The sequence below is a fragment of the Coturnix japonica genome, chromosome 4 (assembly GCF_054131305.1).
Source record: "Coturnix japonica strain WE chromosome 4, WE-NBRP24, whole genome shotgun sequence".
Classification (NCBI taxonomy): domain Eukaryota; kingdom Metazoa; phylum Chordata; class Aves; order Galliformes; family Phasianidae; genus Coturnix; species Coturnix japonica.
In genome coordinates this window covers 42833487-42977665 of record NC_140666.1, presented here as the reverse complement: position 1 = coordinate 42977665, position 144179 = coordinate 42833487, and the positions used below count along the sequence as shown (strand labels likewise).

Sequence of the window (144179 nt, the reverse complement as noted above, 5' to 3'; positions counted from 1 at the left end):
ACTGTCCCTGGTTAACCCACCAAGGTTTGGGCTCCTCAAGTTCCCTCAACAGCACAGCAGGAGCAGCATTTAGTTCTTCTCCCACCTTTTCTCTGTATTTTCTACTTAGAGTATTATCTCTTCGAAATGCTACATGTATGTGAAGTACCGACTATAATCATCTCTGATCACAATTACCAGTTCTAGTAGATATAGAAAATGGTTATGGCTACTTTTTGTTACTCATATTCTGAAAAAGAGCATATTTTAAATCAAGAAAAATAGCCTCCTATTTTTATAAGGAAGTTTCTGAGTACTCCCTGTCTTTGGATGGGTCAGAAGCCTTCAGTACAACATTGCTTCAGAATGAAACCTTCAAAAATGAGGGATTTTTTTAATAGGAAAAGTTGCAATTTAAAATTTACATGCAAGATTCAGAGAGCAAAAACTGATCATCATGGAAGAAGAATGAAAATGAGTCAGCTACTTCTATTCACTACGTAAGCAATCATCAGAAATAGTTTTTGCTGAACTTATTTTGATTAAATCTATATTTAGAAAGGGACCAGACTTTTAAAGTCAAAAGAAGAAAATGCTGAGGTTTTAAGAACTGTTGCACATACGTTCATTAACTGCTGCATTTAGCTCGATCTCTTCCTGGTAAAGAACACTTCACCCCTCCCCCCTCCCTTTGCTTTTTTCCCTTCTCTCAAAAAATAACTTTTGTTTTCACATGAGATCACAAGATCACTCAGTGAAAATATCACATGCAGTGCAACTTGCATACATTACACTTTCAGACCTTAAGCATATTGGTATGATTCAAATTAGCTGTACTACGTACGCAATAAAGAGCTTGCATGTCACAGAAACATCATTATGGTATTTTTAAGAATTGTGTCACTTCTTCCAAGAAGCATGAATTGAAAATAGACGTGTAAGGTTAATTTGCATTTCAGTTAGTGGTCCCACAAACTATTCCAGCTCAAGAAAGACAGCTAAGCACATCAAGAGAGCTACTTTTATAAAGCAGAATATCAGAATAGGAAAATAACAACTGTATATAATTTGCAGTTCTGATGAACTGTTCTGTTCCACAGAAACATGAAGCCCAAATTGTTTCTTGCATTAGCATAACAGATGCCATTTTCTCTTCCCCATTTGGGTCCCTCCATTCTGCTCTTGTTCTCTCACTTTCACTACCAACTATTACTTTTTCATGTGCATTTTACAATGAACCTTGCTTAGCTACTCTGCTCTTACCCCATCTGCTTTTCTCTTGCAAGATTCCCCTTCCACACACTCTCAGCGACAGAAACTTGCTTTGACTGGATTCCAGAACTCCTTGTCTGAATGCTTAGAAGCTTTGTGCTACCAACCTATGTGATTAGAGAGACATCTGTTAGTAATAAGGCTTCCTTGGTGTTTAAAGTTTTCAAGAAACTAATGCCCACAACATTACTGTAATATAAACAAATACCATCCCCCTTTATAGCCAGAGAGAGAAGTTTATGTGATTTATCTGAGACCTAAAGCCATCCAAGTAAAACACTAGGAATTCTTAAATACTTGATTCCCAAATTATCACATTAAAGGTGTATGTAATCCAGTTTAAAAAAAAAAACAGTAATGAGAGGTAAAAAGCAAGGTTCATTGAACAGCCCTGTCAGTGGAACTCTATCCTAACCTGATTGTGCCTTCTCTCTCACCTCAGCTCTCCAGGGAATGCAGGTTGCCAAATGCTGCTCTGCTAGATGTGATTTCTTACCATACAGCAGGATTTCTAAATAGCAAGCACTAACAGGATATTTTCACTTCGACTTTTAAACCAGCTTTGCCCCCAGGCCTCCTATGATTTAAAGTTAAAATGTTCAGAACTCCCAGGTGGTCACGCATTACATTTTGAAATTGGCTTTTCTGTGCTCCAGACACACCACACATAGGCCATTAGAGGACTTAAAAGACCTGCTTAAGAATTGTGCCTAGCCTCCTACAGAATTCAGAAGACCAAGATGCCACTTTACACCTTGAACTTTCCCCACCACTGATGCTCTTTTCACTCTTAGGATAATTACACCATCAAACAACCCAGGCAGATGAGCCTGACCAGCAAAAACCACATCTTCATCAAGTCCTTCAGGAACTGTCAGCATAGCGAATCTTCTCACTGCAAACAAAGCGGAATATGCCCCACAATTTCCTAGGCATTGGTAGGAATTACTCTCAGTCTTGGAGGACTGTTAGGTCTGCGTTTGGTAAAAAATGTGACCACTTGGAGATTAAATTTTCCTATTCATTTTGCAGGTAGCATAAAGACTATGGTCTGTTCAAGCCCAAAAGATACACTAAGGAAAAGTGGTACCTGACGTTAATCTTCAAATTCCAACCCAGGTTTCTGACAATGGATAGATTTCTACTCTTTGACATATTCAAATTTTGAAATAGAAAATGTTCATTATAAAAATACACACAAAACTTCAGATGGTATAATGGGAGTAGATAGCAGACAGATACACAGGGTAGAAAAACCAGCTGTGTAACATCCTGATGTCCCCTGATATATGCAACAACAAAAGAGGTAATGCATCAATAAAAGGTAACTGCATTTACTCTCTTTGCCATGAAGGAGAAGCTGAAGAGACCATTCAGTTATCTACTAGCACACAAACCTGGGACCTTCAGGTTTGAACATATTTTCATTTCTGGAAAAAAAAACAACCCATATTTTCCAAGCAAGCATTAATACACATACAGAAGCAAACAACAGGAAGGAATATGATGGAACAAGCAAATCTTGCCATATTAAGCATATATATATAATTATATATACATAATATACTCTTATTCGCAGATGTTTTCTCTACAGCTACTTCAGAACATTTCATTACTGAATCCTACATCAGTAACATTTGGTACATTTCTGAGGTGAGGTTACACCTAACTGTATGTCCTCCTATTCCACTTGGGATAGAAGGAAAAATCTGAGAAAACATACATAAGCAGATGAAATAAGCATTTTATTGTTTTCCAATTGACAGTACTGGACATTTCTGGCCATTTAAACTATTCATTTTCCCAAGCACTCTTTATTGTTAGTTTCTTGTACAAAGTCTAACCTGTTCTACAGATTTAATTCTGCTTAATTCCTCATCACATACCATCAATGCAGCTATAAATTGATGAGCACCACTAAAATTATTTATGGTAAGAAAATGAACTAACTTCTGATCTGTCACTGATAGTTCAGCATGGATAAGCTTGTAATCAATACCTGTTATTCACATGTGCAGTTTTTCATGTGATGTCTCAAAAATCAAAAGAAAACAGCAATGAGCAACACATGGGGAAAGTAATTTGATTTTCCACACTGCCCTGCATTGTCGAGTTGGCCCTAAGCACTTGGCAGGACAAGCCTCTTGGATATAACACCATATAGCTAAATACAGCAGCTGTTCTGCACTCTCAAAGAGCTTACCTGTAACCAGAATAATTCCACAGTGAAAGGCAGAACACAAACCAAGACAGGACAACCTTTACTCAATTAAGGAGAAAAAAGAGGAAAAGAAAAAAGGCTGCTTTATCTGTAGGTACAGTGCTGCATGCTTAGAATTCTGAAGCATAACGAAGTATAATTAATTGGCACTGCAAAGGTACCTGTAAAAAAGGAAAAGTTCTTTGCATCTGAGATTCATGCTGCATTCCTCATACATCTTACACCTAAACGCCATATATTTAACAGTGCCATAGGCCAGACAGAACACTGCAAGTAAAAAAAATACAGCAGATGTTTTCACTATGAAAAAACAAAGCTCAGTTCTATTAATCTTGTTCCACCGCACGCGGAACTATCATAAACCTCCGGGCACACACAATTCTAAAAATGGAAGCTTTCCATAAGGAAAGTCCTTCCTGTGTGATGAAACACAACGTATCAAAAACAGGATACAGTACACAGAGCACATGTGCATCCTTGTTTCAATTGTTGCAGTATTCATTAGCCCTTCCTAGCTGAATTACTCAGTGCTGTTGTATTTGTTTTTTCTAAAAGCAAATCTTATCTGCCCATAAACGTGAAGCAAGCAGAGACAACTGGGCACAAAAATGAATACAACTCAGGAAACCATGTTGCATTTTAAAGAACATGGTAAACCGTTAAGCCTATTACATAAAGATTATTGTCTACTTGGAAAGGATTACCATCAGGGTGGCCAGACAAGCCCGAGATACCATTTAACACAGCCTTCTACGCACCCATTGACTGGATTATTCCAAAATCTGGAGAGCAAAGTTAAAGCCAACTTATCCCCTATCTCATTTGACATTACATATTATGAGTAGACCAGAACAATCCTGGAGGTCTAAGATTCAGAAACAAAAACGCAAGCAAGCCAAGCAAGCCCTCCTCTTCCCTTTGCTCCATCCTTCACAAAGACAGACACAGAAAGGAAATGTTAATTTCACAATGTCAGAATTTATTTACATGATCAAAGGTTTACATAGTTTGAAAAGTTTTCTCAATGGGAACCCAACCATTAGTGCCTCTCTTCAAAAATGAGATGACTTAAGATTTGAAGATGTGGCTTCAGAACACTTCAATGATCACGTGGACAAAAGTACCAGGAATCAACTAAAACAAAAAATACACATCAAGAATGACATTAATTCTATACAACCAGCCTGACACAGTGAAAAAAGCAATACTCCATTCTACCAATAATCTCCTCTCTCATGACAATACTTTTGGGCAAGCTCTATCCCTGGCCTATGTAAAGTTTGTCCTCAAAATATCCATTCACTTCAACAGTTTGCCCAAAATAATTTTGAAACAACTCTTAACATATTCACATGACCATCATTGAAAAAATAGAAAATCAAAGATTATGTTCAGTTGTTTGTCAATGATATTAGATGCAACAATCCAGTAAGTAAAAGCTATTTATCAGCAAGCCATATAAGGGCAAATTGAATGCAACTTGCTTTCCCATGAGTACACAGATGTTACTTTGCAAACAGCTTGGAACTTGAATCAGGGCTAAGTTTCTCTTAGTGTTTCCTTCCATCTCAAAAAGTGCATGCCTTCTCTATAGCTCCTGCCAGGAGAATAATCTTCTTAATCTTTTTTCTTAGTAGTTAACAAAAATGAAAATCTAGGATTTGTTTTTATTTCTCGACTAAAAACACATGTTCTGTTAACATGAAAACTAGTCAAAAGCAAAGAGAATTCTGTCCTTAAAAATTACACTTGAGAAGTGTGGTTGTTTATCTGATTAGTTAGCTACTATGAAGAGCAACAAAAAAGTAAGGCAAAGCAACCTTTCTCTTTTAGAAAGGATAAATGTCATGCATCCGTCTTTCATGATCAAAGAGATGAAAAAATATTTAGTCTTCTCATCTTTTTACATGAACTATATTTTCATTCATCCTTAAAAGCAAGCTCCCACAAAGAACTCTGAAATTCCTGTCCATGTTCTATTTAAGAGGACAAGCATCACAATCTGACAAAACTTAACCATATTTGTCACGCTCACATGGACAAAAACACCTTTTTCAACAGGTCAGAAAGTTAATTTTTAAAGCAAATGATTAATTATATGGTATTTGGGGAAAAGAATATACCTTCTGGGCAAACAGAATCTCCGCTCGCAGGCACTGGTGCCTAAAACAACAAAAAAACCCTGTCAGCGTTTTGTTTGACAGATAACACACAAAGCTATTTTACTGCTGAAGCCAAGAGGTACCAATAAATGACAGAACAGGCAAAATGATAAGTAACAGATTAATGCCATCTCTAACATGTATTTATCCTACTACACTCTCCTTGAAGATAACAGGATTTTCCATTTACATGCTACAGAAGAAAAATGCCTTTCCAATTATGTTACCATACATCAGTACATTTCATAAGGTACATATAGGAGGTTATATGTATACATGCACACATACACAGTTCATATTACAGGCAGACAAACATTTTAAAATAAACATGTAATCATGCTCCTACATTTTGACAGAGAAGGAAGGAGTCAGTTCCATGCAGAGTGACAAATTGTTTTAAAATATAGGTCTGTCACTCCAAGTCCATTTCGAAGCTGGATACACTCTTCAATCACAGTATTATGCAGCATGTCCTATCCTACTACTTAAGGGATGAAAGTAAAGCCAGTTTTAGCACCTTCCTCACAATAAGGATGCTGGCTACTCTTACAATAGCAATCCTCCTCTTTCCATCATCCCTCAGCTCCTCACAAACGGACAAGTTCTCCAGCTGTATAACTGATGTGGAAGAAACAGCATCTCAGCACAAGGAATACTGCAACATTCACTACCCCCCCACACAGGGAGTTGACAGGCTTTCCTGATTAGATCTAAATTATTCTAAACATATTAGTGAATACAATATCCAAACTCTTTTGGAAGTTTTTTAAATTATCAGGAAAAGTCAAATATTTTTCCCTGTAAGAAATTTTTCTCCATTTAAATCAAAAGATACCTCATCCAGCAAAGCTATCTTAGTTCATTTTCTCTCCAGCATTATAAAGGAAGAATTATGTGCTAAGTCTGAGAAACTGCACTACTAACTATATATAGATCGCCTTGGAGATTTTCCAACTTCAAAAGTCCTCAGCGGCTTTTTCTCAAAGCAAATGAGCAAGCGGTTCTTGGGATTAATGTTAAACAAAGGTTTGGCTGTCCCGGTCAGTTTTACAGATGGCAACACTTAAAAGCCTGAAATAAACAGTACAACTTAGAGCTAACACGTTCAGCTACAAAGCTCTGTTCCTCCTGGGTTTAGTTTTCAACATGCACTAACACTGAAGCTGAGAAAGATGAAACAATTTTCAGATGTGAAGAAACAGCAGAAATTTTCATCACCTGGAGTGTTACTACCCAAGTGGGTTTGTAGTTGCAGGGGGACAGTATAATTTTGGCTGGTTCAAACATTCTGTATGTTCCCACATGCACAGATCGTCTTCTGATCTCTTTGGAACTGACTGGACATGGCAACTTCAGCAGCTGCAGTCATTCCTAATTTGCCATCACTACAGATGGCAGCCCCCTGTCTGTAGAACTAGCTAAACAGAACAGAAATTCCCTAAATCCAAACCATTCTAGTCCCATGTCTGTAAAATAATGGAAGGTCAAGTGACAGCAAAATAAATTCTAATGATTAGAATGAGATGATCTTGGGAACTACCCCATCAAAAATACACGATACCCTGATCACAGCACGATTTGGGAAGCACTTTTTAAGGATTTATTTTGTATCTGATTCTTATCTACAGTTCTCTTGCTCACAATAAATTAATAAATAAATAAGCAAATAAATAACCTGGTTTACAATAATACTGAGCATTGAAATTTCTTTTTTGTTTAACATTCAAAATATCTGACTTAAGGCAAATACCACCCATTCAGAAACTGCAAACTTATATTCTGACTGCAGAGGCAGAAGTGTAGGGAACCAACTCTCACTGCAAAAGTAAGCTCAGAAATTTTGCAAAAACCAAAGTATGTTTCTTACTGTACTTGCAGATAAAATCTCTACCTCAACTTTTGCTCGTCTGCTTTTGTCCAGAAATTAATAAACAGACATAAATCGGAAGGAAAAAATATCTGCTTTCAGTTGCAAAAAACAAACAAAAAACACACTAATAAAAAAAAAAAAAAAAGCCAAACAAACAAAAAAACCCAAACCAGACACAGGTGGCTTTCATTTTAAACTTCCACAGCCATTAAAATTCTGCAGCCAACACTCACGTACTTTCACTTTTGTGTGAAAGACATGAGTGCCTGACAACCAAAGTGGGCAATACAGTGTACCAGACAAAAGGATATCTGCTTAAAATGTGCAAGTCAGCTTCCCTGCTTGTATTCCGAGCTTGACTGTCCACCATTCTTACTTCAAGAGCATTTGTGCTTTTCTTAGTTACCACAGACTGGAAAATGCATGCAATAACAACAGCATTCAAAATAGCACCGCATCTATTTTCCCCATCTGAAAAGCAGAGAGAGATGGTAGCCTACAAAACCAATTAAAATGAACTCTAACTGAATGATGGAGTTTGTGATAACTTCAAGAAAACAACATTACTTAAAGAAAATAATACCAGATGCAGAAAGGCAGGAAGTGATAACATTTGATAAAAGGGCAAGTGTTTAAAACAAGTAAGATGTTAGAATTTGACACAGAGGATCTGTTTTATAAACGAACCTTACTATTGCCTGCCTCCCCATCAAAAAGCAAAACAACAAAATACAAAACAAAACTAATAAAGACAAAATAAGACAGGAAAAAGAAGGAATTGGTGATTAATTAACCAGTGAACATTGCTGTTTTGGACAGATAATTATTTCCTCCCTCAATTCAAAAGTACAAATAGCACAGAACTCAAAGAGAAAAGGTCTGACACTGTTCAAACCAAGAGTATGTTTGAACTTGAAACCTGAGCTGCATTTCAATGCCCCCAAAACATGACCGTAAATTTCAAAATATACAAAAGGCAAATATTTTCTGACAGCTGTGACTGACATATCTTAAATGTCTGAACTCCAAAATCAATTTTTCTGTCATTTAAAACTTAAAGTCCCATTAATCAAAACATGTACAACTATTTGTATGTAAAGGTACTTTCAAGGAAATGTTGAAAACACATGACACCAACAGGAAAAAGATTTGACACTTCTTTATGACTTAAACTGACTTTTCTGCACCTGATCATCTTGTTTGTTTATGACCAAAAGGCACTGAGAACAACATTCTTAGCAGAAATTGTGTTGGAATGTTACCTGCGCAGAAAACAGACATCCCATCCTTTAACATCTGAACTTCCACCACTGCTGCGACTACTGGGGCAAAACTCTGACTACACACAGCCTGAGACAGTTAGCTACCTAAGCAGTTATGCATTTGAGCAAAACACTTGCCATGAGCACTGACACAGTCACAGCATATGTTAAATAATAATAATTTGTTTTAAAAGCAATACTTGGAGGTATTTTTCTCCATTTAAAGTCTGGAACTTTGTATAAATTCCAGCATCCAAACCAATATATTTTAAATTAGGAAAAATTCTCCTCCACTAGCATTTGCACATGAAAGCATCAAACCTGTAGGACATTTTCTTCGCCTGAACAGGAAACCTGCATGTTTTAATTTTATGTTAATATGCAAAATATGACAGGCATTCTTTACAAAACATTCAGAAAAGCACTCCCTTCTTTTACAGCAAAGCACTCAATTATGCAAGTAGACAGACAAAGGATCCCCTTAGCGATTAGGGACTACAGTCAGCTAGTCAATGAGCTCTAACACTGGGTGGTAACTCCTGGCAACGGGGGAGACAGAGAAGACAGCAGGCTAGATACAAATAGCAGTCCATCTTGCTATTCGGGATCAGAAGAAAAAAACAACACATCAGAACAGTAATGAACCTGCCAGAAAATACAACTGAAGCACTGCAATAGAAGTTTTCTGTTAAGATGCTTACACTTACCCACAACATTTGTGTGTCTCCTTTTAATTAATACCTTAATTTTTTATTTAATGAGGGACCACATCAGTGTAGGTATCTTACTTCAGTTTTGGAGCTCTGAGTTTTCTTTTTCTATTTATCACTTTTTTATAAGGGTGAAATAAAGTAACTATTGTCCTTACCGACTGCACAATTGACCGGGCCTCCTCCTCACTGCAACAAAAAGGGCTGCCACTCACTAGAGCATTTGTGCTGAAAAATAAAAATTCAAGAAATGTTTTAGCAATCAATAGAAAAGAGACAACACACAATTAGTACCTATGGGAAAAAAAACAAAACAACAGAACATCTTCACATATAAAGCTCAGAAATGTATGGCTCATGAAATGAGGAAGCCAGAAATGCAAAGCAACAAGTAACACTGGAAGGGAATGAGAGTTTCTCTGAGTTTGGTTTTTTTTAGGCTATAAATTCTACACTAATATAAGCAGTACTCACACTTACTTCTGGCAGCTCACTTGGGTACAGTTCAGAGGACTGCAGTTAATAAACTAAATCCCCTTGAAAAGTCAACAGAGAAATTGGCATTTCTACAGGGAGCTGAATACCACCTAGATGGCTAGCAGTGATGGCATGAATTACCCCTTGTCTCTCGTGCTTTAAAGGATGGCCAAATTCTACAGCACCACACTCATATATTACAGTAAACTGCCTGCAGCATATAGCAAGGAGAAAGAATTTAAACAAAAAGCAGGTCAAAATTCTGCTTTTACATAAAGCAGCAGGTATCAGTACTACCATAATGCAGACACAACTTCGGGGCCAACTATTTTTCAGACAAGTTTCTCTGCAGACTATGAATATGTATCTGTTCACGCCAGAAGTGAGTTTGGATATGAGTTTTTAGGTTGTTAAACAACAAATGGCACTAATTCTCAAAGCAGGACTGAATTTTCAGTTATTTTTAAACTACATCAACAAAAAGCTCAAAGTGGCCCTGAAACAACCAGGACCCAAAGCCTGAATTTTACCTGTAATATTCTTGTAGTCCTACAGCAGAACCAACACATGTTAAATGCTCAGTCACTCAAAAGTCACATTTTGCCAACAAAGTATAAGAGGACATGGCCTCCCCCATAGCCCTTGCCCTCTGATTTAGCTAAAGGTAATCCACAGCCCTTGAAAAGCATAAGGCTAGATAGCTCTCTTCTATTCAAGGCTACTGGTGCCAAAAATGCCAATGCAAGCCAGCTTGGAAAGCTTAATGAAGTTCACTTTAATTTTGATGAGGCCAAGGGCTGGTAATTAGCAATCATGTGGCAGTTCAGAGAACAACTAAATAAAACTATTTATCCTAAGTTGCAAAAGAACATCACAGCAATGCAGCACAGAATGACAGAACAAATGGTGGCAAGATCTGCATGGGATTGTGAGAATCTCCCAAAATGACATCAAACACTCCAAGGCCATTATTAGTAATGTTTACATAATCTCTGTCACCTTGACATAACCAAAAAATTACTAGGGCCACTTACAGCCAGTTGACCATTATCATACAAGGTGCAATTAGACTACGATAGTCAGTTATCAATCAAAATCACTAGTACTCCCATCACTTCAAAGTAAAATCTAAGCAGTTGAGGCACAGTTGCCATATACTGAATACCAACAGCCCTAGCACAACACAAAGAAGAAAGATGTGGCTGGCTACTTACCACTTAACAGTACCTCCATCCGTTTTTTTATGAAGCAAGGCTTTCCAGCATTCATGGGTTGATTTAATAACTTCAAAAGCAAAATCCTAGTTTACATCAAGGAAAATGTTATGATTTAAAAGGTTATTAAACAGGAAAGAAAAAAAAAGACATAGAACAAGTTTATTAAGACACAGTGGTTCATGTGTTATTTTAAGGGACCTCCTTTGTGGCCTCATTACATTTCTGGGAAATGTAACAGCATTTTTCGTATGGAAAAAAAACTGAGCTTCACTATCTGTCAAATACACTGGCAACATATTCAGGATTTTTCCCTCAGTCTGCAGCCAGAAAACAGGAAAGTTGCATGAAAAAACAAAGTCAGCACTAGATGTTAAACAGACACCTACAGCTGTAGAAAATCATACCAGGTCCTAAACAGGACTAAGTGTGTGAGATATGACTCCTCTGTTATGTGTGCACATCAGGGTCAGAGTTAAGGTTTCCCCTCTAGTAGCAAAATCTGCATTTACTTCATTAATTGCTCAACCATACACTTAAGCATTTGCGACAAACAATGTAACGTTGCCAGCTGATTAACAATTTTTGTTTGTTTAAAAAGAAAAGTAATATGAGGAGGGGAGGGGGGAATTAAAAAGCCTTAAAAAAAAATAAATTAAAAAGCCCCGTGTTCAGATGATGGTATCTAGACTGAGCAGCACAAATCTGCCAACAGAACTCACATTTCCTAACAAGGAGTGACTTGGCAAAATGCCACTGGAACATTGTGAACTTCACCAGAGCTGTTGGAGCGCAGCCACGGCTGCCTCACCACATCCTGGGTCTCTAGAAATGCTTGAGAATTATTCAAGTGCTCCAAACCAGCTATGTCAGGGCATTTACTGCCTTGAGCCTGAACTCTGATGGCCTGACAGGGACATACCCCCATTAAACTGTCGCTACAGTAGAATTACAGAGCAGGAGAATTTGAAAGAGTAGCTCCTGGGAGAACAAGTGAGAGATCACGTTATCCATCCTTACAACTCTACATTTGATTGATTTAAAAGACAGCTTTAGTGCCGAGGGGAGTTGGAGCATCTCTTTAAACAGACAAAACACGCAAAGCTGCCTGTGCTGGTTAAAAGGCATTTTACAACTTTGATAGCACACTGCAAGCTGAACTAGCTGACATGTGAACATCATTCATTAGGAACCTGTGATTCTCCTCAAAAAAAGAAAAGTCTACAGAGTGTACAGTACATGATTTGAAAAGCATTTTTACTCAGATCACATGTGATTTCCTCTGAAAAAATCCAGGCACTTTTTTACAGCAAGGTCTACTCCTGAGCCCATTCTCCTTTCAAACCCTGGCCATTTTGCTTATAGGATGTCTAAAAAGCCTTTCATTTTTTCTAGAAAAAGTAAAAATATTTCTTAGCCTTCAAGCCAAAAACAGCTCAACTGTTCATAGACAGAATTACCCAGAAAAAACCTATACCTTGAGCAAATACCGAATATGAGAAAATCTGCAACCTATTGTCTATCTTGAACTACACAGCCTTGAAAAACGTCAGGAACGTTTATCAATCAAGACTGAAAAAATATCTGAAAAGACAATCTGTTCACTTCTCTGACAAGCAGAAGGAAAGAGCTGTGACAAGCACTACGAACCTACACATGTATGTGTAAGTCATATCAAGGATGGGTCTGAATGGATGGGTATTTTCCCTGGATAAAGTGAAAGATAGTAAATATCACTTATTCCTATTTGAATACCTTCATTTAAACATTCTTTTTGTTAATGCTCCTTTCTCTTTCCAATTCCAACAATTCTAGAATGTATCAAAGAGGTCACAGCACAGAAAGATCCATCTTTAACTTTGGATTATCTTCACCTTGTCTTTAAATTCTCCATTAAAAGCGAACTGATTTTCTGGTTTACCATCAGGGACTTTATAACACTGGAACCAGTCAATCGTAGCCTCAAGGTAACCTGGTTTGTGCTTCCTGACATCATCAATATCTGCAGGTTTAAAACAAACAAACAAAAGAATAAAGAAAGAATATAGACCATTTTTTTACTCACAATTTCTTTTGCATTTTTATAAGGGCTCAAAGGATTGCTAAACCATTTGATTTAATTGAGTACTTTCAAAATTACTGGGGAACCCCATTACATCAGCTATCCATAGTTTATATTTTATGATTTTGGCATCACACTAAACAGGGAAACCTGTTTCCTCCTGCTCTTCCTTAATTAAGACCCAAAGGAACAATGAATAGAAAGGCCATAGACATGAAATGAAGATGAAAATTCCGTATTTACAGGTTTTCATCTCAATAGGCATCCTCTTGCAAAATTCTGATCAAAACTGGCAAGATTTTAAATCAACACCTCAAAACAAAATAGTCTTGACTCCTCAAAAGTTACATTAAAGGCATCTCTTTTCTCATCTCTTTTCTCATTAATTCCATATTAAGCACATTAGATACAAAAAGGTTATGTGCGAGGAGCACTAAATACAAACTTTGCTGATAACCCCATGGTATCTGCAAATGGTGATAAGCCAGTTCTACCTTTTCCCTCTGTAGCTCTACTGTGCAACAGTGTAAAAGGACATATACAGCACATGTCATCTGTGGGGCACCCTCAGGAGGCAGAAATAACAGTCTCAGTGGGCACAGAGAGAATAAGTACTTGTACAGCAATGCTGCTTGAGGGCTATAGTGCTATGCACTTTGTGATCTTAAACACTTCCTATTTCCTTCTGCACATATCCAATTTTACCTGGATGTCCTGGGAGGCTACCACCACTCCTGTCACTCGCTGGCAAATTAACTCTCTGTCTGACATCATGTTTAAATAGAAAAGCCTTCAGTGCTATGTTTATTCATTGTGATACAAGGATTTTGTCTCTTTTGGAAGCCAAGCACTTTTTTTTTTTTTTTTGCTGGTGTAGCCCTTTTCTTCACATTTATTTCCCTCCTACAGTCACTCCTATTGGAAATGGGAGCTGACTTGTTATTGCTGTGTGTTGCATGAGTTCTCCATCTATTTCATAACCTCTCTGCCCAATCCATCTTCTATGGAGTTATTCTCTTTCTCTGCTGTTTTGCAAGTGACTTGCTCCCTTACTGCCCCTTCCTAGCATCTCAACATTCACCACGCTGCTTGGCTGCTTCATTCTCTTCTCTCATACATACATATCTCACTTGAAGACAGCTCCTGGCTCGGAGACACTGCTGCCTTACTCACTGTAACAGATTTCCAGACCTGCTCAGTCCACTGGATTACCAGCTAGTTGCATTCTTTTTATCTACAAGTGCCTAAATGTCTTCCTAGTCTAGTCTGTGAACCCAAGCAAGGACATATCTAAAGAGAACAGCACAAGACTTTTCCCAGTCTCTTAGTACAGACCTCTCAATTCTCCACAGACTGCTGAGAGAGATGACATTAGACATCACTGTGAGACCAAACGTGCACAGGAACACATGTTAAATACCCATAGGCATCAGATAGACACCACTCCCAAATTCCTCTGGATCATACATTATCAAAAGAATAAAGTACAAAACCTTGAAGAACTCAAGGTACATTTTTGCTTCTGCACACACTTTAATAGAGCTACGTGTTTATGGACTCAGAGTAAAACACATTTTGAACTTGGCTGCTGGCCATGTGCCTGTAGAAGATTAGGGAGTTTCACTGGCAGAATCCCAGAGAGAGCAAGGGCACATAAGGCTGTGCTGGAGGAAGGTCTTCTAAGCTAGAATGCACATTTAAGAGTGCAAGAACCCTTTCAGAATTGTGAGATTAACAAAGAACAAATGATTTAGAAAAGAGTCACCTTGTTCAGAGAAAAGATGCTTCATTCAGGCTCTAATAAAACAACAGCTCCAATTCAAGCCAGGCTCCAGGACACGATCCTGCTCTCTCTAAGCAAGTGAACATCCTTGCTCCCACCTTGACCCCTTGTGATCTCCTCCTCTTGCAAGGTCTGAACTCATGTTTTCTAGTACTTGCTGAAGAGACAGTAGGTACTGTAAAGTCTACAAAGCAAACCAGGCTGCTGCAGCAAATTCCTTGACTCCCAACGGTGGATGGACTCCAGGTTTCTGTCTCCGGACACTGCTTAAATTCAAGTGTGCTTTCTCAGACTGCTTCTCCTTTTTCTTCTGGTTCCTCTTCCAATAAACCTCTCACCTAACTCTGCCCTCTCAGTTTTTCTTACTAGGTCATTTGCCACCCATTCCCACAAAAACTGTTCAACAAAAGTGCTTTACAGTTTACTAAGTGACACATGAGCCCCCTCCTATATGGCATTCCTTATTTATAGGCTTTGTTTATGTGTGTTTAAAGGACCCAAATAACAGAATAGGCTTTGGAGCAGGCTTTCATTACCTCCTTAAAACAAGGACATTGACCTTCATGGACAGAATTGTCTCTGTGAATTTCATTTTCTCACTACTGGAAAATACCTGGCCTAGGTAAAACAAATCAGGCCCATAAATCGCTGTACCATCACACAGTCCCTTAACTACTGACCACGGTATATTGTGTTTCTGAGAAATTAAGAGGGATAGTGTTGCTTATATTTCCTTGGCTCCTTCCAAACTACTCTCCAACTCTGTCGACCCTTCCCATGTTTTTTTTAATCTTTCCCTATTATGACTGCTAGCTACAGAGCACCAAATGGACCTTAAGCTGTTGACTGAAAGAAAACTGTATTATAATGGGAGCTGGTGGGTAAGCTGCAGGAGAAAATACAACTAAAAAAAAATCAATCCTGTTGCTGTGGAGTCAGCACACAACACAAAATACAAGGAAAACTGCAGCTCTCCCATCACTCAACAGCTACGTCTTTGGTTTATTAAAAGGCACCATAGACAAGCATAAAAAACAGCCTGTCCCCCACTTTCTTTAAAATTCAACCAGCATCTTTGGGGCACCAAGTGAAAGCAGAGAACAATATCTTCAGTTAACAGAAGCAAAGTAAGGTAAAATGAAATATAATAATCTGTACAGAGATTAAGTACATCAATACCTATAGAAACAAGCTGCATATTATGAGAGAGATATAAACAAATAAGAGAAATGTCTTCTCCACAGCAGACCCTGATCCACTTTTACCTTTCCCACTGATAGCAAAGAAGGCTAAGCATGAATGGAAGCAGCAAATATGTACTTGGTCAAATGTAATTTCATCTCTGCAAGCAAGCCCTCAGCATGGCAGAAGACAGAAAGGTGAAGTTCCTGCAGGCACACTTTCGGCACATCCATCCAACAGGTACTACAGGGAGACTTCTTTATACTGTCTCATACAACCACAGGTCCCATTTTTCTGGGCACCAAAGTTAAGAAACAAGGGTTAAAAAAATGGCTAATCATGTTAAGGGCTGCAATTTAGCCTCAATAAGAAAAATCTTGAGAGGTTGGCACAAACTACTGCTGCTAGCTTACTGTCAAAGGAGTGAGCCAATGCAAATGCAGTTCTCAATTCTATCCGGCTTTACAAAACAGAGCAACAAAAGGATTTGTACAAAACTACCATGTTTAGTATGACAGATGCTGCTTCTTGTAAGCAAAGCTAAAACAACATGCTAGCAGCAAGCTTTCTAAACAAGGTCTGTAGGAAGACAGGACATATGTTTTTAATAACATCTTATAAACATTTAAAGGAAATAGCAGCTACATTCCATATAAAGGCATTTGGTGTATTTTGTGCAGTGTGGTGTGAGGGAGTAGGAGAGGGAGCCCTAGTACAGATAATTAATTCCTTTATATTTAATGCTTACACAAATCCACACCAAAGGTTTTCAGGGCCTCTGCTGCTGCTCTGCATATAAATGCACTCATATGCAAGAGCATATAACAATATCCAGAACGAAGTGTGCAACATACTTTATTTTTGCCATTTCGGGTTTGATCATGTAAGCTCAAAAAGCCAATCTTGAGTTGTATATTGGGAAAGAAGCATGACAGTGTATCACAGTTAACAACATCACTACCAGCCAATGGCAGTACAACAAAGCTGCTAGAAATCACCAACTGCTGTTGAATGTATTTGGTAATCTTTCCACTAAGCAATAGTATATAATGGTTGCTAAAATCCCAGTCCTGTAAATCACTTCAGAAATGCCATCCAGAATTGGCCCAGTTCACCTTGGGCAGGTAAAACAACCTCTTGAGAATCAGACCTCTCAAAAGTTCTTTCAAATACACCTCTTTTCCAACATGAAGATGCTGCATATATTCCATGCATACAGACAAAACAGGACTCATCCTTTCTAAGCCCAATCTTGTAAAAAAAAAAATCAGATATACATGTGAATTTCAATGAATAAATTCAATCCAAATTATGCAATGAGCAGACAGGCAGCCTTTCCAGTCCAAGAATCTGCTTCTTCTCTTGGCGGGTCTGCTACATTAAAGAAAAAAGCCAGGTCTATTATACTGCCAAGATTTACTGTCTCAGGGCACAGAGTACTTTTAGGCCCTCTCCCAGACCCTTGTCTGAAGTAACATTGCTGGTCTGTTAATAACCATCTGGTTAGCAATTGCTTGAGCAGAAATACAACACAGTGCTTTCCAGGTATCACAAAGACAGGTCTTACTGAACCAGATAAATACCTGAACGCGTCCCAATATTAGACTAACCAAAGGTTTCTCACATAGCTGCATCTCATGTGCAGCATGTATCAGGAGATTGTCCTTGTGCCCACCCATATTAAGTCCTATAATAGCAAACAGATTACCTTCCAAAAGTTCATCCAAAATGACACTAAGTCTCTGCACTGATGACACAGCTCCCACTGCAGCAGGTGCTGAGCATTGCTTATCATTCCTGCGTACTGTCACTATAAAGAAGAGCTTTTTACTGCTCTGTGTGAAACAGGGAGTTCTAGGCAGGGATTCCAATTTAAAACAGTATTTATCCATAAATGCCTGCAGGACAAAATACAGTGGAGAGCTATGAATAAACAAAGAGGACCGCTCAGAAGTTGGGACTGCTCAGTTTTAAGTTCTGTGAAGTCTCAGAAAAATCAATTGCACTTATGAGAACGATCACAATCCCTGAAGGAAAATATGCAGACTACCTGGGGTATGCTTAAAGCAGCAAGTGGAGTTAACGCACTACGTGGGCTCAGGATGGGGTTTACAAGTAATCACCACTCCAGTGCCTTAGAATTATCTTCTCCAAATGTTCACTGGGGGCTGTGCACATACTGAGCTGAAAGCAAATGTGATGATTCCCTGTTCAATTCAAAACGTTTAGCAAACGATGCTAAAATGACCAGACAGACTAAGAAGGCAACACTTGGCCTCCTAGGAGGCCACTACTGTAACACAGTAGCATGTCAGTTATTGAGGGAGGTATCAGTTTTATCCATAGCTGCTGTTCCTTTATGCAGAAGTAATTAACATCTTCAGGAAAGGGGGAAAAAAAACACATATAAAAGGACATTTTGTATTGCCTACTCCACAGGTTTGTTTGTTTTTAGAACAAAGAAGGATTGCTGTTAAACACTGCAAGCCAGTCATGTTGTTTTTTTAAATACTGGACTGTAACCCCAACCCTGAAAGGAAATCATGTTAAACTCAATAAATATTTCTGCATGATCTGAACCTCAGAAGGGCAGCTGTTCTTGAAATCTTGCATCTATTCTTTGATAAGAAAGCATACACACAGCAATTACAGGCGAGGGATTGCATTTTAAAAAAAGACAAACTCTTACTCCCTTGCCAAACAAACCAAAGCTAACAGCCAACACAGACCAATCATAACCTGTAGAAAAACTAACACAGTACAACCAGCCTTGTGTTTTAGAACAAAGCTACTTAATCCAGTGGTGTCAGCTCTCAGTTTTACTCCTACTTGTTGGGCTCCCTTTAAATTCCCTCATCCAGTTTCCTGATGAAACTCTCAGGAATTATTAAGGAAAAAAATATATAAAAGTAAATAGAATAAATACAGAAATAAAATGCTAATTATTTTTCTTTAAACTATCGACAATTACTATGAAGTAATTCATCTGCCCCATGATTTTAATCAGCATCAACACCAGAGTTTCCTTTTCCTTATTTCCTCTTCTCCCCTTTTTCCCCCACAGGTATTCTCCACCTCAAAGCAACCTGCAAGAAAACTGAGGATGAAGGGCCAGGCCAGTGATACAGTTACTTTATATTCAGAAACCAAGAAAAAGATTCAGTGGCTGAGAAACACAATTCCTCAAAATTTACTGGATACCCCTACTCATAGAGAAACGCCATTCTGTGCCTTGGTGAGACCTGCCAACAAAGAACAGGCTCTGACCATGAAGACTTAATGGTACATCTGATTTTTGATCTCTTAACAGCCATTCCAGACAAAGCTCACTTAGTTCTCATGAATCTCAGTACAACCGTGCTTGATAAAATGAAGCTCTGCTTATCCAGAGGAGAGTTGCACCTTATCTGTGCCATAAAAGCCTAACTCCTTCTAGCTTTAATTTATTTATATCGTCTTCTTAAAAAAGAGAAGCAAAATGATGTGCCTCATTTTATTAAAATACTGCACACACATTTTATTTGTTGAGTTCCATTTGGAAGTCAGAAGCATGGTCATAAGGAGGAAGACTGCAAAGGATATTTCACCCTGCAAAGCTTATCCTCAACAAGGCCAACAGTAGGGTGATCTGCATCAGAAGTTCCCTTTCCAAATTTCCAAGCAAACAGGAGAAATCTTACTGTTCCTGTTAGGCAACAATCCCTGGTAGTACTGCAGTTACAAGTCACAAACATTGGAAATGCTTTGTCAACAAGGAAAACAGCAGTGTGCTATGCAATCTGAGTAACCACACTACACACTATTTTTAAGACTACACACTACACACTAATTTTAAGAGACCTCTTTCAGAATGAATTGCTCCTGAAGACTTCCTGCATAACAAGTCCTCTTGAAAATCCCCATCAACCTTTCCAAAAGTTCAGTATGAAAACATACATTCCTGCTTTGAAGGAAGCACTTAATTTAACCAACGAAAAAAGAAGATTTTTGTCTCTTGGCTGTCTGTATCTTCTTTTCCTGGGTGGCATAAGCTCAGGTACAACAGTTCAAGTTGCTGACGTAACTTGCATAAAGAAAGGTAAAAATGCTTACCATGGATTTTCTGGGCTTCCGGGTCATCCACACCAATGGCAATTATCTTCCAATCTGTCTCTCCTTGATCAAGAAGAGCTAAAGCACCCAAGACCTTCACTTGAACAACTTCACCAGAAGAGCGAACCTAGAACAGAACATAATACCAAAAATATGTGGAAAACACTTCCTGTAATCTCTCTTCTAACAAAATGGTTTAGTATCTGTTTGACTAGCAGCTAACATTGCAAGATAGAGCTTCAAACCCAGTACGCATAGGCCTTGTCCTACTCTTGCTTTCAATTCTCCAGCAAATATCTACTTGAGATAACGCAAGCTAGAATACTTTTCTTCTTCTCTATCCCACCTTCCTCTCATCTTTGCCCGTCTGCAAGTTAAAAGCATCTGTCATGTATTTTCTAGCTCCTTTCTTCCCCTTAACTCCCTACTTTGTCTACTCTTGATTTTCATCTGTCTCTTGTTGTTCCTTCCTCTAGACTCCAACATACATGCACACACAGACACACATTGTACACTTTCTTCCCCAAAAATATTAGCATAACTGTTTTTTTGCATTTTCCTTGGAACTTTCCTCCTACCAGATAACACTCCCTTATAACACTCTCTGGACCCCTTGAAATTCAGCTTCAGGTTCCCTTTCTCAAGTGAAATTACCTTTGCTGAGGTTACCAGTTAAATTTCTTCTTGCCTTAGGTAGCCCAAGAGATCCCTCTTTCAAACTCTTTTTTGTTATTATCCAGTCTTTGGTACCACAGCAAATTAATCCATTCTTTGCTGCCTCCAGATAAAGAGGATTTTATTTCAGTGTGTGAAGCCTTACCCTTGTACCTACTAATAGTGTTTGCTGAGCCTCTTTTTCATCCACTCACTCCATACCTTACAAATGCAACAAGTTCTTCTCCTCTAGAGAAGTGGGATCTGTTTCTGTTCCACCCATGAGAATACTCAAGCAACTCCTTTGTGAGTCCGACCCTGTAATCTTATTTGTGAGACACTGCCACATTTCCTCATCTTTCCCTATCTTAGCTTCAGCTTTAGTGCTGCTAGCCAGGGAAAAAGAAGGAAGTCCTCTCCTTCCTTCCTCAAAATCTTAACGCTCTTCTCCTCCATTCAATATTCTCTGTCCAGCCACAAAGCTCCAAGAGCTCCTATTTTATCCAGCACCTAAACTTCTCCAAATATTTCCCCACTTTCAAAATAAATAATAATAATAAAAAAAAAAAAGATCAGGAACAAACAATAACAAAACAAACACTGCTTTCTTATCTATTATCAGACCTATCAGACATATTTTAGTCATCCCAAGATTGACTACTATCACCTTCTCTTGTCTCCCACCTGTCGTTCTCTTTAAAAAGCTATAGCCAAAGCACGAAATTAAACTTGACAATGACAAACCTTTGAACCTATCTCACAAACATCAACAGGATCATTATCCCCACAGCATCCAGTATTGTTATCTGTATGGTTTGGATCTTCCCAGGTCTGTCAAAGGAAGAAGAAGTGTGAGTTACCAACTGATCTGCTATTACTATTCATCTAATCACTAAATTACTGAGTGGTTATAAAAACACCAATTAAAAAGTCAGCTTGCTGAGAGCAGACTTACTCAATCAGAAAAGAAAAAAATTAAATCAACCAACCAAAACTCTGAACCACCTGACTGACGATAGATAACACCAACAAATAGATCAACTATATTTAAGACAGAAGAGACACTTCATAAAATAGCAGTGATTAAGCTAGAAGAAAATTGGATGCATAAGGATCCAAATGACCTTTTAAAGTCACTACAGAAAAGAAAACTACAATTATCTCCAGAGCTCTTATTGACAAGGTGGTAAAGGGAGCTAAATGCATTTCCTAAAAAATGTCTGTTTTATCAGTCCAGCGTAACACACATCATTCAGGAGAATATTCAGATGTTTAATTTTAGTTTTGTACTAAAGCACAAACAAATTTCAAAATGTTGAATGGATTCTTTTTTTGTTCTTAGCAATACCTAACTGGAAACTACCTACTGAGACTGCTAACTGGGTAAGGACTTTATTGCTATGCTCCACCCCCTACATAGTATCTCCTCTTCAGGCATGAAATACATTAAGTACATTTTCAGGAGTAATTTTTTACTGCTTAATTATTTAAGTGCAATAAAAAGAAACTATCTTTTCTAGCTCCATCACGTCCTTCAATGCGGGCTTAACTTCAATCTGCTATTATTCATTTCAGAGAAATGAAAAACAGTTGTTTAAAACTTTAATTATGACAAAAACTTCAGCCATTAGTTTTTGGCTTGTGTGTGTTCAAGTAGGCTCAAACAGAGCTTTGAAAGTGCCACAATCAGTGAAGTCTTCCAGTTCAGAGCAAAGTTAGCGACGGCAGTTGAGGTTTAATCTGAAGAAAGATAAGCCATCCTGTTCCTCTTTCTTAAAGATACTAAGAAATCCTCACTAATATTTATGCTGCCCTACATACTCCTAAATGAGTTGTTTTGTTTAAATGCCTTGCTTCAACAGGAAAGGGCTACTTGAGGAAGTATTCTTGACTGGCAAGTCATAATAGTTCTGTAACTACAATTCACAACTATAAACTGAAGATTCAGGATTTCTTGATCATTTAACTCCTTCCTGAAACCGAGCTCATATTTACACCCACACCCAAATTCCGACCAAAATTTATGAGGACAATAAAGCCTTATATAAAAAAATCATAATTTCCAAATAATCAAAAAGAAACATCCCTCTTGCAGCTGATCTGCATTCAGGCAGTATTCAAGATTTACAAGGTAAATTACACTGAAGACAGAAAACTTTCACCATTATAACAAAAACGTTACCTGAGGGAGGGCACCATAATTCCATATATAACCCTTGTGTGGAAAGATATTTGCCACATATCGAGGCTTGCCTTTCTTTGTATCTTGTTTAATGGGATTCAATGGCTCCTCAGTGGCAATCTAAGCAGATCATGAAAGACAAAGAGAAAGAGAGAACTGTAAAAGAAAAAGCAATTCATTCAGTATCCAACCATTTAGCTCCATCCCAGAGCATGTGCTTGTGGTTTGAGGAATATTAAGGGTCTGATGGTCCCACTGTAAATCTCAAGGGTCATCTTCAAAAAGCTGTTTATTAAGATTTTAAATAATGTTGGGAAGTATGCAAAGGAATTACTTCAAGAAGAGAAACGCATAAATTTATAAGGAGACTGTCACGATCAATCAAATACTGAAAAGAATTTGCTCTTTATTGTACAATTTCAGAGATACACATAGTGGAACAATTTCTTCAGATAACAATAGGGGGAATTGTTCCACCATCATCACACCCACCCCCCAGCCACTGCTCTCCTACTGCAGGCATCCCTTCTCTCCATCACTTCTAAGCAGACAAATGCTTTTTGGTAAGGACATGTTCTGTACAGGCACCACATGACAACTTCATGTTAGGTTTGGAACAAATTAAATCAGCATTAGAAGGCATTCTTACACTTGAAGTTGCACTTCTGGAAGGACTGAACTGATTATTACAGAACAGTTCCATACTGTCATAATCCTTATACAACCTCAAACATAAATCCAGCAGCCTATCACTTAATTCACTTGAACTGCCCTTCTGCCACTCTACATAACAACTACGCTAGCTTGACTCACCTGAATGTTGTCATACTTATTAAGGGCTTTGAGCATGTGCTGGTTCAGGCCACATATAGCTTGTATGCATGGGCACACAGGCCTTAGTTCATATCCATTTTAAAACACCCTTGTAATTTAACTAAAACACCAAAAGCAAAGTCATCCTAAAGGAATTCAACCTGTTTGGGCCACAATGTCCTGTCAGTAATGTGCATTTATTCCACAAATAAGCCCTCCCACACTTATTTTCACACCTGATATCACTGCTTCTTGTCATAACTTAATAGGGAAGATGTGGAATTTGGGATTATGACAGAAGTGGAGCTCAGTTATGTTTTTTCTCAATATAAACTGAGGCAAAGAAGATTAAGTGACAACAGTAGGCAGACGGCCAATACTGTCTCCTAAACAGCACCTTCAGTAAAGTCAAGGGAAGGACAAGAGAAATGCAAGAAATGTAGCAATGCAATACATCCATTCTACTGCAAGGTTTAATTTCCTGCCACCTCCTTTCCAAGCAAGGGAACTTCAGCACAGAGACAGAAAAGGGCTGGTATTGTCATCTTACCACAATGTGCACAAAAAGACTTACAGGAGACAACAGCAAGGCAGGTCAACTCTTTGCATTAACAAAGGAACTGCCAAGTATATTAAAATGTGTATATTATGTCTGGTATCCTATCAAGCCAGAAAACATCCAAATCTGGTACTTCAGAATCTATCGGGACAACAAACCTTTCTCCCCTCTACGTAACGTACCAAGAAAAGGGCAGGAAGAGCAAAACTGGAAAAGTGAACTGGGATTCCACAACAAATGTTTGTCTTATAATACAAACCAATTACCCTAAGTAATCCTACTTCTAGAATAATGACTCAGGTGATAAAGACAGTTCGAATGATATTCCAGCACGAGGGGAAAAAAGGTTCTGAACTAAGAGGCTGTGGAGGTTCTTCGAGGTTATTTTCAGTAATCAAAATAGTTCATCAGCTCACCCACAAAATTTCTTGAAAGCATCTGGAAAACGTTTCCAAAACTAACTTAAATGTTCAGAAAGACAGAAAATACTCTTTTGAGATAATCTGTTTCACAAAAATCTACAGATGAAGCACTACTTAGCTTCTACATTGTAACAGCAGAGGAACAACTCACTCAACTCTAAAACAACTGCAGAGGGAGATACTTTGTATGAGTGAGGGCCTAAAGCATTTATCTTGTGAAAAGGGAACTTCCTTCTCACTTAGTTTGTGGCCTATCACACGATAGGAAGTGAGAGGAACTCAATCCTAGAATGGTTTGAGTTGAAAGGCGCCCTTAAAGGCCTCCTGGTACAATCACCCTGCAATGAACAGAGACACCTACAGCTCTATCAGGCTCTCAGAGTCCCTCCAGCCTGACCTTGGCTGCCTCCAGGGATGGAGCACCCACCAGATCTCTGGGTAAGTGCCTCAGATCCTCTGAACTTTCATGACTGAGTAGGACTAAGGCTAAGTGGTAAGACAGCATCCTGCAGCTCAGTGCTCTGGTGAGGTCTGCTGCAGGTATGAAGTATCCTGCAATCAAATGGCTGTCAAGAAGGAGCGCCTGCAGAAGGGGAACAGAATTCCAGCCTCAAGAGCTTTCTGTAATCACACTGGCAATGTCTGTATGCACAATTTCAAGTTAATATTTTAACAAAGAAAAATTAGATATAAAGAGCAATCCACACTGATTAAACTCTGAATACTGGAACCGACCGCACTGTCATTACTTTCAGAAATACCTATATATTCAAGTATTTTTTCTTAATTACCTCCATTTTTGCATTTGTCCAACGAGGCACTTCTACAACCATATTAAACAGGACCTAAAACAAAAACAATTAAAGAACTGAAAATAGAACCCACTTAGCAATTAATATTTTTCAATAAAAGAAATTTTCTCCCATGTGTTTTGCTGCAATATACAAACAAATCTCACTGTAGCAGCTGCTTTTACTTAAGTACAATTTGTTTAGCTCCTCATGGTAATATTCAGCCTCTTCAGTTCACCCTTCACCTGTTCACCTCTGAGAATATGAATGAGTAATGGAAATACACAGTGCTTCTTGTTCCACTACCGCTATTCACACAATGCTCAATAAGCCCATAGAATGGTTCACCTCAAGGCAGTATTTTGTCCACTAGTCAAAAAAACCTGAACATTTCTATAGGAAAGAGTCAGCTTCTTTCAAACACTGGAAAGGATAATGCATTCTCTCACAACCACCACAAGGACTTATTTCTTCAGGCCTTTTTTATGCCTTTTTTTTATTTTAATAGAAAAAACCTAGAAAACACCTAACAGCTACTGACACTTCTGACTGTCAGTTCAATCTATCTGAAGCAAGGCACAATGAATCCAAAAGCAATGGCAGTGAAAGGATGCAGATACCTCACTTTAGTGTAAGTCCTCTTCATAGTAGAAAGTAAAAGTTAAAAGTTATAGGCTCCCCAGGGAGGTGGTTGAATCGCCATCCCTGGATGTGTTTAAGAGCCGTTTGGATGTGGTGCTCAGGGATATGATTTAGTGGAGGGTTTTTAGAGTTAGGGTACTGGTTAGGCCATGGTTGGACTTGATGATCTTCAAGGTCTTTTCCAACTTGGGTAATTCTATGACTCTATGATTAAAAATGAAAAGAACAACCAAAACCAAAAGACCTAAGAAAAGCTCTAACTGCTGTAAGGTTTCCCCTTCTGAGGCTATCAGAGTTAAACACAGAGTTAAAGAGAACAGATTATCAATCAACATGGGTAACTAGACCATGCCCATATTGTAATCAGTGGCATTTAAGTACATAATTATTAGGTCACAATCAAGCACACTGAACAAGAGGAAAAGGAAAAAGAATAAAGGAGAATGATGCTCTAGATCACTTCCATAAAGCACACTTTACGTATATAAGCATAGATGTAACTGCAAAGCCCTCAAAGAGTTCAAAGACGTCAAGACTAAGGAAGCAGACGCAGAACAAAGGAATGTACATGCAGCAACAGGTAAGGGCAAGGCTGGAAAACAGCCAAAGAAAGTTTGCACATCCATCTCAGAAACATCTGGAAAAAGAAATGCACAGCTTGGAAGCTGGTGCTGACAAGAAAGTGCCAGCAAGTGAAAGAACTGTTCCGACTGGCAACTACAGGCAGAAAGAAGACAAACTTCCCTTGCAGTTAAACACAGCATCTCATCCTGCATGAAAATCTTGTGCTGTGAAGAATGAGACCGCCTATTTTCCTCACCGCCTCAAGTACGACAACCTGTAAATGCCATCTGGAACTTTAACTGGTCCTCACCAGAACATTTCTCAGGACTAGATCACAGCTGGACCAAAGTGAACTGCAATTCTTCTCTCAAAAGGAATGACTTGGATTTGACTTGGCTTTAAGACCAGGCCTCATAATTTGTGGTATCAGTCAAACCTGAATCGCCAGGTCTTAAACGTGACAGCTTGACAGATTAATTCATATACAAAAAACAAAACAAAAACCCAACCCCAGAAGTACTCTCACTAATACTACACTGCCACAAGCATTTACAAGAGATCAGTAGCTTCATGCAGAGCTTACCTTTAAAAATAAAGTTTTATTTATAGGGCAATTACATTTTCCACAGTGATGAGGCAGAATTCACCAGTGTGGAAAGAGCACATATTAGACAGTTTGACAGATGGAAAGAGAGAAGTATATTTCTCTAGGTTGCGTTTTTTGTTTTGTTTTAAGGCTGTTTCTCTTTTCCCCTCTGCTTTCCTACCGCCTTGTTTCCCTGCTTGCCTAAATGTCATCCAGGATTCCTTTTCCTTCACTCTTCCACACCAGGCATCTGTTCCCTCCATCCACTACAATGCTCTCCCTCGTGTCCTTGCTGCAGAACACTCCTCACCCCAGCTGCAAACAGAAACATCTCAGGCATCACATGCCTGCACAGATTACCATCTGCATGAGCCATTCGGTGGCTAGCTTTGGCTGGTCAATACATCTCGTAATTGATACTTTTATCTTTCATCAGTAAAACCTCAGGAAAAACCCACATGAGCAACAGAAAGACTGCTCCAACAGCCCATGGCACACCGTCCAATGAGAGAAAAAGAAATGCCAGAAGTTAATTTCTCATGAAGCAAAAAACTATTGCTTCAGGAAGTTTAGCATTTAGTTGCCTTAACACGCCAGCAGTCAGCTGGTCTGCCTTTGAAAGCACTGCTTACCAAAGTCCAGATTTTATCTAGATTCAGAAGAAGGAAGAGAACTCAGAAGCCAGGGAAAGCGACCCTACAGAGCCCAGAGGGATGTTTAACCCAAGGTGTCACGGAGCTTGTTTGACTTTGGGTTAACGTGAACTTTGGACACACGTTTGTACTTCTACTCTATTATATCCAGAGGAGAGAAAGGGGGAAAAAAAAATCCATTTGCTCAACACAGAAAGGTCAAATGAATATTTCCCAATTCCGAAAACTGAGTACGAAAATCATCAGAAAATTACATCAGAAAAAGAAACCCACTAAAAAGAATCCTTTATTATCTAAGGACAGTCAAACTACGTCACATAGTAATTCACGTAGGATGTAAATAAGTGTTTGCTTTAGCAGGGTGTTTTCTTCAACAAGGCTTGGCAACTTACTGCATTCCATTCGAATTAAACTGTTTTTAATAAAACAATCATTTCTACTTCCATTATTTAACAGAGACAATAGGAACAGGGTGGGCTTTTTTCATTTTGTTTCTTTAGCTTTTTAAGCACGAAGTTAACAAGATACAGAAATAATCTTCAGAATGCTCATACATGTGTTGAGAAAAGCAAGGAAAATACACACTGTTGTACTTATGTAAATGGCAGGACACTTGTCTCCACAAATGACCAATGGGCAGAAATTACAGCTGGCTCTGGTTGTATAGACGCTTACAGAAGATGGCTCCTTTTGATCAAGGTTTGTTATAACAAATTTGAATATCACTGGTCAGCAGAAAAGAAATTAAGCACATTTCTGACACTATTTTTGCAACCCACCCTTCTGGATTCCCATTAATCATTCTCAGAAATGTTTTTTCCTCCTTGCCTAACTCTTGCCCCTCTTGCTCAACTATTTCATTTCTCAGTCTTCCTAAGTTCCTGTGTTGGTGTATTTGAGGGGCAGGGTTTGAGTAGGTACAGTTGTGCTCAAGGATTGCAACATGTCATGCCCAACTGAAGCAACAGCTTATTTGAAGAAGTGGAGCAACCCATGCAGAACAAGAGTGACAAAATGAGAAATATGAAGAAGAGAAACTCAGTATAATTATTATCTTTTTAATATGCTCCTTAAGGCCTGACTGCCATTCACCATCAGTACTGCATGAGGCAAGCTGAAGATTACCATTATGTTAGTCACTTTTATAGTAGAGTGCTTTAAGAAATACACCTGAAGTACTGAAGGCTGCACTTCAGGGCTACTGACCCTCTTCATGGAGAAACTCGGAGCTCATAAGACAGAGATAAGAAAAATATAGCCACAATTTTCATTTCTTTCTACCTGCTCATTTGCAGTCTTACAGGGATTCTCAGCAGCAGCTTGCACTTGTGGACTGAGCAGAATGAAAAGGATGAGCTGCAGTCCAGCACTAGAGGTATGAACAAAGGGTGGTGTTTTCAATAACAAGAGTTTATAAGAAGACAGAAAGAAAAACAAAGACAAAAAAAAGAAAGAAAAAAAAGAAAAAGGAAAGTACAGACTGGCATGAAATACAACCAGAAATAAATGAAGAGGGGCTTGTTCATAAGGCTCCCTGTGTTATAAGCATTCCTGCTACAGCACTTGCTATGAGGCACCTGCCAATGAAAACAACAAACTAGATATCAGTAGCATCTGGAGACCAAATACTGAATCTAAAAGAGAAGTCAGCAGAACTTTCCCCAGACAAGTTAATAGAACACCTACCAAAAAAGGAACACGGAGCACATTGTAAATGTGCAGTGCCTTCAGGTTTTTCACAGTGTGCTTCCCTCATGTTACCGTGCAATGAGAACAGAGAACATCGTGGAAGAAATTTTATCCACAAATATATTAATAGTGATCAACTGGTTATCACATATTCACCTGCAGAACTACTCAGAATAGAAACTTGACAAAGATGCAAATAAAACGTCACATTTCAAGAAATCAGTTCTCTAAGTCAAGTCTGACACGCTGATGCTCTACCCCAATACATTCACTGGACAGATGAGAGAAGATTAATAAACACAGAAGTCATCTGCAAGAACACAAAGCAAAATTTGCAGCTACTGGAGAGATGCACAGAAAAAAGCCAGGCAACTTCACACATCAGGGTGAAACCTTCACAGATAATCTAGATTTTGGAACACACAACTCTATACACATGTAATGGACCCATTACAGCCCAAGTTACACACAACAAAAATGTGTCTAACATGACTAAAGAAGGTTAGGGAAGCTGTATTTAAAAGAGAACGTACAGGCAAAGTTTGCACCTGTATTATATTAGAAATAATTCCAGCTCTTCCTTGTTTACAGAACATACTGGCATTACAGTAAGACAACTCTGACACCACAAATGGGAACTCTGCTCCAAGCATCAGGCTCTCAATCAGATTACCTATTCAGACTGCATGACCACGGTGATGGCTTCTAGCATCTCATCCCTCTGCCTAATCTATCAAAAGGTTTTGCCTGACAGAAGGAATTCAACTTAAGTCCACAAAGGCATTCCAGCCTTGTGTAAGCCACAGAACACAACAAAACCAAACCTGTCTTACTTCTTTCTGCTATTTTTCAACTGCTCCAGTGGGTGTCTGCAAGCTAGGAGTATAATTTCTGCATGCTTGGACAGATTAAGGCCAACGTTTTAAATAAACCTTGGTATTTAGGAACACCTGGGTCCTCTGAATGAGATAAGGTGAATACCAAAGACATATAAAACAGCAGTGGATTAGAAACTCTTGCACTACAGCAAGGATGCAATGCTTCACATTAGTCTTGAAAAGAAAACTGTGACCTCTTCAAACCTTCCAGCCAGACTTGTAAGACTCTCTACTCAACAGTCCATCCCTGACAGTTTTGACTGTAACCACAGTGGGAACATCCATCCGTTCAGACACAAATGTGAAACTTCTGATGTTTTTCAGCAAGGTTTACTTGGGAAGAGTGGATTCCAAGTGCCTGCAATGCTAAAGACAAAGCAGAGGTTCAGACAGCAGGCTGGCAGCAGTTTTGGAACTGAAGCTGAATATGCTTTCTTCCAACATAGCTTCCCCATGAAAGTAACTCCTTTTTAGTCTCTGAACAGTCAAAAGATCAGCTGTCAACACATGCAAAACTAAATTTAATAGAGATTTGGGAAGGTCTAAAACGTTGCAAGAAAGAAGGGTTCCTTAGATTTAATACACAACTATCGCAGCTTTTCCCTTCAAACTAGAAGCTGAGACTGCAGAACAGCTAACAGACTTAAAAGATGAGCATTCTTTTATCCCATAAACAGATTTCTATTTTTGAGACCTTCCCTGTGTAAGAAATGCAAAGAGCAACTTAAACTTAGAGGGACTGAGCAGACTCATACAGAAATTCCATCATTTTTCATTCTTAAATGTATTTGTTTATTAAGAGCACCCTGCAGGAGCATGAGTTTTAACTTTGTTTCTAGGAAAAACAGAACTGTTACCTTTGAATTCTGGCCAAATGCAGCAAGGATCAACTCAACACCCAATAACAAGAGTAGCCTCTGCACCTCTAGACCAAGCTATATAGTGCTACAAAAGTCTCCAGAAAGCAGTACACAGCATTATATTGCTTAGTTTCTCTTTATACCCTGATTAAGTTATACTTTCCCTGATCACAAGCACGCAGAAATACATTTCTCCCGAGGCAAGGGTGACCTAGGCTGCTGAAGATCCCAGTGTAAGACAGAACATTGCTTTCCTGAACACAAAAATTCCTTTATTTTTCTCTCCTCCACAGCTCCCAAACGTGGTGAAAACAGGTTTTCTAAATGATTTGCATTCTCCTCTTTCACCACCTAAGCAAAGACCAAACAGATTTGGGAAGCCTACAGACTACATGTTCATTTGTGTACTCACATGAGATGCCCAAAGACCAATATTTGCATTTGACTTTGCTCCTTTTCCACAGCTTTATGCAACCACAGCCCAGAGTTCTCTCATAGTGAGAGTTAACTGAAGCAGCTCTAGAGTCTACATTGGCCCAGAAAATAAAAGCTGCTCAGCTTCACCAGTTGGTTGGTTGGTTTGTCTTGCCCATAGAGTGATCCAGAGACAGAAACAGGGAACCAGACATACAGTTTTAAATGAACTAACAAACTTCCCATCACACTGACAGAACTTAAACACTGTACAGAACAGGGGCTGCAGTTTTGCCACCAGCAGATAGTGCCACAGAGTTTAAGACCAATAACTAAGAATTCACATTGCAAGAAGGTCAAAAAAGGTTATTAGGACATACTTCTCCTCATCAACTTATCAGGCAGGTACAATCCTACATCTACCAAATAGCACCTAAATTGGCACCAAGCAGCAGGAAAGCCAGTAAGTGTAACGCAGCTTGAAGGTGGAAAAAATGCATTGTGCAGGACTGTGTTGGGACTGTTGTATAGTACAGAGACAAGCGTATACCGTGCTAGCTGTAAACCTATAGGAAGATATTTCAAACAGCTCTTTAACATTGGATTGATAGTTACAGTTACGCAATATGACTGGTCAAACAGATACCGAGAAGACAGAGGGGCACAGGGGAAAGAAGAAAGGACACTACAAACCACGTGGCTGCCTTTGTTTATTCTACTGAACTTTTTCCCCTGCCAAGAAAAGCACTGACTGAAAATAAATAAATAAATAAATAAAAGCTACTTTTTGGAAAAGACACTTGCATAAACAACTCTGTTCCACAGGAAAAGCTTGAATAGACTTGCCATGTTTCTTTGGGCTTCTCTAAGGTTCAGCTTTAATGCTGGTTAATACTGAACCACTAGCAGATGTGATTTTCTCTCTTTGGGCTTACTAGATGAGCACAGAAAATGATACAACTTCAGGTGTAAAAAGCAGGAATAGTAATTTTAATTTCTGCCCTACATACTTAGAATCTCTTAAGCTTTGTGTATATACCAAAATTAACCCACAGTCAAAGCATCATGAATGTTTCACTAATGGAGGCTTTTAAATGCAAATGTATTTCCAAAAAGAAAATATATCTACACTACAATAGTCATAATGAAACTTTGAGAGAGTGGTGTAAAAGTGTTTGTCTTTGAGAACTAAAAGAAGAGAATATTAAATTCCTGTAAGTATTTTTCTCCTGAATGACTTGAACATATGTTAACTATATTCAGTAAAAGATTACTTTGCAGAACGGCAAAATGATGTGAAGGAGGAAAAAGAAAAGGAGGAGGAAGGAAAAGAAGAACTCAGCTGTACCTCATTTCCTGTAGTCTTTGACCTCTTTGCTGGAATCTCTTTATCCTATAAGGTAAGGGCAAATAAAAAACATTAGAGAGCAATAATATATTCACATCGATACAGATTTTACTAGTTTTAAATGCAAATGAAACACTCTCTTTCATGTATAAAGGTATAAACAGTAGCTTTTAAAATAAGCTGTTGGTCCCATTTGATTGTGAAATTATAACCTTCCCAATGTTAACAGAGCAAGATAAAAATATATATGGACATATCCACTTCCTCTCTGCTATGTAGAGATTTAAAACAGCAGTTTAAGCATCAGTTGCTTAAGACACATCTTTCTGCTCACTTGAAAAGAACAAAAACCAAAATAAAAAACAATATGGGAAATAGGCCTGGAGTTATCCACCATAAAATTAAGTTCACAAAGCTTAGATTAGAGGAGGCACAGAACATAACATGCAAGTCCTAGCCTCCTCATTTTGAAAAGAGGGTAAAAATAACATAGACTTTCACAACAACTCTTTTCTGGTGCTTACGTCGTACAGGAAGCTCTTTCCTTGCTCATTCAGCCAAAATTAAAGGCTCTCTGCATTAATCAGTCATCACCGTACTATAATTTAACCCAGAGAAAACTCACAAACCATAATCCATCCCTCCAAACCTTAAATTCTGGAAGCAGGGACAGCAAGGCCTCTGAATAACATGCGGGTGAAAATGCCCCTTGATTTTATATTAATAGCACCCAGTCAACAGAGCATTTTAGTAATGACAGTTTAAATAATTCAGGAGATTGGTTCACTACTCAGACTGAGACTTCTGAAAACACTACGGCTGTTGACTCATCTCACCAGTCACATCACCCATAGAGTCCCAGCAACAAATGAAGAAAACGGCCAAAACCTTCCCAACCTGTCTGTGTAACAAGTGTACCATAACAAGCAAACCTCAGTCCAAACCAAAGACTGTCAGTTCCCACTGGTGACATATAAAACAGGCGTTTCATTATTGCTATAATGAAACTCCAGGGAACGTGGCTAACAAGACGTGAAAGCGCTCAGCTGCACCTCACGCCTCGTAATTCTCTAAAGGTGCGATTACCACTTCTCTCTTGGGCATTATTGTTGGCTTCCAATTATAATCCTCCTTTGGGGAGTTAAAAATACACCAGAAGTCACATAAGTATGTGTTGTACATGTTCCACGGCAAGGAAATGCACGTTTCAATGCAGACATAGAAAAAATCCCTTTTTTAAAATAACAATACAAAGTGAGTTCAAAAACCTGTGAACACAAACTTTAAGCACAGAGAATTACCACATGATACTGAGAGTACTGGTTCTCCCTACCCTCAGTCACCTGGAGACTTAAAAGGACAAGCAGCTTATTTACACAGTTATGAGGCTTCAGAACAAATTACTTCACTGAGAAAACGAAGTGGAGTTATCTTGCTTACATTACTTTTCAGACTGGATTAAAATGCCTCTTTTGGAGCTACAGAATCGTCTCTTAATTGCTTAAAAAAATCCCTTTTAAATGTGCATTTATATCTAAAGAGTGCTCAAAGCAAAAGTACATACCTCTTTGGATCCAGCAAAGAGTGGAATATCATGAAACGGGGAAATGTATTTACCATCTGCATTCTCTGAAAAAATAAAACAATGAAGGAACGTTATAAATCTAGATATAAATGCTGTAAGATGTCTGCACTGATAACAACTATGATGCATTATAAAAATCTATGATATGACAACATATGCATCAATTAAATCTCTTCCTTAAGTTTAATTCCAAAGACTGAAAAAATTAGCTACTTGCAGGACAACGTATTTGATTCTTTGACAGTGACTTACTGGAATCAGAATTACTGCTTTAGTATTCAATACTACACTTTTCTGACTAGCTGGCAATACAAGCTATGGAAAGATGAGAAGATCCTTCCCTTGTCTTTTCCTTTCCTCCCTGGCAATACACAGCCATTAACAGAGGAAAAAAAAGGTGTGGAATACCAAGGGAACCTCAGTTCCATGAGTGATCAGTGAATCTCCATGGGCTTCTAGTAGTATAGCCCTAATGACTTCACAGTTTTCCTAGTGAGCTAAATTTCACAATCACAAAGAGAAAACTCTTTGACATGCTGAAATCTGACAAAGAGAATATACAAGAGATGGTATAATCACTCAGGCCCTACATATGAAACACAGTACCTCAAATCCTGCAAGAATTGACATTACCTTAATGGAGGCCTAGTCTGCACCTCAGCCTTGTTTCCACTGTAGAAAGGAACAAAATTTACCAGAGTAAATGCTGAAATATTTCAAATCACTTGGGAAACTCTTCAACATACCAAAGCCCGAGCCCAAACATAAACAGAAATATATAATAATAAGTTTATGTGTAATACAAGGCATTAACACTAATCTCAAGCAGTTCCTCCTTTGTTAGCAGTTCTCTTTATGGTAAATGGAAACACAGAAGTCTTTACTTAGCTTTGGATTGTACTTTGACCACCTCAACAAAGAGGAGTACATGCTTAGGTTGGAAGGGATGTTAAAGATTGTGTACCCTGTTGGGAGCAGGGCTGCCACCCACTAGATCAGAATGATCAAGAGTCCATCCAACCTGGCCTCAATCTCCTCCAGGGATGGGGCACACACAGCTCTGGGCAGCCTGTTGCAGCACCTCATTCCTCTGAGTAAATAATTTCTTCCTAACACATAACTCAAATTTCCCCTCTTTCAGTTTTAAGCCATTCCCTCTTATCCTATCAGTATCAAGCTGTGTAAAAATTCACTCCCTCTCCTGCTTGAGGAATATTAAGGTGCAATGAAGTCTCCCTGGAATCTTCTCCAAGCTCAACAACCCAAACTTTCTAGGCCTATCTTAGTAGGAGAGGTGCTCCAGCCTTTTGATCATCCTTGTGGCCCTCCTCTGGACCTGCTCCAACAGCTCCACATAATTCTTGTACTGGGGGATCCCAGGCTCAGACACAGTACCCCAGATGGACCTCAGAAGGTCAGAGTAGAGAGTCAATCCACCTCCCTCGTCCTGCTGGCAACTCTTGGAAGCCTCCCAGATCATCCTCCTAATTAAAGCAAAGTTTAGCGGCAGGCTGCTCGCTTCCACTGACTGATGTGACTCACAGCTCCTTGGGGACTGAGCACAAGAGTGCTGCCCACAGGGCACATGGTGACAGCAGACGTCAGACGTAACTCCTGAGAAGCTGACAAACCAAAGACGTACATAACAGCAAAGTGCTGTATGGTCACCTCTGTTAGCGACTTGTGCAATGCTGAAGCTCCCACTGCATAATGAGAGGCCTCCTGGGATCCTGCCCACGCTCTCCCAGTGCCACCTTGCTGCTGCTCAGGCTGCAGCCCCGTCATTTGGATGCCAGCCTCTCCACAGCATGACGTCTCCAGGAGGGCTGGCCTGGCCACAGCGTACAGACAGTGCTCCCATAGAGCTTACACAGTGCTGACGCGAGGCCCCTTCGGCCAAGCCTATCCTTAGGCTCCCAAGTGCTCCATGTGCCCCAGCACCCCCACACCGTTCGGGGAGCTTTTCAGCACCCGTGCTGCACACACCGGCCCGGAGGACTGTGTATTTCCTCTAAAAGGCAGATCTGCCGGGAAATCCCTCACTTTCCACGCACATCGCCCCCTCGGATAGGGGGCAGACCCGGAGGCGACCACTCCAGCGGCCCGAGTAGGCCACAGGGGCGCGGCAGGCCGCTGCTGCCTTTCCCCGCCGTGCCCCGTCCCGAGGAGGAGAAGGAGGAGGAGGAGGAGGTTACCGGGCCCCGGGGGCTGCTACTTACTAAAGTAGAGGCGGTAATCGGGAGAGTTGGGCCTCCCCCGCTGCTCCGTGCCGTAGCGGGCCATGGCGCTGAGGTAGCGGCCCGGCGGACACCCCCACCCCCGCGCCGCAAGCAGCCGCCCCAGCCCCGGCAGCGCACGCATGATGGCTGCGACCGCCTCCCTCCCCTTCCTGCGGCCGCCGGGCCTGCGCCGCACCGCGCCGGTCTCCTGCCCCTGCCCCTTGTCCCGGCTGTCCCAATCGGTCCCTGCCGCCAGGCACGGCCCGTCACTGCAGACGGGGTGTTGCTGCGATAGGGCCCGCTGTCCTGCCGCACCGCTGGGCACGGAGAGCAGCGGTCCGTGCTGCCGCCTGTGGGGAGGCGCGGCTCTCGGCCCCGAGAGGCCCAAGATGGCGGTCTGCCTCCAGGCAGCAGTTGCCGCCGGGCATAAACTCTGCCCGTGTTTCTGTGTGGGTCCTTGAGATGGCTGCTTGCCCCCAGCACTGCGAGAAGGGGACAGGAGGGAGGAAATAGGGGCATGGAAGGAGCGGTCCCATGGCAGGTTGTTCAGCCCCAGTGGAGGTGTGATGACTGCCATCCTGCCCGCTTTCTGGCAGTAAAGTGTTCTCAGCACACGGCTCCCACTCCTGAGCCAGGGTAGCTGAGCAACTGGCACTGGTTCGCACAGATAGATAACACTTGTTATATTGAGCTTTGCTGACATATAAATTAGATTATCATCTGTATTCATGTGTTACCGGTTTTGTATTCCTCTGTGGGTGATGTTTCCTGCAGCATTGATGGCTTTGAATTTGGGTCCCTTTCCCTTCATCCTCAAGGAGAGTTACAGATGGATTTTATCCATGGATACAGGTGGCAGTTCTTGGGACGTTGCTTCTTCAAATGTTCCTGAGAAGGGACATTGCTGCTTGCGTTTCACTGATGGAGAAGCAGGTAGAACAGTTAGTGTCACTGCTGTCACCATTCAATCTCAAGCCAGTCATCTGTGGTGGTCAATATTAGTTTTGAATTTAAACTCTGATCTGAATTACATTGGAAGATTTGTGCAGGATAAATGCAGATTCAATGATCCTGTTCTGTCCTTTCCAACTCAGAATATTCTTATATGATTCATCTTATGTGTGCTGGTAGGTGCGTTTTTCATGACTGCGAGGGCTCTGATAAAAAGCTGTGATCTCCTTTCTTCTCTCTCTTTTTCTTTTCCATTTTTTTTTCTTGTGTGTGTGTGTTATTGTGTGCCACTGTTTGCTAAATTTGTCACAACAGGCTTATCTTCAGGAGAGCAGAGAGGGTCAAGGAGTAGAACAATTACCCATATCCACAGAAGCCGCTAAATAGTTGTTGATGTTTTACCAGAGGTGTTGGCATCTTTCTTCCTCGGGTTCACCAAATGCAAGGTTTTCCAGGGTAACCTTCACTCTTGGACACTTGGGGGTTGAAATTCATCGTGTAAGGTGTCTGTTTGAAGTTCTTTGTTTTGAGTTTGTAAGGAGGTGAGTCATCCATTTGTCATGTGGGGGAAAAAAAAACAACTCAAAACAAAACCACAGTAGAGAATCTTCTCCATTATATATATATATATATATATAATGGATATATATATATATATATGTGTATACACACACACACATATATAAATCTGTTCTGCATTTTCTTAGAGTTAGCCTGCTGCTGAAACAGACAAGGTAAAAAAGCCAGACATATGCCATGAGCCCCACCTCCCACCCCTGCTTGGGTCTGGGGTATCTGGGCTTTGTCTGTGGAAGTTCAGAGCCATTGAAAAATCATTTACTGAGTGCACATGCAGTATTTTTACATTTACAATGTTGGCAGTTGGGTGTAGTGTTGTCCTAGGTAGAACCCAACATATTTATCGCTCTGTACAAGCTGGGAAGTAAAATACACAGCTGTGGTCAAGAGTTGCTGTAAGATGCATGAATTCTGAGTGCAGAGTTCTCCTTTGTCATGTGAGGTCTTATCTGAACACTTGGAATTTATGAAATATAAATGAGTTTCTATGCAGGCTCTTTTTGGGTGAATAAAAAGATGCCATTCTATTACTTTGCAATGATGAAAGATATGGTAGAAAAACATGTGCAAGTCCTATTAACACTGCCAGAGCAGAGGACTTATTGTTTTAATACTCCAATGTATCAGAAATTATTCTAATATTACAGAAGTAATGATGGGAAAGCCCCAAACAGAACTGACAGTGTTTCTCAGTATTATACATTACATGACACACAAGGTGATGGAAGTATGCACAGATTTGGGTGATACTGCAGCTTCCTTACTTAACATTATTGAATCTTAGGAGCAAATTCATGTTTTGATTCTCGTATTCTCTAAAATTACTAAAGCTTTTACAGCCGAGTTCTTTCTTTCACTTGTTTTTATTCCCAAGCATTTCACATCCAAACCCTTAATATATTGGGTCAGCAAAAGGTATGTATAGGACTGATCCCATTCATTGACCTTGAAACACTGAAAGTCGGTGAAAATATTGCTATTTATTTCAACGGAGTTAGAAGCAGGTCCATAAGACTTAAGTAGGGTTTACATGGTACTTAGGTTTTATGCTTGCCCTCTCCACAGGGGTGAATCTCATTCCACCAGAATGCCACTGGTGTAAAGCAAAAACTCAGCAGCAATATAATCACCTAAGCCTGAAGGACACCCTTCCTTTAACAGTTTGTACTTGGCACTGTATGTTTACTTTATATATATATATTTATATATATATCTGCATTATGATACTGTGTGAATGTTTTGATGGTGAAAATACCCTTCAAATTAAATGCAGAAAACATTTTTTTTGTGTGTGTTATAAATAAATAGTGATTAAAAGAACAATTTCCCTTCCTCCCAAACGAAAATGGTTTTCATCTTTTCAGCTAATAAGGCTTTGCAGTCTGTCATTAGCACCACAATGTGCTATTTCAGCGCATTAGCTCTTGACCGGTGATTACATCATTATCGTTAACTTTGCTGTAGCATAACTTCTATCTCCACTGTTATCAAACCATTAATTGGAAGGAATCAATTCCTGTCAGCCTTCTGCTTTGCTGCTCCCCACTGTAAAAGGGCAGTGCTCACGGGCAGCCGTCCCCCTTTCCAGCCTTCCTGGTGAGCACATACCTGCTTGCCCTTGCTTGTCGGTGCTCCCGTGTTGGGGCAGCACTGTTGCTCCCTGGTTCAGGTTGCACCAAGCAAGGCCAGCTGGAGCAGGTTAAAGACAGCTATGTCAGGCTGCTCTTTGACTGAAGCAGGTTAAGGAGCGTGAACTCCTCTACCTACTTGCAGGTCTTTGCAGTGACAGGCTCAAGCAGGAAGAGGAAGACAAGTGGTTGGAGTCAGTAACCTCTCATTGGCACAGCTGGATTTGGGAGAGGATGAGAGCATTTGTGTTCTACATGCTGACAGACACCTAATGGCAGCAAAAGTCGACATCATCTAATTACAAGGGACAATTTGTGTGTTTCAGTAACCAGAAGTTTTATTATTTATTATATGTATTTATTACATTACTTTCCTAACAAAGAATCTGACTGTGACCCCCTCCCCCACCTTTTCTTTAATAATGACCTGAGTAACCCTATTGCTTTAAAAAGATCAATCCTCAGTATTCATGGAAAACTCATTTTTAGTCTTAATATTCACTGTCAAGTATAGAGAAGTGTCAGGTTTACCCTTCTCTGTTGTTGATGTAAATTATTCCTATGGGCTGCTAGTTTGTTTTTATGTTGTTTTTTTCTAACCATGCTTTTAATTACGCTGTCTGTAACGAAGCGTAGGATTCCCGTGCCAGATTAACATGGCCATGAGTAGGCAGGGTGTCTCTTGGCAGTGGATGCTGCTGGCCAGGCGGGCATGCCACCACTTTGCTGGACTTCTGCCTAGAATGTGGTGTCCTCGAGAGGTGAGGATCCATGGCTGTGTCAAGCTTTATCACAGAAGCCTGTTCCTTCGTTCCTGCACATCAGTGCTCTGTTGATTTCAAGCCCCACAATGCAGAGATTTTTACTCTACTGGGAGTCCTATCTAAACTTGTTTGCAACTTACTCATTCAAAATAGGGGCATACAGTGAAAATTAAGCCTTTTCAGTGCACCCTTTCCCTCTCAGCTTTCAAATTGCCAGACATACAATTCTCAAAGGATTCCTCAAAAAATATTTTACCTTTGGTAATTCCTACCCTCCCTGTTTTACATTAAAACACAATAATGAAGATTCAGCCTCCTGTACTTTTATCTGCCTCTCACATTTGCATGTGTTTCCCTCGTTAGCTTTGATATCACAGTGCCATCTACTTGATAGAGTCAGATTATTTCCCTTAGCAAACTGCTGCACAGCTGTAACCCTGCAGAAATCCAGCATCTGCTCAGTTTGCTCTACAGTTCTCTCCTCCACCCCTCCGAGCTGGCCTGGCTCCATGCATATTTTGTGAACTAATAAAACGCTCTAGTGGAACAAAGGCAGATCCAACAGCACGCTGAGAGCAGGTCAAGCCCTGGTGACCCCTCTCCTTCCTGACAGGTGTTTCATTTGAAAGCCGTGTCCCTCTGTACACACAGAGCACCTCAGCCCCTTGCACGTATAAACTGGGGCAGCAGCTTTGTTGAGAGTCCGAAGGGTTTTGTGGCAGTCAAAGGAGCTTGGTTGCACAGCCTGGTAGATTGAGCTGTTCCCTGTTTAAAACACCCGCAGCCTGCTGTGAGCCCCGGAGGTGTATGCTTTATTAATTTCACTGACAAATATTTAGAGAAGAAACACTAGAGACGGCTAAAAGAAACGATCGCTGTGCGCTCGCTTCCAAAGATCTGTTTCTCTACTGGAATCACCAGTCTGGCAAGATCAGCAGTCAGAGGCAAGGTGACACTGCCACACAAAATTATTTCCCACCTACAAGACAGGCTTTTTTCTTGCTCTACGCTATGGAAAAGTGTTTGAAGTTGGGTTTTTTTTTTCCTTTCCCCTACGTATATTTCAAAGTAGTTTTGATTCATTCATTCGAAAGATGAATGCGTAGTAGACTTCAGTTTTAGCTATCCTTAAGTCTTCCATTTTTATTGCTTTTATCCTCATCTGTCATTCTTTTCTTATCTTACAATTACAGCCCCAGACAGATAGGGTGAATGTTCTCGCAGCTTCCCAGTGCTCAAAGTCCTTGGTGGGCCTTTCACGTGAGTGCTCTTATCACCTCAACGTTTTGTCTCTCAAAGATATCTTTGCTCTGACTCATGCATACAAGCAGAGCAAGAAGAGGTACAGGCTTGCTTTTATCTGCACCTAGGTGTGTGTATGGAGACTGGGGGCTAATAGAGACATCCGAGCCCATTGCTGATGCCTCCCACCCGTGGAGGGGGTGGGATGGCTCTCTGCAGCATTTCCTTGTACCATGCTGATCCTCTGCTACCCACTGGGTGTAATCGTTTTACTGCGCGGAGACAAGAGCTAATTCCAAGGATGTGGGGAAGCAATGAGGAGCACCTGTGGACTCATGTCATTAAACATACTGATTAATCTACCGTTAATTACAGCGATGGCTCTCAGGCAGTATACGGGCCCAGAAGGGAAGGTGGCTACACCGTTTCCCATCCTGAATGATTTCTAATGTTGGCATTGAGCTACATTCATTTGCTGCAATTTCATGCTGGCTGGTGGGGGCACAGTGTGGTCCATTAGGAGGCTGTCTTTTCATTTGGTGGCCACTGCGCTGAGCAGACTTGAGGTGTTGCCTGGTGTTATTGCCACGGAGCTGCAGCTGCAGTGCTTCCTTCCACTGGTAGGGAACAGCATGGTAATCAGCCCACAGCAGCGCATTGAGTATGTGCTCTGGGATACCAAGCTATAAAGAAATATTCAGGGACAGCTGTGAGGAACTACAACAAAACAAACAACTGTTTGCCTACTTAATGGCCATCAGTCTTGATGGCGTTCCTGGTTCGTTTATAGCTCAGGATGAAGATAAAGGTTAACGTTGATCGTACAACAATAACCTCTTGTATGCAATTGCTACAGTTGCTTGGGAACACAAAGCCAATATTTTACGTGATGACACCAGCACCTGTTCTGTCTCGTGAGTGGAGAGGTTCCATGTAAATATCCCGTATGTGAGTGCTAACATTCTCTGGCTTCCAGTTTGCTTAGGAGAATTAAATAAGCACAATACCCAGGGGTCAAAGAGATATTTGCAATGATTGTAAAACGAGCATTTTGTCCACACAGGTGCCAGATATTCCCTCTTAGAGTTCAGTAACTTTGATGCAACTCAGCCATCAGTTGTTATCGTGGCCAGAAGGGAACAGGAGCTGTTCACTCATTGAGAGCTGGTTGCTAGTGCTAGCTGAGTTCTTCATGTGCAGTTCTGACAGTGCTTTCTCAGCTGGTTTATTATAGTCCAGGTGAAGTACAGCAAACACTAGTAAGAGTCTATAGGGATTGCATCTGGTAGCCTATATATTAAACCTCATGCGTAATGTGACTTCTGACATGCTATTTTCAGCCTTTTCCATGCTAAGTGGCACAGAGGAGATATTTTGAGGCTTCAGAAAGGGCTGCATTTCTGCACTGTGTTGTACACTAGCTTTGGGCTCCCTGCTGCCCCAGAAATGCTGCTGTTGCCTGGACTCAGACCACTACAAGCTCAAAGGCAGGAGTAAACCACAGCCAGCTTTCCCTGCAGCCACTTCCTTGCTGAATGAACACAAACCTTGTCAGACTGCGGGTCAGTGGTGGAGGAGAAGGAAGACACCTCTTGCATGTGGGCAGATTGCTGTCGTAATAAACACCTGAACAAACCATTATATCTTGGCTGGAACTCTTCATGTGTGGCAGAGAGCCTGCAAAGCCAAGAATTTAATAAAATTTGTTCCTCCACCTCCACCCAGCCAAAGTATATCCCTCAGTTTTCCCTAAAGCAATCTTAATTTAAGTAGATATAATAAAATCTCATAGAGATGATGAGATCTGTGCTTCCAGAAAAGCACAGCAAGGTAAAATCCTTGTGGGGGTAAACAACTTCTCTGGGCAGTGCCAGCTTTAACAACTACTTCCAGCTGCTCACATGTACCCCTGTGTCCCTCCTCCAACTGTTGGCAAAGCTGTGTGATGAACTAAACGGGAGAACAGATCCAGATGGAAAACGGCCCAGGGGGAAGGCAGGGGGCTTTCAGCCAGATCACCTCCTCCATCCAGCCTCAGATGCTCAGTTTGTGCCCTACCACCGATAATGAGAACAGGATTACAGGGGGAAGCGGACACAAAGGGTGGTGACCATTTAAACCAGTTTTGCCACCTTTGCTGAATGTCAAGGCATTGCTTGGATAAAAAGAAAACAAACAAACCTCAGGAAATCCCCAATGTAAGGAAATCGGGCAGCCAATTTCCCTCAACTCCCACCTTAATCTGTTTATTCCTTGCTGTGATGCTTGTCCCTGCTCCCTGGGAACCCTTCTTGCCCTCACTGCTGTCCTCATTAAGAACTGTTGTGGTCTGTCTTGCAACACACATGGGTTTCTTGGGGAGTAGCAAAGGGGAGAGGAGATGTAACACATGGGCTGCCTGCGTAGTGTGTCCCTTCTCTGTGCCAGCACAGAGACTCTTCCTGGTATCCTCTGCTTTAGTCCTCTGCCAGGTTGTGTTCAGACCGGACACTTTGTGCAGCACTGGCACTGCACTGCAATTTGGCATAGAGAATTGCATAATGGTTTCTTCATCTTTTCTTAATTCTGCAGGGTAGAAGTGAGGGGCTTTGGTCAGGAGGCAGCGTCATAGTGATACAAGCTCTTTTTTGGATAAACACAAGTTGGGAGATGCATTGACACTGCTGCATTGTATCCCTGTGCTCATCACTTTGTCCCGCACAGTCCTTGGGGATGTGGCAGCAGGGCAGCAATGAGCTGTGACCCACTGGGCATGTGGCCGCCTCACACAAGCAGGCTGCCCACGGGGCTCCTGATGCACCGCTCCCTAAAAGCAATGGGGCTGCGGGGCCGGTGTCACCGCTGTGGCCATGATTGCTGCTGACGGCTGTTGGGGCTCTTGCCAGGATAAGTCGGGTCCAAGCTGAGATGCCAGCAGCTCCTGCTGTTTTGACATGAGTTTGATTAGACCGGCAAGACACAGCATCCCTAGGCAGTGCCAGAGTGCCAGGGGCCATTGCTAGCAAATAGGATAATAAGGTCTCTCCCAGGGACTGAGCCAGGGGTACTGCGAGCAGCTGTTTTGCTGCCATCAGAGCGCAGCAATTTGTCACAATAGCCCCTCCAGCTCCTCCACATGCCTCAGTGTCCCCTTGGTGTTCGCAGGCCTTTCTCCGCTCCGTGCCTGGGCTTCCACCAGTGTGTCTGTACAAAAGGAACACAGCGCTGGGTGGGATCAGAGTGGGCCGCACGCTATTTCTGACCTTGATGAAGGTTTGTGACCACCCTGCAGCCAAAGGAGCCAAGGAACGTCTCCCGAAGCAGGTAAAGGCAGTGGCTGCAGCTCGGGCTGCCTCTTAAACCAGCCCCGTAGGGCTCACACACACGCAGTAGGTGAATGCAAACACAGCCTGGGGCGGCAGCTTCCCGGAGGTGGAGCCGCACCGGCACAGGTGGAAAGGCTGAGCCTTCCCCTGAGCCGTGAGCTGCGTGCCCAGGATCAGCCCCTCGTCCCCTGTCCCACGCCGGCATGGACATGGCGAGCACGGACGGCGTAGGGGGACGGAGGAAGAATTTGACCCTGCTGCGGCACAAGCTGTACATGGGGGAGAGGAGGAGGACGGAGCCCGTGGTGGAGAGCAGCGGGGCTGGGGAGCACGGTGCCTTGCGCAGGAGTCAGTCGGACAGGACGGAGTACGGCCAGAAGCTGCAAGGTACCAGGGAGGCGCGATGATCAGAAGCATCGAGGGCAGTTTTGTCTTTCAGTTGCAAATACCAGCATCTCTAATGCATTAATCTGTTGCTCAGATTGTCTGAGCCTGAGCTGAAATACATCCAAATGCATGCTTTGATGGATATGCTGCTTCGAATTATCCCTTTATGAAGAGCATTTCTTTTCAAATAACCAAGTTGTGCCCGGGCCAGGAATTGCCAAATTATGTCAGTACTGGGCCTGTCAATTGCAAATTAAATGCAACTCCACAAATAGAGGAAAAGCATGAAAGATGTACGTGGCTATTTCTGGGAGAGCTCTGAAACACAAGCTGATGCATTTCTGTGGGTTTTCAGGGTCTCGAACTACAGGATCTCATCTCGAATGCAGGGTTTGAGTGTTATCACAATATAAACATTTATTATTAATAGTGATATAACTGCCTATGACAATCACTCTTGTGGCAGTAATCCTTTATGGGGAAGTAAAGTAGAAAAATACCTTAGGTTACTGTATTATGGTTTTGATGCATTTAATTAGGAAGCAATTTTCTTTCAGAGAGACAATAAAAGCAGAAAATAAAATAATAAACCAGAAAATAATAGGATTTATATAGGGGCTGTATATGCTGACAGCAACTGAGAGGTTCATTGATTACAGCGTTCCCTCCTCGTGACAACTAATCAATGGGGAGATGAAAGATGTTGGGTGAAGTCGGGCACAACTCTGGCAGAGGCGCTTGGGGGTGTTAGTGGGAATCAATGCGGCCGGGTGGCTGTGATCCCAGCACATGTGTGTGTGTATGTCACTGGAACAACAGTTTTTCTCATGCAGTGGGCTGCCCAAGTCGGATCTGGTTGTAGAGTGGGATCCAGCCAAATGCATCAGCCCTTTCCTTCCCCCACAGTGTGCGCTCATTCCGGGAGTGTCTCTTGCTTGACGTCTGAAGTGAAGAAGGCAGGGAAGTCTTGGCTGGCATGGCAGTGTGTGAGGTTATGCTGATGGCCATGGGCCAGCAGGGTGGTAAATCCGGCTTTGCAGCTCCCACCTCCAGCTGAGGTTGCTGCGGCCACAGATGGCAGAGTGCCCACCCAGTGTTGGCTTGCTGTGCGTGCTTATGTCTGCAAAAGACAAATGCCGGTGGCTAACAGGGTACCTGCAGGCTTTGCATTTAATCAGAAGTTGCCTGTCCTCAGAGTAAAAGTACAAAGTGGGTAGGAATTCCTGCAAAGGGTATTTATATTAGTAGGAAGGCATGGAGCTGTGTGCAAAGGCCTGACCAGGATCTGGTTGTGGTGATCCAGATATGCCTGGATCTGATAAAGATCATAGGTCCCAGACCTAATCTGTTACCCACTGAGGCCAATGAGGTACTCCTTGCATGTTCTTCATTTTTCTTATCAGTGCTTAAATACAATTAGTATTGAGGGAAGCGTTTTTATTTGTAGAACAGTTTGAGTTGGAAGGGACCCTTAAGGGCCATGCGGTCCCACTCCCAGCACTGAACAGGGACACCTACAGCTCCATCAGGTGCTCAGAGCCCCTCCAGCTTGACTTTGTCTCTCTCCCAGGACAAAACATCCACCACAACTCTGAGCAACCTGTGCCAGTGCCTCAATGCCCTTAGTGTAAAACACTTCTTCCTTATGTCCAATCTAAATCTCCCCACTTTTAGCTTTAGTTTGAAAGCATTTCCTTTTGTCCTATCACAAAACTTTTCAGCTCTCCTTCCTTGGTTAGAAAAGCAAACAGTTCTGTTGGTGATGCAAACACTGTTGCATATTGTCAGGTCTGGAGTCTCTGAAGGCTCTGAAATAGTAAATGTTTTGTTAAAAGATTCAAGTGATAATAGTTTGTACTTGTGTCCCCGAGTATGGGGAGTCAGGTATCTTTGCACCCCAGTGGACTTCCTGCAAGTTTTGTTCTTTTATGTGGAATCCAAACTGCTTTCTAAAAGAGGGTGGGGAAAGGGACCCACCATGCAGATAGCCATGGCAATAGAGGTGGCTTGCTCTGTATGTCTACAAACATAAGAACAATAATAGCATTGTCAAAGTGTAAGCGTTGTTTTGTGGTGTTGGTTTTGTTTGTTTGTTTGTTTGTTTGAAGTGTTTTTCACTTCAAAATGAAGAATTCATTAAAAAATGCAAGTAACCATTTTCAGGTTCATTATTATCCTAGATACATCTATTCAATACCTTCTCAGGTGTGAATTGATGTGCAGTGCCTCCGGGTTTCCTTTCTGTTGATAAAGGAAGCAAGGTGCAAAGTAACCATTATATTCTCCAAGAGCTTGACTAACCTGAATGAGCCCATTTCAGTTCATCCCGTGAGATAACCAAGTGCCACCAGCTCCATTTTAGATAAGGAGAATCAAGGTGTTGCTTTCAAATGGCAGGTTGGTGAGACAGCCATGCAGCCACCTAGAGCTCAGCTTGCAGCTGTGTCCTGGGATGGGTCCAGGCACACCTTGGTCAAACTCTCCTCAGCATTCCATCAGCTGGAAACGAGCATCACTTTCCTAAAGAGGGAATAAGGGGGGTAAGGAAGATAAATTCACTGGGACTTGAGGCAGAAATAATATGCAGGGTCACTTTAAGAGCTTAGATCCAACTTCTGTGATATTTCTATGCAGTGCCCAGCTCTATGTTCACTATTTCTTGTAGTGCAGGATTTTCCCCTTTTTCTACTACCCTTAAGTGGCACAAGATAACATTTAGCAGCTGTTTTTAGAAGTATTACCATAGCTGTTTGGCCGGTAGGTGCTGGTCTCCTACAGCTGAAAATCCATCAGTAGCAGGTGGGAAAGTAACAATATCAATATCTGTGTACTGCATTAATGCTGGGATCAATCTGTGAATTAACCTACAGCTGTCATCATCCCAGTGCAGTACCTATGTGCGTAGATGTACATATTGGCATGTACATGTTTGCAGAATCAGGGCAGACTGAGGTAGATGAATTGTGGGGATGGACGCCATCAGCCAGGAAGGACAGAACATAAGCACATGCCAAACTTGTGCTTGGTATGAAAAACAAGCTATTGAAAATGCTGGGTTCCCAGAAAGAGCTGGAGATGAACGTTCACAGTGTTCAACAAGGCAGTGTGTACTTTGAAGACACTCCTTGCATTACAGATCTATGACATACTAACTTCTTTCTAACTAGCTGGGAATGGGTCATCCGTGCTATCAAATGATTTGCACATGCATTAATTTCAGTGCATTGGTATTAGACACATTGGTGCAAATCACTCAGCTACCACAACCTGATGACCTGGCCTCTGTATCTCCTGCCTGCAGAAGAGATCCTCCATGTCCCTCCCCAGTTCCTTGTTTGCTTTGCTCTGTGTTTACTGATTAACTTTCTGTGTGCTACAATGCAGGTGATTTCCTGTTGCAAAACGTATTGATCTTTGGAGCAGCTAGTTTACTGAATGAAATACAGAAAGGAGGAAAAGTCTGGATTATTTCCTGATGTTCAGGAGATGGCTTGATGAAAATATGCCTCCATGTGCAAATTTGAACCCGGAGGATCTAATTCTTTTAACTTTCACCGTAATAAACCTGGAGGTATTTCTTGACCTTACTGCAGTGACAGCCAGGCTGGGAAGTGATCGCATCTTCTCAGAGCAGAGTCCATTTTGTGCTGCTGTGTTTGCACAGCACTTAGCACAGTAAAGTCCTGCTGTGTGCTTCAGATCTGGAGGTGCCTGCGTCTCCAAGGGGAGCAGTTCAGATGCAGCCCTTCCTTGGTTCTCCCATTAGTAACATACTCACTCAGTGCTACAGGTGCGGTGTATTTGTATCGTGTATGATGCTTTGGAAAGGTTTGTTTGTAGGTACTGGTGCTAACAATGAGGGCATTCTTCTGTCACCTGATGATAAGCTTTCTTCCCTTCCCTTGTGGTCACATGGGATCTCTCTGAAGTCCTGTCAGCAGATATATAATTAAAGCGAGATGCTGTCAAGGAATTGAAGAAAAAGCTTGCATGTTCAATGTAAATATTTTCTGCACTTTATGGAACAAGAAATGATCAAAGGCAGAATGACCTAATTGCACGTAAATCTCTGGCTTTATAAGCAAACCTGTTGCCCTGGAAGCCCATATGCCGTCATTGGGCATTTTGCACCTGTAACAGCCATGCAACAAACCTGCCCCTGAGCGTCAAACCTGCTCCTGAATAATGTTGCCAGCATATACATGTGTGGGGGGAAAAAAATGGCATTTTCTACAACCCTTTCCCAATCCTTTTTGTATTTCATTGCCTAAACTGCCTGTGTCTGACTTGCAAATCCAGCTGATAAAAGTGGTGTAGATTCCCGTGTACAGTCTCTGGGTTATCTGAGGGTACAGGCTATCTGAGGGCTTGCTTTCACAGAGAATAATTTTATCTATGGTGGCGTGAGGTTCAAGTTTCACTTGTGAAAATACAGTAATGCTGTAATTTATTTGCTGTTCCTTGATAACTTATGCCTCATGCCAGGCAAAATTCCCTCACCTGCACCACGTGAGTGCTGGGCTTACTTTGGAGTCCTCCAAATAGCACTTGAGCAAGAAAAAGGTCTCTCACTCCCCTTCATGCATTGATGTTGTTGTACTTGTTGCTCTATTCCATGCCTCTACGTTCACTTCCAGATGAAAAGCATTAGGTGTGGACAAACCTGTGTCCTGCCCCCCAGGGCAAACCTAATATCCACCCTGAGCATCTCACCTGGAGGAATGAGAGCTGGAGCAGACCTCCAGGAGCTGCTCTCTACAGGGGGGAAAGCCTGGGAAATTTGCACTCATCCATCTTTTAAACCTTCTCTGACTGCTTCTGCAGTCTGTCCATGTGCCTAGGAGATGCTGTATTTGTGCATTACTGGTCTCCCAGCTTTGCTGGGTTGTCTCCAGCTGAGGGATGGTATTAGACTTCACACTTGCAAGAAACTGCTTCTGCTACACATGCAGCTCCTTTGTCTGCGGCGTCGCTCACTGAGCTTCTCATGTCCTGTGAGTAGAGCTGTGCACTTCCATGGCTCAAAACCAAAGTCATAAGCTCCCTCACCAATGCAATATCTTGCAGAAAGGCAGCTTCTGCAGACAACTGTCCTTTCAAAAAACAACTGCAAATGTTGCCTTCCACTTCACATTTTTATATCTACTAAAAGTACCAATTACCTTGGCACGTGTCTTAAGAAATACGTGTGTAATAAACCATTCGAGGGGGACAGTTCTTTTCTTTTACACCTGTCACTTCCAAGGATGAATGAGCTGAATTCTTACTATAATTGTTAATCCTCAGCAATGTCTCTTCTTGCTAATCCTCTCTCTGTACTGTTCCAGGGCTGGTTGACATTACCAGGTAGAAACAAGTCTGTCTGTATTTCAAATGTGCACTTGCTGTTTGTGCATTCATTAAACTTTCACTTACTCTGCAAGGATTTCAGCAGGCTACTAATGTTCTTAAACTGGTCAAAAGCAATCAGCTGAATGTAAAATCACAGGTTTGGGCTGTAATTATCATTTCAGTATCTTGCTCCTGCGTTCTACGGAGACAGACATGTCTAAAATGAAAATGTGAATGTGTTGAGTGAAAATGAAAAATTATATTACTTGTAACAAAAGGGTGCTTTTATTAAAAAAACATGCTTTCCGTAAGGAAACAGCATCTACCTGCTATTTCTCACCATTATTTCTTCCTGTTGAGAACAGTTTTTATTTCCTGGCATTATTATCTATCATGCAACAAGGATAATAGCTGAGCCCTGACATAATTCCTGAATCAAATTTGATCAGGGTGATCTAATGGCATAAATAGAAAAAAAGCCAACCTCTGGGGATTGTGATTTTGAGCCTGAGGAGGGATACAATGCCTTTGTTTTGTTCCCGTAATGTTGTCTCTGCCACCACTATAAAAGATGGAGAAGTTCTTTTACAGAGCATCTTGTGTTCACCTTCAAATTCCATCTAATACTGCGGTGGTACTGCATATAAGACAATACATTTCTAACTAAGACCTTTCTCCTGAACTCTCACATTCAGTCACACACGTACAAACTATTTCACACCTGGTCTCAAGAGGAATGTTGGTTTTGGTGCAGGACTGGAGCTAAACCGTATTGTTTGTGTGGTTCCTCGCACATTTGTAATTGTGGTTACTACCTGCCCTGTTGGCATATAAGCAGCAGGCAGGGAGGGCTCATTCCACAGCCCTAGAAGACAATGGCTCAGAGGGAGCCATGAAGAAGTACTAGAATAGATTTCTGCTCTTCACACTGAACTGAGTGCTGAGTCCATTTCTTTCAGCACACTTTACCTTTGCGGGCTGAGGTCTGAAGTGAGGTGAATACTCACACAAGGCAGACACTCACACCAGCAGGGGTGAATTCTCTAGGGGAGAATTCAGCTTAAAATTCTTCCAAGGCCTTGGAGAGAGGAGACATCCTGCTCATTTCCATTCCAGTCCATTGTCTGTGTACAAACTCTAGGACAAAATGTTTATGCTTGTGTTATACAGAGATTTAAATGCTAAAATCTCAATGGTAGAAAGAAGATTTACATTACAGAAGGGAAGTACATTGAAATAGAAAATAGAAAAAAAATCTGGAGAAGCAGCTCACCCCAGCTTTGTTCAGGCTCCTTGTCCTCCCCGCTGCAAACTACCAGGACATAAGCAGAGGTGCAGTTCCCAATGCAGCTATTTAAATCAAACCGTGTTCACATCCATTTGACTAGGATTAATAACAAAACCATCCTTTCTGAATATAAGCTGTCAGCATCATTGTAGAAGGGCCCGAGGCCGATGATGCATTGCGTTTGTAAGATCTTACAACTCTCAGTGGAAGACAGCTCCAGGTCCTCTCTCCAGTAGATTGCCTGGCTTCCTCACAAGTCCAGCTCCAGTTTATCATCTGCAGCATTGACCTGCGTTGTATGGGTGAGCTGGGCTTTGCTTGGTGCTCACTTGAGTGCTCATGACCTCACCCTCAACGATCAATTCCAACAACAGCAATCTATTCAGTATCAGTTACCAGCTGGCAAGGCATCAGATCTTGCTTGCTCGTGGCTCATTATACGGTACGCTTCCTACAAGGAGCTGAAATCAAGGCATAACAGCCTGATCCTCAGCAGAGATTCCTGTCCTTTGCTGCTGAGCGAGAAAATCCGATGCTGTCAAGCCACAACCTGGGTAATGCGGAGATGAGCGCAGTAATGATCTGTCTGTCTTTGCTGGTACTCTGCACCATCTTGTGGCTGGCAGGAAAACGCCAGAATACCCTCTGAAATCTTCCACTTTTTCCCCCTGTTTTTTTCCTAACGAAAAATACAGACTGTCAGTGTACACTGACAAAATTCTGTGCCCTTTGTACAGCTGCCATGAGTGCCTGCAGGTTGCCTTCAGAACCAAACAAAGAGAAAGCCATCATTACAGATAAGTAGGTGGTGTGCACAGGTAGCATAGGTAAATTATCTGTCTATAGAAGATTCCTTTGCATTTCCATGTATTTGGAACAAATTAATCAGGTTAGGTTTTAAATGTGGAAAAGTAAGAATCTCATGACCCCAGTGATCCCTGTTGTCACAAGAAGTGTTTGCTATTGATCACTGGAGGTTTTTCCATAGTCCTGTAATTCCTTTTCCTTATTAAAAGAACTCTTTCAAAAGAATTACAGATTTCATCATCATCCATACCTGTAAACCCATGAACAGACCTCAGTAAATACATCGTACAAAACAATGGTTATTCCAGTGAAACCAGCAATAAACACAGCCTTTTCCTTCCACAGGAGCATGTTTTCACCCTTCACCAAATCTTAATAGACTTCAGCCCGAGGCTGTGGTTTTACAGGTCATCAGCTGTATTTGGATTTCAGCGTGACCAGGTTGATGCAGGATTGCATTCAGTGGGGAAGTGTTTCAGGCAGTAGAGGAAGCATGGCCGGGACAATGAAATGATGATGTTCCTTACAGACCTCCCACAATTCTCTTTTAAAACAGAAAAAATGGCCCCACAGTCAGGATCCACATCCCCCACCACCTTGCCACGGGAGGATGAAGAAACTACCAAACGCATGATGGCCAAGAGGGTAAAAATCATTGCAGAGCTCATGCAGACAGAGAGGGACTATATCAGTGACCTGGATCTCTGCATCAAGGAAGTGATTCAGCCTCTGAGAAACAAACAGGTAAGTGCCAAGGGCGGAGGACCAAAGATGATGCCAAGATCTGAATTCACCTACGCTCTGTTTGCAGATAATCTTAAGGCAAGCACAGATGGCAACCTGAAGGGCAGTGTGCTGCCTGGTGCAGGTCCAGAGCTGGCTTTACAGAAGGCGGATATGCCAGAACTGTAGTGAGGAGAGTGGGAAGTCAGATACACTTCTGATCCTTGGCATTGAGGTGCTTGCCCAGAGGGCAGCTTAGATGCTATATGCCTGCTCCCAGGCTTAGGCTACAGTGGCAGCTTCCCCTGTCCATTTTGCTGTGCCCATAACCACTGGCACATGCTCCAGCAGACCTTTACTAACACCTTTAAAAGCAGTAAAAAACAATAAGAAGAAATATTTTCCATGGCAACAGCCTGGAATGGCATTAACCTTCCCATCAGGGTTAAGTTCCGTCTTAAAAATTACTTCAACCAGCTTCTCTGACAACGGTGGTGGAGAGACACCATGCATGACAGACAGCACAGTGAGCGCCATGGAAATTTGCATTCCTCACAGAAAAGAGCAATTGAGGGAGGAAGGCTCATGAGCTACCTTACAGGCAAAAGATCTTATTAGGCCAATGATACTCAGTTTCCTTTTCAGCTGAGACTTCAAAGAGCACCTTTTCCTCAACAATATTTCAATTTCTAGAAAAATTGTGCAGTCTCAAGCTGGGAATAGAAGAGCTTGTCCAGAGAAAGACTTAAATTCGTGGGGCTTGCAATATAGCGTTCACAGAAGCTGCACAAATGATATCTGCTGCTAATACAGCATAGAAGTGATTTTAAACAGACCGCAGGCCTGTGTTCTGTATGTATGATTCCTTACACAACTGGTCACAAAATAGTAGTACAGGGGACAAAGACTTTTTAAATGATGCAGACGCTGCCTCCTCAGAGAACTGTGGCCACTGAAACTCACATTGTTTAAACTCCTGCAGGACCATCCCTCTGTTTCCTAAAACTGTTAGTATTTGTTCCAATTCATTTTTGGAAGAGCTGGCTTCTGCTGGTTACTTAAGCAGTTCTTGACTCCTCTTTCCTCTCAGTTGTTCATCTGCTTTGGAGTGGTCTCTGCTGGTTCCTGACCAGTACACAGTGCTAAAACTCACTGAGATTGGTAACAAACATGCTGTATTCTTCTGCTCTTGTCCAGCCAACTGAAAACATATGTTTTCATTCTGTCCTTTGTCACCGTCTCCAGTCACAACATTGTTCCAAAAGCAATGTAGGCATTGTGCTGGAGTAGAGGTCAAAAGTCCAGTGACAGACGAATACAGAGGAAAAGCAGAGATTATAACTGTCCTAATGTAATAACCTCTGCAATTTTTGAAAGGCTTTCAAAATACTGTATGGTTTTAAGTCTACTTCTCAGATAAACTACTATATTTGAGAGTTTGTAGTGTGTTTAGAGAAGGATAACATTTAGAAAATTGACCTAGGAATGGATCTGATTTGTATTTCTAAATGGATAAAAAATGTTTTAGCTGTTTAATAATTATTAAAAAATTAACTATGGTAGAACTGAAAGTGTATTGCTGATTCGGTTACAACAGTGTGCAATACGATCCTCCCAGCATCTGGAGAGCAAGTAAGCAGTTCTGTTTCTAATGGAGAGGGATGTTCAGTGGGTAGAGATATGGATGTCAAAATCAGTCTTGCCTTTGTTCTCAGTGTTAACACGTCACCACTGGCTGTCCCCTGTTGTCCCTGAATATTAACTATCACGCAGCTGCACAAGGGAGTGTGCTGTACGAAAAGCACGTGTCCTGAACATTTTTTGTTTAATATGAGTAAGGGAGACAATATGATATGGAGACAAATTTTTTGCTGATGTAAACTGAACCAGTTCACTGGAGCCAGTGCTGTGCTCCTGGTCTCCACCTTTGATTATATTAATACCCAGAATATAAAAGTGTTAGTTTTAGTGGAAATTGTATGGTCTTGATTGCACTCTTCAGATTTACAGGACAACTAACTTAAAACGGTACCATCATTTGAAAGTCTTCGTACCTCATAGCTGGCACTACAGCACAAAGGTCCCAGTTCATGTAGTGGCCTCTGTGAGCAACTGGAAAACAAGGAATCAGATCCACTGCCAACTATTCTTCTTCTCAGTGGGAAAATAAACACTTTAAAGCCAGCTAAATAACTTTTCTTCATTCGGATGATAATATTTATTTCCTTCCCGGGTAAACACTTTCAGATTAGGAACCAGTAGTTGAAAATAATGCCCTTTGTTAACTGCGTCAACCAAATTCTACTGATCTGAAAACTGTATGCGTCCCGAAAGTCACAAGAAGGATGTTTATATTATGTATTGCAAAAATTGTGCTTCCTGGAGTGCTGAACATGAAGGCCTCATTGAGAGAAGGTCTGTAAAATAGTGTCCTTCTTTATCCTTCCTCAGTAGCTGCTTAATATTTGTATTCCATTAGATCGCTCGCTTTGATGTGGATGGCTTGTTTAGCAACATCGAATCGGTCCATCAAACATCAGCCAAGCTGCTGTCACTGCTGGAAGAAGCCACAACAGATGTGGAGCCACCCATGCAACTAATCGGTATGTTTACTGTCCTCTTGAGTTCTACACAAAGCCACGTGAAAGAATAAACATAACACTCTCCTGTCCTATACCTTCATCAGACTAAAGTAGCACCACTCTCAGAGAGTAATGTGCTACAAGCTGTCCACAGTAATACAGGAAAAAGGAGATGTGGAACCTGTCCAGTGGCTCTGCTGTGCTCATGTCAGGCTTGATCATGGTGCTTGCTCCTCTGGATGTTGAGGGGAAGGAGAAAGGGAGAGAGTGGGCTTATCACAAATGAAAACTGCAACACTGAGTTATGCTATATAATGATAACATTATTTTCATCTAGTTCAGTATTACCTACCTAGCTGCTTATGCTTAAACAACTTTTATATTGCATGTTCATACCTGTGCCATTTGAGAAATGCATTAAGAGTGGTTGGAATAATAAAAAATGTCACCACAAAAAACGTACCCAAACATCATAAACATATTTACTGGCAATATAATTAATGTAAAAGTTGAGTAAGTGTGATTAACAGAGACATGGTCAGTAGAAGAAAGCAAGCAGCCATCAGTATGGAGCTTGTGTGGATCTGTGTAGGAATGTCTGTAGGAATCATGACTATTTTTAGCAAAGAAATTTGCCCTGGATGTATCACAGCAATCATATGTTCAGTAGCTCAGACCATAAATGTTGTAGCTGGGATCTGTTTGCTTGACGTTCTGGCACACAGGGAGAGATTTAAGAAGTTTCCATTCATCAGCTCTTATGTAATTGCTTATTCAATGCAGAGGTGGTAGGTGATCCAGCTTAAGAAATCAAGTAAGAAACCATAATTTGCTTGAGTGCAAAGTTAGCCAGTTTAGTTTAAAAAACTTTCAGCTATGATTCAGAGGTCAGAGGGGTTCTTTTTTCTTTACACTGACCATGTACCACAGGTAATGTGTTATAGAAAGAACCACCTTCTTGAAAAATAATGGGGTAAAAAAATTGTAAGTTGCCATTTGGCAAGGGAACACAATATTAAAGCTTGGGAAAGGTATTAATCCTAGCGTGTCTCAATCTGGTTTGCCAAGGCAACAGCTTAACGTAGTTTGATGAAACTGTGTTGTTTGGCAGTATTTCAATAAAAGTGCATCATGATGAGTCATACCCTTAATAAGCAATGTTCTATTCTAGCAGGAAGTGGCTTTCTCAACAGCAAGGGGAATCATTCTTTCAGTTTGGTGCCATATCCAGAAGTAAGGGCAAATAATTTAATCAGTTCAGTACAGTGTTTTTCTCCGGAATCAGACAAAGGACCATCAAAATGTATAGGATTTTGGAACAGAAGGTTGGCTAAATTATGGCAGGGAAAAAGTTGGAATGTAAGACAAGAGCAGTTCTTTTAAAGGCTGAGTGTAAAGCAGGGAGAATAACTGCATCATAGTAAACAGTAAGTTACTAGGTTTGTCACCTTCAAAAAAAGAGCAGAGTACTGTTGTCCCTCCAGAATCCTCCCTCATACTCATTGTAAAAGTTAATATTGGTCTATGGAAAAAGCAGGATGAGGAACTGTTTAGCACACCCATTGTATCCTGTTGTGTTTGTGGTATTTAAACATCTTCCACTGACACATCTTCCTTTGGAAGGAAGCCCAGTCATGGTGAGGCTGAGAACTGCTGTTTCATGAGTTAGAAACCAAAATTATGTAGTTGCTTATATTGATGTCTAATTTTAGTCTCCACATCTTAGGCTATGCCTACACTGACTAGCTGTAGTGCCCATAGATGCAGACTTGTATAACTGAACAGTTGGGCTTGGTATATACAAATTTCAAGAGGTCTTGTTTCAGACTGGCTTTAGCCCATTCTTAGCACATTCTTGCTCAGTGCTCAACTGATTCTTTATATACAACCCAGAACCAAAAAGAGTTCTAGGCTTAAGAATCCCAGCTGCTTTTAATAGATCCCAACCATGTAATTAGCACGTAATTTCTCTCATTATTTTATCATAAATGAAAGTATTTATCATTATGGCACATTACACCAATGAATGCTCATATTTTCCATACTGGAGCAGAGAACGACTATTTCCAGGCTCTAACATATGCTGAAAGGAAACCTAAGTCTACAGTTTGCATTTTTTTGCTGCAGAAAACATAATCTCTCTTAAGAGCTCCATGTATTACAGGCTGTGCTAAACACTTGGAGCTCTGCTTAAAGTTAATGATAAGTGTGACAGTTCAGCATCTCTGCCAAGGGCACAGGATCAGGATAAAGCTTGTTATGGTTTCCCCTTACACTGTTGGCAAATTAAGGCCCTGTGTAGAGTTTATGGGGAAGTCAGGATGCAGTGTGTGTTGTTAGCCATCAGCATTAGCATTTAGCACAAGACAGAGAAAACAGAGATGACAGCACCCAAAGAAGATGTAGCTTTAGGATGTGGGTGCTTTTCTGGCTGTGGCCTTACAGTAACTAAAATGAACTTCAGAATTCATAACTCGGTTGTTGTTGTTCCCTTGTTCGCACCTTGAAACCAACATGCATTAGACAGCCCAGTTAACCTTCACTGCTAGGGAAGAAACCCAGAGCTGTGTTACTGTGGTAACTGAATCATTTTTCACTTTAAGACAGAGCAGTTCAATGCAATGTATTATGAAACAGCTGACTTCGGTCAGGATGAAAGAGGCAGGATGCCTGACAGCTTCATGCTCACTCTGTGAATGAATAGAGCTCCCAATTAACGTGGTGCTCAGCTTTTAACTTTAATAATCATGGCTATAACTCAACAGGAGTGTTTATAAAACATCTGACTGGTTGCCACGTAGATGTAATTTTTCTGTAAATGCCTGAGACAGTAGTTTTCACCATCGCTATTGTTTATTATGTGCATTTCCAAGGATGCCGATCAGGATGCTGCTACATTAGGGTGTGAGAACCTAATGAATATCTCAGCAAAAGAGATGAAGAGTTCTTTCTCTGCCAGGATAATATTTCTTATATACACAGTAAGCAGCACAGGGGTTACAAGATGAGAGAAACAGGCACCAAACTTAGATGGGAAATGGGTGCAGGACTATTTCAGTGCATCTAAAATTCCCAACTGTTTTTTGGGAAAAAAAAGAGAAGATCAGAAATGTAAATGCTTTCCTTTTTCATACCTAACAGAAATGGATGCAATCCACAGTGGTTTTAATTCAGTAGAGGAAAAGGTGGAGGTTGTTCCTCTGTCGTGTGAGGAAGATACTCCACTCTAGGCCATAACAACTGCCATTTCAGGATGCTGCAAAACAGATAAACATGAAATGGCTAATGGGAGATGGAGTCATTATTCCTGTTATAACCCATTTAATTTCATATCCAGCTGAAAAAAAATAAAAAGGAGAATGAATATCCTTACGCTCATTCCTCCTGGCAGCCCACAAGGTCAGCATGGTCCCTCCTTAGCATCGAAGCTTTCCTGTTTGGTTCTCACTGCAGGGGTGTTAAGGTAGGGCAGTGAAACAGGGGGACTGTATATGCAGGGGTGCAGGTGTAGAGATTTCATCCCTTTTCTCTGGAGAATTTTTGTGCTTTAACACTGGTATAATGGTGCCTGGCTGTGACAAAGATGAGCAGCTGAGAAATACATGTAATAAATAATGCACATAAACACACGAGATCATTTCTAAGGGAAGTAAAGTGGAAAGCAGCCTTTTTAGCTCACGGCTAATGTGGTGGAATAATAAAACTCCTTCTGAGATGCTGTTGTCTGGCTTGACATGCTTTGTTTTTCTCTTTAACAGGGGAAGTGTTCTTGCAGATTAAAGGCCCACTAGAAGACACATATAAAATCTACTGCTATCGCCACGATGATGCACACACCATGCTGGAATCCTATGAAAAGGATGAAGAACTGAAGCAGCATTTAAGACACTGTGTACAGTCCTTAAAGTAAGATCTTTTCAAATGATGATTTCCGTCCATAGTCAGTTGCCTGGCAGGGAACATTTTAAATGGATGCAGATGAAAGGTCCCCTGTAAATCCAGAGTTTTATGAGGCTTGCTGGAAGCTCTGGCTTATGCTGCTTTCATGAAAAGATGACAAGCCAGGGGCCATGATTAGATTTCTTTCTCTCTAAGATGGCCAAAAATAGCACAAGAAAGGTTTCTCTTCCCTTAGCTTCAGTGCCCCATACTGGCAGAAGAAATGCTGCATCATATAATGGGCTGCTGGGAACAACTTGCCCAGCTCCTAGGAAACACACTTGGCCCCATTTTCAGCAATTCTATTGCCTGGATTAAAATGGCACACAGTGGAGCTATTCACACATACTGGTGTTTCTGGACCCCCCTATAAGGCCCCAGAGATCTGCAGCTATACTCGACACCTCATGATGAGGGGATTTGAAAGTGGTGTATGTTGAAACAAGCTGTCAGATCCCACCAGTGGACGTTCACGTCACTCCCTCCAGCACCAGCCCCTGGGGGAAACATACTGGGGATGCAGCAGAAAAATGGCTCTGTCTTTCCTCCAGCATGGCTTCCCTCTGCAACCTGAGAACCAGCTCACTTTCTGTATGAGGAGAGCTTCTCTTCACTTGCAAGCTCCCTTATTCCCCCACTTTCTGAAAAATCTTGCACATAGCTGTCAGGAGGGAGCGTACCCCTGTCCTTCAGATCATAGGTCTGATCAGAAAAGGCTGGTGCTGCACTCTTCCACGAGAAATGCAAAAGTATCACAAATAATTAATGGGGTGTACATTAGCAACAGGTATTTCAATTATACCCCAGCTAGTGATCAGTCAGCAGAGATGTGTTAGGAGATGGAAAGTATACCTGAGTGAAATCTGGGGACAGTAGCAGAAGGAAACATCAACAAAATTAAAAGATAAATGTTTACTTTGAAGACAGGTTATACAGAAAATAAGACTTTGTACACCATGGCCAGATAGTAAATGTATAACCAAGTACATGTGCAGAGTACGGAGGCTTCAGCCACCTTGGAAGCTGAAAGAAATAGATTTTCATATAAACTCTGGCTTTCAGGCTAACGGATGGCCAGGTATCTCCCCTCAGGGGGTGTTTCAGTTGCTGAATCCTACAGTATTCTTTTCTGGCTAATCAAGAGAAGTTGTTCCTGTCATTCACTCATCCCTTCTGCTGAGGCAAGAGGATATGGGAGGACATAAACATAAAATATAGTGTCTGTGTATGTGCTGGGGTGGATGTTGCCACATGAATTCCAGAGGCAGTAGGAGATGCTTCTGTTCCATCATCGCAGGTGGGATTTTTGAAGAGAAAGGATATTTAATGCTGAACCATTACAGCCTTTGGTAGCAGGAAGCAACAAAACCTTCCTCAAAATGAAGCCTCATTTTGTCTTGTTCTTTTCTGATCGGCTTTCAAGCAGAAACCAAGGAAAAAATGCCATTTCACGTATAGTATGTTGCGCTTTTCTCCCAATGGCTAGAAATAGCAGCCAGTTAAAATATTAAGACTTGAAAGTGCACACTCAAATGCACAGTTGTGGTCACCTAAACCTTTTACTTCTGATGAGAGAGCACTCGTCCTAGGAAGAAAATTATGTAGGAATTTTAACAAATAAGTTACAGGCTGTTTTATGTCGTGAGATATAATATATAGGGGACAGTGACTATTATTCTTGAAAACTGTCTACTTTTTACATCATTTCTTTTTTCCTTGGGAAGAATACTATTACACTGAAAATAAAAATAAAATAAAATAAAATAAAATAAAATAAAATAAAATAAAATAAAATAAAATAAAATAAAATAAAATAGGTCAAACGAGCTTTCAGTTCCTCAGCTGAGTAATATCTGCCTTGTAAAAAACAACTTTTGTATCACGAGGAATTTGCAAGTAGCCCTCTGCACATCTGTACAGACAAATCAGATTTAATTAGCCACGGTTAGATTCTTACGCCTCCTGCTGACTAAAGGGGAGAAATTCCATCCCAAAATGTAGGTGTCTGCCTTGGAGACATGTGCAAATCCAAATTATGTAGAAAGCCATGTTTCAGCAGTGATTATGCAAAATGGGGATGTTGTTTGCTAGCTTAGCCAAAGAAATGCAGCTGGTAAAAATGAAAGGATGCTGGCAACTACCTGCTGTGCTTTCAGTCTGAAGTATCTTGGTCAACTGTTACAGGGGCAGAGGGACGTCAGAAGTACTCAAAGAGCTGATGGTGCAGAAGCAATGAAAATGCCAGCTTCCAGATGCTCCTCTGGAAGACAAGGAGACAGAAGTGCAGGTGGTCAGAAAGCAGTGGCTGACTGATGATAGGATGTCAGCACTCAGTACTAGAAGAGCCTCATGCAGAGGTGGAGGGACGTTGTGCTTCCCTTGCATTTGAGTGAAATTCTCCAAGCTTAATCATACCATGAGGAAAATATTCTGTGTGCACGTTTGCATATTTCCAAAAAACAACTGTACTTTCCTTCTGCTTTCTGTATGTATATCAACAGTATCCTACTCTGAAGAGGTTTCAGTTGATAAACAGCCTCCCAAAAAGTGGAACAACTTATTTGATTCTCTATCCTAAAAGTCTAAAATGCATTCATTTCCATGTAAAAATAACGTAGGAATGACATTTTATTTTGCTCTCTGTGCTAAGGGCTTGATGTTGCTAGCACAGTGACTCAAGCTTCCTTCTCTAACAGAGTTAGGAGAAGGCTGTGTTTTATCGTGAAGTCCAGGTTCCTGACAATCCTGTCTTATTTGGGGCTGTCCTCTCAAAAAGATGTAGGGCCAGATTCATTGGTACCCTCTGGCTGTTTTGTGCAGTTGTGCTGACACACAGCAGCCATAAACCTAAGTTAACTGGCCAGTTACAGCTGCTCTGTGTCACCAGAGTGTATCTGAGAATCTGGCCCATGATCTGTATAAGTCCTTTTAGGAGGAAGCTAATATATATTTCCGTTCCTTTTCTTTTGCAGAAAGATGTACGAGGAAGAGTAAGTACTACGTCTTTTTTATCTGTAAAATAATCTTTAAAATATCTTTTAATTACCTTAAGTATGCTTAAAACTGTACATGTGGAAATTTTAAGAACACTAAGCAATATCTGTAGAATGCACAGACTTCTCCGGGATATATGTGATAAAACACTCTCAGTTTTAATTTCTCTAAGCCTGTCTGGTTTTCTGATTACTAACTGCACTGGCTTTGCAATGTCTTTCAAAACTTGTGGTTTATGAAGCTACTTAATTTGGAATGCAATTCATTCAGAGCCCTTTACTACCACCTTGTTGTCTAATAAATGTGCTTAGAGAGCTCTGAGCTCTTCAACAGTGCTTGTCAACAGCGCAGTGTCAAGTCTGAAAATCCAGGCACTCTTCAATTGCTCTGCATTATGCATCTGTAGGCCTGCTCAGTACACACCAGGCTGACAGGTAAAGCTATTTCTAAGGTAAGGGCACTTTTGGTCACCCTAAATATATGAGAAATCAATCTTTCTGAGGAGCTTCCCTCTGACAGTGGGTGGAGGAACATCAGAAAAGAACAAATGTATGGCAACACCTTGCCAGAACACTCACCCAGCCTCAGATACCTTCTGGTTAAGGGACTTCTGTGCCAAATGTGACATCTTTGAAAAGCTTTAAGGGAGAGTTTATCACAGCTGAGGTTTTGGACATCCAGTAGGTCTGGATCCTTGAAACACAACACTTCCTGATCTTACCTGCAAGGAGCAGTCAGAGAAGGGGTTAGCTGAACCAAAGAAAGTGATTACAACCCAGACAGAAATGTTAAGAGAAAAGAGGAGCAGGTGTGCTTTATGTGGGTAGGAGAGAAACATATGTGAAATCAGAGAATTAGTCAGTTAGACATCATAAATAAGGTCAGTGTAAAATAGACTTCAAATGATTTACATGTTGAAATCCTAGGTTGGGCTTCTCAAGATTCATTCTGTGATTGAAAGTAGTTTATTTGCATTGGTTTTGATAAAGGAGATTCTATAGTCCTTTTTAAAAAGGGGTGAAGGTCCTAGGAGGAACACCAAATACCCAGACTAACAGTAAGAACACAGAAGAGAGAAATGCGTGTAGAAATAACACAAGACTGGCTGCTCTGCCTCGCACTACCCTCCTGGAAGTTAATATCCAGCTTTCTCCTTCAGTTTATAGTGGAGTGTAGGATACAGCACACTTCCTGAGCTGAAAGTGGCTCTTGTAAAGCTGCACAAGGACTGATGTTCAGCTGAGGAACTCTCCCTGTGCTTGGCTACCTTTCATGGCACGGTGGCATTTGTGTTCCCCCTGCGTGATATGACACCTTCCTCAGCCCTACGATACCAAACTGGCTGTCATGTTCACCACAGGACTTACCTGCTAGACAGCAAAAGTGTATGAAACTAAACCCTGGGTCGCCCCTCTTTGGATAGCTCACCACCATGTATTTCTTTATACTGGTGGGAGTCCTTCTGCATTTGTGAGCTTGCTTTGTTGTGAGGAGGGAGGCAGGGTATGCCATGAGGCTCACTGCAGCTAAGCCAGCTGCGTGCTCTGCAGAGCTACACTGAGAATCTGCGATGAGATTAGTGCAGCTACTTATACCCTAGAATACTTGCTAAATACATGATAGGATGGGGGAGAAGCAGAAGCAGCACTGCAAATGAATTATCAACTTAATTCTCTGCACAATGGATGTCACAAGCCTGTTTTGGTCGCGTGGCGGGGCTGCGTCCTGCCTGGCTGCTGAGTGTGTTGCTCACTGGGCCCACTGGAAACGGGACTCTTCCAGGGGGAGTGGAGATCAGCAGATAATCTCGCTGGGGAGAATTAGAGGAGCTGAACTTGTGGCATTTGGTGCCCCAGGGAGTCATTATCTTACAGCAAACCTACTATCTCTCAAACCATATTGCTAGACTGTGTCATGCAGATACGTGAACAGAGGGCTGTTTATCACTTGGGCAGCTGTCCAAAGTGCAACTATATAAAGAGAAGATACTTGAAGATTTTTCTATTCATGAGGCAGCTTTTACAGATTTGCATTCAAGAGGCTTTTTAGAGAAAACAATAACAATTTAGGATTTTTTTCATTATTGCTGCCAGAAGCTGAAAGAAGGGAAAATAGCTCTATATATTTAATGTAGGATACGGGGGAAATGAGGGGGATTGAAATGATAAGAAGGTTTGGGGACATCAAGAAGCTTTAAAAAGCATCTACTGTTAATTTTTTTTTCATGCAGAACTTTTTGCAGATAATGCCTGTGCAAGAGAGATGGTTTAAATATGCAGATGTCTCTTCTCAAAGGCATTCAAATTGTTAATTAGTCAGCAGTAGGGATTGGCTCTTGTACTTTTCATACATACAAAAGTGGGAATGAAAGCCTGTTTCTTTCTCTTCTGCTCTTTCTGCTCACAAAACAATAGATGTCAGCCTGCAAAGCTGAGTGGATGTTCTCTGGTTTTTGTACTTCCCTTCTATGTTGTATTATCCTGCCTTTCCTCATTCGGAAATCCTTCTTTGACTAGCATTAGCTTTTGCACAGTTATTGTCATGCCAGCTCCTTCCCTCCAAGACAGCTTTTCTGGGCATGCAAATGGAAGCCTTGCTCTGCTCTACTGTCCTTTACACTGTCCCCATCAGCTTGTTCACTGTTCCAATGGGGGGGTCTGTGAGTCTGGGGTAGTTCACAGGAGTGCTGGTGGTGCTGCAGCATTCCCTGGTTTGCTCAGAGAGAATGCTAGGATGAGGACATACAATGACTCCTCTGTCCTGTTGCCAGAGCCTCAGCAGTGTGATGTCATCTGCTGGGAGCCAGCGCAGGAAAACAGCAGGTAAAGGATAGCAAAGTTTATACTGACAAATTGAGAGGTGTTGCGAGAAGGGATGCAGCAGTGAGCAGGCATTTCAATTACTCACAACATGGAGATGTTGCAATTCTAAGGCTCAGGGGCCAGAGCAGGATGTAATAGCCTCGCTTGCTTGCATCTCTCAAACTTCCTGTTATTTGGTCTTCCACCTACATCTACCCTCTTGGGTGTCATGCTATGCAAGTTGCACCACACGCACCCCTCAGACTGAGTGGGCCAGTTTCAGAGTCGATGTCTAAGCAATAGTCTGGCAAATTGCTGAAAATACAGAAAACTCAGACCTGGTGTGTATTTCTCATGGAGGGGGTGGGAGGATGGTTTCATTTGCAACAGCCCGTGTTTCCTGACAGATGTATCTTATTTTTTGTCTTAAGTGGTGATTGCACTTCTATGACTCAGTGCAAAGCACTGCTCTGGTTTTGATATTTTCTGTAGTTGAAAGCTTCATTGAAGGATATAAAAGGCAGCAGCTTCAATGACTAGACAGAAATATAAGAACTTTCTGTCTTCAAGGAGTTTCTCCTTATGTGACTTTTTCTTGGTATAAATTATAGAGGAAAGCCAAATCTAATGGACATGGGATCCCTGATGATCAAGCCGGTACAGCGGGTAATGAAATATCCCTTGTTACTCTGTGAACTGTTGAATTCAACTCCTGCTTCTCACCCTGACCACAAAGCACTACAAGAAGCCCTTTCTGCTATGAAAAATATTAATGTGAACATCAATGAACTTAAAAGGAGGAAAGATTTAGGTAAGAAAAAAAAAACAGTGAATTTTTCTGTTGGTTTGGGCTGGCAGTTACAAGAGAGGTTTCAACTCCAGTCATAATGCCACAACAGTTTTTGCTGGTATTACTTATGTTGTGCAATACGCTGGGTTTCAACAAAATAACAGATGCCTTAATGTCACTTGTCTTCAGCCAGCTGTTACCTGACAAAGGACATAGATTCCTGAAACATGAAAGTGGTAAAAGAATACGTGTCATACCCATGTTCATCATCAGTAATGCAGCTACAAACACCAATAATAATTAAGGTGCAGTGGTAGTGCTGTTTCCTATAGACTCGCTACATTGAAGCCTTGCTTTGCTATTCTCAAAGCTAGCATTGATAACAGGGTTTTCATAATCTCAAGCATTTTGACACAAGATTACAGCAAGTGACATCAAAGTGTCTGATCTCAGATGGTTTCGTATTTGTACCCTCATCCCCAAGAAAAGCCCCATGGATACCGATTATTAGTGTCATGAAATTCTCTGTCTGCAGTGCTGAAGTATAAGAGGAATGATGATGATGAAACCCTTAAAGAAAAGTTTTCTCGACTGAACATTCACTCCATTAGCAAGAAATCCAAGAGGGTCACCAGCCACCTGAAAATACTGACAGGGGGAGAACCTCAGGTACTTAACTCACCCAACTGCAGATTTGCATTGACAGCTTCAGTGCTGCTTTTGCACTGGCATTTCTAAAAACATTTTAGAAATACAGAGTGTGGTGTTGCTTTTTTCCTGCATCATTTATAAAGTCATTTTCTGAGTGTCACATAAGACAGGAAAGATCTTTGTGATTGAAATAGAAAACAAGATAATGTATTCTTTATCCTTTCCTCTTTTATCTAAGAGTTTCTCAAGCTTGTGATCTTCAGCGGAGAGGAAGTGACCGGTATTTTTGTGAAAGTCAGCCTCAGCTCTTTGTGGTTGGACTGGCAATAGTTATTGTTGAGCTGTGAACATGTTCTGAATGTCTTACTGTCCATCCCGACAATTCGGTTCCGAGTCCTCTAAGAAAGATCAATAATACAGCCAATTAATAAAGATCATGGGGTTTGCCTCCAGATGCCCAAGACCATCAAAACTACCAGAGGCAAAGAAGTCTCTGATAAATCCAGTGGGTGTTAGGTGGGCAAAACCAAAATGCTCCTTTGTAATTCCAAGGCTGCAGTTCAAAACCTACCAGGATAAACATTTTCAGAAAAGCTTCAGTCTGAATCTCCAAGAAAATCAATTATAACTGACCTTGAAAAATGATATCTCTCTGCACAAGACTACTGGTTATACAAGGTCATTTGCCTTTCTAGATGTGACTTTACAAGATCTGTGCCATTTTTTTCCTGTTTTGTTATTTACCAGTGGTTTCCCCCTTTCTCTGACGCAAACTACCCACATTTACTTTTTCCTGCTCATTTATTTGCACAGTGGAAATTTCTGTATTTTTTGCTGGTTTAATCACCAAACCCCATGGCAGACTGGAACACTGACAAGGCTATAAATACAAAGAGAAATGTAGAATTAAATGGGATTAAGAGGAGAGGTGAACATATATATATCTTAGAAGTTTCATTTTCTATTTTTTTAATTGAGCTTAAAATATTTGAGGATCATTTTAGACTCAGGATATAAGTTATAGATTCAGCCCTCTCTCCTGCTTAATTAAAGAAAGTGTTCAGTTCACAGCTCTGAAACGTACTGTGACCCTTACAGCAAAACCCCTGAAAAACAGGCTTGAGATTTCTCAAATTCCTTAACTAAAAGGTAGGAAGAAATAAAAGTATTTTCAAGGTTTCTACAGACAGCATAAAAAAAAAAAAGTAAAATCAGCCTGTTTCCAGCTGCTGAGGAGCAGACGTTGCTCTAGAGGTAACAGCTCCACCTACAGCCTGTCTGGGAGAAATCTCTGCATTACACACATAAATGAGCACCGAGGGAAACAATGCCATGTATATCCTATTTTATATCATATTTTCACCATAATTTCCCTAAATGCAGAAAAAATATACAAAAAAGTGTGAGTTCAATTGATACATGAAGATGTGCTTATAATAAAGCAATGCCCTGCTTCCACAAGGTCTGGCAGAAGTTAAAATCTCTGTCATGTTGTCCAGTGCCTTTGACTTTTCTTGGATTCAGATCGGAGTTTGGGAGAAGTAGGGACCAATCTGTTCTGTTTTCAAAGGGAGGAGTTGAGGGAAGGTTTGGGGTTTTTCCAGCAGAGCTCAAGGGATTTCTCTCATTATCCAAGACTCCAAAATAACAGTGAAAACATCTGATTTAGGTGAAAGATCAGATATTCGATAAAGAAGAAAAGTTGTTTCGAAGCTTAGAGAAGACTGTGAAATCGTGTGTGAAGAACATTTCATTAACCTCACAGCATCTACAGGTGAGTGCATGCTTTTATGTATTCTGTGGCCAGAAACCATGTCCATAACGAGTTTAACACACAGTTCTGCCACTGTTTAGGCAACACCAAATCATTTATAAGCAGATGTTTACATCGCAATATTAAATAAATAGGCTGTGCTTCTGCTGCATTACTGTGCCCATGACAAAGAAGTCATGAAGCCCACACACCTGCCTTTTTCTCCTTATACTACCAGGCTCTGTGGAGACCCATGGGAGCAGAGCAGAAAAAGAAGTGCTGTGGTGGTTCAGTTACTAATTTTAATCACTGTGTGAAGCCACCATATAGGCCATGTAGGCAGTGGAACACCAACAACTACTCAGTAAAAATGGCAAAAAATGAGTTGCAGCCACATCAATTAGTGTCCTAAACTATATGTTTTGGACATAAGGACTACTTCCTTCATCTTCTTGATAGACTGTGTTGAGGGCTAGCCTTAAAAGGACAGAGTGCTCAAGAGCTCTAAGTGTATTTTAATCCAACTCTCAGATGTAGGTTCGCTGGTGACTTATCAGGCTTTTTCCCTCTCATAGGCGACTTGTCAACTTTGTAGATGTTACAAGGCATATGTATGCCCGAGCTGGGCAGGTAGGCAAGATCAATAGCCAGCTGACCGGAGCTTACCACAAACACACCTTGCTTGGTTCAGCAAATAGGGGAAGGCTTATGAGCCCAAATAACAAAGGTTGTTGCCTGTAATGGTGCTGGCAGTTCCTGATCCTAACAGATGTCCACTTCATTAAGATTAACATTCACAGTACGTGAAATATGTATTAGTTTTACCTTGTCCTCCAAAATACGCCCTTGAGAGTGAATGGGGCTTGAGCTGGCTGGTTAATCTCCAGTGGGACACTCATTAGATGGGGACACAACTTTTTTCAGCTGAACATCAACAACATTATTCTTCAACAGTTTGCACTGAAAACAGGCAAAACAAAGGAAAATATTTTCACAGTGAATAGTCTCACAATGGCTTTAAACTGCACAGAAAAAGCAAATAGGTATGTGAGATGTAAAATATTTCTGATTCCATCAATATTATTGCTGTATCTGCATGAGTGGGTTCAGCACATTATATAAATCATAATCCATTTCATCTTCCAACCATCTTCTCATTTAGGATTCCATACATCTGGCTGCACAGAATATAATTGGGCTTCAGGAAATCTTGCAAGACAAAGGAGACGAGGCTAACAAACTCTCAAAGAAAATGAGCAACCCTACAAATCTGTGTGAAGACCTTGTAAGTTTAGAAATCCAGTGGAAAGATGAATGTTTCTTCAGACAAACTGCTATAGGAAATAAGAACATTTAGTTCTTCTTCTTAATGCTTTAGGCTGAAGGATCACTAACAGATTGCTTGATGGGCTGCAATCAGGCTTAACCTGTTACCGTGTCTGAAGAACTGCACGAATAAATAACATGTAGGTCTGTTTTATACCTTTCCAGATGGCTCAACTAGACAAGGTTGTTCTGACTCCTCTCTCAGCACTACAAGCCTTGTTTTCAGGCCCACAGAAGCTCATCCAGAAGCGCTATGACAAATTGTTGGACTACAACAGCTACCTCCAGAGGTCAACAGGAGAAGAGCTTGATCTAGCAAAGAAAGACTACGAGGCTTTAAATGCACAGCTAGTGGAAGAACTTCAGGTATTCAACAGAGCAGCCAAAAAGATTGTGTTGAACTGTCTGTATTGCTTCATTACCCTCCTCGGAAGTATTATGTCTGCAGCACTTCAATCACATTCTGCTGTGGCGGTGCCTGTTCCAGTAAGTACATTATAAATAGGCATAAGTTCTGTTTACCTCTCTTTTTTTCTTTCAGTATGGCTTGGGTAGGGATGCGTAGGACACATACCTAAAAGCTACTGTGATTTTGATTGTTCTGCTGAGCACAATCAATTTTTTTTTTTCCCTTTCCTTGCAAGTTCAGCAAAAGTTAAGTTCTCAGCTTGAGTTTTGTCAGTCTTGGACCTTTTGCTGAAAATGACCATAACGCAGCTGCTCCAGCAATAGCAATGGTGAGACAGCAAGGCAACATGGAGGCAGGTCTTAGCATTTTAGCCTTGGTTTCTTTGGATCAGACCTGAACAGCCTAGAAGACACAGGAAGAGAAATTCTAGGAAAGTGCATGAACTCTCCTGCTAGTGTTAGACCTGCAGAGTCATGCAAAAGCCTGCAGGAGTAAGGCTTAGGACATCTGATGAAGTAATGTCTATGAATAACAAGTTGCTTTTAAATCCAGATATGCTGCAGAAGCTCCTGCATGGCAGGACTAGTCATTAAGGTTTACTTCTGTCTGAGTTTTAGAAAGTGAAAATGATTCCTCTTATGCAGTCACAGTCATTAAGGATGCCTATTGGAGCTAAGAGAAGTGCATCAGTTCTTCCAGCCTATTCAACTCTTTCTGTGCACTGTAAGCATTACCTCAAGATTATGGAACTATTATTAATTTGTGTGAAAATTACACACAGTTTCACTTTTGTTGTATTTTCCCCTGGAGGACTCGCACCCTGAGAAACAGAGCTATGACAATACCTCCAAATCCACTCACCTGAACCAGAGCCATATTTAGGCAATAAACTGGACAAGATTCTGCACAAGAAACAGTGCAGTGAGGCCCTTCTGGAGTATCTCTTTCCACCAAGGGCTGACTTCAGAGTCAGAAGGGGCTGAAAAACTGAGAAAAGCAAGGTCAGGATCAAGACAGAGCTGCATTGTTCAAACAAAATATAAAGGCTTTTTCTGCATGAAGAGATTGTAATCCCTATAATTTGACCATTATATATTTTAGAATATACTCCATCAAGCATTGTTTTCTATGATGTTTTTCCTAAAAAAATAGCCTGCCCTCCCCCCCCCCCCCCCCCCTTGTTTTTCCTGTTTACATCAGCAAATTTATTTGGTGTTAGGCATATACCAAAAGCACTTACCCACTGCCTCAGAGTGCCAGCTTATCCATGTGTCTTTAACCTGGTATCAGCACACAATTTCACAAACACACAGCTGTGGGGTAAGCCTTGCAGCACGTGGGCCACTCTGATGCACATTTACATCTGAAAGCAGGTGGCTCAGTACCATCAATGCAAAGCTGCTCATTTACATTTTTGTCGATGTTTAGAATATATTTTTTTTAATGATTCAGCTTAAATCACTATGTCTTGCAAATCTAACAGTAATCATTTGTTACTTTTCTTAATCAGATCTTTGTCTTGTGCCTAGCACACCACAGGCTCTGCAGGAAACAGCGGTACCTTGTCAGATTTCTGATGCCTAGCATTGAGCCCATTAAGCCAAACCTGCTGTCTCAAACCTCGTTACTGTTTTGTTCATGAGATCTAACCTACCTTTATGTTTGCAGCTGTCTTCCTCAAGCATCTGTGAAGTGCAGCATCAGTTGATGGAGGAGGTTCACAAGCTGAATTTTGTAAAAGAAAACAGCAGTTCAACCTTCATTGAAAGAAAATTGAGCTTGGAAAAAAAGAAGCCTGTCCCCACTCCAGTGAGTATTGTACATCTGAACTGTGTGAAGCATCTTTTTATTATCACTTTTGAGACAAATCCATGTTTATACCATTTAGAGGTCTGGGGCTTGGTCCCTTCACTGGGAATCTGAGTTGTGTTACTGGAACTAAACTGTTCCATTGACCAGCAATTTTTAAAGACTTTTCACATTTTTTCTGTTGTTATCTTGGAAATCCACTTGAAATCACCTCTGATTCTATGTATGTTAAAGCTGTTCTCAGTCCTATAAGATGTTTACAGAGTGTTCAGGGAGTCTAGTTGACACTAGTCACCTTACAGAAGAAGCCAAGGAAATTGCAGGATTCATTTTTACATCAGTGAGGCAGGTACCCGTGCTCTTGTTACCATGGTGTACTGAAGTCACAGTGATGTACAGCCCCTCCCTCTCTGCCCTCTAACCAAACTATGCTTCCAGCAGTTCATAGCACCTTGCTCATATATAGCAAGGGAATTCTGTACAGAAAGCAGACATTCTGTTTCTACTCATTTTCTACCCTAGTGCTTTGCCATGCAAGTTGCTGTAGCACACCTCTGATATTTTTTATTACACTTTTTGTGACTTCACACAGGAATTTAAAGATCCTTGTTCTGGAAAAATAGTTAAAGCAGTGACAGTTCACATACAGAACACAGGATCATGAGAACAAAGTAATGGCTAATGGGTACTTAATTAGTTATACTCTGATATATCTTTCAAGATCTGCCTGTTATTGGTCAGCTATTAGTATAGCAGTTGGACAGGCCCTTTCTGCACCTGCAAAGGAGATTTGCTTACACACAGTTGTGTAACTAACTCCTTTATCTGCATGCAGAAGTATAGTCAGTTGCCACGTACAGTATGAACACCGATTCCTTCTATACATCTGTGCTGCTCAACAAACATCCATGACGTTTTTCCTACTAAACAATTTTTCCTCTTCTCAGCTCGAATCTCCACGTCAAACAGAAGACCACAGGTCCAAGCTGCTGTCTACATACAGCGCAGAACAGCTGTATCAAGCTAAGCGCAAGTGCAATGCCACACAGGAATTTGATATTGATCTGCATGAAGGAGAAGTGGTGGCTGTTGTGGAGCAAAAGGATCCTTTCCAAAGTACTAGCAGATGGCTCGTTGACACAGGAAGTAAGTTCTCTGCACAGACATCCCAATAACAACTTCCTATTGATTTCTTTTCATTCTGGCCCCATCTGTTTGCTTATATCATACTGACAGCTGCATAAAATGGTTTAACCACATTTTGTTATTTTGTCTTTTTACTCTGATATCCAGTCCTCAAGGGATACGTGTATTCCTCCTTCCTGAAGCCTTTTAATCCAGCCAAAGCGCAGAAGGATGTAGCGGAGAACAACTTCTGTGATGATGATTTTGATAATATCAGCCTCTTTGTCTCTTCACGGCCCTCCTCTGACAGCAGCTCAAGTTCAGGGCACAAGAAGAGTGACAGCGACTCATCTCTTCACCCCTGTGAAAATCTCACAACTAATGGAACAGGGGCTGGAGGTTCTCAGGATATGGATGATCATCATGTAAGTAAGATACCCGCTGTGCACGTCTTCTTATTTTTCTCATCTCAAATCTACAGTTATAATGGTTGTAATTTGAATAGTTCCTTTTTGCACTGGAAAATACTTGTGCTCATCTGTCAGAATGACATGGGGAATTTGCTATCCTCTGTCCTTTGGTTTTTTTAAATAGCTACAAAGTGGTAAAAGGTGATCAGTTTAATTGCAAATCTTAGTCTTTTCTCACAGAAAACACACCTTTGCATTACACCACCACATGTACAATGTCTCACAGTTCTCATTTGAGCTGCTTGTGGATTTTTCCACTTACCTTTACGAAGGCAGCTGTAGCAAAGATGATCAGCAAGGCACATAAGTGCCCAGAATTTCTGCCATCTTTAGATCACGTCACTGCAGATAGGATCTCTGGCAAATGAGAAGATGATTTGAGAGATCCATCCTAACAGCTGCCATACTTAAGAGTAGATTTAGATGAGGTGTTTCTCTCCTTTGAAACCTTGTAAATTCTCCAGCCAATTCAAGGCTGCACTGTGTAAGCTGAAAACTTCAGCACAGTGCTCCTTTGATGAGTTTGGTTTGTTTCTTCCTATGTAGAATTCCTCAGACCCTTCAGTTTTACTTATTATTTTGGCCCCATTCTTTATACACTGTAAGCAATTACAGACCATGAAATTATGTACATATGTGTTATTAGATATACTATATATATAGAACTCACGCTAACACACAATGGCCGGGTAAGATGTGCCTACATTTCTGAATGCAGATTGTGTATTTTGTGGCTTTCCTTTTTCAGACCTTCTATGCCGTTTATGCATTCCAAGCAAGAAATGATCAGGAACTCAGTCTTCAGGAGTACCAGAAGGTTAGGATACTTCGGTTTTCTGACCTGAGTGGCAATAAAGAATGGTGGCTAGCAGAAGCCAAAGGTCAGAAAGGATATGTACCATCTAATTATCTCGGAAAGATGACATACGCTTAGGAACTAAAGGTCCATTCAGCCAGTTTCTATGAAACAGATGATGATAATCTATTATGGTTTGCAGAAAGCAAGGCAAACCTACAAGTGATTGACAGAAGCCATGGCAGCTGGTACAGCGCACACATGATATTGAGGACCTCTGTTTTCCAAAAGCCATCACCTTGTCAAGATCTCAGGGAGGAATCATCTAATGGGAAGACCAATTCTGATTAACACCCCAAAGGGCTTGCTCTTCCTATTACCCCATAATTTTCTCTTTTATCAAAGTGCCCTACATCCAAATTCAACCTACAACCCACACATCACAGCTGAAGTTACTTATTGGCATTTTTCCCCCCCACAATATTGAAGATGAAGAGAGCCAGCCTTGAAAAAGGACAAATTCAGCCTTCAGGGATTTTGCAGTTCAGGCTGAATTGTTCATCAAGGTAGAGATTTAAGAACACAAACATCTCCAAACTCAAGCTTTTGGGTTGTCTATCTTTATCTCCAGCCACTTTTGTAAAGAATCTTTTTTTCTCAGTGGTGAATATTAGAGAGGGAAAATTAAAAAGGTTTAATTCCTGTAGGAAGCATTTCAGTTTAAACCATACTGACATTGTTGGCATCAGTAGCTGGACTCAGAGATGAAGGTATATTTAGATAAATGTAGAAATGGGATGAGAAGATAAAAGGGAAGAAGAAACATGTATTTATATATCATATCAAATATATATCATATTTATGAAATAAAGAGGTTATTTTCAAGAAAATAAATTTCATAACTACTTCAAAAGGTAAGAAAGAGTTTGCAGCAATATAAATGTGCCACTGGTTTAAAATGACTTTTCTCCACACCAGCTGCTTTTTAGTGCATGATTTGGTAGTCAGAACATCTGTGTTACTAGATTTAGGAAATTTATTAAGATTTTTTTATTAAGATTTGGAAAAAAAAAGTCAAGAAGTGCAGTTCTAAGAATATTTACTGTCTATCTGATTCTTTAGGTCAGATACAGAGATCAAACTATCAAGGGAATACACTAAGATTTAAGATGTATCAACATTTATCTTCCCAAAAAGAAAAAAAATTAAACCATTCTCATACTGAAAGCATCTTAACATTACACAGTGAATAAAATACTAATGAACTGATTTACTGTTTGCAGAACTTGGAGTTAAAAGCCCTGTATTTTGCTAAAGTATCTTAACAGCTATGAGGTTTATTTTAACAAGATAAAATAGTTCACAACATATCCTCAGCAAGCATGGAAAACAAAAAAAAAAAAAAAATCCCAAAGAATTTCACAAGGAAAACTGTGATTTTTCAAGTATTACTTTGAGTTTCACTGACTGCAGTGTTCCTTACTGAGCTTAGGTTGCTGCCCTACACTAGGCTGCAGTGCAGTCTAATACATCTTTGATGTTATCATTGATAACAGCATGTTCATAACAATTTATCACAGGACAGAAATGCCTCGGTCCTCTAGCAATAAGTGAGGACCTTCTTACACTAAGTACTGCAAAAAGAAAACAAAACATCAACCTAAAAGTCTAAGCCTGAAACAGTGAAAGAATCTCCTTGTAGAAATTTTCAGTACAGCTTCATAATTGTTTACTACTGATTGACTAATAAAATGACAAATTGATTGGGGGGGGGGGGGGGGAAGGGGGGGAAGGAGGGTGTTGCTGATCAAAGGTGAACATATACAGAAATTGTTCTAAAGCTGTTGTGTCAGTTTCTACTTCTTGTAGCTGAAGCATAAGGTATGAAGGTAAAACGATCCAAAACCTAGAGTGTAGCAAAATATATACAGTCTGCAAAGAAAGGATGAGAGTTACAATACAAGCAATAGTTTTTGCTGCACAAATGGATCCACTTTCATTTTCTTTAGAGCCCTGTATTCATATTTAAGAGAATGTTTGAGTTTTGCTCAGAAGATGTAGTAGATAAACGGTGGATCACAGAGCTGAGATCCTGAAATTTGTGCCAGATTAAAGTTACATGATAGAGAAACTTCACTGGAGTTCACTGGGATGGACATCCAGGAATCAGGATATGGAACTCAGAACTATTGCAATCCAATGACCAGTAAGAACAGATATGTACAAGGTTACTTGTACATAATCTTATGCACTTACATCTTGCTGTTTCTTAGCAAGCAAAAAGTCATTCATCCATAGATGAAGTTTTTTTTTTTTTTTTCTTTTTAAAGAAAAGTGCACATTTAGTTAAGTGAAGAAAATAAAGTGAAGGAGGGATATGAAGGGGAGGGGCACATGACCTTGGATGAATGAATTGTATGGATTACTATCAATTTTACCCTACTGATATCGCATTGCTTTGGCACTTTAAGATTATGGGGAAGATGTACACAAGAAGCTTTTCAGCGTGCCTTACATATTAGAGTATATCTGGAGATGTTCTATACCTTGCAGTAGTGGATACAGTTTTAGAAATGACTGAATTGTATTTAATAGTGCTTACACGACTACATTAAGTCAAGAAACGTTGTATATTTCAGACAGGGAAATTAAGTAAGGACAAGAAGCAGAAAAAAGATTTCTGGAGTATTAGTTCTCAGAACTCAGCTTGAGTCATCCGGAAGGCTCTGATTTTGAGTGTTATGTTCATTCGCCATGAAAAATCAGGCTTTGTGAAGGTGTCTCTAAGCAAGTTCAAATGCTGATTTCCAAAGTGCTCAGTAGGGATCCTGAAGTAACAGTAACACTGTTTCTTCAAATATATGTGGAATTCCAGAACTTCTAGGAGGATTCTAATAAGCTATGAAATCCCACTTGATAGTTAGCACCCTTAAAAATGTTATATTGCAGGCTTATTTATGCAACTTCATCATACATATTTAAAATCTTTACAGTATTTTGGGATTCACTAAAAATGAGCAGGTGTTCCAGTGGATTGGCTTATTTAACCACCTCAGAAATCCAAAGTCTTGTATATTAAGATTTGATATTACAGCTGTCTCACAATCTTTTGTTTAAAACAAATAAAAATCCAACTTCAATTATTGCAAAACCAAGAGATGCTCTTTGAATTAAAGCCTTCCTACAGTAAGATTTACAGCAATTCAAATTAGACTTGCTCAGATGCATTTTTGTTCAGGTCCTGTTGTCAGCACTACAAATTCTGAGCTAGGTTAGGCCTCCAGACATTCTTAAAAGCTGTGTAACATTTTTGCAGCTGATTCTATAATATAAAGAAAGTTACAGTATTCAGAATTTTCTTGTTCTAATCAGTGACAAAACTGATCCTGCATATTATCATATATGCTTTAGTTACTTGAACCATTGCAACATTAAGCATGTACTTTCAGGACTTGGTCTGTTCAAGGTGAAGTATTTCTCCCTTCATGGATGTATTTTTAAGTGTTGACACTGGTCACCTGCAAACCTGCAGACATTCAAGCCAACAAACAACACAGTGTCTCTTGTTTGATCTTTGACAGCTGTGTTGCCTTCCCTCTTAATCCGTAACTTAATCCAGATTTACTTTTTGAAAACAAAAACACACCAAAGAATTCTTCCCTTCCTTCTGATTGAGTAATTGCGTCCTTCAAATACTAGAATATACCTCTGTTGTCATTTTAAGATAGATTATAAAAATGCCACCTCTGGACTAGACCTGCAAAAGAAAACCATCAACCTTGCACCTGTAACTCCTCCTACAATAATGTTTGTTCAGAAATGGTGAAAATAATCTTTCAGAATAATGTAATAATAAAAAAATTATTTTTCTAAGGCTGTTGGCTTTTTGCTTTTTAATTATATTATATATAATATTTAATTATATTTAAAAAAAAAAGGGGGGGGGGAACCTATTCCAGAAGCAAAGAGCTACATACGCTACCCAAGATCTGCCTCTTGTCAACTACAAAAAGCATCACTACAAAATTAGCAAAGCATAGGAAATGGATAGTTGCATCAAATAACACACCACCTTTTCAGCATACATCTTAGCTTCCCTATTAACAAATTAAAACATGCTCAGTATTGATAGCATATGATGAGTTTAAAAATACACTTCAAATATTATGTTAGAACTGTTCTTTTCCTGCTATGTCTATGGTTGCAACCATTATTTACTTCCATGTCCAGCTGAGGTTTGGTCTCAAGTGGTAACAGGAAAAAAACCTTTTACTGAAGTAGATTACAGAACTGTGTTAGATGCCAGCATCTTTCCTGTTAGACTCCAATACCACCAGCACCCCCTACTCCAGCCATAAGCATTCATGCAAAAGAAGTAAAAAAGAAGTAAAGAGGAAGCACATTTTCATACTTATTTATAAAATGGGTAAAAAAAGTCAAGAAGCTATACTTACAGTAGATCACAGAGCAATATAGCTTAAGGATAAAAGCCACAGGACTGTCTTCCAGTCATTTTTTTCCTAAATACGAAGTATACTTTCACAATTCAGAAGACCTTCCATCCCTTCTGCCTTACATTAAGTTCTTCAAGTACAGGCACAAATTCAGTTGAACAATGCTGTAGAACAGATTCCTCGCCTGAAAATATAGTTAATTCCATCCTAACATCAAAGCAGAAAGTAATTGTTCCCTTCAATCTACTCTGGCTTTTAGCAGTGCCTATTTTACATATTCAAGCTAGACAGTTGATTTAAAAAGAGCAGGTCTATGTTATAAATCCTTACTGATATCATACTTCAGAGAATCACAATCCTAACTGACAATTTTATACCAATAGAAGGAGACTTGATATTTCATTTCAGAAGCTGGGAAAGTTGCAACAGAAAAAAAAAAAAAAAAAAAAAAAAAAGATATTAATTGCAGCTCCACTGCAAATGGAGTGGACCTGAAGTGCTTCTGGGGTACAGGTAACCTTGAACACAGTTAACATCCAGATGCAGCTCTGCCTTCTAACAGCTTCTCTTCTGCCATAATCCTGCAGCAGCTGCTTCCTTTGCTCCTGGAACTGAGACATTAAATAACAAGGCAGAGACAGAAACAGCAGTTCCCATTAAAGGGGTGTGGAACATTCAATGTAACAAAATTTTCCTACTCAGAGCTTAAATTTTTTAAGAAATCAAAATACGAACGCTCATTTTCACAGAGGACTAAAGGAATACATTCAGATCTCAAAATTATCTTCTGTATTCTAAAGCCTACGCTATTAGAAATATTTTTACATACTTTAACACAACATGCTTCTAGTAGAAAGGAAAAAGAAAGTCTGTGAGCTGGGAAAAACAGTTAAAGAGACTAAACCCCATTGTCCAAAACAGGTTGGCTAGCATGCAACACTTCTAAACTTCATAGCATGAAGTATCTAGGTGATCAAAATGTTTCATGTGCACCAGGAGGGGAGCCAACACCTTGCTACCTAAAATAATTTCATTCATGTTCTATTAGTTTCCCTTCCGCATCAAAACAAAATAGTTCAATGAGATTATATACCGTTAAAATATATGATGGACAATTACGCATTCAAAATACAACAGGACAATCCTAAGGTTCTTTACAGATTGAAAATACCACTATGGCTTGCTTCCACTCTTCACAGGTTAGGGGTCATTTCTACTCTTCCCTCAGAGAAGAGCTACAAAATGACAAAGAAACTTCTTAGTGCAAAAGAACAACATAGGTCACTTAGAGTTCTCACATGTGTTGTGCAATCTGCAGAGAACTCCATTAACTGCCCAACACAGACAACTTGATGAAGCATGTTAAGCATCAGAAACCGGGATGAAAGAAAGTGGCAGTGACTTCCCAGATTATTAATACTTTTATTTGCAATGCTGAATGATGACAGCTTTTAAGTTCAATTTGTGCCCACAAATTGTATTCTTAAATACATCAGAATTCCCAATGCTTACAATTTTACATTCCATTGCTTTGAGCTAAAAACCAACAACATATAATAGGGAATATTCCTCTAACAACAACCTCAGTTTTCAGATTTATAACATCAGAAGGAATGCTAAGATTACCTCTTACCTCCTGTATAGCATAGGTTTGGGCTTCCCTAATTACTGGTTCAGTCCAGTAACTCGTGGATTTTTTAATATAAAAGATAAATGCTGCTGTTTTGCAGATCACAGCCAACAAGATCAGCAAACAGCTGCACTACTTCTTGAGTTTCTTTTGAGCAGCCTTCTTCTTGACCATTTGTAGCCTCTTCATTGCATTGAGCTGAGATTCCTGAGAAGTTGGGCCTTTCAGGGAGGCAGACTGATTACCCGCATCTGCTGTAGTTTTGCTTGTGTTACCCCCACTGCTACCTGCAGTCCCACTGTTGCCATTCCCACTGCTCACCTGGCTGCTGGTGCTTGGTGCAGTGCTGCTGGGACTAGGAAGGCCTACTTTGCTAACATTGTCGCTACTTACCGAACGACTAAGAGTGGTTTTTCCCAATGTCAGAGGTGGAGGAGGTTTCAGCTGAACAGGGCTTGTGCTATTGTTAGCAGAAGCTATTTTTGACCCTAGTCCCGTTTTGGAAGCTGCCAACCCTGACAGACCCACAGGTTTCTGGTTATTTGAAGCTGCTGCAGGTTTCCCACTGGCATTCTGTGCTGTTGATCCCAGTTTGGCAGTTGATGGATTGGCAGAGGAGTTTCTGGCTGCAAAAGCAGCCCATCCTGTAAGGCCACTTGTGGTTGCTGAAGAGGAAACACTTGTACTGGCTGAGTTCCCCGAAACTGCTGCTGAGGGCTAAAAAAATATAAATCATTCTTGTTATAGCAGCATTTATTTGTATAATACATCATAGCACGATGAGATCGAGCCACTGTTTTAGTTCTTTATCCAGAAACACACAGTAGACAATATTTCATCCCTGGTCACTGTAGTTAAAAAAAGCAGTAACAAGAAAAGGATGCAGGTGCCAATAACTTTAAATTTCCCAGCCAAATAAAACCAATACCTTTTTTTCTACACAGGCTATTATATAGCAATGAGATCCCCCCATAAATTTTTAAAACTGGTTTTACTGAAATAACTACTGTGCAGACCTGTGAAGTATAAACACAGGAGACAAGCCGGTATTTTTTATTGTTTGCCATTAACTGGTGTCACAAGATAACAGATATTGAGATTAAAAAAAAAAAAAAAAGCAACAGAAAAACAACAGCTCCCTAGTAATTAAACACTGCATTTTATTGCATTCTTTTGGTTAAAGTATAAGAATCAAAATTTTCCTTTACCCATCTTTGTTCTTAGCAGCCTATACCCCACCACACAGTTTTAAAGAAACTGAGTCATCAGACTTCTTTCCTCTAGTCTTTCCATTCAGGCAGCACAAAAGACAAATGTTCTCCAGACAAAGCTTCCCTTGAATGCAAGACACTGTATACATTACCTGCAGCTCCCAAACCTCAACCAATCCCCAGTTTTCAGCTGGGGATAATACAGATGTTGACTTATTAAAACCAGACTCATACTAGTTTACGGCCATGGTGAAAAAAAGCCATCATGTCATTCAGAGCAGTTTCCACCTAAGCAGCACAACTGCAACTTTATATCTGAGAACATAAATGATTGCTTTGACTCTGCGTTACAGGTGAGTTCCTTCAGTAAGCATCACTGTTCAAATTCTTTGTCATTTACTATACTGTTTCTGGTTTATCATCCTAACCAACTCACAACAAGAAGTACGAAAAAACAACATTTGGTAAAGAAGTAGAAAGCTAATATATGTTGTCTCAAGTTTCTAAATTAGACCCTACAGAATCAGCTGTATTTCCCTACTGCCATAAGGAGAAGCCTAACTACCAAAATATACGTACATTACTTGGCCACAGAGAATAAATATTATCTTTTATAGTGTTCTGAGAACCCATATAAAATCCTGCCTGTATAAAATAACGTTAAGAAAAATTCTCAGAGTAAATTCTGTTCTGTCCCTCTTAACATAAAAATATTGAATGTTTCAGAGACTTACAACTGAATAAAGGTATTCCCCCCCCATACTCTTTTGATGCTAATGCAAAACAACTATGCTATATTACCATTCAGTATAAATAGTACAGCAGACCACATTCATTCATTGTGCTTGTGAGAAAATGTGTCTAAAAAAGAGATATACAGTAAAATGTAAACTTCTTTTCTAGAAAATTTATAGTACTTTACCTTCACTTCTGTTCTCTTGAATGCTAGAAAAGTTGTTTGGGTCTCAGGTTTCAACTTAATTTCAGATTTCTTGATCAATGGATCCTTCACAGCTGGTTCAACTGAAACCACTGCTGGAGCTGGTTTTTGAGGTGGTTTTTGTGTCTTCTGAGCCTGAGTGGTAGAAAAACAAAACAAAACTAGTTAGAGATCCTACAATTCTGCTTTAAGAAAGCATGAGCATTATCATATTGCAGTCTAGCCTTTACAATTTGAAACTGAAAAGTACTGAGAAATAAAGTAGTAATAAGTTGCAGATGTGGAGGCCACATCAAATATGGTACAGGTGATAAGGAGCGAGAAAAATGGCTCTCCAACATTCTACCAAAGATTTCTGTAACTCATAGTAAGAAATAACCTGCTCTATTTCAATAGTGCTCATACTAGACAAAAAAAACCTGGCTCCTACCATTCTCTTCATCTGTCTGGTACAGCGGGCACAGTACCATACAAGTCGAGGATCATTCACTTCCTTGTCTGTCACCTGAGGTTTATGGCAATCCTGGTGGTAGAGATTATGGCACTCCTGACACTCTACTAGCTGATTCCCAGAAATAACGGTCATTTGTCTGCAGAGCAAATAGTTAAGAACAGATTATTGGAAAAAGCACTTCAAGGATAATCCAAATGCTGTAAATTTTGCAAAGCTTAAGATAAAAAATAAAAATATTTTTGCTTTCATGAATATTTTCTACCTGTAGCAGATGAGCTATGCTGATATTTCTTCCTAATATCTTAAACTAGGAATTGTTAGATTTTCATGGGAGAACCTAAATTTAAAAACTTCAACATTATGAAACAGGCATACATGATGCTTCCTGTACTTCTGTTTGATTTTTATATTACAGTAGCATCCAAAGAGCTAGCCTACATTTGGATAATTTTGTTGCAAGTTACAAAGCAATGTAGTTCAAGAACAGATAATTTTGCACTGACGAGTATGTAAGAGTGCTTTCTTCTGATGGATGATTCAAAAGCATCACCATCCCAACTCTATACTAACTTACTGATGTTTTATTAGCTATCCTTTTGGTTCCTACAAACAGACACTTGGAATTTGAGATAATACCAAAATCTTGAAAAGATGGAACACAGAGGATTAACTGTGAAGCTCTGTTTTGAAGCAAATACACAAGCTGGTAAGGACTTAATTCTGCTGTGGGACTCTGATGAAAGTGATCGTGCTGTATGAGTGACAAATTAGTGATGTACACATGACTGTGAATGTGTCTATATTAGCCAAATATCAGTTTCCTGATGATTTCTTTTTTTCAGATGACAAATCAGGCTATTTAATTGCTAAGCTGCTTTGGCTCATAAGCCTGAAGAGCAGGTACCCAGGTAACCATGGAAACTCTATTTGTAGATGGGTGCAGAAAGGTAATACCTTATTTCTCTATAAGAAGAAAAAGTAGTCTGAAAGTATTGTCTGCACGGACACTAGAACATTTTCTAAGGAATATTTCTCTTTCAAATGGGCTACCTGAAAAAACAAAAGACTTCTAAAATTCTACCACCCCATTAGAGATGCAGGAAATTTCAAAAGCCATTTTGCTTATTATTCCTAAATAAACGGGGTAAAAATGAAGCAGTGATGCTTTAACCCTATGTCTCAAGCAAGAAGACTCACTATTTTAAAGTTCCAAAGACAACTGCAGACTAATTTGAAAAAAAACAATAAAACACTCAACTCTTCATTCCCAGAATCAAGTTAAACCAGTCTTATTTTTAAACAATTTGATGAATGAAAAGCAAACTTAATGATCTCTTAATTTCAGAAAACAAACAAGTATTCCTAAAAAATAAGGTCATTCTTTCAGGAATGGGCTTTAATTTTTTGTCAGGGTTTACTATCAGCTGCAAACTACAAATAGTATTACTTCTTCATATGACTGAGGATCCTTGTAACTGTTGAGTCCTGTCTTTCTAAGACCTAAAATTATTGAAGAGAGTGAGGTTATATCAGCACTCTCTTTGTGCCTAGTTTGTCCCAGCAGAACAGAATCAGAAATAGATTACATACATAACAATAGATAACAAATGTTAGTATTTCAACTTAAGATACCCAGCCCCAGGAAGGGACCTTAGGTTGGCAGCTGAGCAGTAAGTAGTGGAATGCAGTACTAACAAATATGTTGGACTTAGAAAACCTGAAACATAAATGTTCTGAAAAACAATCCATCTAACTTAAGTTGGAAACGGAGAACCAGAAGACATTGGTACCAGCGGGTTTCATGTACAATGAAAACAAACACCAAGTCTTGTGAGACTGCTACCATCCTCTAATGAGTTTCCTCCTGATATGCTTCTTCCTCTCTTTAGCATCACTTTAATAAGAGCTATTTTATAATTACTGCTGTAGGAAAATTGAAAGATTTATTTCTTCAGGTGTTTGAACTGTTCCTCCTTTTTTAGTGTCTATAACAAAAAGTTAAACATTTGAGCTAACACATGGGAATAATGACATGAAATCTCATCATTCTACACTTGGCTAACAGTATAATTAGCTGTAACAATGGGAATTCCTCCATGAACTAGAGACACCTCAAGAACGTGCTTTCTCATTTGGCTTAAGCTGAGCTAGAATACAATAATTCTACTAAGAGTCCAGCTAGTAAATGCCAGTTCCACCTTCCTTCCTGCCTATGTTCTTGTAGCCACGCATACATGAGGATAAGTATGCTCACTGAGCTGACTGAAACCTATACCTGCTCTTTCCTGAAGAAGAGCCATTTTTATTCACTGAAGGCTCCATTTTCAAAAAACTATTCTTATTTATGAAGAATGCTTACATATATTACTAATCTTGTATTTGTACTTAAATAATTTCCAGAATACAACCTGCAGGGTAGAATTAACTGAATGCTACGTGAGCAAAAACCAACCAAAAGGAACTATATTATTGCAATGAAACACTGTTGATTTACCTGCAAACAACACAGGCCAAACCCATTTCCATAGCAAAGTCATCAGCACTGGTCTCCTCAAAGCTCGACAAATCAGGCATGGATAAATCTTTACTTGTCTGAACTGTAATAGGAGAAGAACGAGCCTCTTGTTTCTCAAGTCTGGGCTTCTTTGGTACATCAGCTCCTTCAGCAGCATCCCCTTTCATCTATAGGGAAAGAGTATGAAAAAGCAGAAAGCTGATTGACCTTACTAAAATGAAAAAATTACTACAGCACTTAAGATGGAAGTATAAAAATGTATATTTACAAAGCATACACGCAGCATATTTTCCTTTGATACATCTACTCCAAAATATTCATTAATTAGAAACTCAAGTCCACTTTTTATGCTTCACTACAAAAATCTTGATAAAGCGTTGGAGAAACCCACATTTCAGGCTGCTACATTTTAATAACTTGTCAGTGTATTTGAAGTATTTATGAAATAATTTTAACTAGACCTTTACTGGATTGCCTAAACAACATGATTTGACAAAGCAGATTGTAGGCTATGCACCATTAGCAAGAGTTATACAGAGTACATGGGAAGAGAGCTTTTACTAAAACAGCTTCTAATTTGTTAGCCAGATTACATCAATACAGAACAAAAATTAGACTCACTTTATCAGCAGACCTCTTTTCTGTTTCTTTTTTCACCTTTTCTGATGTGGTAGGCTTGCCATTGTTGTTACCAGAAGGCAAACTAGAAGAGGCTTTAGGATCTTGCTTACTGGAAACAGGTTTGGTAACACATACTTTTGGTTGCTCTACTTCCTAAAAACAGGGGAAAAAAAAATCAACTATCAAAATCAATCCCTACCTCCTGTTTTGCAGTTAGAACACAGTTTAGGCAAACAAAATGTCACACAACACTTTTCAACTGTACATACATTCTTCTAAATATTTCTTATGTCCTTTTATATCCAGAAATCACTGGGCTTAAGCTACAGTTATTAAAATCTCCCTTAACACTCATCTCTCAGATAAAAAGATTTATGCTAAAAGTAAGCTGACATGTGCTGTTGCTGGACATCAATACATCGTTCCTTTATGGAGGCAAGTCTTAATCTTAGTTCACATTCACCTACCAGTTTAATAATTTAGATCTCAAAAGAAACTGATAGATCTTATTAGTGATGCATTAGCATCAGCAATGTATAATAAAAAAAAACAAGAGATCAATCATAGCATTGTGAGCATTGTGCACGAGAAAGATATCCCTCCAACATGGTTGGAAGTGGCTAATTCCCTGCTGTGTACTGAGATGAGCCCTGAGCTTCAATTCAGCCCCATCAACTTTCCCAATTTCCTGTTGCATGCAGACAGTGACAACTTGCCAGGATGCTACAGCGATCAGCTTCCCAAGCCTCTCTGTGGTATTATTCAGCTCTGACAAAAAGCTCCTGAAAGTCATAACACCTGTGTTATTACAGAGAATTGTAGTCTAGGTTTCAGGGTGTTAACGTAGAAAAGAATTAGACTGTGTAGTACAAGCATCATGTATGCCACAGGAGCAATACTGCCTTTTTGATAATTTAAGAAGTACCTGTAGAAGGAAAATATTAACATGTGTGAATACAGACCATCATCAGAACATACCTGGCTGACTTGTCAACATCCTAAGGAAGAAAACTACCTCATTAATTATTTGGCAATACAAAGCAGTACTAAAACGCACCCACTTGATTGTTTTCATATGCTAATCTCAGATTCAAATATTCTGTCTAGCAAAATGAACTAGGAATAGTCGGATCTGTAAAGGCATGTAAAAATGTTATCCTGTATTATCTAATACTAGTACCTTCTGAGATGGACGATAACTTGAATCAGCTCCTCTGGCCAAAGACTCATCAAGAAGTGCTTTCAGCTTTTCTGCAGAATCCTTACTCTTGGAACGCAAGAAGCCCAGGGCTTTCAGAAAAATAGGATCAAGCTCCATGTTCACCGCAGCAGCCATAGTGGTGTCTTTGTAGGAAGACAAACAAAACCAACCGACACAAAACAAAAAGGAAGAACTTTATATTTATGAAGCCTCAGTCAAACAGTGTGTAGTTAACTAGATTGCAAAATATTTTTTGTAAGATAAAGTCACATTGAATCATAGCAAAGGCAGTATGTGAATTAATTATTAGAAGACAACTGTGAACTTACAGAGCTGAAGAACTTGAATTTGGCTTCGCATCTGAAGGGATAGCAAATTTGTTCTTTGGAACAAAGCTGTTCAGAAACTAAACTCATTGTTCTTACATAAATGGAACAAGCATTCCACATTCTTGATAATCCAGCAATATAGAATATAAACTCTATTAATTGTAAACTTCAACAAGAACACCTACCACCCTAATTCTTATTTAGACTGGCACATGATTTTTAACACATTGATCATCTAAGAGCAAAGAAAAATATGATCAGAAAACCCACTTCTTGATAATTCTGTGAACAGCTCCATGCAATGTACAGAACAGAGATACCACACAGCTAGTCCACAATACTTTTGATTCCATAAAAGTACATTGTTGATTTTTAAATTTAGCTGAAATAGTGAGAAAAGTCTCTCTCTAATATATATATATAAAAGTATAAATATATATAAATAAAAGTATATATATATATAAATATATTATTATATATATATTTATATATATGTGTGCGCACACACACACACACACACATATATATATATTCTTCATATATATTTGTCTGTAGAATATATATATATTCTTCAGACAAAACCCTATATATATATATAGGCTGAAGCCTCCAGGGTTTTGTCTGAAGAATTTCTTTTGTTATTCAAGGCAATGAACTTTTACCTCTCTGGCCAACACAGCAGCAGCAGTAGCCTGCTCCCTCAATGCCTGCCTAGAAGTCTCCAGGAGCCTTTATCTCATGCTGGGCTTTCACAAGACACCAGAGAATCTCTCTACTGAGATCATCAAGGAGTTCAACGTACTGTAGACTTCATAGGGATTTCATCAATGGAGCCAGCAGAGAGTTAAGAAACCTCTTCAAGAGCTCATTCCCTATTCCTTAATCCACCTGTTAAATCAAATGATTTATCCAATGGCCGCAGAACTCGTTCTACAAAGTACTATACATCAGTAACTGTTTTACTGCTGATCACATAGACTACTACAGAGTGAGCCCCATCCAGACAATTCCCTCTCTCTAACATTTACAGAAAGTGAATTCAATGTGTGTGGAAAATATGTATCCACTTTTTTTTTTTTTTTTTAATTAATGCATTTATCTGCATTAAAAATTCTGGCTGTCCTTGAGCTCTTTGGTTAAGTTAACATTGCTTTGTTATGTGAATTTGGCTTCCAAGCCTGAGTGCAATGTAACCTTAAATTCAGAATGCTACACCCTCCGTCGTATAAAAAACAGTAGGGCCAAGACACTAGTCACAGGAACTTGGAATAATTCTTAATTCCCTCTTAAAAACAAAGGAACAAACAGAAATCCTTTAAGTTCTTTTCTGAGGAATCTTCTGGGAATACATGCAAGTGCATGAAAGGAATAGGTAGCTTCAGCAGTCTTTAGCAAACAATTCAGCGTGGTTATAGAGTATAGAAAACAAGTGTAAGCCTGCTCAATCCATTTCTCTCTTCAGGAAGATAACACTTCCCCAATTTATTATGAGCTCTAGCTTTTTAAAGGCAACTACTATAAACTAATTGTTAAATTCAGACACATTTAGCAGCTTTCTGTATGTTTGTTCTTTCACTTGCATGTGAAATTGCAGCAGTTCTTTCTGTTCTCACAGGTAAATTGTAATAATGTCACAGACTACAGCAACCATTAACAGAAAGAAAATAAATACACGAAGAGAGGGACTTATTTTTGTCCTTTAGAACCTCCGTTCCCTAACAACTGTGATAGTGGAAGATTTCAAGTATTTACCAATACTGCCCATTCCAGATGACTCTCACATTTAATGCAAGTCTTGATGAAACAGATCAAGGAAAGCAGGAAAAGCTTAACTTCTATTTTCAGTTTTTACTTTCGTATCATACTGAGGATTTGATTCATGACAACAATTTCACAGTTATCGCCTGTGAGGAATATTTCAAAACTCGGGCACTTTCACAGTCCCGACAACTGTATTAATCAGAACAACTGAATTCATCAGTTCTTATTTATGTGACAACTTGATGCAAAATTCAAAGAATTTCAGGAGACCTGAGTAAATTCTTCCATTATAATTACTAGCGTGACTATCCATAACTTTATATTCTATCCTACAACATATTTTATACCATAATTTCCAATCAATAATTCAATCTATCACAGTAACTTGCTTATCTAACAGTTCTACATTACCCTATCACCTTCTATTTTCTGCTTTCTACCACTCATAAACAACATAGTATCCAACAACCAGAATACCATGGTTTTGGCTGGGATATAATTAATTTTCTTCACGGTGGCTCACCACATCCTGTGTTTTTTATTATTTTCAAAATGGAAATAGTACTGACAAGTGATGCTTTAGCTGTTGATTAGCAGTGCTGTGCAGAGCTGAGGACATCTCAGCTCCTGATGCTGCCCTGCCTGGAGGGGGCTGGAGGAGTACAGGGAGCTGTGAGGGGACAGAACCAGGACTGCTGGCCCAGACCAGCCAGAGGGATGGCTCGTACCATATGGTATCTTGCTCAGCAATGAAAGCTGGGAGACAAGAAGAGGAAGAGCAGATGACATTCTGAGAGATGGAGTTTGCCTTCCCAAGAAACTGTTATGTGTGATGACCTCTGCTTTCTTGGAAGTGACTGAACATCTGCTGCCCAGGAAGGCTGTGGATGCCCCTGTCCCTGCAGGTGTTCAAGGCCAGGTTGGATGGCCCTGGACAACCTGATCTAGTAAATGTGTATGTTTGGTGGCCCTGCCAGGCAGGGGGGTTGGAACTACATGATCCTTGAGGTCCCTTCCAACCCGGGTCATTCTGTGATTCTGTGATCTGCCTGCCAATGGGAAGTAGCAAAGGAATTTCTTGTTGTTTGCACATGCAGATTTTGCTTTACCGAGTAAACCATACTAACCATAAAAGAGAAGTTCTCATACTTCTAAGTTTCTTATTTTCTCCCCCATCCAGCATGCAGAGAGCAAGCAAGTGGCTGCGTTGTGCTGAGCTGCCTGCTGCATTACACCACAATACACTGACATTTTGTTTCTAAGAGACCTCCTGCTCAAAGCAAAAAGAAAAAAATCAGCTATGAATTCAGACAAGATTTCTGAGGACATCATCCAGATGGACCTTCAAAACATACAAAGACAGGGATCTCACTGTCTCCTTTCACTTCTTTATTCCAAATTGGATCCTCCCTTTTCAGATTGTGCTTTCACATAAAAGGAAATACAGGCTCCATTTTATCAATAATCTCCTGTTAGATGCAGAAAGGCTTCTATTTAGGTCACGGCAAGACCCTCCTCAGATGATATTCTCCACTCCTCCCCTCAACTTCAGAGCTAGTTATTTTGCCATAAAGGATAATCCAGTTGACCAGACATGACTGACCCTTGGTAGATTCCCAAGCTGGTTATCCCCAGTCAACACGTGCTCCTGCCCATGCTGCACTGGCTTCCTTCATAACCTTCCCATGGATGCAAAGAGGGAGGCTGACCAGTCTGCACTTCCCTGGATAGTCCTTCCTGCCTCTTTTGAGGAGGGACATGTAAGACATGTAGCCTGCCTTTTTCTAGCCCCCAGTGATTTCTCCCAGCCTCATGACTTCTCATAGACAAAAGCAAGGGGCTTCACAATGGTACACCAGAACACAGTCCATCCAGGTCAATGGATTACCAGGCAATCAACCCATGCTTCAGCCCTCTTCTGCATCTTCTCCTTGTTGCAGAAACAGAGGGCTCACTGATGAGCTCTGAAGGAAACCAATTGTCTTAGAATCAGTGGAAACAGTTATTTTCCTTCACAGTACCTGATATGATGCTATGTTTTAGCTTTAGAGAAAAACAATGTTGATAACACACTGATATTTCTATTTATTGCTGAGTAGCGCTGTACAGAGCCAATAGGGTTCCAATTCCAATAGGAAGTGGGGAGGCACAGGGAGCTGGAAGGGGACAGAACCAGAACAGCCAACCTCAAATGACCCAAATGGATATTCCACAGCAGGCAAGTTTGAAAAAGGTGGGAGTTCTTCAGGCTTGCTGCTGCTGCTTGGAAACTAGCACAGCATCGATTGGTACATGGTGAGCAATTTGTTTGTGCATTGCTTGTTTTTTACATACATATATATACACACAGTCTTATATACATACTTATAGTTGTAACTATTATCCTTTTATCTTTCCTCCCCCTCGCCTCATCCCCAGCCCACCTCCTCCTCACACCACGAGCAGCCTGTTTAACTGAGCCCTGTTCCCGTTGTACCACACATTAACTCACACCGGGGCCACCCGCCGGCCCCACTCAGACAGCGGGTACGGCCGCTTCCAGCTCCGCCGTGGGAGGACACACAGGCGCCCACAACGCCCACCCTCAGGGCCGGGGACGACACCGCGACACCCCCGAAGCTCCCGCCACACTCTCACCTGAGGAGAGACGGTAATACCCGCCGCTCAGAGCCCTCAGCCGGTACACAGCCCCCGTTCCGGCTCGCTCCGCGGGCGGGAGGGCGGAGCGCTGCGCGGCTGGGGCGGAGCCGGGCGGGACGCGCATGGGCACACGGTAAGAGGCGGAGCCGGGGAGGAAGCGGCCGGGACGTATCGTGCGCGGGGTCGGGTAAGTGGCGAAGAGCAACCGAGGGAGGGAGAAATGGATCTCGATCGATCAGCGCTGGTGGAGACCGGGCGCTGTTTATCGGCCCGCGCGGCGGTGGGCGGGGCGGGAGGTGTGTGAGGGAGAGCGTGGGATCGGCGGCCTGGGGGGTTCGCACCTCGCTGCTGCTTCCTCACGCGGGCTCTCACCGAAGGCAAACCGTGTTATTTATCTTTAAGTGATGTTGCAAAAGCTGTGGTGTTCATTATTTATGTTCAGCTGATTTCTCCCTTCCCTTCTTTTAGCAGTGGTTACTATTAATAAGGCCAGTGTAGGATAGAAACCCTCACAGAATGCAGGCTAAGCAGAGAAGGACGAATGCCAGGAAAGGTGTTATGATTAAATGGGTATACAATGTTTTTGTTAGTTCCATTCTTTATTATCACAGAACAGCAGGGTTTGGAGGAGACCTCAAGAGACCATCAAGTCCAACCCTCTGCTAAGTAGGTTCCCTACAATAAACTGCACAGATTGGCGTCCAGACAGGTCTTGAATATCTCCGTGGAAGGAAACAAGCTGTCAGGAGGAAATTTTTAAAGCAAAATATGGAAGAGGAGTGTGATGTGGCAGTGTGAGAGTACAGCTCTCTGAAGTGAGAGAAGGCCATGAGTATATTCTCAAAGAAAACATTTAAGGAAACACAAGTCATCTATAGACAGGTCCCAGATAGCTTTATTTTGCTTTATGTCCTGTGGGAGGCTAATATGAATACAGTTGGGCCAAATCTTACTGCACTGACTGGATTTCAGAAGCAGGTGGTGTGTCATTTGTTCACTGTCTGTCTGAGAATGGAGAAGACAATTTCCTAGATAAGTGTTTGGACTAGTCAGTGAATGATCTTTTTGTGACAAAGAGGTTTGTGATGTCTAGTAAGAGATTAGTATTTCTTATGTGTTTACTCCATGTGTTGCGAGCTCTGCGGTTGTGGTGAAACCAAGTCTAGACTTGACTTATTCAGGTTGCCATTTGGCTTTTGAAATTACATAGCTGTGAACAAAGTTAACTTAATTGCTACTTTTTGGCCATCTGAAATCTCTTATGTGGAAAAAAATAATGTATATTGTGTAGCTGGAGAAAAAGCAGCAAGTTAAACAGGGCTTTAAGGAATGGATAGATGGAATAAGAGGGTGGCTATTGTCATTTATGCCTAGGACTGATCTGGCAAAGTGGAAGGAAAAACAAATCAGGCTGATAAAATGTTTGCGAGTCCAGCTGTGAGTTTGGGAGTAGAATAAGTGATAAAATCCCCACGGTATACGCTCAGGACTACACAGGGACAAAAAAAATCCTGGCATTTCTTTCTGGAGACAGCTCATCTTCTAAGTTAGAAAAAGAAACACAGTAATATGACAGGATAAGTTGAGTGATTCTCTGTGTTTAATAGTATGAATGAAATGTCTGCGGCTCTTCTGTACACTTAAGCTGGTGAATAGGTAGGATTTGACTATGATGATGATACAGTAAGTACGAAGTACTCATTACATTGGTGAGGATCACTTTACACACTGTTTCCATCTCTTTCAGGAAAGCTTGTGCTGACACAGAATAGAAAGTTGCCCAAGGAAGCTCTTACTGCTGTTGCTTCCTTATTTCTCACTGTGCTGATCAACTTCAAACCTCTTCCAGGTGCAGTCTTAGGAGAGTTTGCGTTAGTGTAAAGAGAGTTTAATCATTATACATTCCTATCTTGTTTTGAGAGGGAATACCCTACCTCCTTAGATAAGTACAATTCTCAGTGCTTCAGCACTGTAATATTCAAAAGCCGCTGTTTTCAAGTGGGTAAAATGCAGTGGAGATTTAGATGTGAGTGTTAGAAGGAGAGGGAAGAGCAAATCTGAGCAAAGTGACAAGTAAATCTTAACCCTCATAACATCCATGGGCAAAGCTTAAAAAAAAAACCACCATAAGGATGTACAACTTAACATCTTTATTTGGACTTCTCTGGAATTTAGATGCAAGTTCCTTAGTGACTGTAAAGGAGACAGCCTCAGCAGAAGTAAATAACATTATGGGTTAAGGTAAGAGGGCTCCGTGCATATTCTCCTTCTCTGCCAATGTCACAAGGCTGTCAAGAGTATGAGGGTCTGGACAGGATACATTTATCCTGCTTCAGCAAGGTTCACCAGTGTTGGTGTGTGTGCTTTGTGTGGCTTCTGGATGTAATAGTTTTGTAGCTGAGAATAAGAACAGTTGAATTTGTCTGGCCAAATCTCAAGCTAAATTTTGAACTCCAAGGAGGCGGATGGATTAATAGGATGGTGTCAGCTGTGGCATTTATAGGGTTGAGTACGGAGCAGACCAATAACCAACAAGTCATTATTTCCAATCAGTTGCTGTCTCTGGGACAGACTGACAGTTGCTATCTATTACTCATCGCTACTGGGAAGAAGTCATTTTGTTCAGTGGGTTGGAGTAAGATTCACACTGACAGTGTTAACCCATTCATCTACCAGTTTTCAAAGCAGAACATCTTTAATCAGTAGGCTGATGAGTTGTACCTCTATTTTTGCACCTTTCTAGAAGTTCTGTAGGAAAGGATTTGAGATTAAGAAATTATATATATGGATGGAACAGAGAAAACTAACTCCTCTCTCATCTTTCCCTCAATTACTTTTACTAAACTGTTTTTTCCACAGTTGTAGTTCTGATATTGTATCCATCTTGATTTGTAAGTTTATCCAAGCAAAATAGCCCTTAGGAAAGTATGTTATGTACTTTCATGTACTTTATCTTTGAGTGGCAGCTATATTAATTAAGGAAAAGCAAGAGGATGTTTATGTTTAAGCGCTCTTGTTTTGAGACAATCGTGAACAGAACAGTTGAAAAATATTTCTATCTAACAGTCATTGTGATTCTCATTTAATGTCAGGTGGGCTTGATTTGATTTTTCTGCTGCCTGTCTTTGAGCAATTGGCTTGTCCCAGTGATAGATGATATAAAATAGTACATTTGATGTACATCTCTATATATGAAATATAAGAACTTTTTGCTGTGTATTGCTATCATGTCCCTGTAACCGTATAGAGAATTTATTAATCTAGATAGTTATTTGAAAGATTTTGTCCCAGTGTCACTTGTGTTCTACATATATACATATAAAATCTGTATAAATAACCATACTGCATATCTGAGCAGCATTCAGAGCTCCTTCTCATATTATAATGCAGCTTTGTTCTATATGATTGTTTTAAGAGTGCCATCTAGTGCCCATTGCTTTTCAGTAGGAATTGTGATTTTTAAGTTAACGGAGAATGTTATGAGGCCGTGATGCAGAAAAGCTGTTGCATTATTGGTTTTTATTACCCTAGTATGGAATGACTTAATTAAAACAAACAAGCAAACAAAAAACAACACCAACTTTCAACAAAGTGTAAGGAAAAATAGTTAAAAAATTTAACATAATGACGTTAATTTCATCTACATCACTCTTGTATTTCATTCCTATAAAACAGTGTCTCTGTGCATGTATGTGCTTTAACAGAGAGGCAAATGTATGCATGATAAAACTGTTTTAGGTGCTCAGGAACATGTTTTTTTAATATTTTATGATAAATGTATGATTATAGGAGGTTACTGATTAAAAATGAGCCTTGTTATAAAATGTCGAAACACTTAAAAGTTTAAAAGAACATCTTTTCTTCTTTTGAAATGTTTTACTTAGTGTCAGAAATCAATTCCTTGTCAGTGAAGTGTATGTGAAGTGACAGGCTGTATGTGAAACGTTTGCCTCTCAAGGTCCTGCAGTCTGCTTGTTCAGGCAGGATGCCATTAATAGTATCTTATTTTACAATCAGTTTTAGCAGATAATGGAACAACTGCTGTTTCAAACCCTCTGTTTTGTTCTCAATTCTGTATTCTTTTATGACTGTTGTGTTCTAATTTCTATTTCAGGAACTTCAGCTCGGGAGGAAGATGAAAGATACCGTCCCTGAAGAACATTTGTATTTGGGTTTTTCTCATCAGTATCAAGATAGTATCTTTCCTCTTCACACGTCTATTTCACTCTTTTTGTTATCCTACTGTGACTGCAAATCATTCAAAATTTTCTTAGTGCTGACTAATGAAAATGCAAATGATCAGTTTGGGACAAAAAACCTCCTTGGAGATCTTGAGGTCCATTTAATCTCCAAAGATCAGCTTCCTATGGTTGTGCAGAGCTGCTGTTTACCTGCTGTTGTCATGAAAGATGGCAAGTTTTGTCGAGCTGGGCTTTCTGTTGTCTTAAGATATATAATACAGAAAACATTTGAGGCAGATCCATCCAAAAAGAATGTTTTGGAACTTCTGGGCTTTAAGAAGACCTGCTTAAAAGCCTGTGCAGAAGTGAGTGCATCTCTTTCTCTTACTTAAATAAATGGGGTTTTAAATAAGAATGGAGTACTCTGATGTAAACTCTTAATATTGATATTTACCATGTGGAGAAATATCTGTATTTTATCATAAGGCAAAAACTGTTCTTTTTGAGGATATAACTTCAGCAGCACAAAAAGAACCTTAAAATTCAAAAACTAGGTCAGATCTTTGCTTCACTTTTGGCAGTACAGTCTCAGTGGGTTATTGCTGTGTCTGCTCCAGTTTTAAGTTAATTAAAAAGCACCTACTAACTAGCTAACATTAGTTAATTTTTTCACAGAACACCACTTTCTCTGTGTGCTGAAATCTAATATCTGAAGGTGGGGTGTTATTATGTGCAGTCATGGATGTGGCTATTGCAGCAAATACAGCATCTTCAAGCGCGTCATTAGGACCTAATCCTATATGATTTGTACATGACTAATTTAGTCTGAAGAATCTGAAATCTGATGAGAAATAAGTGAGGGACACTACTGGGTTTGTGGAGAATACAGGAATCAAGTCATAATCTTGCAAAGTTTGCAATAGATTTTTTGAATATACTTACATGTTATTATTAATATAGGCATTTCAGAATTTAAACTAGTAAAGCACTTTCCAAAGTTTTGCCCAGGATGTGGCCTTTGTCACAGCCCTACAAATGTAAACCTGTTCACAACAGTCACTGCCATATTTGCCTTCTTATGCTTAATTTACGCCTTATGAATAACCATGTTTCAGATCTGTCACAGCTAATGCCTGTCTTCATCCCCTTTCTGATACTGATTTGTGAAGGGACATTGCATATATACAAGCTTATCTTCAATCAATCCATATAGATAATTAATTACGTGCCTTTAGATTATTCTGAACTTGAAATACATGCTCTGATAGTTTGCTACTTTAAGATATGAAAGGTAACTGGTCTGCCAGGAAACCAGTAAAAATTAATCCCTGTGTAGCAGAGGTCCTTAACTGAAGACCAAATGAAGTTTTACTGGAATGATTTGGGCATTGTAAATGGTTGTCCAAAGAAATGAAATTATCCCTGGAAGATGTTTCTTGGTAAACTAATATAATGTATTTTTATTAACTAATTCTGAATGATGGTAATTATAGCTTTTACAGTGTGCACCTATGTCAATACTGAGTGTTTCCTTGGAGAACAAGGGAAATTGGATTTAAATGCACAATGTTTGTTCGGGAAAAGCTAGAAAGAGCAAACTAAAGATTTTAACAACTGTTATTTAAAAGTAAATAAAAAGGTTATTGAATATTGAGTTTAGTGTACAGTACTGGCATGCTGTGCTGACTGTATCTGTGAATTCAGTAGCATTCTCAGGGAAAACAGGGTAGAAGACTGCAGTTGATTTGATATCACATCCTAAAGTAAATAATAGAGAACAAGAATGACGTGAAAAGTTATTGCTTGGTTACACTAAAGTTTCTTAATGTTGCATGCTAAGAAAAAAAGAAGAGAACTAATCCAAAGCATTTCTGTACAGTAGATGCTTTTTGTCAGTTATGCAGCCAGCCAAATCTTATGCCAATAAAAGGGAGTAAAACCACACTGTATTGGATAACACGTCATCCTGTTACATATATAAACTTCTTAACTCAGCTATCGCAAATGTAATACAGAATATTTGAGCTCCTAAGGTTATCAAAGGACGTTGTTGCTAACTTTGGCTGAAGCTTCCTTGTTTAAAGTAGACAAAAAGGTACCTTGGATTTTATTTTGTGTTGTATTTATTAGATAAATGTATTTGACAGGTTAGCCAGTGGACCAGACTCTGTGAGATCAGCATACCTCTGGCTGTTGAAGGATTTTTGACGGCATCTCCTGAGCACTGTCAGACTATTCCTGCTGACATTTTACAGCTTGAAAGAAAACTTGGAGAGCCTGTCCGAGTGCATAACGATGACAAAATTCGAAGGCAAAAGCTTCAACAACAAAAGGCGGGTGCCAAGTCTGCAGTATCTCTGCTTGAGAAAGAAGCAACTGAAGAAGGGAAAACAGTGGAGGTACATGGACATCCACTTCCAAGTTTGGAACTGAGTGTAGCTCTCTCTAAGCTACATGTCCAAGAGGTATCACATGCAGTCAACAGAGAAGCCCCTCTCATCAGGAGAACAAAAACATCTGACCTTCCGCCTTTAGACCACGTTTTTGCAGAGGGGCTTTATTTTACCTTGGCAGATATAGTGCTTTTACCATGCATCCATCAGTTCCTGGTAAGACACCAAGTTCTGCAAAAATTAAGCTATCTAGATGTACTTTTGTAAGAACTGGAAAATGGTGAAATGCGTTCATTTAAAATATGTTGCAGTATTTGCAATGTGAGCATAACCTGAAACAGACAACTTGTCTTTGTTTTTATTTTTGTACAATCACAAAACGGGTTGATGAGATCAACAGCATTAATTTCAAATAGTACTTAATAAACATTCTTGCTATTCAAATATAATGCTGAAATAGTTTGGCAGGAAGTTGGCCAGAAAATTCCTGCTTGAGAATATTTAAAATGGAGACTTGTAGGACATTACAATGTGCATGAAACAAAAGTAAGTAAGTGTGGACCTATTTCAGTTTTGGATACTGGGAGGGCAAAAGAAAAAATGTGTTATTTTCCTTTTTGTTGTTCTTTTACTATATCAGTATTATCTGAACTGAAATTCTTTTCACCTAAGGCTTGAAACTGTTACTTTGTCTTGACATAGAATGCTCTTTTAGGGAGGAGATCAAATTAAAGAGATTTGGAGACTAAAGTGGCTTTTCAGAGATGTAAATGTTTGAGTTTCCTCGCTGTATCAGAGCTAAAGAGATACTTGGGTATTGTATAAAAAATATAATGGCTTATATGACTGGTGTATAGTTTCTTGCGGTTTTTTTATGGAATATTTTTCTTTGTTTACAAATATTTCCATTTAAAACAGTGTGGGAGGATTTCTGATCTGCTCATACCTCTGTACGTTAATATTCTTAGTCTCTGCTCTTGTTTTCTTCTGGTTCCTAGAAATTATTCCTTCAATGGGGACAAAACATTCCTGTGTAGACAACCCTGTCTTATTCTGTCTCAAATGGATGTTTTTATTACCAAGTCCTCTCATGAAGTAAGCTGGTTTCTCTGCACATCAGTAGATAAAAGATGGATGTGTAATGCAGTATTGTGCCTTCATATCAGCAAACTTTTTATTCATTTGTGCAACACTGTTGTTATTTTGTTAGGTCATTTTTAAATAAAGCTTTGTGTTCTCCTCCTCCAAGCGAGGTCTGGTCACTGTGACCAAACTCATAAGGGAGGTGTTATGTCTGGAAAGCCAACTTTTTTGGCTTATGCTTCAGCCCCTCAAACCTCAGTAATCCTTTTTTTTTGTTGTTCATAGTATTTTTTCTGCTAGACTGTTTTCCACAGCTATGTACAGCTAATGCCTTCTCCATGTTTCTTATAGGAAGAAATTTATAGTAGTAAGTTACCTTTCCATTTTGTTTTTCTAGGTTTACAGCAAAAAACAAGGCAAAGATCTGGTAAACTTGCCTCTGATCTCCAGTTGGTATGAAAGAGTTCAGCAAGTACCTGGAGTGAAGAAAGCAGCTGATAAATGCAATATGCTGCTTCTCCAGCTTCCGGAGTTGATACCTACACCAGAGGACCACCTAGAAGACTTCTTTCCAGTTCCTAATGACTGTGAAGAGGAGCATGAAGACAGCCAATTTATAGGTGGTCCAAGGCCAACTATGACTAAATTAATGGTAATTTAAGATTTTTAATCAGCTGTCTTAGTTATCTTAATCTGTCTTAAGTATACTTATTTTGAGACAGCTGACATTTATTACAATCACAGAATCAAAGCCTGTGATAGCCTTTAATTGTCTAATACATTTTTTCTGTCTTCTGTCTGATGTGCATTGATTTAGAAGGTTTTCTGTCCTTTTTGTTCAGTTAGCAACATTTGGTTGTTCAGGGATAGAGTAAATGTGCTACAAAAGCCCAGCAAATAACATATAGTAACCAAAGTAACCTTTTGTTTTATTTATTGTATTTATATTCCTCTTCTAAAGGTACTTATAAAAAATAATACAAATAACATTCTATGTTTAGCTTTAGTATTCTGTTTTTATTGTTGTTACTTCCATAGATCTTTGAATATTTGAGACACTAGTGAGTTTTGTTAAAGAAAACTCTTTGTTGTGTTCCATGGCTTTCTGTATTTTATTTTACTTTATTGCATACAGGTTATCAGCCTCTTTTAAATAGAATGGACATGGCTTTCTTGGGAAAATGGCAGAAATATGTAGTTTAAACTCCATGAAAAGTAGAGTCACCTGCCTGTTAAGTTTCATTTGAGCTGAAAGCTATGCAGTGTGATCTGATGCTATTAAATTTGGTGGGAATTTTACTACTAACTTCAGTGGATTAAAGATTGGGTCCCCTCACTTTTTTTTTTTCTTTCACATAGGAGAGGGGTATTGAAGCAAAGTTTTCTCCTCATCCATGCCCCGACTGGACCATAGACTGGACCAACCTGCCAGCAGCAGTTAATCCTGGAGAAGGTAAGGATTTTTAATGTATTCAAAGCATCTTTCTTGGTGATGCTACTTGACTGCATCATAGGTAAAGATGTCACTTGAATGTATTTCAAAGCTGTGCTAAATAGGTAAGTCCAATTTTAATTTTTTTTTTTTTTAAAGGGGTCAGAGATTTGTTCTTATGTAGCAAAAACATAAATGAAGTGGTTTGAATGTAATTTCTGATAACTGGTTATCTCAGCTCATTTGAGGATGTTAAGAGATTCAGTTCCTCTGGCATGTTGATTTGAGAATTGACACCACAATATTTATGACCGGATGAAGACAGAACACTTTAATAAAATCTTTTTAGGCCAACATTTAATGAATTCTGAATGTGGACAGATGGAAATTTCTGCTGTCATTATATAGTTCACTGACAGAGCCCCAGACTTGATGATATGTCTGCAGAAGAGTTGTTTGTCAGAGCCATATCCTATTTAAAAGCATCAATAACATCCTAAGCTAGTGAGACACACTTCCTTTTAGAAGTGGAATCTTTGCATTCCATGATTGTTCCACAGAGCTATTGCTTGCATTTTCTTTATGGTACTCATTATTTGCACACTAGGGTGGTTTTTTTTTTTCATTTTTTTTGTTTTGTTTTTAAACCAACTGTCCAACATAACTTAGGGTTACTGTAACACTAATCTTTTTCTGGAAGAAAGAATAATGAATGACAGATACTTGGCTGACACTTTGTTGCCCTGGAATTGTTACAATATATCTCACAAAGACAAGGGTGATTTCCTTCATTGCCAATAATAAATCTGCTAAATAAAAATTTACTGGGATTTGGATGTCAAAATGTTTTTTATAGCTGGACAACCATTGATCTTGGGATCCTATTTATATATATTCTTTTTCAAAGCAGTTGGTTTGTCCTCTGAGGTAAGCTCTCACGGACTCTCAGTGCGTTTACTGTTCATTGTGAGTGTTTTGCAAATACTGAGTGCTGTGTCAATAACTTGCTACTCTGCATACTTGCTCTCTAATTAGAGTAGAATAGAATGTTCTCAAATTTTATAGGACATTTTATAGGAAATTTGCATCAGAATTATAGGAAGTTTTAGGAAGCAAAATAAGCAGATGAATTTATTTTCTTTCTGTGATATGTAACATGTTTCCTCCTCCTGCCCCTTTCTTTCTCCCTGTCAGTAATACAAAAATAGTCTGGCTTAGGAGCTGCAGTTGCTTCATCTAGTATTAAATTAGCATAATCAAAACAAGTTTCCTTTTGATGCTAGTTTTTCGGGTTTGAGCCATTTCATTGTTCAGTGTGATCCCTGGTCTTGATTTTCAGTGTGCATAACTTGTGAGTTAAGGAGTTGGCTATTTTTGTGCCTATACTTGAGATAAAACCTGTTGTCTTTGAAGACTAAATATGCAAGTATGTGTCATCCTACCTGTAAAATTCCCTTACCTATTTGCTAGGATGTTGCTTTGTGAAATGTTTTCTCAAGCCCCCAGATGCTCCCCAGCTCTCCTTATGCCACCCAGTAACACTTCCTTCTTCTTCTGGACAGGACCTGAATGCTAATCAGGTACTAAATGGCATTGTACTCTGTTTCTTCAGTCCAGTAAGACTCTTGAAATTCATCAGTTTGTACATTTTGAGACTCAAAAGATGGTATGATCATGTATACCTGTTGGTATTTGATACAGCAGTGTTAGCGGTATACCAGACAACAGTCCTGGATGATCAGTGTTAATTTTGTTTCCAGAACTGACATGAGGATACTGCAATTTGATGTGACCTTTCAATCAGTGAGATACAGTGACTTTGTAACTCAGCACGAAAACAAAACAAAACACAACGACAACTTTTGAAAATGTTTCAGACTTTATAATATACAAAATTAGTGTTAATGATGAGAAAGGGGAAATATTCATGAGCTATGATGATGTACTCCATTTTGATCCATCAACCATTGAAGAAGGTAGCTTCCCACAGAATTCCCTGTATTTTGGGTTAAGTGTTGGTTTCTTGGGTTTCATGCTTATACCAAATGACTCCATAATGGTTCTCTAATTTCACTTTGATCAGAGAATACTGGTGTTTTAGTAACAGATGACTTTTAATTGAAGGAAAACAGGATTCAATAATGTAATTATCTTTTAGCTGATTTCAGTTTTTCACATTGGGTCCATATTAAAATTGTCTGTAATTGCTAACAAAACTTGCTACCATTAACTTGTGGAATAAATGCTTTATTATATTCAGAGCTGATTGATTTGAAATTGTAAGCATGATTGATTAAATATATCCAAATTTCTTCTTGGATTATTTTGTGAAGGTAGGCCATGGTTGTTTTGTTTTGTTTTACATTAATATTAACTTTGGACTATTTTAGTTTTGGAAGATGCTTTCTATGACATGAATATGTGATGCTTAAAAGTCAAAGCTGTTTTAGGGAGTCTGATATTTTACTCAAATTCTCGCTAATCAAGAGGTGCAAATTCTGTGTTTTATTTTAAATGTTAAAATACAGTGTTTCTAAAATGAGCTCCAGGAAGTCATTCTGTAAAACAAAAAAAGTTAGAAGAAAAACTTTAAAGTTTCCTATTTCCCTTCCAAGCACGTCAGAACTTTTTGAAAGACTTTGAAGATGTAAATTTTTAATATTTTTTAGCCTACTTTAGTATCTCAAGCATCCTGAAGCAGGAACTCATCCTTCTTCATCTGATTTTTCCATATCAGACAGATCTTTGCCTGCAAGCCACATGGGTAACAATCCAAGTGAAGCTCAGCTGAAGCTGATTCTCATTAACCTCTCCTTACAGCTATAGTTCAGCTGCACTTGTTTAAAAGCTTATAGTACATTTATGATTGCGCTGCATTTTGCAATTCAAGATCTGGAAAACCTGAGATGGCAATGGAGCCGTGTTGCTTCATGTTCTTAACAAATAGTTGAGAAATGAATAATTTCCAATAGCAAAGAGATGTTGGCTTGAATATAAGCAACATTTGAGGTTTTAAGTATATGAAAAGGAAGTTTATTGCTGCAATTTAGTTCTTTTACATGGCTTATCTTCAAAACAGTGTTCCTTCAAAACTTCAGATTTCATGTGCCTTATTTTTAACACTTTTCGACTACTCTAGGATGTAGCATTGCATGGTTGACCCAAATCCAGTTTTGATGGGAGTTTGAATTAAATTATTATTTTTTTAATCTAAAAATCAGTATCTTTGTATTTATTTGGAATCTCTAAGTTACCAGTGCTACAAAGCCATGCAATTTGTCCATCACAATCATGGAATGGCTTAGGCTGAAGGGGACCTTAAAGATAAAAAAAAAAATAAATCCAGGACATATGGTTAGTTTGATCCAGAAAAACATTCTCTTCTAAGACACAACATGTAGAAACTCACTGCTTTTAATGGTCAGTAAGGTGTACTTAGGAGTTACTCTGTGTACATGGTAAAGCTTTGTTTATATAACACAATGGTGGCACACTGCTTCCTCCTCTTTGTCAGGAAAACGCATGCATTAACTGTTTGGTGGTTTTATTGGTATTTTTTTGAGTCCTGTTTTTTCTTGAAGATTGTTCTGTAAGTTTTCTCCTTTAACTTAAATCCTGCAATGTCTGTATTAGTGTGAAACCATTGTACAGCTTGTGTCCTTCCTGTGTCATCCACTTGCTATACATGAGAGTGTTAGGATTCATAATTTATGGATTAGCATAGCTATGAAGCATAATTGACAAAAGAGTTTAAAGTTACTTTTTTCTCCCATTTCTCTGCAGTGTTTTTGTAGCTTGCTTACATTGTTTTCTGCACATGGTAGCCGGGGGAAAGCTAAATTTGAAGTTTAACAGTCCAGCTGTAAAGCGAGCATGACTGATGTGTTTCTGCTACAAAGCCTTAAACAATCCTTTCAAGTGAACGTATCGGAGGCCTCTGCAGCATCATTTTTGACTCTTGCTTTCCTTAAAGCCTAGCACTGATCTGTGCAAGCTTGTCTGTCAAGACAAAAATGCGTACTGGTTGAGTCGAAGTGTGTCTGTGTGTGTGTGTAACTTGTAGACATTACTGGCCACAGGAGGGCAGCAAAATCTGTTTGGATCCCAAATTGTAACTGCATGAATGGAGCTGTGCCCTGCTACCAAGGAGTCACCCAAGAGAAAGTTAACAGGTCTGAGAACTGCCACGTGAAAAGCGCCTGATTCCTAAGTTCAGGATGACCAGCTAGAATAAAGTGTTTTAAAAGGCTTTTATCTTCAAATTAGATTTGGCAATACATTTGTTGTATTGCTGGAACAAAAAGCATTAAGTGCAGAGCACTGTCTGATTTGCTTGGTGCCATGTAAACAGATTGCAGAATACTGCCTGTTTTTGTGAATGTTTTTTGTGAAGGGTTACAGAGGGGAGAAGCTGATAGGCTCAACATCTTTGGGAATTTTATGTTGTGTTGTTGTTTGTGTGACTAAGGAGAATGTATATTTTCTGTGTTAGATACCAAAAAGTTTTATATGTCTTTATGTTTTATAGATTACGTGATCTCTATTATAATGGTCTTCAGAGATCCTATTAGATTATTTGTAGATGGCAGAGACCTGCGATAGTTTGCTGCTCAATCTTCTGTCTTTGAAGTCAGAAACAGAGAATCAGGGTGGGTGCTGTCATTTATAGTATTAGGCATTTTTAATAATGTTTGTAGTTCTCTTATTATGGGACTTTAAATGAAATTTTAAGATTTTTTTATGTATGGAATGAGCAATTCTAGCTTGTCTGTGTTGTAATAATTCCACCTGTTTTCTTCTGAGATCTAACTTAAGCATGACTTGTGAATGTGCATATCAGATGACTGAGTTGTATGGAGTAATTTGAAAGTTGAAAGGAAATTTCATTGCAGTCTGCAGAGAGAACTGGTAAATGCCAAAGCCTATTCTGAGGCCTTGTATGGATTTAGACCTCCTAATCTTCTGGCTATTCTGATAATATCAGGCGCTGCTCTGCTTCAAATTCAGGACCTTGCTGTGTTTCCATTATTTATGTAAGCTAAATGGAATAATTGAATTAAGTGTCAAACTCCACAGCAGAGTTGATGAACTATAAACTTCTCTTTGTGAGTAAATGGTTATAGTGTGAGAAGATGTGAGAGGTTAACTTTATTCATCACATGTTTAATAAGATTAACACACCAAGTTGCTAGATAACTGCTGTTCAAGAGTCTGTTCTTGACTTGGAGCTATTTAAATCCCTCCCTGCTATATGTATTAGTGAAGTATTCAATACTGTGAGGATAATATAGCACTGATGCTGACTAGTTATTATAGCATGTCTAAACAGAAATCTTTATGCAGCAGTCTGTATCATTTGAACTTAAGATAGTTGATAGACTTGTGGTGTTTTTTAGATTTCCTAGATCAGAGTAAAAGAACTTAAACATCAGAGAGCAATTTGAAAAGTTGTTAGACCATCACAACTTTTTAAAAATAAAATCTTATTTTGCTGAGGTCTGCATTATATTCATGATACTCTATTAAATATTAAGAAAATGAAATATCCCGAATGAGTTATTTCTGAGGCTATTAATTGTTTCCAGAGTTTGTGGTTGGCTGATTTTTAGGTCAATTAACAATGTGGTCACAATAAATAAAAATGAGATTTATTTTGTAATTATTAAGCTAGGCAGTTTTTTTCAGAAATGCAGTCAAACAATATGAATGACTTTGCAGTTTAAAAGTAGTATGTGCTAGGGATGGAGGTGGAGGACTGCCTCACTTTAGTACAGAAATTGTTACTATTGAGGTATCATCAAGTTATGTGCTGCTTTAGTGGATTTCTGTGAGCTCTCCATTGACATGTTATGATGAGTTTATGGACCACAACACATTTTATTGTGGCAATATGATACCCTTGTATATGTGAAACATAGTTTGAAACTAATGTTTCTGGCAGAAGCAGTGTCGCATGCTGTCTTAAAGTTAATGGCAGTACAAGTGGCTGGACATACCTTCATTTACCCAGTTTTTATCTGTTGTCAAATTCAGGCACAGATTTTGTTTCCAGTCCATAAATCATTTGTGACAACATATGAGATAAGAAGGAATTTTTCTGTCGAAGTTACTTATTGTTTCCACCTGTACTTTCTGTTCGTGTTAAGAACCATGAAGACATTGCTTGATCTGGATACAGTCCCACTTTGAATAAGGTCAGGAGTTTATTTTAGCTCTTGGCCACAAGTTGTACCTGAGGAGGTTTAGATTAGACATAAGAAAAAACTTTTTTGCTCAGAGAGTGGTCAGGTGCTGGAATGGCTGCCCAGGAAGGTGGTGGAGTCGCCATCCCTGGCAGTGTTCAAGAGGTGTCTGGATGAGGAGCTACGAGATCTGGTTTAGTGGCTTGTGGGAGCAATGGGAGTGGGAGGATGGTTGGACTAGATTATCTTGTAGGTCCTTTCCAACTTTGTGATTCTATGATTCTCTTCCTGAAAGTGGGTTCATGGGCTACAGTTAAAGTACACTTAAATCAGCAATTTTGAGGAAAACAGCTCTGCTATATGTTAAGGGAAAAAAATTACCTAAACTTAATAGAGGATTTTGTTGTGAGTGATTCATAATCTCTTCTCAGTAGTCTGATACTTTCTAAGATTTAATTACATGAAGGAAAGGCCAGACTACTGTATGCTTGGTGTTTTAGTGAAGGTGGTATTAATTATTTTGTACTTGAAATGCATCTTCTCCAGATGGTCTGGAATATCTTCTGACAAGTTAATTTTTGGCGCATGTCTCATGTCAAATTTCTGGCCTCTTACCATAACAATATCAAAAGGAATTTGCATCCTTTAAAAACTTTAGAAGTTTTGAAAAGCTAAAGCAAGTGGAAATTCAGCTCTTTGTAGAGTTATCTTGCAAGTGTAGGAAAAATGGAAAATAATCCTTAAATTAAAATCAGTCAAATTTAATCTAAAGAAATAAAACCTTTTTCCTTGCTGTTGTGGAACATGAACTTAAAAATAAATAAATAAATAAGTGTTAAAAGGATTTATTTCAGTTTGTCACCAAGTTTTTGGTCTTTGTGTTTGTGCTTTGGTTGCACATGTAAGTATAGCAAGTAGAAAAGCTGAGACAGCATTCACTTACTAGTTACATGAAGAAGTCCTTAACTGGAAGTTACTAATGTGACTCACTGTTGAAATACTCTTAATTCTGCTTAAATGCTTCTCAGTATCCCACTTGCAGATCTTTACTGTGTACAAGAAATATGAAGTGAAGCATATATAGACCCATCTCCCAAAGTGGTATGGACTTATAACTGTTCTGGGCACTTTGATAAATGAATAGTAAACTGGACAGTGTTTTCACCTCAGCTCTTCTTGTTGCACTGCAGTCCTTCCTTTATTAGGAAGGGTGTGCTGGAAAATACAAAAACGAACTCTTAAATTTCTTAGTGTTATACAGACTCTCCTTGCTAGCCTAGACTTTGTGCTTGATGTTTTGAAGGCTGAACTGAAAGTCAGCTAAGTCTGTAAATGATTCTAGGCTGCTTTTATGACATTCAAGGTATGAAAACTTTCTTTTCTATCCTTCATCATCTAAAGACATTGCCATTCCTATCATTTGGTGCAAGTGCAGTGGGACATAATTAAACAGTATATTGAGGAAAGATGGCAGGTGCATTTTATATAAGAAGGAAGCAACTTTGATAATACTTACAACCATGCCCCCTATTTCATTTGTGTTTTATAGTGATATTGGGAATATTTTGCTTGAAATGTTATCTTTTTATCTGTCTGCATCATACTTATGTTTCTGTGTCACTGATAGCATTTATTATAATAATTGTATATTTTATTCCATCTCAAATGCTCAACTTTCTCGTTCTCTGTAAGCCCCCTGTTTGTTGTTGTGCCATGAATCTTGAAGGCATTACTTGGACGCGTCTTCTTTTGGTAAGTGCACTACAACACACTTTCAGTTTATTTTGCTGCAGAACAAACCATGGAAATAAGTATGAGAGACTGCCTTATTCTCATGTCACCATGGCTGTTATCATGGGTGCTTTTGGTGTGACTTCCTTCACTTGCAGTTTGTGAATACTTTGCTGTCTTGAGCTTTCTAATTGTATTGGACATCTGTTGGACTCCAGAGTACTGAAGCCAGGGACTTCTCTGTTGTTTGTGTTCATGTACTCCTTAAAATTCTCAACAGAAGCAATGATTTCATTGCCAGATCTCTTTGTAGTACAAATCTAATCTGAATTAGACATTGGCATGCTACTGTAACTGTTACAAATTAGCACACAATTGGAATTTTTGTTTAAGTTTGTCTGTGCTAGCTCTGAGGAGACACTTGAATTTTGACTTGACTTAAAGAGATCAGTGCCATAGATAGGAAGCATTTATTCTAGATTAAAGCTTTTCAGCACAAGCTAATTTTCCAAAAACAAACAAACAAACAAAATATCCAACCCCACAAAAAACCCCTGCGTTTTGAGCCCCCAGAGTAATAACAGATTAATGTTTTGCAATAAGAGGAAGCTTCACTTTTTGTCTGGTTCTAGAAGTTCTCAAAAATAATTTAAGAACTTGTTTAGCTGCCACATGATCTATAATCCTCTCTAGTGCTTAATTTTATATATGCCCCTAATTATAGACCTTGTGCCTCAAGAGCTTGCTGTCTGGAGATTGTCCAACTTTCTTCCTAGGAGGATCTGACTCCATAACTTCTTCTGTATACTGCCCGGCACTTAGATTTCACTTGGATCATTTCCTATAGAAGAAAATATGATGATTTAGAACATGGCAGAGTTAATGGGCATCTCAGTCCTAATATCCCGTCCTTCTTCACTTGACAGTCTGAAAGGATGTATAGCCAGTTCATTTTACACATCTCACTACCATCAAATTTATTTCCCACAAACTATGAAAACCTTTTGAAATTAAGTCTTAACTAACATAGAAGCAATGTTGTGTTTTGATCTTAATTCAGTTATATGACTATCTTTGAAATAACTTAGCTGAGATAGCTCTATCTTTGATAACTGTAAATTATCGAAGCTTAAGCCTAAGATCATACTAAGGGTTACATGTTTGCTTTGCCTTTAGTTGGTTGGTTTTTTCTTTTGTTTATTTTTTTTTTATACCAAGTGTGTATGTTATGGCAGCAAGTCTTCATTCTGTTTTATCCAGGCAGGTGCAGTTGTTTCTAAGACAACATGAATATATTAATTTAAAATAATTGCTTGGATATGCATTTTTACCAATACTTACTGCTGGCTTTCGCTTCTCTTGAAAATCTCAATTAGATTAGATTTGACCTAGCACTTGTTTGTGATTTCTATGGGAGTAAGAGGAAGAGATGGTGGAAGAAAACAAGATATTATTTACCATGCAAGCATAAAACAATAGGAAAGTCCCATGGAGGGTCTTGTAGCCAGGGATTCTAGAGTTGTTTTTTCCTAAGCAACTTCCAGAATCAAGATAAAGGGTTAGGAAAGACTGCTTAGCCTTGAACAGCTTACTTACTTGCAGCTGATTTGGCCCTGTAAGTGAACCATAAAGTAGCTCCCCAACTTTACGGTTTTGTACCAATTCTGAAACTATTTGCATTCAATTGTGGTTTCTGTATTGGACTGAAAATAAGCAAAAATAAATGTTGCTGTGCTTATATTGTAGAATATAATGTAGAAGCTAATCTCAAATTTTACACCTAGATCCTGTAATTTCAGCCTGAATAGCTTACGGTGGTTTTTATTTTGAAGACATTTCATTTTTTAATCAATATAAATGGAATTTTATTTTCTTTGTGACACACTTTGTCTGTGAAAATCAGTCTTCTAACTCTTTGTCCTGTAGTTTTCCTGAGATCTGTAGAACTGCTTCTTTCTTTCTTGCAATGACTGATCTTCACTGATGTTGAGACTTTCAAAAGGAAGTATGGCATTTCTGATTTACACTGTCAAAAATGAATATTCATTGGTGTCCTGGTTCAAAATCAAGCAAGTTAAATATCTTGCAACAAATCTGTAATGCTGTAAATCAGTTAGTTTGGGTCCTCTGTGTAAACATTTGTTAGCGGCGCTAGTTTTTGAGAGAAGGATGTGCATTTTGAAGTAACATACAGTGTATGTGGATGTTTGATGCTTTCTTAAGTTAGCCACTGATCCTAGTGACTTTATTTAATGATACAAGTTTAGGCAGCAGAGATCTTTTTTGAGCATCCCGTTGCTAGCCCACTTCTAGACTCATTCTTTATAATTCAGGTTTCTCCTGTGAAAATGTGTTTCAGATTTATGCAAAGTAATTACAATTGGCAAGTCATTAATAGGTTTTGAGTAAATTTAACTACAGAAATGTTTGTTTACATGATTTCTTATAGTTCATCTGCTCTACAATATGACAACCAATACAAATCAGTAATATAACCATCACGCTAACTTTGTTTTTGTTCCTATCTTCTCTAATGTATACAAACCCAATCTATTGCTGTACAATTTTTGTGAAGCAATTTGAGCGTGAAACATTCCATAGTCCTTCCCTACATTCCCAGTCTTTTTTTTGGGAAGTTCATTTATTTATCTATTTATTTATTTATTTTTAAAGGTTGGAAATGATTTCTTACTTAAATTTTGTTTTTCTTGAAAAATAAAGCAAAAGCAATTTTAAGCTAACAGAATAATTCTTAATCCTGAGTTGTATGCTGCTTTAAAAACATCTGCCAAGTGTTTTACTTTCCATCTTATCTACAGCACGTATTTGACATTCCTCCTCTTTTGCTTGTTACCAAATGCTTTGGCCTAGCTGTGATCCCACTTGATGGATTTAATTAATTTTGGATAAGTAAAATATAAATCATATCTTCAAGGAAGATTTATTTTTTTAGAGCATTTCAAATCCTAGCTGCTTTGTAACCAAAGGTTAGGTTACGCTCTTCCTATATTTGCATCCTCCATTTTATTTCTTTGATTATGGCTAATGCATCTTTTACTTTTCTCTGTATTCTAACTGTGATTTAAGGATCATATCTAGGGTTACGTCCTTCTTGTCAGGAGCAAAGTAGACTACATGGCAGAGAATGTTGAAATCATATTTGAGCCTTAATATCAGAAAAATTTATTTAAAAATCAGCTTGTAGGCATTGTAATGACAGATGGTGGAGCTGAAAAGCACTGCAGTGACTTTCCTCAAAACACACTGGTTGGCTGTGGATGCTGCATCATCTGGCTTTGTGCTGAATTCAGAGCACACGGGTCAATGTAAATGTGTGCATTCATATTTTTGTTGTCAGAAAAATGAGCAGATTTTGTACTATATTTTTCCCTGAGGGCTATGTAAGTTCATGTCTTCACCAAGTGTCAGGTCCTGCATTTTGGCTGCAACAACTCCAGGCTTAGGGCAGGGGGGCTGGAAAGGTGCAAAGAGGAAAAGGATCTGTGGGTGTGAGTCAGTGCTTGGCTGAATATGATCCAGCAGTGTGCCTAGGTGGCCAAGAAGGCCAGTGGCAACCTGTCTTGCATTAGAAATAGGAGAACCCAGTAGGAGCAGGGAAGTGATTTTCCAGAGTGTCCAGAGAAGGGCAGTGAAGCTGGTGAAGGATCTGAGCACAAATCTTATGAGGAGCGACTGAGGAGGCTAGGACTATTGAGTCTGGAGAAGAGGGGGCTCAAGAGAGACTATATAGCTCTCTACAACTGTCTAAAAGGAGATTGTGGTAAGGCAGGGGTAGGACAAGAGGGAATGGCCTCAAGTTGCACCGGGGGGTTCAGGAATTTCTTCTCAAAGAGTAGTCAGGCATTGGAACAGACTACCTAGGGAAGTGGTGGAGTCACTGTCACTGGAGATGCTTAAGTAAAGACATGGTACTTGGGGACATGGTTTAGTGGGCAATGTTGGCGATAGGTAGAAGGTTGGACTAGGTGATCTTAGGGGTTTTTTCTAACCTCAGTGATTCTATGGACTCTTAACAGTAGCAGCTCCTAATGGTGTTCAGTCAAGAGTTGCTACTCTGGGATAGAAACAAAGCCAATCACATAAATGTTAAGGTTCTCACTCTATTTAACATGTTCTTTCAGTTTTGTATAAAAAAAACACTGTATAGTAGTGTTCTGTATTATCTGAATCTCCCAACTGACTTAACCTCTGTATGTGTCAGAAATGGGAAAAAGCCCTTTTTTTTTTTTCATTTACTTTTCTGAGGCATTTTCAATAATAATTCATTAAGTAAAAACCAAACACATCGTGAACACAGAACAATTTTGTGGAGAAATCCTCCCTGTTGGATTATAATCTGTAGTGCATTCTTAAGACATGTAGCTGTTTGAAAGTGTATTTCATTATTGTGTTTTTAACAAATGGTAATGAATAGCTTATGGCAATAAAATGCACACTTACTGCCTTTTCTTCCTTCCTTTCTTAACTGGAGGGAGAGAGGGTGGGAAGGCAGTGAAGGGATAATGGCAGTAACAGATTACTTTACATGGAGTATCTTGAACTTTACTGCACATTAGAAAGATAAGATGAAGTCACAAAATCAGGTTGTAAGGCTGGTTTTAGAACTTTACTTTGCTTTTTAAAGGACTGTAGTTATTCTCAATTCCTTTAAAAGAGGAAATTGTGCCTTCCTGCATGTAGATTTCAATTAAAATTAGAGACTACAATAATAGAATTGTCTGAGTGATTATTATGAAAAGCATTTAAAATGATTTTTTCCTATGTTAGATAGTAACTATTTTAATTGGGTCATCAAAGTAACAATCACTTAAAATTTTTCTTTAATGTGTATTTTCCCAGAGATAAAGATGTTCTTGGAGATGGGATGAAAAGTTCAGGAAAAAAACAGTCAAGATTAAATAGGTCCTATTTATAGCGGTACAAACAAGTTGTTTAAATTAGACTAATAAGCATTTTTTAGGTTTTCCCTCTGTAATTCCATCTAGTAATCGCTGGCCCCTAACATGCTGCACTGCACTCTGCTGAAGTTCTGTTGTCTTTGGTGTATTCCATTTGAAAATACTTTTCTTTGATCTGGAGTTGGGACTTAGAGTAGCTTTCTGCTCTTAATATTGTTGACTACATTCCGATCCCAGTTTTACAGCAGGTTGATTATGCGCGTTATGTATTTATCTCATGTTATTTTAATCGCATTTCTTACTAAGGCAGATGTTTTGGTGAACCTGCCTTCCGGCACTTAGATATGTGTTTTCTTTATAAATTTTTGAAGGCAGATGTAGCCTTAGCTTGGTTTGTTGGTTGGTTCACTGAAGTTTCATCTGATTACTTTCTACTGGAAAAGAGTTCTTTATTTCTGCTGGCTTCAATACTGAAGTATTTATGGAAATTCAGCGAGCTGTTTGAATGACTTCAGTCCATACTATCCAGTTTTTCTCTCTCCTTAAAGATGCTTGTCTCATTTTGTTAAAGTAGAATAAAGTAATTAAAATGTATCAGAAGACAGAGGGAAGAAAAACACAGGTGTCTTTACTTTTTACAAAGAAGCAATGTTGACAAGAGAGAGTGGGAAAACACTCATAGATTTCCTCCTCTAAATTATTTAATATGGAGTTTCCATGCTGGATATAGGTTCTTGTGAGACCTTACTGTTTACATACAAGGCCTTAAATACGGTAGTAGTTTAGACATTGTGTCTGTTTACTGTACAAAGTTAAGCTGAGAGTACTGTTGTTTGTCCAGCATCCAGCTGGTCAGTTGCTACATAAGGGCCAAATGAGTCATGTCATTGTTTCCTACGGCTCTTTAAATGCAAGGCCTAGGGGATTCTAATAAACTACTGGGCTGGTGCCTGCTGTTTCATTAACTTTTTTTCTATTTAAATTACGCTTTCTGTTTCAAAGGTGGTTGAAGGGATTTATGCATTATTCCCGGCTATTTGCTTTCATAAGCTAGAAAGAATAATACAGAAGGCCACCCTGCAAAAAGCAGCTTACTGCACAAGTAAAAGGAGGTTTTTTGTTATTGGAATCATTTGTTGGGCAGGAAATGCCTATTGCAAATATTCTTTGCCTTGGAAGCTTAAGTTTTGCTACTTCTTTTGGATTTTAGGAAAGTGAATCAACCTGTGACAGTCCTTGAAACTGGAGTTATATTTATTTCTTATTAATGTCAGTAGGGAAAGACTATTTTTTTGTTCCTTTTTCAATGGCATTATATTTATGTTACAGAACTGTATACCTGTTTAGCTTTTCAGTAGTGTTTCTTACTGTGATCTTACAGTGGATCATCTGGAGTTAAAATTTTTTCTATCTGTAGGCAACTAAACATGGCTTGAATTAATAGACCCACATTGTCTCTGTTTAACTGCTATTTTGCATGTGCTCTGTGCTAATGTTTGCACTATATAGCATAAGGCTCTTCTGTCTTATTAGAGAGGTGTTTTTTCCTTGTGGGTTGGCCTTCAAAAATGCATTAAAATGTGTTTCATACCATTGTATTCTTTTAAATTTAATGCAAAATGTTACTGTCTGTGTGTATCTATTTTATTTATTTATTTATTTATTTTTGACAGGATGGTTTAACTTCACAATCCTTCTCATAAAGTTTGCAGTAAATGGTATTTGTCGCTAATGAACTGCTGTTGTTCAGCCAAGTGGTCTGGATTTGCATAGTTGTAGAGATGCAATACAGAGTTCCTCAAGAGGAGAGCCAACAGTTCTGAAGTAATGTGCTGCTTCTGATCCAAATTGGTTACCCAGAGTACCATTAAAATATCAAAAGACTAACAGTGTTGTGGTATACTAAGCTACTTGAGAAACTGTACTGCTGGCATTCAGTAACAATAATTAATTATGTCTAAGGGACTGGCATCTCCATCTGCTTTTGGATTACTCATTTGTGCTCATCATATGAGAAAACAACGGAGGGAAAAGACTGGAAAGAGAAGTTCAAATTTTAACGCTAATGGTCAGCATTACAGACTGGTAACCTGGCGAAAGCAGATACTGCTGTTAGACATCAGATATTCAAATTGTGCTTATCCAAATCTGTTGATCCACTTTAAAAGTGTGTAGATAGCATATTAGTTAGCTAGACAGTCAGAGGATTTAGTGGAGTTTATTGTCTAACCTGAAGTTCATTTAGTTTTTTTTCCAAAACTTGGCTAAGAAAAATGAATTTAAAAATAAAAGTGTGAAATGGAAAGAAAATAGCTGAGTGGTCAAACAGTTAATATTCCTGAATTAAAACCTTATGATGGAATATTCTAATTCTTATATTTCCTATGAACGCTTGAATGTTTTTTTAGCCCTTTTAACTAACATAAACCACATGAATACCAGAGGCATTCATTTTATGCAGTAAAATGGATTGAATTTAGAAAAATTTTCATAAATTCCAGGTTTATATAGGATCAAGCTTCAAGTGCCATGATAACTCCGGTGTAGATAAGACAATGCAAAAATACACATTTGACCTTTCCTCGTGTAACTAAAATGGCTGCATTTAGAATGCAGATCCAATCATTTTGAAATGATGTGGTTACTTGTTTATTAAAATGTCAATGAATTAGAAGTTGGTCATCAAACCCTTTGCAGCATAGGAAGTTCCTTTTCATCAGGATAAGTGTTTAGGAGGGATTCCTATAGACATTAACCTTTGTACAGTAAGCAGACATGATGTGTAAAGTTAAACTGTAAGTAATACTTCTTGTCCAATAGCTGTCTGTTCAGAAGTGATTGTTCCATAGAGGCCAAATGAATCACGTCTGTTTCCTAAACCAGTTTTTGCCTGTTTCTGATTTATTAATGCAGACTTTCTTTTAATGGCAGGCAAATCAGACAGAAGAGTCTTCCAGATACTTGATTTTTTTGTTTGCTTATTTAGAAGTTGTTCTAGTAATTGGGGAGACAATGCATATCAGAAGTTGTGTGTAGGTCTGCACTTTACCTACTTGAGATTCACTACTCCTTAAATGGCACAATCATTTCGTCTTACTTTTTCTTTCTTGAACAGTTTGAGATATTCAACATAAGGAGCTCAGAAAGGGAAATCCACTGCGTTCCTGCCCACCTTATGCATAGGCTGCTTCTTAACATGCAAGAGTTGGTTCCCTGGAGGCAAGGTCCTCTGCTTAACAGCTGTGAGTGTGAGTGGCAGGTGGGGGCTTCTGGCCTTTCTTCTGACCTCATCCAGGCTGTCTCTGCATTCCGCTGGGGAAGGAGGTCTCCTGTTTCTGCGAGAGGCAGCCTCTCTTAGCCCCTAACGAGCGCTGAATTCAGTAGGAATTAGCCGTCCCTCTTTCTCAGCAAGACAGTAGCTGCAAATCAGGATATTAAGATTACAAAAGATAATGAAATAAACAAACAAAAAATAGTATCCATTGGACAATGATGATTTAGTATGAAGAAATTTTGCAGAAAATGAGCAGTGCCATCTCATAAAACTGGGTGTTGCTGATATTTGATATTATATTGTGTTAGGTAAAACAGCACTACTTTTGAGGTCAGAGACCTTTTCCCACTCTTAAGCACAGCAGGGGTTGTATTTCCATTTCCTTTATTTTCCCCTGAAAGAAGAAGGTTTGTACTGATGTGCTTTCCTCCTTGTCATATTTCTTAAGCAAATACTTTGCTGCATGGGAAAAGTGAGTGTAGACATAAGGAGTGGAAAGTGAAGGCAAAAGAGCAGACTGCTGAGGAGCAGTAAGATAATGGAAAAGGAGCAAGAGAGGAGCTGCAGTGATGGCAGGAGAAGTGTGTCAACAAGAGGTACTGTTGAATGTTAGCAGGTGAATTTAAGATACCTGAAAAGGTGAAGGGTTAAGGAAACAAAAGTTTATGAAAAACTGGTAAGAGGAAACCATTTTCTGGGAGTGTTACTCAGAAACACATACAATGGAAGAAGGGGAAAAGTGGAATTTTAAGTATGGAAAGAGCAAATAGAACAAACATAAGAAGTGTAGCTAGTACTAATAACCTGAATGTTAAATGCTGCATGTAAGATGCGTGGAATTGATACACAGGTAATTGTTTCACTGTTTATTCCTGTTACTGTTAGTTTATATTCTAATCATCTAAATGTTTGTCTTCCTTCAGCTTCAGATTTTGCTGCTGTCATGCATAACACTGAATAGCTTTGTAACTTCTGCAGCATAAAAGTAAGGAGTTCTTAAAATAAAACAACAAAATGACCAAAAAAACACCAACAAAATGTCTTTTTATCTACTATTTCTGCTCATAGGGGCTGATAATTTCAAAGCATACTACCAAATTCTTGAATTTTATTTTATTTTTTTTCCATGAGTGAAACATTTACACAGCACTGTTTCTAGACATGTCACATGTTAGTTTATGCTTAAGAACAGCAAAAGAAAAATTTGAATATATTCAGTTCTAAGTTAGCGTTTAGCTAACTAGAGTGAATTCACCTGAGCTGGAAGGAAAGCATGCGGTTTATAAATTGCTAAGTAGGGTGTAATTAACTGCACGTGTTTTGTACACTTAAAAAAGCATTTCACCATTAAGTATGAGAACCTTGGAAGCATACCTTCTAGCAAACACATCCTTTTTGCAAGATTGGCGACTTCTGTAATGCAGAATGTTTAGCCTGTGGTTGAAATTGAAAAAGGAATGAACAGTTGAATGTGCTGCTTGTAAAAGACTGGTGATTTGTTTTTACTATAGGTTGCTTTACACCACAGGCTTTGAATTTTCTCCTTAAAAGGAAGAAATAATTAAGGGCTTCAGAAAGAGGTTGAATAAATAAAGAGCTAGGCATCCTTCAATGTTACTTTTGATTATTTTATCACAGACTTTTAACATTTACTTGCTTTAAGTAAAGCACTGAAGTGCATTTTGAATGTGAACATCTTGTAGCTATTTAGCATAATATTTAGCATAATATTTGAAATATTTTCATTTTTGGTTTTAAACAAAAATTAGCACATGTATCCTAAATGTATGTGTACTTTTTTCACCATTGGTTACTTTTATTTGCTTGAACATCTCCCTGTAGTCTATGGGTCTCCCTTTTAAAAGTTTTTTGGTTTGTTTTTTTTTCATAGAACATAAGCTGATTAAAAACTAATATCATTTTCCATATTAAAAGAAAAAAGTGCTGTAGAGGGATTATGACTATAGTAGAACTGTTGTTAAGTATAAAAGGGCATGTTCAATTTAGAGTAACCTCTGCACACCAAACTGGACAGATTATGTGTTTTGTTAATTTTTATGGTCTCAGTTGTAAGATCCCACAAATCTTTGGCAAATGAGAAGGGAGATGGGCACAGTCTTGATAGGAAAGGTACAGCCCAGGGTTGCATAGTTTCCTTCTAACCATACTTTAATAGATTTAAATTTGAAGTTCGTACAAGTCTTTCTGCCATTTTGTTTGCTGTGGCACTCACTCTGAGCAAGGGATCTAGCAATCCTACTACCTGTACCTGTTCTTAGATTCGTCACCTATATGAGGTTGGATGGGACCTCACAATGTTACCTGGTTGTGTAATCCAGCAAGGTCAGTTTGGATACTGAAGAATGAAGGTAAGGGAGAAAGGCTAAGGAGAAAAGAGAGAGGAGTGTAGGAGAAGCAACCTATGGGAGAAAGAAAAAAGAGAAAAAGAAGTAGAGGAAGGGCAAATGCCATGTCATTTTTTCTCACGGTTCTGTAATGGCAAATGTGTTTGGCATCTTCCTTAAAATCCCTTGATCATATAATATTGTTTGCTTTCATTTTGAATTATAATTCCTTGGCCTCTGGGATTCTGGAAAAATAGCTTTGAGACTTTGAATCTCAAGGCTTCGGAATGAGTAAATGAATGAATGGAGCATATGGTCAGTTGGCTTAAATGTGCAGGATCACACAATTCTAAAACTAACCTCGTGTTTTGGAAGAGGGAATGATACATAATTTTTCTAATCCATGCTGTTGACAATGTTATGATATGGAAAACATCAGAGGTAAGTGTGATTCTAATAAATAGATACTCATTAATTTGGGGATACATCTTAAGGCTTCAAAATCTTGTATAAAATATATAGTTCAGAAGGCGTAAATCATGACTCAAGTGTCTGAAAATGAAGTTAGCTATTTGTGTCTGGGTTGCTTTTTGGTAAAAAATCAGAATATAAATTTTACTGTACAAATTGGTTAAAAACAAACAAACAAACAAAAAATACACAAAGAAAAAACCCACGTGGAACAAACTAAGTACACATTGTAAGCACAGCATAGTTGTGTTCATTCAGAGGGAGCCCAGTGTTAATTTTCATTTCTTTTTAAAGGTTGATCTGTTGGTCTTTATTTTTTTAAAAAGTGACATTCTCATGGTGTTTAAATTCTTCTATACAAAAAGGGAAGCAGGCTCAATTCCTGCTTAAGTTGCCAAAGATCAATTTTCTTATCTGTCTGACCTTTTTAGACTACACTAAGATGAAGTGTGTGAGATGAAGTTATATTTTTATGCCTAAAATGATAAGACTGTTTTGCAAAGCTTGCCTTAATAAAGAACAGGTTAGTTAGTAAGATAGGAGGAAGGGACTCCCATCTTAAAACTGATAAAATGTTCTTGTGGAGTTCAGTTGCCTTTCCTGTTCTTTTTTTTTTTGTTATTGCCCTATAGTTTAAACATTATATAAACTACTCTTTTTTGCATTCTGTTCTCATACTTCCTTGTCTGTAGCTAAAATGTCACCACATTCGATCATAAAAGGCTGTATACAGTGGAAAAATGGTGAATACTTTGAGATTGTAATTTCTGGCTTTGTATATTGACTAAATGCTCATTCTGTACTTTCGCCAGGACAGTATATAGTCTTTATTCAAAAAAGAAAGCGATAGCTTTCTTCAAAATTGGGTTATTGTTGTGATGCTAAGCTATGTTATGTTGGAATAGCTAAGACACAAATTAACAATGAAAATATCTGGTGATCTGATAGGGAAAGTTGAATGGACAGCATGCTGAGACTGCTTAATGGCAGTTCTCTTCCTTTACTGATACTGAAGATATCAGCTTTTAGAAATGCATGAGGCTGTAGAATTAGCAAATGTACCTATTGTATCTTTTTAAAAGTAAGTGTCAGCATGTCTTGTTACCAACTAGTGAAGGCGTGCAGCTCATAAAGTGTGTTTCCAAACTTCATAGATCCAGAATATGTTCTGATAAACATCCATTCAGGGGACAAGAATAAAAAGCATTCCTGACAACTGACTCCTGATTCTTTCTGTTGATAATAACACACTGCAGGTAGTGGGGTATCTTTCTATCTGCTTGAAACAGGCATGTTGTAGAATTAGTTATTTTAGAATACCCTTCGTAGTAAAAATAGAGGAAAATGAGGTTTTCCTTCGTTGCAACCTGATCTGTCAAACATTGTTTTCCCTGGATCATTGAGTTCATAGTTTATTTTTCCAAGAGTTAATGGAGAGGGAGTTGAAAAATGGAGGTGAGTTATGGAAAACAGTAACAAAAAAGGGCTGGTTGTCAGTGAATGTTGCTAGTTTTTATTATTGGTTCACTCTGTTTTGCTCATGTGTGTGATTTGAAAAACAAACTAACAAAAGTCCTAGGATGTTCCCTGATAGTATTAATGCATTAAAATTCTGGTGCAGAAGGATGGAATGTGCAACCGGAGCAAGATTTTTTCAGGTTTTTTATTATTATATAATATATATAATATAATATATATAATATATATACAATACACTATATTTTATATATTATATGCATTGTATATATATTATATTTTTTATTATATATATATATATATAATATAATGTATTGTTTGTTCCAACTCAGTTACTTTTGAAATTAAATCAATGGGAAAACTGTTTTAAGAAGAAATGAAGTTCAGCCAATGCAGGAAGCCCATACTGAAAAAGCATGAGACACTGGAATATTTCTAGCGTACCTGCATTAACTTATGTCCACATTATATTTCTTTAAAATAAAATACACATACCTAATGTGTGGTAAGAGAGACCAGAATAACAATTTCCAGATATTTACATTTGGAAAAGTAAATGTTGATACTAACCACAAGGTACCTGACTGAGCACATGGTTTAGTCTTTAAATAACTAAGATGAATGAAGTATGGTAGGAGGCACTAGAATGGCTGCCCGGGGAGACGGTGGAGTCACTGTCCCTAGCAGTGTTCAAGAGGCTTCCGGATGAGGAGCTACGAGATCTGGTTTAGTGGCTTGTGGTAGCAATGGTAATGGGAGGACGGTTGGACTGGATGATCTTGTAGGTCCTTTGCAACCTTGTGATTCTATGATTCTATGGTAGAATGTGCTGTATCTCTGGCAATTAAAAAAGTAATGATAACACATCTTGAGTCATCTATGTAGAGGAGTTAAGAAGCAGGTGATTGCTCACCACGAATGGTGTGAAACTTAAGCTTTACTAGCATGTTATATTGAAAATCTTTCAACAAGAATTGTTACAAATCAGCTATGAGCTCCTTTTGACTGTACGTTAGGGATCTTTTAATACTAGCTCCAGAATTAGAGAAAAGGATGGCTTATTTTATGCACTGGTGATAAAAGTAATAAACTACCTATTCTGAAATTCTTTGAAGCTGCTCTGAGTTAAATGTTTCTATTTACTTTTCAGCAAGAGGGATTTGGAAAAGTCACCTATTGTGGATATTAATTTTGTTGGATTATTGAAGGGAACTGACGCAGTGGAAAACAAAAACAGTGGGACTTTTTCTTTGAGAATACACCTGATGTTTTCTTTGTTACAGTGAAGTTAGTTGTTGTCTTTGCTAATTATATTTCTTGCAAGATTTGGCAGGGCTCTTTTTAATAAGGTGTTCTGATTTCTGGCTAGTAAGAATGTTCATTTATAAATGTTAGCTGAGCTGGCATTCTTCATCTGTTTGAATTCAGCTTTTTCCAGGGGCTGTAAGGAAACCATTCTGAGTGTACTAACCTGGTAAGTATGGTACATAATAAGCGAAAATAATAATAATAATAATAATAATAATAATAATAATAATAATAATAGCTATGAGAAAGCCCAGCAAGCTCCCTCAAATCAGACAAGCAGAAAACCCTCTTGCCCCCCAGGAGAAACAAAAAATAATGTAGCAGGAGATACCCTTCATCTTGATGATGATACAGGAACTGAGTATAAAGAAACAATTAGAATGTGCTGAATTGTCAATAGAAACCACTGGAAGAAAAATAACCTTAGTTTCAGAAAACCTTTCTTGGATTAGCATAAAAAATAAAACTGTCTCTCACGGCTTTTGCTTTATAGTTGCTGAGCATTTTGGTGGTATTAAGATCAAGTCTCCTTAATCAGTGTAGCAGTATGTGTGCTCTATCTTCATCTGAGAAGCAGCCTTTTACATTATCATTTGGTTAACTGAGGATTGTGGGAAACCTACTTAAAGATAATGTGCTAAAGCAGAAGTATGTAACATTACAAAATTGTAGAACGTATGTATTGTGTGCCTGTGTCCTTGTTTTGGTAGCTGCTTGCTACATTATTCTGTGTAATGTACAAGATACAAGATGAAATAAGGACAGGGCCTTACAGGTTGTGTTTGAATTTTACTGCAGGGAACTTTAATGGCTTTTCAGGTTTTACTCATGAAATAGTGAAGCATCATTTGAGGACTGATGGATTATATGAACTTGAGCACTGACAAAAAGTGACACAGAAACAGAGGGGTATTTGCTGGCTGAAAAATGACATTTCTGTGTGCAAGAATGCAAAAGCTGTAAGTGCCATAGAAAGTTTAAAGTCCTGCTTGACAAGGACTGAATTAGCAGTAATGTTAGATTTACGAATTCAAATTAAATATTTTCATTTCAACCGTTAGTCAGAAATGGAAGTAAATCTTTCTAAGACTGTATGGCAATATGTCAACTGAGTTCTTGCAATGGGAACAAAGCACTTCTTAATGGTTTTTCAGTGTATTATAGGAAAAGGTCACGTTCTTCAAGGTTTTGCCTTGTCAGGATGAACTATCAAGGTACCATATCTCATTATTCTTGAAGACAATGCTAAGCATTATTTATAATGACAAGGGTTGAGAAATGCACTGTGAGATGTAGTATTTTTAGACATAGAAGTTGTAGTTGAATTTAATGTCTGTTTTCTGTAGTGAAGGACGAGCACACACACCATGCTAACATTCCCTACAGGCTGTGTCATGGCTTGCTCACTTTCTGTAATTCTAGCTACCACACAACGAACACAGAGGTAGAGTAGACAAAAGGCCTATTGATTTGAGCTTGGTTTTCTTTCTTTTAAGGGAATGTGTGCAACTTATTTTCTTCACAGTAAGGATTAAACCTTGTTGGTAACTGTGAAGAGTTGCATTTTAGAAAGTTTTTAAAGGCTATCAATTGATATATGTCTGAAAGTATTTCTTATTAACTTGCTGGTTGTCTAACTGAAGACTAATTGCTGATGAGACCTGTTAGCTTTTGTTTTGATTTTTGTGGCTAGGATCTACTTGCTGACTTTGCACAGAATGAGAATTCAGTGGGTTTCTCAGTAGGTATACTCAATACTGATAAATCCCAGACATGTCAGGAAAACCTTAGGACTGGGGGATAAAAACAGAATTTGGATAAGGCAATTAAGAGCATTTTTGAGCAGGGATTTATGTGCTGTTTCGTACTTGGCAGATGTGGTCTGTCTTTCAGTCTGCCACAAGAAAACAGCTCAGAGTAGTTGTGCTAATATGTGCTGAGAGGTGGGGACTAATAACAAAGCTGTCTGCCTGGTTGCTCTCAAAATTAAGAAGATTTAAAGTTGAAAGCAGGCATAAGACCACAATACAAAAGTTGCCAGGGAAAAATGCATTTACAAAGAAGCCCATTAAATGAATTGCAGAGATAACTTCGAGTTCAGAGTTGAATTTTAAAACCCTTGTACCAAGTAGATTTGCGTCTTTACATTGTGAATGATCTTTAAGTACTTGCCTTGCTAGCGGCTATGTGGTAAATACTTAAGAGAATACTTGTGAGAAACCAATGCTTGTAAAAATAAGTTCAGCATCTATGAAGGGGTGATTTTTTAGATATAGCATTTTGTGTATGTGTTAATATCACAATACCTGCCTGTGACACCTGATAGGTTCAGACTCACAAGCTGGGTTTCTTGCTTTGGTATGCTACAGACCTTGATGTTGCATATGCTGAAATGCTGCTTCTTCCATTGGGTTCAGTTAAAACTGGAGGTGTTTCAAAAAGAGTTAAGAAAATTGGAAGCAGGCAAGAGTGTCGTTCAAATAGGAGTTTGGCATATGAGGAATTACAGTTTACAATATGGTCTATAATAAAGTTTTTCCAAGCTTTTCCTGTCAGATGAAAGAAATGATTTGTTAAAATGTTATTATTTTGCATAATGTGGCAAAGGATTCATATCCCTACTCCTTACATACCTTCTTGTCAATAGAATGTTTTATTTTCTAGGACTCACTTTTATAGCATAATTGGAAATGCATCAATGGTTTTAATGATATAAAATGTACTATTTTATGTTGGCAAAAGGATGTAATATGTTGTAATACATGTTAGAGGTTATGTCCACTCTCTTAATATCTATTGAGTATTGGTACACATTTTAGTATGACAGTGTGGTAATTACCTAAGTACAACCTTTCAAAACAAGATGCATAAGGATACTGTATACATTCGTGTTGTCAGCAACTACTGTGAATAGGTTTGAGCCTTGTTTCTGACTGATTTGCAGGTATACCAGGCTATTCTCACTTGTTCTTAAGGACACATTAATAGCAACAGCTGTAGGGTTTTGTGAAGGCAGAGAGAAAGCTCTATCAAATATTTGTAAATATAGCTGAAAGTGAATTTGGATGCCCAAGTGCTCTAGACATTTTTTAGTTTCAGCCACAAATTTCAGATATTCTGTGCTTTGCTGTTAACCATTTGAAGCATCCTATGTTTAGAACTGCTCATCACTGTTCAGATATTTTCTCTGTTATCCTCAGGAAAGATGTCCAGAGATCGAGCTCTGAGGAAACAGCAGCAGTTGAATAATTTGGTAGCAGCAGTGAAAAAACTTGCTAAGCCAGGAGATGTGATTGTGGATTTCTGCAGTGGAGGGGTAAGGTGTATTTTGTTGCAGTTTCTTCTGGTTTTCATCTTTGTAGTTGTACATGAATGCTGCTGCAAGGTGAAAGTACATATGCTGAACTGTTAATTGCTTTTGGACATTCTGTCAATGGTTAGGGGATACTCAGCATGAAATGACTCGCTAACATTGAAAAGTGACTCACAGATTTACTGTTTGTTTTTGTTTCCACAGGGTCACGTTGGAATTGTTCTTGCTTACATGATGCCGTCATGTCAGGTAAATTCTAAATATAAAGTACAGATGGTGTGAGCTTTTGTTCTCTAATAAGCATATTTAAAAAGATGTGCTGCTAGGGAGAATAATCTTGAAGACAAAACGGTTACTTTTTAGGAAGGCTTATGGTCTATAAAGCAGTATTTCATTAGTACCTGTATTTATCACATTGTATTAGTGGGGGAGAAGCATAGATGCCATTGCTGAAAAGGGAAGCTTAGAACAGAAGTTCCTCTTCAGAAAAAGAAGAGAAAAACAAACAAAAAATCAAATGTACATCAGAGTACACATATGTAATTGGATGTGCATTGACAGAGCAAAATAACTAAACACAGTTCATGGATGATATTACTGTTTTCTAACAATGCCCGTAAGTTTGTGTTACAAAGTTTATACGGAGATGAAGCCCTTGTAATGAGAGGGATGTCTGGCAGTGCCTCTGCATCTCCCCCTTTTTTTTTTCTTTTTTTTTTCCTTTCAAGGAAGAAAGCATAACTGTAATATGATAGCATTGTTGCTATTAGAAATCTTATGGAGGTTATTGTTGCACTTTGTACTTGTATATATGTACTATGCTCAGTCTGGAGTGAATTCTGCTCAATTGAAGCGGTGATTGAAGAGGATTTTTTCTTGGCTTATTTTTTTTTTTTTTAGAAGAAGCATTTAATACGTGAATACAATCTCCTTGTAACTTTTGCCTTTGTAATGTTGCGTTGTAGAAATAAGGGCAAAAAGAAAAGGTTTTTTTTTTCTTTTTTTTTTTTTTTTTTTTTTTTTCCCAACACTGAACACTGAATTGGAGATGTTTTCATTCTCTTCTCCAACTCTCCTGTTTTTGGAGAAATTACTGTGTGAGATGGAATTCAATGAAAGGAGCAAGAGGCTGCTTTCTTCTTCAGCTGTGTTGCTAGGTATGTTTCTGGCCATGGCTTGGGCAGGACTATGTCTGTGCACCAACAGAAGTGGTCCCACAGGAAGTTGATGAAGAACTCAGTGAATGCAAGGTTTCACTCACACCTCTCACTGAGTTGAGTAGCGAGCACCCTCATGAAATGACATAAAGAACAGAAACAGTTACTTATGTTACGTATGTTTGTTTTTCTCTTCTGTCTCATCTGGTTACTTTGACTTGCCTTTAAAAAAAAAAAAAAAAAAAGGTTTTTAGGGTATTTTAACCCTTCAGAGACAGCATTTTGAGTATAAACATTTTTCACTGCTGTTGGAGAGCAATACAAAATTGTTTGGAAACATTTGCATTGGAGGTCATTGTTGGTCACTGATGTGTATCTACCCAAATGATTCTTTTCACTGATTAGGAAGAAAGTGGTTCTTTAGTTTCAAAACAAACATGATGCCAAAGTTGAGAAGCCAGCAGCAGAGCTGAACCATCCAGTCCTGCTGATGTGACCCAGACTTCCATCAAAAATAACTCTGCAAAAAAATTCTTTATGTCAGAGATTTGAAACATGCAAATTCCTAGTGTAGTTGTAAGTATGTAAGGTGCGTTCTTGAGAAAAGGAAGTTCTAGTTGGAGGGGAAATATATAAAAATATTTGCTAACTGATTGATATTGGTTGATCTTTGATACTTTTCATAGTAATGTCACCTGCTAATGTTCTGTAGATCATATAAGTAACTTAGAGGAGTTTTCTCAACTAAACTACAAAGCTTTGCTCTTTGATTTCTCAGTCTTATTTTGCCTTACTGTTTCGTATGTGTGAAATCTAGGTGGTGCTCATAGAAAATAAGGAGTTGTCTCTCTTGCGTGCTAAAGACAGAAGTGATGAACTAGGTTTAAACAACATTTCATTTATCCAAGCAAATTTGGACTATTTTAATGGCACTTTCAACATTGGGGTAAGTGTTTGTAGCTTTTTAACTTCGGAACATTAATTTCAGTATCAGGTTAATTATTCTTAGAACAATTACTGTATTTGAGAAAAGAAAATTTTATATTCATTCAATCATTTCTGATGTCATGAGAAGAATCCTTGTTATTTTAACCTATGTTAGGTAGGGTTTATATTTTTTGTTAGTTGCAAACTGACATCACTTTGGTCATTATGAGTGAAGAAGGAAGACCTGAGAGCGGCCTTTCAGTATCTAAAGGGGTGCTGAAAGAAGGAAGGTAACAGACTCCTTAGCAGAATCTGTTGTGAAAGGACAAAGGAAAATGGTTTCACACTAAAAGAGGGGAGATTTAGACTGGACACGAAGAAGAAGTTTTTTATGCTAAGGGTGGTGGTGAGGCACTGGCACTGATTGCCCAGAGAGGTGATGGATGCTCTGTCCTTGGAGACAACCAAGGTCAGGCTGGAGGGGTTCTTAGTGCCTGATGGAGCTGTAGGTGTCCCTGTTCATTGCAGGTCAGTTGGACCAGGTGGCCTGTAGGAGTCCATTCCAACTCAAAAGATTCTATGATTTTATGGTTGGATTACTGATTCAAAGTGTCCCTGAAAGGAAATTCCTCTCCAGAATTCTGCAGTGCTAGTGAAAAGTAAGGCATAATGCTGTAAAGATTCCTCTCTTATGGTCTTGTTCTCTGTTAATAGAATATGAACTTTTGCAGCAAGTTCCTATCTTTGGATGCAAGTCTGACTGTTCCTTAAACTATCCATCCAGGGATGTTCTTTGGCTACATCTTAAAATATTTAATGCTGAAGGTTTATGGCACGTACTTCATCCAGATCTGCTTAACTATTTCGTTTGTTTGATCAAGGAAACGAAGCATAGTGCAGGAGAAGGGGGAAGACAAATTATTTTAGCACGACTTTCCAACTGCAATTTTCCAATTGTCTAGCTTTGTTTTATCTGCTACACTGTTGTTTAGATCTTATTTAATGAATCAAGGATCTGTTTAAAATATATATATATATATATATATCAGAATCTCATGAATAATTTAGTGATTGGTGAGTCTGAAATGTATTATAGATGGTCAGTGAAGTTTGCCTCCAGTTTTGTGATCATGGGAGTTTTAGATCTTTTTTCTACACTTTTTTTTCAGGTTAATAGTAAGTTAACCATCTACGTGAAGTCTTTATTTAATAAAAAGATGTTATATTTTCCCTTAAATCTTGTCACAAGTTTAAGTATTTAAATAGATGTCAGGAGAAAATGGCTCAAATTCTTCACTTCCAGGCCTGTGATTTCAGTGTACTTAGCTTGATTCTCTTGATTATGTGTTTGACAGACAAACCCGAAACTTCCTCTTTTTGGAGACCTGAATCAATCTAAACTACAAAATTAGTTTGTCTCATATAATGATTCATTCTTCTGGATATGCTCACTTTTCCTTTGCAGCTGTATGTAAGCTTTTCATAGTAGTAGCCCAAATGCTTGATGGTATGTTGGAAGGTAAATTATGTGAAGTTTAGCTACCTTTGAATCATTGTCACAAATGCTGGTCTGTTACAAAAATTACAGTGTAATAATGCATAGATGTGTATGAAGTTTGACAAGGTGTCATTCCTAAATTGATCTTCTGAGACTTGCAAAGGTGATCTCTCATTGAATGATTTCACTCCTGTCAGTGCAATAGTATAGCACAAGCATGAGAGCGGACATGACAAAAAATTCATGGATTATAGTGAAATTTAAAGCAATAGACTTAAGTTCATTTTTTCTTCATCTCACTGCTTCTGGTATTAATTTAAAATGTGTATATGTATCTTTAGATACTACAAAATGAAAAACTGTATTATTTGGCTATTTTCGTAAGCGTTATGTGTGAGGAGTTCAAAAGCAGGTTTAGAAGAACTTATCGAACAATTCCCTCTTGCTCTATTGGAACCTCACAGAACAATTGCAAGTTGATGGTCTCACACTGAATTAAGTCAGGGGCCACTTTGTATTCCCTTCTCCACAAACGTATGAATTTGTGAACAAAATGCATTATCTGCATTTGTCTGCATTCTCTTTGTTTCTGGTAGCATGTTTGTTATATAGGATGTCCTAAAAAAAAAACAACCTTTGCCTTGAATTTTATTTATGATTTTTTTACTTAACTAAGTTGATTCTGAGGAACCCAAAGAAGAAACCAATTGGCTTTATGTCCACTTAGGCTCAACAAAAATACTGGTTTCATGGTTGTTATTTATTTACCCAACACAGGTTCCTTCCCAAAACATTCAAGCAAAGCAGAAGTCTTTGGATAAATGTAAAAGTAACTATTCTATGGTAATCTAATAGCTGCACTATGAAGAATCGTTCTGATCTTAAACCAGTTTCATTTTTGTTGTTAAATTCATAAAAACAGAAACAAAAAATAATTGAAGTTACTGCATTTATTAATTTGAAAGTTCTCCTTGAGACAAGAGCATTTGTTACCATCTGTATGCAGTTATAGTTCAGCTCACGATTAATGGTCTGCTCAGCTTAGCTTACATCAAGCAGCCAGCAAACAAAAAAGTCTTTGTTACAATCCACATCTGAGAGCAAAGTTTTTATCTTCCAGTTGCTGTACCTTGAAAAACAGCTTTGAACCTTGAAACATGAGCTTTGCAGTTCTAAACGTTTTTCCTAAATTTACTGTGAAATAAAAGCATAGAAAACAATGCAGCTTTACAAATCTGAACCACTGTATAAAGTAGCAGGCACAATTTTCAATTAAGGGAATGGCAGACTGTTTCCTCCAGAGCTGAGAGACCATAGAAGCAGGTCAAGTGGGGCCCATTGTTGATTTTTGTTTGATGTTTGGGATTGTCTGGTATCCAATAAGATACAAATGGGAATGAGGGTTTTGTTTTGTTTTGTTTTATACTGTATTTCTAAATACTTTTTGCTTGAAAAAAGTTTTTTTTACTAATCTCCATAGTAGTTTCGTTTAGTATTTTTCTGGAACCTTGTTTTCCTTTGTGTTGATACGGCAGCACAGTGTACCCATGCATGCATTTATCTTAAGACTGCTTCTGGAACATTTGTTTAGTGTTGGTGGCTCCCTTGGACCTCAGCTGGTCATAAAGTTTCCTCTGAATAAATGCAGAACAGAGAAATGAAAAGCCAAGAAATTAAGGATCAGGCCTCAGCCTTTGGCCAAACAGCTTTCATTGCTAAACACTCTTTAGATATTTAAGTAACTCAACCAAAATATGCAACAGGGTTGTATGTAGGATATTGTTGTAAAGAATTTGCTTATTCCTGTTGTGGGTTTGTTTGTTTTCAACATTGTAGGTGGCTCTACATGCATGTGGTGTGGCAACAGACATGGTGATTGAACACTGCATCAAGGCTCGGGCAGCCTTTGTCATCTCCCCTTGTTGCTATGGCTTCATTCAGAATACCATGAAGTTTAAATATCCCAGAAGGTAAACTAGGGCTAACAAGATAAACTTTAAAATACCAATATAAATGCTAAAAGAGTGAAGAATTAGTAAACAAACACAAACTCAGTGTAGTTCACATCAAACCTTTCTTGAGCTATATTTTAGAGCTTACTTTTAAGAAATAAGGAGGAGAAAAAAGATTATAAAACATACCAAATTGCCCATATTACTACATGGCTCATATTCTGTGTGGCCCTTTTTTTTCCTCACTCAGTTCCATCTTAGAAACAACTTACTTCAGTGATACACAGAAAATATATGCATGTCTAGAGTCTGTATACCTGTATAATACCTAGTAGGTGAAACTGAAAAACCTATTAAACCTGTGTTAGCTTTTTTAATAGTTTAAAGGGGGGATTCCTATGAATGATTCAATGGAAGAGAAAAAGACATCAAATGTGCTTTTCCTTTATAAGTAAATGAAGTGTCTTGATGTCTAGTTTTTTTGAATGTCTTTTGGTTTGCTACAGATAGTACTGTTCTGTTTAAAATGTGGTCTGATATGTAAGGATTGCTTTTATATTTCAACTTGGCATTTTAAGATGTTAATTGAATTAATCTCTTTCTTTTCTCAGTCATCGGTTCAAGGAAATTTTATCCTACAAGGTATGTAAAATAAACAGCTGTGTGTTGTGAATGGAGGGTGTGTTGTGCCATTCCTTGCACTTCACTGGGTCTTATCAAATGAAATATGAGTATTTATCTTTTAACTGAGAAGGAATGCATGTGCTAGTGCAGATGTCACTGTGTTGCCTTCTTTCCACCATCCATTTTTTTAAGTTTCCGTAATTTTTAATTTTTTTATTTTTTGTAGAAAAGATCTTTTTATTTTCATCATAAGTGTAGGAGAGCCATTCCTAAGCCAATCCTAAGATACTTACTTCAACACATATCAGTTAAAAATTACAGGATAGCAGTTATCTAGTCTTAAATACTAATGTTTATACTCTAGAAATTTGCAATCTTTTTTTAGGTACAATTGTTACTTTTATATAAATTTTGGTAAAGTTAGATTTCTCCCTATAATTTATGTCTAAAAGATTTCATAAAATGAGCAGGAAGAGATAATTCTCTTCATTGAGAATTTTGTGCAGTATTAACACTTTATTCAAAATTATTTTTAAAAGATCCAAATGTGTTTTGATCCTGGAGAGCCAAGGTCTACATGGATGTAGTTTATGAGAAAAGTGGGAGAAAGAAGCAATGAAGCATACAGGTCTGACAGAATGAAGATAACAAGAATAAAATAGGACAAGAGCAGTGCAGTAGTCAGGAGATGACTGGTACCGATTCATTAAGCTTTGTCCAGTGTGTTTGAACTTAGTGATGAATAACCAGGAATGTGAAGGTTAGATGCACTTAATGTGGTATGGAAAGAGAATATTTCCATTCAAGTGAAGCAAGAATATATAGAAATTTATTAACATTAATTTATCACATCCTAGGCTAAGAGTCTCAGTGTTTCAAAAAGCCAGTGAATTTTGGAGATGCAGAATAGTCTTCTATTACAAAAGCATGTGGGGAAGACGTTATTTTTAATCTCCAAATGTACTCTGGGACACTGAGCATACTGAGAATGCTGTATATAGCAGGTAGATTGTCCTTTTTGATCCTGCAGAAAGAAGACATTCGAAAAAGAACAACTGAAAACTTCAGCCAGCTGACACAGGGAGGTTCAGTTTTTATAATCTTTGTGATGGTCCCATCTAAGTATGTTTCACTGACTTACACAGAAATAAATTCCCATAGTTTGAAGTGATAAAAGAAAAGTGCATAGTGAGATTTGAATCTGTTATTAGTTTTTTCCATTGATTAACATTCCCTCAGCACACTTACATCTCTTTAACGCACAATCAAGAAAAATTCAGGTTTGAGATTAGAAAATATTTGCTCACATATTGCTAAAAGTCAACCTATGGTAACCTATGAAATCAAGGAAGCCTAGGATGGGATAGCGTGTGTAATATTATTGAAATTCTGATTTATTTATTTTTTTAAATGATTTTCTGCTCTTTTATTCCCTTGAATCTATTCATATCTGGATATTTAAATCACATGTTTTATCACCACTTTAGAAATTTCAGCATCGTTTTTGTGATGCAGAACTGCATAGAGGCCAAGGACAATGCTAAAAAAATATTTCTGTTCTTAATAATGCAAGAGTTTGTACAAATGATCTAGGCTGGATGGTGCCTCAAGTAATCCTAGTTATAAATAACTTTTGTTATACAGCTAGCTGTATGCATTTTTATATATTTCATATTAATAAACTGCTACAGGATGCTGGCTAGTAGCCAAAGCTACCATGTGCTAGCCAGACATTGTCTGTGTCACCCCCCTCCAGTTCCCATTTGAAATTTATTTCTCTTATCTCCCATTTTAGTGAGATCTAAAAAGACATCCAGAAGTCTGGCAGTACCAAAACGTTTTTGATGAGAACATTATGCTGTAATTCATTTGTTTGCAGTTGCAAAGGTTATGGTAGCTCTAGATGTCTACCATGATGTGTTTTTTTTTTTTTAAACTCAATTTGTCAAGATGCTCTCCCTGTAGTAGAAATGGGAAGTAAGAATGAATGACTTTGGACATACAGCTTTGAAAACTTGATAGGCATTTTTGTGGGTATTCTAAAAAGCAAGATAATGGCTTCTGCAAGCACAAAGTTTGTGCAGTTTATTTTGGTCATCCTAGTTACTTCGGAAATACTTTTCTCCTCATTTTTAACCAACAGAAGATGTCACAGTTTACTAGTTCTGCCACAGGAAGGAGATGTGGTCATAAGTTAGACTTTAACTTCAAGGCTCATCTCTGGTAGGAAGCTAAGGCACTGGAGTCAGTCCAGATTCACTGGTTAAGTGGCAAGTCTTTTATTCTTTCTCTCTTGCCAAGCCCCTCAATTTTTTCCCAAGCTGCTTATCACTGTTCGCTCTCCTAAGAACAGCCACATTGCCTGTGGCTCTCCTTTGGTTTTTTTTTTTTTTCCTTCCTGCTGTTCCCCAGTACTCACTTCTGGGTTAGGCATTTTCAATCCTTCTGAACTATAGAAATAGCCATATTTAAACTGAACTTTCTGAGCAAAACATATTGAGTCCTAACCATGTTATAGCATGTTTTCATTTTGGTTGCACATTTGTTGTGGAGCTGTGAGCTGAAAACCCTTGTGTGCATTTGCTATAGTAGGGAACTGCCTCAATTATAGTGTATGATGCTGTATGATAAAGTAAAATTTGAGTTTAAAGGCAGGCAAGAAAAATGTACACTTGTGTTGAAATCTGCTTAGAGTTGCACTTGATTTTTCAATTCTTTTTATAACCAAAGTCATATCAAAATTAAGATTTGCACATAATTTTTTATTTTTTTATTTTTTGAAACATGTTTTTCTACGTGATAGTGTTTTTAATACATCTGAATAGTAACTTAGAATCACAGAGTCACAGAATAGCCTGGGTTGGAAGGGACATTAAAATCATCTAGTTCCAACCCCAGTTAGATTTCTCTTACTGTATTTGAAAGAAAGAAATGCTACTGAACCAAACATCTTTACTTTTCCTTTTAGGAGCACATGATCCTTTGTAGGTTTGCAGATCAGACAGCTGTTCATCTTCCACCTGAACGAAAGCTGATAGGTATGAATTTCTACAGCTGTTACTTAAACTATTTCAGTAAAGTCCTATCTAAAGGAATAAACAGTGCTGTGAAATCTGGGTTTCTTCACATTTTTCTCCTTGCTATTCTGAACTATTGTATTAAAACTGGTTTTTTTTTGTTCTCGATTATCAGTATGAGCTAGAAGGTTTGCATTTTACTTCTTTCTTCTTTTTTCTTGCCTCTCCACATTTTTCCCACCTATGAAAGAGAGTGAGGTTTTTGTAAACTTTACTGAAGTCCTTCTATTGCCAGTCCATGTTGCATTAAAAGCACTGGCTATTTGTAGTAGTGAGTTGCAGTGCGAACCCTTTATGCTGCTTGTAATTGCTGGTAATAACTTGTTTTACTCACCCCAATATTAAATTTAGAATAATCTGAAGATTTTCTGGGATTGTATTTAAATGGTGAAGAGCAATTTTAATTTGACGACTCTGATCAGAACAGAATTTGGCTTGCCCCTTATCTGTGGTACCAGCTTTCCTATTGTGAGAAAGCTTATGATATAGCTTCAGCAGCAAATGACTCGCTTTTCACCTTTCAGTATTCAGTTCTGTTTCAAATTTCTACATTATTGCAATTTTGAGTAAGAGTACCTGTCTTCTTTTGGCTTATTTCCATGCAATTAGTGGTGAAAGCAATCTCATCCCCATAATTTCAGTTCATAGCTTAAGTGTTTTCTGTGATAAAAGAATGAGTAAAGGTGGTCGTAATCTCATTACTCACATAGACAGCAAAGTATATAGCACAGTATTTAATAATCAGAAACACTGAAGTTCATATTACACATAACTGTACGTCTCATTTATCACATCTCCCCTCAGTCATCCTTTCCCCAGACTGAACAGACCCAGGTTATTCAGCCTTTTCATCATACAAGAGATGCTCCAGGCCCTTTGTCATCTTTGTGGTCCTTGAAGGGACTCCTCCTAGGAGATCCCTATCTTTTTTGAACCAGTGAGCTCAGAACTGAACACAGTAGTCTAAATGTGGCCTCACAAGGATGGAGCAGAGGGGGAAGATGCCGTCCCTCGACCTGCTGGCCACAGTCTTTTTAATGCATGCCAGAATACCATTGACTTCCTTGGCCACAAGGGCATATTGTTGACTCATGTCCAACCTGTTGTCCAGCAGGACACCTAGCTACAGAAAAAGGAAGTAATACAGGTACCTGAGATGACAGTATATTATAACTTGTCTTCTCTTCTGCTATCATCATAGTATTTGTGAGCGGAAAAAAAATCAGCATTCAGTTATCAGTGTGTAGCACCAGACATTTTCTCCTGCTGTTTGCCAGGTGGACCGAAAATTGGAAAAAGACTCAACATCTTTTAAAGATCATAACATTTGCCTTTTCTTCCTCTGAAAATGCAGTTTTTTGTTTTTTTTTTTTTAATCACAAACATAACTTGTGTGTTCTTTTTCCTGACAAAAATCAAACACAAATCATTTTTTCCCCCTCCCAAGCAGGAAATATCATTGTTTTTTATGTTTTAGAGAATGGTCGTTGTTTTATTTTTCCCCTTAAGGTTCCAAGTAACACTACTCAGTTTAGTTGAAGACCATTTCCATTCCATTTTCCTTTTTCAGCTGTGAAACCTGATGTTATGGGAATCTTTTTGGGTTAATTTGTCTTGTTTGCAAGATTGACTCAGATTAGTGCTGCAGCCATTGTGAGAGTTTGTTTGTTAATGTGCAGCGCATAATCAGATACTGAGAAACCTTTGCAGATTTCATTTAATGCAAATATTTCTGAACAACTGAAGGCTTTTTACTTTCAGTTGTAAATGATAATGACTCGTTCAACTTTTAAGGGTAGTATTGTAAAATGTATTTCAGCAATTATGCCACCTCAGTAAAATGTCTTAATTTTGTTTAATTACCTATAAGCCCCCAAATAAGCTGTACACGAAGTACAGCATTCTGACTATGACCGTCATGACTAAAAAAAGGAGAGTAGTCAAAGGAATTACCATTAATTTCTGTATTATCTGTCAATATTAAAAAAATAACATCACACAAACTGAAGTTGAACTCACTCACTCTACAAGCAGTGATTCCCTCTTAAATGAAGTTCTTTGTGTTTTGCTGGACAAGTCTATTTTACCCGTTATCCGTGGTTGTGGGACCTGTGTAAGTGTAAGAGTACTCAGTGGTCTCACGAGCATCACTACAATCCACCTAATTTATTCATTTTTATCACAGAACTGACCCATTTATTTCTTACTGTCTTACTGGTTTCTCTGATGATCTCAGTGCCCAACTGTGGCATTCTCAACTCCCCCTTAATATGTGAAATCTGAATAATTATGATACTGCTCTCAGTGGAAGTTGTGTTCTATATGCCATTTTGTTCAACTAATTGCAGAAAATAATTTTCTATGGAACGGTTGTAGGAGAATAGTGCCCCAACAAGCAATTTGGAGATCAGTCCAGACTGGATGCATAAACTGATAATTTCTCTCTGCTACATATAAATCCATATGGAACTAGGTTGGAAAGATCTTTTTCAGGCCTGAGATATTAGCATGTCTCTAAGTTGTTTGATATTCAGTTAGTTACCCTCACAAATTGAAGGCCACCACCGGAACAGAGTCAAAATACCATTATCTTGATGAAGTCAAAATAGTGAACTCAGTTGAGAAGGAGAAAATACTTCTGGCCATTAGCTCACTGTGGAAAGAGAGGAAAGACTGGACTAAACATCGTATTGAAGTATGATGTGCACCAGCTGTCCTGAAATGCAAAGACACTAGGGGACATGTTCATGCCAACTACCTTAAGCTTGCACAGATGTTTACCAGGTGCAACCAAATTCCGTATATATTGAAGGCAGATAAATAGGCAAGTAGAAGAGTAGTTTAGAATACCTGACTTATTCAGTTTATCATCAGGACATATGAATTCTCCTTATGAGTCCTCATCTTAGTCCAAAAATATGTATAAAATTGTGCAATTCTTTCAAGATAGAGAAAAGGGACAGTAATGTTGGCTTTGAGAATGGCTTGGTGACTGCATCAGCCAGTTCCCTCAGGACTCATGGATGCATCTCATCAGGACCTGTAGATTTGTGGTTATTCAGGTTCCTTGGGTACTCACAAATCTGATCTGCACTCACAGACTCTTCAGATCAACTACACTGGATAACTATTCAGTATTTTCTTCTTTTCTGTAACCAAAGATTTTCAGATTTTAGATGAAACTGCTGCAGGAAAACAACAGTGGTTATAAAGGACTAAGGATTCAGCAGTTCAGGAGCTGAGGGATAAACTAGCTGTTTTCTTCCCGTGGCTTTTACTTTAATGCACATATTCTTCTGCAAGTTTTGGGAATACTTAAAAATAGTTGTGCCTATTATACTTCTCCATATGTACAGAGTTAAGAATCCTTCTCAAGAACATTGGTAAATGAAGGTTACAAGATGCAGATGTGATTTAGTACTATTAATGCCTGTCTGTTTGAAGTAAAACAGATTAAGACAGATTTTAAAGCAGATTTGGCACTTGTCTTTTTTTAGATGACTTACTGATGTTTCCTCTTAAAATTGAAGTGCATATTTCTGATAATGCTTGCATATTTTTAGACTTTCTGTGCTCTCCTTTGCTCTTTTTTTCAGGAAAGCAGTGTATGGGGCTTGTGGATCTCGATCGAGCATGGGCTGCAGAGGGGAGTAACTACTCTGTTCAAGTCACATCTATGGAGCCAGAGAGCTGTTCTCCAAAGAACAATATGTTTGTAGGCACCCCAGTTTAGACTATGAAACTTGCACTTGATTTGAAGTTGATCATAAATCTTCAACACGTAAAAGCATCCAGCAAATACAAGCATAGTTGGGAACCAGACATTGTGCATCTTGAACCCATTGTGTTCGGAAAAGGAAGCAGCATGAGAAGTTTTCGAAAGTGAACTGCATGCAGAGCATTGCAAATTGTACTTGTAGTGTGTCATTAGGCAACTTTTGGTTCTCATAGTGAGAAGCTTCTCTAACAATGGTCTGTGGAATGGTATCCATCTGCAGAAGCTTAGAAACGAAAGGGGAAGAAGGCTTAGAAGGGAAGGTCATTTCCTTTACAATAAAGCTGTCTTGGCTGCTTCAAAATTGCATTCATGTTCAGAACTTCATTTGTGCTCACGGGCAGAGCAGTTATCAGCCAGTCATGCAATTCACTAGAGGGAACAGATTTATGATGTTAGTGATGAAAACTGTGCAACAGGTGTTGGCTAGATTTTGCTGAAGAATGCCATGCTATTTCATTAAGATTCTCAATACAAATTCGTCAGAATGCTTTCAGCATCATTCTGCATATACTGTATTCCAACTTAATCCTTTTAAAATGGTGTAAAATTTTTATGTTTGGATATTGCACAAAAATTCTGTACCTGGTCATTGGAAATTGTGTGTGTGTAGCTAAAGAAAGCAAACCTCTATTTCTCCACTGACTGGATTATAGGAGCTAACAGTGATGTCGGTGAATGGTTACTTCACTGCCACCTCTACTAATTGAAATGGATTGCTTTCCATTTGAAAGAGACTTGCTGTCAGATACGATTTTTATAAGAAGCTTTTGTGTCCATATACTTCACCTTCATTTATTTTTATATTCGGTTTAAATTTGGAAGAAGTTGCAGCTGTGGAACTATTTGAAAAGCTCAACCATAAACATGTTACCATTAAATGAAAATAAATGTGTTTGGATTAGTATGCAGTTTTCTGCCCTACTTTAAAACTGTCTGTTCACACTGTTGCAGTGAAAAGAGCTCATAACAAGATATTTCTTGTATGTTTGCGGTTTTCAACCATTTCCAAATTCTGGCATGGCTTAGTTCAAATATATCTGAAGTTTAATCAGCACATGTGGGAAACAGAATTACAAACTGCAACAGGTATTAGAGGAAAAAAAGCATCCCAATATATTTTATTCTTTATGAAAGCACTCTCTAAGAGATCTAATTATTTGTTTTAATATGAAGATTGAAGGAAGCTGCGCTCCTATTTGGAAGCACAAAGGTAAGCAAATAGGTATTAATTCATACCTTCGCTGTGAATTCTTGAAGATAATGTAGTGGTTTTCTCTGCAGTTTTTTATAGTTACAAGAGAAGGTAGGGTTTGGAAGATTGCGTAGGTAGTAGGTAGTAAAACATAGAGCAATATCAGTTGCCTTTGCAGTTTTTGCTCAGAGATACATTTGCCAAAGGGAACTGTTTTTAAGTTAGAATGATGTCAGATCTGAACATTATTCACGTTAATCTATTTGAATCTCCAGATTGTATGTCTGGAGTGAGGAAATTTCTCCATTACCTTTTTATGATGATGAATAATATTATGATTCTATGCATATGGTAAAACTGAAACCAAATTTATTTTTTTGTTTGTAGCAATTCCCCTGATAAGCCTTGTGGAAGGAAAAGTATTTAGGTTAGTTTTATAACAAATAATTCCGGTCATTTCCAAGTGAACCAAACAGTTTTAAAACTTCATAGGTGTCAAGCATTGTATTTCTTAACTAGAAACTCAAAATTATTTTACTGAACCATTTGAGTTTCTCACGTGTTTTTTCAGATGTGCTACTTGAACACTTCGGCTTATGCAGAATGAGTGGTACTATTGGAGATTTCCTGGTTAACTGGTCAAATAATCAGCGATTCTAGAGATAAAATTATTGACTAATGGTAAGCTGTTTCCTCTTTAGACTATTTCAGTTTACAGAGCTGATTTTTCATGAGTTCATCTCAGCTCCATCAGCTGAGATGGAGCCCTTGGAACAGGCCTAATCAATACATTTGCACTAATAATGAAGACAACAATTTTAGCACTTGCCATTTTTAAGATAAATATTTCATAATCATAGGGAAACTTGAACTTGTTATGTGAGCTGAAATGTAACTTGAATTATTCTTTTTTGTTGGTCATTCATCCTCAAGTGAAGAAGTTCCACTGAATTTTAAGAATTAGAATGGCTCTTATGCAAGTACCTGTGGGTTGGAATCATCGCTGCACTGGAGGAGGCAAGCTCTCTGTGATGCTGATTACAATACGTTTTCATCTCTGACTTTAGTGTATATGGCATCTGACTTTTTAATTAGTTTAGTTGCAGGCTAGTTGCAGAGGGATTAGTAATAGATAAAACATACAAAAGAAAAGGCATTTTCATTTCTTGGATGTGTTCCCTTCATCGTCAGAAACCAAGATCTAATTTTGGAAAGTGTTCTTAATATTTCTGAGCATTTTATCCACCATAAACATTAATTTACATTAAAACATTTACACTTTTTTTTTTTTTTCAGTCATGAGTAATTATTTTATCTTTCTATTAACATATCATTATATGATACAATATACTCTCTCCTAGTTGATTCTAGTAGTAGGTAGGTGCTAGTAGTAGGTGCTAGTTTTTTGACAAGGAATTTATGAAGATACGGTAAGTTACTATGAATCGTTGTCAGTATCACTAGTATTTAGAGCTCAAACACCTTCAAATGTAGCATTGTAACCCTCAGTTAAATTAGATTTGATCAGGTGTAACTGTCCAATAATGGATGCAAGAGGCAAAGGAAAGTCTGTTTCATTTATTTCATTAAAGCAATAATGAGGAAAAGGCTTATTTAGGTGAAACAATGTAAGAGTTTATTCATCTCTGCCATGTAACAGTCTTGATGACCAGATTTTGATGTGTTTCCTGGTGTTGCTGTTTTTCTTTTTCTTACGCTACTGTTTTGGAGACAACAAAAGTTATGTCAAAGACCTCAGCATGATTCCTATGACAGATGTATCAGGCAGCAGTTTTTGAATCATTTGGGACTGATGTGCCAGAACAGATGGTCCTTAAATAAGGCTGCAGGTAAGGAAAGGGAGAGAGAAATCTTCTGGTTCTATACCTTGTGTTTGCAGTTTACAGCTGTTTACTAAGGATGCTACAGAGTTAAATGGAAGTAAGCCATGTCAGGATGGAAGTCTTCCAAGACTTCTTGTTCTGTGATTTTCCAGGAATGGAAGTGGGGGTGACCTACCTCTAATTCCTCATGTTGCACTTCTTGCTTTAGTAGTTGCCTTTCTGAAGCCACTGGGGAATCCCTTCTGATTCGCTACCTATTAAGGAGGAGTCTCATGAAGGTTTCAGACAGTTCTCTCCATACTTTCAGATGCGTCCTATCCAGTCCTTTGTGCTTGTTTAGCTCAGAGAATGGTTTTCAAGAGGGAGAAACAAGTTGGATCTATGATATGATGGGAAATGTTAAATCTGGAGGAAATTAAGTTATCTGACATATGAAATAAACATGAACAAGACTAGAACTCACTTTTAATTTACTCATTCAAAAATAATAATAATAAAAAATCCACAGAGTAACTACATTACTGAAAAAGTCTGATTCTTATCAGATGTTTTAGCCTAATACTTTCAATACAGCCAGTATACTTTCAGTGTAAGCAGAGGAGTGGTGCAAATGCAGATGGTTGAGTTGAATGGGCGGTAGTTATCTGAGATAGTCCATCTGTGGAACTCAG

At 38.9% G+C, this 144179-nt stretch overlaps 4 protein-coding genes and 2 long non-coding RNA genes across 14 annotated transcripts; 2 read left to right on the top strand and 4 right to left on the bottom strand.

Moving 5' to 3' along the window:
- Positions 1-4430: 4430 nt before the first annotated feature.
- PPA2 (inorganic pyrophosphatase 2) lies at positions 4431-37317 on the bottom strand. Of its 4 annotated transcripts, none has more exons than XR_014945802.1 (13): positions 37146-37310; positions 35560-35598; positions 34906-34970; positions 33342-33386; positions 25708-25761; positions 23123-23242; positions 21685-21771; positions 20287-20413; positions 12923-13169; positions 11168-11253; positions 9635-9704; positions 5596-5635; positions 4431-4606 (listed from the first exon to the last, which is right to left on the bottom strand). XR_014945802.1 is itself a non-coding variant. In XM_085546643.1 (13 exons), exons 5-13 carry the CDS (start codon positions 25747-25749, stop codon positions 4572-4574), a joined length of 735 nt encoding a protein of 244 aa, XP_085402769.1. In that variant the 5' UTR covers positions 25750-25761; positions 33342-33386; positions 34906-34970; positions 35560-35598; positions 37146-37310; the 3' UTR covers positions 4431-4571. The 4 variants fall into 4 exon arrangements, 2 of the variants coding, with proteins under 2 accessions (XP_085402769.1, XP_015716937.2); XM_085546643.1 differs by having other exon boundaries at positions 13042-13169; XR_014945801.1 differs by lacking the exon at positions 35560-35598 and having other exon boundaries at positions 37146-37317.
- An 8399-nt stretch (positions 37318-45716) lies between these two features.
- ARHGEF38 (Rho guanine nucleotide exchange factor 38) lies at positions 45717-76996 on the top strand. The gene is made up of 14 exons (XM_015861422.2): positions 45717-46001; positions 53984-54171; positions 56630-56753; positions 60491-60638; positions 63644-63661; positions 67078-67277; positions 67792-67925; positions 69577-69681; positions 70823-70945; positions 71152-71472; positions 73064-73204; positions 74152-74350; positions 74498-74754; positions 75548-76996. Exons 1-14 carry the CDS (start codon positions 45818-45820, stop codon positions 75731-75733), a joined length of 2328 nt encoding a protein of 775 aa, XP_015716908.2. The 5' UTR covers positions 45717-45817; the 3' UTR covers positions 75734-76996.
- On the bottom strand, positions 59866-64381 carry LOC146761046 (uncharacterized). The gene is made up of 3 exons (XR_014945804.1): positions 64244-64381; positions 62813-62931; positions 59866-59988 (listed from the first exon to the last, which is right to left on the bottom strand). It is a non-coding gene; the product is annotated as an uncharacterized LOC146761046 (long non-coding RNA).
- Positions 72257-80179, bottom strand: LOC107313296 (uncharacterized). 3 transcript variants are annotated; one of them, XR_014945805.1, is made up of 4 exons: positions 80050-80179; positions 75062-75156; positions 73050-73120; positions 72257-72382 (listed from the first exon to the last, which is right to left on the bottom strand). It is a non-coding gene; the product is annotated as an uncharacterized LOC107313296 (long non-coding RNA). The 3 variants fall into 3 exon arrangements; XR_014945806.1 differs by lacking the exon at positions 75062-75156 and having other exon boundaries at positions 80050-80177; XR_014945807.1 differs by lacking the exons at positions 75062-75156; positions 80050-80179 and adding an exon at positions 73500-73576.
- A 1272-nt stretch (positions 80180-81451) lies between these two features.
- INTS12 (integrator complex subunit 12) lies at positions 81452-93433 on the bottom strand. Of its 2 annotated transcripts, none has more exons than XM_015861425.3 (7): positions 93349-93433; positions 88601-88764; positions 87421-87573; positions 86779-86966; positions 84261-84420; positions 83813-83965; positions 81452-82396 (listed from the first exon to the last, which is right to left on the bottom strand). In XM_015861425.3, exons 2-7 carry the CDS (start codon positions 88754-88756, stop codon positions 81812-81814), a joined length of 1395 nt encoding a protein of 464 aa, XP_015716911.2. In that variant the 5' UTR covers positions 88757-88764; positions 93349-93433; the 3' UTR covers positions 81452-81811. The 2 variants fall into 2 exon arrangements, with proteins under 2 accessions (XP_015716911.2, XP_085402770.1); XM_085546644.1 differs by lacking the exon at positions 93349-93433 and adding an exon at positions 89613-89629.
- A 46-nt stretch (positions 93434-93479) lies between these two features.
- GSTCD (glutathione S-transferase C-terminal domain containing) lies at positions 93480-141376 on the top strand. Of its 3 annotated transcripts, XM_015861427.3 has the most exons (12): positions 93480-93538; positions 97466-97897; positions 99680-100141; positions 101406-101660; positions 102368-102461; positions 127347-127462; positions 127664-127708; positions 129434-129562; positions 132878-133011; positions 133605-133635; positions 136586-136655; positions 140291-141376. In XM_015861427.3, exons 2-12 carry the CDS (start codon positions 97487-97489, stop codon positions 140425-140427), a joined length of 1884 nt encoding a protein of 627 aa, XP_015716913.2. In that variant the 5' UTR covers positions 93480-93538; positions 97466-97486; the 3' UTR covers positions 140428-141376. The 3 variants fall into 3 exon arrangements, with proteins under 3 accessions (XP_015716913.2, XP_085402760.1, XP_085402761.1); XM_085546634.1 differs by lacking the exon at positions 136586-136655; XM_085546635.1 differs by lacking the exons at positions 127347-127462; positions 127664-127708; positions 129434-129562; ... (2 more) ...; positions 136586-136655; positions 140291-141376 and adding an exon at positions 110315-110361.
- The last annotated feature ends 2803 nt before the right edge of the window (positions 141377-144179 follow it).

What these genes read in the sequence shown, in the direction of transcription:
- PPA2 (XM_015861451.2), bottom strand. Translation starts at nt 37,287, where the DNA reads ATGCGTGCGCTGCCGGGGCTGGGGCGGCTGCTTGCGGCGCGGGGGTGG. An exon ending in ATGGAGAATTTAAAGACAAG is followed by an intron (nt 11,254 to 13,041) that starts GTGAAGATAATC and finishes GATGTAAACTAG; the next exon opens with GATTTTGCTTTTGAAGTTAT. An exon ending in CCCGGTCAATTGTGCAGTCG is followed by an intron (nt 5,636 to 9,634) that starts GTAAGGACAATA and finishes TTGTTGTTTTAG; the next exon opens with GCACCAGTGCCTGCGAGCGG.
- ARHGEF38 (XM_015861422.2), top strand. Translation starts at nt 45,818, where the DNA reads ATGGACATGGCGAGCACGGACGGCGTAGGGGGACGGAGGAAGAATTTG. An exon ending in CTGTGGCGGTGCCTGTTCCA is followed by an intron (nt 71,473 to 73,063) that starts GTAAGTACATTA and finishes TTATGTTTGCAG; the next exon opens with CTGTCTTCCTCAAGCATCTG. An exon ending in AGAAGCCTGTCCCCACTCCA is followed by an intron (nt 73,205 to 74,151) that starts GTGAGTATTGTA and finishes TCCTCTTCTCAG; the next exon opens with CTCGAATCTCCACGTCAAAC.
- INTS12 (XM_015861425.3), bottom strand. Translation starts at nt 88,756, where the DNA reads ATGGCTGCTGCGGTGAACATGGAGCTTGATCCTATTTTTCTGAAAGCC. An exon ending in AAAAGAGGTCTGCTGATAAA is followed by an intron (nt 86,967 to 87,420) that starts GTGAGTCTAATT and finishes CTTTCCCTATAG; the next exon opens with ATGAAAGGGGATGCTGCTGA. An exon ending in TTGGCCTGTGTTGTTTGCAG is followed by an intron (nt 84,421 to 86,778) that starts GTAAATCAACAG and finishes TTTGCTCTGCAG; the next exon opens with ACAAATGACCGTTATTTCTG.
- GSTCD (XM_015861427.3), top strand. Translation starts at nt 97,487, where the DNA reads ATGAAAGATACCGTCCCTGAAGAACATTTGTATTTGGGTTTTTCTCAT. An exon ending in AGCAGTTAATCCTGGAGAAG is followed by an intron (nt 102,462 to 127,346) that starts GTAAGGATTTTT and finishes TGTTATCCTCAG; the next exon opens with GAAAGATGTCCAGAGATCGA. An exon ending in TGGATTTCTGCAGTGGAGGG is followed by an intron (nt 127,463 to 127,663) that starts GTAAGGTGTATT and finishes TTGTTTCCACAG; the next exon opens with GGTCACGTTGGAATTGTTCT.